The following is a 144,179-nucleotide window of genomic DNA, read 5'->3' as shown; positions in this document are numbered from 1 at the left end:
CCACATAAAGGAGCGGTGTGTGAAAATGACATTCATTCAACAGTAATTTTATAGATTGTATCCTTATACCCAACTTATAGCGTGGCTTCGTGAATGAGGTGCACTAGAGATTCGACGAACTTTTATTATATATATAGTATTTAACGTTTTAATATATATATATATATATATATATATATATATATATATATATATATATACACATACATACACACATATATATAGGGAGTATTTTAAAACTTTTTCAAACACAAGGTTTACATATTAATTATCTAAATTAATCATATAATTAATTAATCAATTTAAACCTAATATGATTTAATGTTTTTTAATTAAAAAATTAATTAAATCATTTAGGAATTAAATAATTATCTTAATTATAACTTTAATTAAATAATCAAATTTAATTTCAATCCTTCTAATTTTTCGAAATTAGGGTTAGGGTTACCAGGTTTTAATTGTTCAAACTTTAAGGCATTTATAATATAAAGTAAGGAAACTAGAAACCCTAAGAAAACCTTAGGAATTTTTGAAAATAGGCAAGGAGGCTAGGGTTTGAAGAAACCATAGCAATAATCGAAATTTGCAAGAGGCAACGGTTTATTTCCGATAAACCCTACGTAGATCAATTCACCTCATGCACAATCAATTATGAGACCAAGTCTCTGATACCATTGATAGGTTTTATAAGTTATAAAATTACACGTGAATGCGGAAAAATCACTCAACACTTAAGGGCACATGCAACCTATATGGATCTATGTCTTCACAATTAATAACAACATACTATGAATATCAAGAACCCTAGAGAACCCTAGTATAATTGAAAAATACAAGAGTTAGGGTTTACATAACTTAGAATTATTATAGCAAATAATTCTCTTGATTCATTTCCTTTGATCTTTAGAAAGTTGACAAGAGGAGATGGGAGAGGGGATGCAAATTTCGGCTATCCTTCTAGTATATGGTGTGGACGAAAATAGGCTACCCAAAGGATCCTATTTATAGTTGATAGGAAAACTCTGGAAACCCTAATAATAATATTTCAAATCCAGGTAGTTTCCAGTTTCCTTATCTTCATGAGGCTTCTAGAATGCCTTATTAGGACATCCCCAAAATTGTCCATAAGGGAAGTTTCTGGAACCCTTCCCTTTTTCAACTTTTGAACAACTACAACTTAAGTCCTTGCATCTCTAATTAATTATAATTAATCTAAAAATTAATTCCAATTAATTTTTGATTAATTATTAATATTTCCAATTAATATATTAGTAAATCATTTATTTCAATTTCCAATTAATTTATTACTCACATAATAAACTAATAAACTGCCCTATCTCAAAATGTCATTCTATTTAGTTTCTAGTGTATGAGCCCCCCTCCCCCCCCCCCCAAGATGACTTTCTTTTTAATTACAAGCATATATCAATTTAGTGATGAGCTTAGACACCTTAGTCCAACACCTTTCACCTCTAACTTTTATACATACTAAATCGATTATTTTTATGGTTTTCAGTCCAGCTGAAGTCGGTTTTCCCTTGAACCGACTCGGTTGAACTAGGTTAGGGAACTGCATGGTTTTATATTCTAGACTGTATGAAATGTGAATATGAAATACATGTCATCACGAATAAACGTGCAAAAAAAAGAATTATTGTCTTATGTGTGTCTTATACGAGTTTATACGGATTGTATATCACACAATATTTTTTCCATTTTTAAATGGGAAAATTTATGTTTGACATGTGTAATACACAAAACAATAATTTGACATATGGGTCGACACAAATAAAAAAGTGAATTCTTAAAATGTATACACAAATTACGTATTTCGTGTTCGTGTCCTGTAATGAATTGGCACATCTACCGCATACTATCTTCTCGCTTTCATCTGGTCATCCTCTCCTCCTCGTACCCTCAATAGAAACCGACTCTACCCACCTAATTGTGGTTGCGGTAACCTCCTTTGGACATGTACGCAACAAAAATCTTTCCTTTTAGAGTTTATCAATGATCGAATCCACTCCCAACAACTTTCTTATAACCATATTCAATATTTTGTTAAGTAATGTATTACCGTATATCCACCTTAACATTCTCATTTCCATCAGTTCCATCTTCCCCCCATACTATTTCTTCATCAGAGAACATTCTGATTCATACTGCATAATTGCCTTAAGTAAGACCTTATAAAACTTCCCTTTCAATTTTAAGGGACCTTCTTGTTGCACAAGACCCATTTAGCTTACCTCCACCTTAACCAACATGCCTTTATGTGGTGAGTAACATGTAACACAACCCTTCACCTTTATGGATCATAGAACCAAGTAATTACACTCTCATTTTGGGTGCAGGGCTTGTTATTCGCAACTTATTTCTACTTCTTATTCGTTAAGCTCTCGACTAAAGTTGCACCATAGATACTTTATCTTAACCGTATTTATCTTTCACTCTCTCTTTCTTCTAACATCTTTCTTTAGGTGTCCAACTTGGCATTAAAATCATACCCATTCTTAGCTACCAACACATTGTCATCGTAAAAAAGCATACACAAGGGCACTTCTCTTTATAAATCTCACGAGATATCTCATCCAAGATCTAGGCGAAGATATATGAGCCAAAAGTTGAATGCCCAATTTCCACTGGGAGATATGTTGTATCACTAACAGGAATTTGGAAACATGTCAACAACCGAAAATTTATATCATGAATAGCCTCACATATATTCCTCAGGACATTTTTCGTTTCTCGAGTCTTCAATTGCGTTACACTATAATAAACATTCTCGAGGTCGATAAAACCATATGGCATTCTATATATTTTTCTCTATATTTCTCCATAAGACATCTAAGGAGGTGGATCGTCTCAATACTCGATCGTCTTGTCATGAAGCCCAATTGGTTTTCTGATATAGTAGTAACATGTTGCAACCTAACATGTAGCACTCTTCTGCATAGTTTCATATTATGACTATGGAGCTAAATACATACGTAGTTGTCACAACTTTGAGCATCACTAATGTTCTTGCAAATTGGAATGAGTGTACTAGATCTTCACTCATCGGGTATCGCAACAGTCTCTAATAGGATGTTAAAGAGGTGTGTGAGACATTATAGTCCCTCTCCCCCAAAACACACCTATATACTAATAGGTATTTTGGTCTAGGCATTTTGCTTTGTTTCTCCCCATCTTCCTCAAAGGTTTTTTCACTTGATCGCTACATATATCCATACAAGCATCCTCATTACAAGTTAGTAAAGTCCCTCTGGGGCCTTTCATGTTCTCGCCACCCTAGGAAACTGTGACATCCCCAAATTCACGGTCATTTTAAAATTTTTATTTATGCTTATTTAAAAATTAGAGTATCCATTTTAAAGAAATATGTTGCGGAATTTGTTTACAGAAAACATGATAAATATATTATCAAAGTATTTCCGAAGAAATGTATTATGTTTATATAAAAAACATTGGGATGTCATCATCAATACAGAAACATAAGCATAAACAGACCTTACATTCATTTACACTAATGATCTACATCTCCGTTAATCTCTCAGTGTAATGTGGCTTCGTATCGACACCAGTGATACAAATAAGCTGAGTGGGTCAGGTTGGGAAACCTGGTGAGTACATAGGGTTTTCAACCTACAATAATATAGTTAATTTTTTTCTTCACATAATTTATGTCAAACAATTAACCTGATTACATATCCCCGTTTTCTTCATTTAAACTTCCTTATAGACTCATCCTAAGGGTCATCTCCTACATCGTTTTTACCTATCATCTCCTTACATCGCATTTTCTTATATATTTTTTCCTAAGGAATTTTCCTAAGAATCATCGCCTACATCGCATAGACAGTACTGGTTCAGGGGTTGCTCCCTCAATACGTGTCTAGTAAGGGTTAGAGTATCATCGCATGAATACGTAGTTACAACATCGTCTGAACTTGTAATTTATAGTAAGGGTTAGAGTATCATCGCATGAATACGTAGTTACAACATTGTCTGAACTCGTAATTCATCACCTATATGTTATGAGCTTGTTGGTGTTACTACATGACTGTCTCGAATAGTCTGTGGTCGCCACCCATACTCTGGTAGATGACTACATCGCCACATCGCCGGTCAAGGTTATGGTATCTCCTCTCATCTCACATCACATATTTATCATCACCTAATTATCGTCACCTTTCTATCATCACCTATCTCTCATCACCTGTCGCTACCCAATATATATTTATAAGTATAAAAATACGTATACAGTTTAAATCACGTAAACATGTATAAATCGTTCATCTAGCATACATATCAGGAACACAGATAATATGCACACATATTGTAACACCCGTGTTTCTAGGCTAGGCATTAATGATGATGTAATAGTCTAGGTTAACCTTTGTAACTCGTTGTGAAATAATAAAAATGTATTATTTTGAGTGTTATGTGTTTTATGGTTAATTATGTGATCTAAATGAATTAAGAATAATAATAAGCGTAATAATAAAATATTAGATAAGCCTGATATCTATACAAGAAGTTATAGTGGTCGTTACAAGGATTATGAAAATATGAAGAATGCCAAAATACGAGTTATAACGAAGGAGTTATGATCTGTCGAAGTTTCGCGACAGAACCGGTACGACATTGCATGACGTAAATAGTGAGTTTACGATAGAGCGATATTTAGCCTTAGTGATCTAAATGAAACTCGTAGAATACGTTAAACCGAGAGCGTACATAAAAAGAATGTCTAAATCTGACTTCGTATGAGGAAGTTATGATTTTTTGAAGTTTCGACTTAGCGGTATGCAACACAAAGTTCGAATATGAGATCGAGTGATTCTAGCCAAAAAAATCTAAATGAGAATCGAAGATCTCGTCGATAGTAGTCCAACGGTAAAAAGACAGACGAAAACGGATGTCAGATGAAGGAGTTATGAATTTCTAACGGAGTTTTCCTGTCTCGGCCTACTAAAAATAATATAATAAAACTTAAATTCAAAATTAGCCGACGGAGTCTAAACAAGAGTTGTAGAGCATAATCTCACGTACGCGTGTATATAAAGAACGTCGAAAACGGAGCTCGTATGCGAAAGATATGAATTTCTGAAGTTCGGGACACGAACTTCAACCCCTGTGTCAGAGCTCACGACGTGAGCACAATGTTCACGACCTGAGCAAGTGATGGACTCCTTCTAGGGCAATTGGCCATGACAAACGCAGTGACCTATCGAGCTCACTACATGAGCATTAGTGGCTCACCACGTAAGCGTATTTTTTCAGCCTCCTATAAATAGAAAGCGAGGCCAGCCGTTTAGGGTTGCCAAATCTCTTCTCTCTCACCCATATTACCTCGATTTACATGCAAGTTATACCCCTAAAGCCCCGGTATCATCCTGAGACCCGAAGCGAGTCCCGAAGCTCCGAAGATCCCGAGAAGAAAAGAGTTTCCGATCCAAAGCTCTGCCCGCAAGAAGCCCAGTGTGTGAAGAGATCACAGTTTGATCGAAGAATACCACTTTAAGAGCCGTAGTGTTGTCCGAGCATCGTCTTATCAAGTGAGTACATAGTCCCTTTCATATACACGATTTTAATACAAGTATTGATGAATGTATTAGATATATGATATGATTAAGTGTGTAGTTGCTTTCTGATAATACACATATATGAATTATACTCTATGAAATATGTGCTATATGATTATATACTATTTGTTATGTGGTATGAGTATTGAATGAATATGTTATGCAGGTTTTAAGTTGTATATAAATAAGTATATTTTATCTATAAATATGTTGGGTAGAACATGAGAAGATAGTGATGTGTGATGAAATGAAAATGAGGAGAGGCCTCGATGTTGTTGTTGATCTAGTCATCTAGCAGAGTATGGATGACGACCACAGACTCTTTCTAGACTGTCCAGTGGAACGCTGACAGGTTCATAACCTGTAGATATAGTGAACGATGTGTTCACCGGTGTACTCTATCCCCCTCATGGTTGCCTTTAAGACATCTATTGTTAAGGAAATCCCTTTGCAGTAATGTCCATCCCGATGAAAAATCCTAGATTAGGTCCCTCGTGATAGTTTTTGTTTTAGGGACATAAAGTGAGGATAACGGGAATGGGTAATCAGGTTATTGTTGGTTGGTGAAATTAAATATAATTATTTATTGTGGGTTGAAAACCGTATATGCTCACTAGGCTCCCAAGCCTGACCCACTCAGTTTTATTTGTATTATAGGTAGTGGCGCGAAAGCATAAGTTGGACAACTTGTGAAGATATTTTGTTTATAGGCTAGTAGTTGTATATAACTGTTGTAAGGCTTATAATGTGCTGTTTATGCTTTTGGTCTGTATCGGAACATGACATCCCGAGTTTTGTTATATATGAAAACACATTTCTTTAAGGAATGTTTTGATGAATTTTATTTATCATATTTTGTTTTGGGAACAAATTCCGCAACTCTTTTAAATTAAAGAATTACTCTGAAAATTATTTTAAAAGCGTAAATGAAACCGGCATTTTTTGGCTGTGATTTTGGGGATGTCATAGTTGGTATCAGAGCATTAGTTTAATCGAATTAGGAATTTGTAGGATTTCTAGACTTAAACTTAGAATGCTAAGTGAAGATTGTGAGATAAGTTTCTGTTATATTTTAGACACGAGCACTAGTTTATTTTAGGAAAGATACCTAAAATGTCTTTATGTGCTAAATGTTATATGTTGCCATATATGATATTATTTGTTCAGATCTACGGTTTGTTTCCAACCGGATCTGGAGACCTTATGTGTTTAGGATTCTAAGCGTATGACGATGGTATTAGAACTAGCATTAAACGTTTCAGAGTGATATGGACGATTTAATTATCTATCGTGAATGAGGATCTAATTTCACCTTATTCGGTGTATAGATCAAAAATGGTAAGAACCAGAAGTGGTGTTGGAAACGCAGATGAAAACAGAAATCAACCACCTGTGATTGAGCGAGTACGTGTTGTACCAGCAGCACCTGAGCCAATGACAATGGTTGGGGTACAAGTGATGATCCAAATGATGTTGGATCGTCAAATGGAAGAAACTAGACGTTTGCTCCAGCGGAATCGTGAAGAACCTTCAATGCCGATTGAACAGCCCGAATTAAATGAAGGGTGTTCGGAAGGAGGAAACTTCAGTGGAACTATTGGTCAAGCCAACCCACTGATTTTTAGGTAATTCAACCCGGATGGAGGAAATGATGGGCGTGGGTGCAAGTACAAGGATTTCACGGCATCCAAGCCACCAAGTCTATTCGGAAGCCCGACACCGGTGGAAGTTATAAATTGGATCTCCGAAATGAAGACAATGTTTGAGAGTTGCGAATGCAGCAACAAACAAAAGACCACTCTTGCGATCCCACTGTTAAAATCTAGAGTGTTGAGTTGGTGGAAGCTGTTAGCTGACCCGATGCCCAAGGGAGAAGCGAGCAAGATTTCTTTGGAAGACTTTGTGGTGCAACTCAAATTGCAATACTGCTCCGAGCAGGGCCTTCTGAAAATCAATAATGAGTTTCAGAATTTGAAGAAGGGAAAAATAAGTGTTACTGAATACGCTGCTAGTTTCACAGAAAACAAGAAGCTTATCCCATATTTAGTTCCAACTGAACTCTCTAAGGTCAACAAGTTTGCCCTCAGACTACCAGCAGACTTTGATCCAATGGCTAAGCAAGCAACCACATTGAAAGCTGCCATTTGGGCTGCTAGAAATGTTGAGACCCAGATCATGGAGAAGGGTCTGGAGAGGTCAGAGGTTGGTGAGAAAAGGAAGTTCGATGGACCATCGGGGTCCAACAAAAAGGGTAAATTCTCAAAGTCTAGTTCGAGAGGAGGTGGAGGAGGTGAAGCGAAATGGTGCAAAAAATGCAAGAAGAATCATCATGGGAAATGTGGCGGGGAAGCCACATGCTTCAAATATGGAAAGCCATGGCACTATGCCAACGAATGCACCCTTACCAAGAAAGTCTGCTATGGGTATGGTGAGGAGGGGCACATCTCGAGGGATTGTCCGAAAAAAGAATGAGGTAGCAAAGCCCAATATTCCTCCAAAGCCGAAGGCGAGAGCCTTCCAGATGACACTGGAAGCTGCAAAACATGAAGCTGATGTCGCTTCAGGTACCTTTCTCGTAAACGAATTGCCTACCCAAATTTTATTTGATTCTGGAGCCAACTACTCCTTTATTTCGCATGAAATTGGAAGAAAACTAGCTTTGCCTGTCGATAGACTTGATAATGCTTTATTAGTCGAAGTTGCTAATGGCAAGTTTATACCTGTTAGCCATCGTATGAAAAACATCTTAATTGATTTGGATGGAAATAAGTTCCACGAGGAATTATTGCCTATTGAGTTAAATGGTTTCGAGATCATGCTGGGAATGGATTGGCTTAGCGCCAATGATGTCAAAATATTGTGCATAAAGAAGATAGTAAAAGTAAACCCGCCAGGGAAAGATTCATTTATGGTGTATAGAGACAAACGCAGAGTAAATTCTGGGATTATTTCTCTAATGAAAGTCAAAAAGTGTTTGTTCAAAGGATGTACATTGTATCTAGCATTCGTGATTGATGCAAAGAAGGAGAAAAAGGAGATGCAGAGCATTCTTGTCGTGTGTGATTATCCAAAAGTATTTCCCGGAGATCTTCCCGGATTACCGCCTGATAGACAAGTGGAGTTCAGAATAGACTTGTTACCAGGGACGACACCTATAGCAAAAGCACCTTACCGATTAGCACCGACGGAGATGAAGGAGCTGATGATACAACTTCAGGAGTTATTGGACAAAGGTTTCATTAGATCTAGTTCATCACCCTGAAGAGCTCTGGTGTTATTCGTGAAGAAGAAAGATGGAAGTATGAGAATGAGCATCGATTACAGAGAGCTGAACAAGGGAACAATAAAGAATAGATATCCGTTGTCGAGGATTGACAACCTGTTCGATCAACTATAAGGTTCAAGTTATTTTTCAAAGATCGACCGAAGGTCAGGATATCATCAGCTGAAAGTGAGGGAGTAGGATATCGAGAAGACTGCATTCAGAACACGATATGGACACTACGAGTTTTTGGTTATGTCGTTTGGACTAACCAATGCTCTAGCAGCATTCATGGATTTAATGAACAAGGTTTGTAAACTGTTCCTTGATAAATCTGTGATAGTGTTCATAGATGACATTCTGATTTACTCAAAAATCCAAGAGGAGCATGACAGACACTTGCAAGAAGTGTTAGAAGTCTTGAAAAAGGAGAAGGTGTATGTTAAGTTCTCTAAATGTGATTTTTGGATTCGAGAAGTCCAATTCTTGGGTCACGTGGTCAACCAAGAAGGTATAATGGTTGATCCAACAAAGATTGAAGTTGTGATGAAATGGGAACAACCGAAAAGTCCCACGGAGATCCGAAGCTTTTTGGGATTAGTCGGATATTACCGAAAGTTTATCTAAGGTTTTTCTTCGATCGCTACTCCTTTAACAGCTTTGACTCACAAAGGAGCTACTTATGCTTGGAGTGATAAACACAAAGAAGCATTTGAGCTGCTAAAGAGGAAGCTATGTGAGACACTGATTCTTTCTCTACCTGATGGAGGTGAAGACTTCGTTGTCTATAGCGATGCGTCTGGGGTTGGGTTGGGTTGTGTTTTGAGCCAAAGAGAAAAGGTGATAGCATATGCGTCTCAACAGCTGAAGGATCATGAAAAGAACTACACCACTCACGATTTGGAGCTGGCAGCGGTAGTTTTCGCTCTGAAGATATGGAGGCATTACCTCTATGGCACGAATTGCAAACTTTTCACTGATCATAAGAGTCTCCAATATCTATTTAATCAAAAAGAATAGAATATGAGGCAACGACGCTGGCTAGAGTTACTTAAAGACTACGATTATGAGATACTTTACCACCCCAGTAAAGCTAATGTTGTCACTGATGCTCTTATTCGGAATGTCAACCTTGAAAGAAAAAGGCCAAGAGCGTTGAGAATACAAGTTGACTCGACAATTGTGGAAAGTATAAAGAAAGCTCAAGAAGAAGCTTCTAAGAAGAATGACCGAAAGGGAGAATGTTTGGGCACAACGTTGGTGTTTGGTACAAACAGTCACAGACTGAAGGTATTCCAAGATCGAATTTGGATGCCTAAGTCAGGAGGAGTAAGAGATCTTCTGATAGAAGAAGCTGACAAAACCATGTACTCGATTCATCCCGGTAGCACTAAAATGTATAGGGACCTAAAACCCTACTACTGGTGGCTGATGATGAAGCTTGATATTGCAAAGTATGTGGCCGAGTATGTGACCTGTGCAAGAGTCAAGGCACAACATCAGAAACCATATGGGACTTTAGAACCTTTGCTCATGCCTAAGGGTAAATGGGAAGACATTGCTATGGATTTTGTCACTAAACTGCCCCAAACAAAGATTGGTCACGACATGATTTTGGTGGTCATTGATCGCTTCACTAAGAGTGCGTATTTCATAGCATCCAATGAGAAATGGTCTATGGATAAGCTTGCAAATTCTTAAGTGAAAGAAATTGTGAGGCTTCACAGTGTTCCGTTAACGATTGTGTCGGATCATGATAGCTGTTTCACCTCACGATTTTGGAGAAGTCTACAAGAGGAATTGGGTACCAAGTTTTGTTTGAGTACAACTTACCATCCACAAACTGATGGTCAGAGCGAACGGACGATACAAACACTTGAAGATATGCTGAGAGCATGTACCCTGGCATTCCAAGGTAACTGGGATGAACATTTACCTTTGGTATAATTTTCCTACAATAATAGTTTCCACTCGAGCATAAAGATGGCACCTTATCAAGCTATGTACGGACAAAAATGTTGTACGCCATCTTGTTGGCTTGAGGCTGGGGAAAATTAGTTTATGGGACCCGAGATAGTCCATCAAACTGCTGCAAAGTTGAAAATAATTAGGGAGAGAATGTTAGCAGCTCAGGATAGTCAAAAGAGCTACGTTGACAACAAGCGAAGACCGGTGACTTTTGAAGTTGGAGATTCGGTTTTGCTTAAAGTCTCACCGTGGAAGGGACTTATACGATTTGGAAAAAGGGGAAAGTTAAGTCCAAGGTTTATTGGACCGTTTAAAGTTCTTCAGAGGATTGGGAACCATGCTTACAAGCTCGAATTACCCGAATAACTGAATGGAATTCATAACATTTTCCATGTGTGTTATTTGAGGAAGTTCACGGGATAAGTTCCCGACATAATTCCAATTTCTGAATTAAGGATTGATAAAAACAAAAGGTTAATTGAAGAACCAGGGGCAATCGTTGACCGAAAGACTAAGAAGTTGCAACACAAGATGGTCGAATTAGTGCTTGTCCGATGGAAACATGTCAATGGGCCAAATCTCACCTGGGAAACGGAGAGTGACATGATGAGTCGCTATCCGCATTTGTTTGTTGATGTGAGATTCCAGGGAAGGAATCATCCTAAGGAGGAGAGAATTGTAACACCCGTGTTTCTAGGCTAGGCATTAATGATGATGTAATAGTCTAGGTTAACCTTTGTAACTCGTTGTGAAATAATAAAAATGTATTATTTTGAGTGTTATGTGTTTTATGGTTAATTATGTGATCTAAATGAATTAAGAATAATAATAAGCGTAATAATAAAATATTAGATAAGCCTGATATCTATACAAGAAGTTCTAGTGGTCGTTACAAGGATTATGAAAATATGAAGAATGCCAAAATACGAGTTATAACGAAGGAGTTATGACCTGTCGAAGTTTCGCGACAGAACCGGTACGACATTGCATGACGTAAATAGTGAGTTTACGATAGAGCGATATTTAGCCTTAGTGATCTAAACGAAAGTCGTAGAATACGTTAAACCAAGAGCGTACATAAATAGAACGTCTAAATCTGACTTCGTATGAGGATTATGATTTTTTGAAGTTTCGACTTAGCGGTATGCAACACAAAGTTCGAATATGAGATCGAGTGATTCTAGCCGGAAAAAATCTAAATGAGAATCGAAGATCTCGTCGATAGTAGTCCAACAGTAAAAAGACAGACGAAAATGGATGTCAGATGAAGGAGTTATGAATTTCTAACGGAGTTTTCCTGTCCCGACCTACTAAAAATAATATAATAAAAGTTAATGTCAAAATTAGCCGACGGAGTCTAAACGAGAGTTGTAGAGCATAATCTCACGTACGCATGCATATAAAGAACGTCGAAAAGGGAGCCCGTATGTGAAATATATGAATTTCTAAAGTTCGGGGAACGAACTTCAACCCCTGTGTCAGAGCTCACGACGTGAACACAGTGTTCATGATGTGAGCAGGTGATGGACACCTTCCAGGGCAAGTGGCCATGACGAACGGAGTGACCTATCGAGCTCACGACGTGAGCATAGTTTTTCAGCCTCCTATAAATAGAAAGCGAGGCCAGCCATTTAGGTTTGCCAAATCTCTTCTCTCTCACCCATATTACCTCGATTTACGTGTAAGTTATGCCCCCAAAGCCACGGTAACATCCCGAGACCTGAAGCGAGTCCCGAAGCTCCGAAGATCCCGAGAAGAAAAGAGTTTCCGAGCCAAAGCTCTGCCCACAAGAAGCCCAGTGTGTGAAGAGATCACAGTTTCACTGAAGAATACCACTTTAAGAGCCGTAGTGTTGTCCGAGCATCGTCTTATCAAGTGAGTACATAGTCCCTTTCATATACACGGTTTTAATACAAGTATTGATGAATGTATTAGATATATGGTATGAGTAAGTGTGTAGTTGCTTTCTGATAATACACATATATGGATTATACTCTATGAAATATGTGATATGTGATTATATACTATTTGTTATGTGGTATGAGTATTGAATGAATATGTTATATAGGTTTTAAGTTGTATATAAACAAGTATATTTTATCTACAAATATGTTGGGTAGAACATGGGTAGATAGTGATGTGTGATGAAATAAAAATGAGGAGAGGACTTGATGTTGTTGTTGATCTAGTCATCTAACGGAGTATGGATGACGACCATGAACTCTCTCTAGACTGTCCAGTGGAACGCTGACAGGTTGATAACCTGTAGGTGTTGTGAACGATGTGCTCACCGGTGTACTTCATCCCCCTCATGGTTGCCTTTAGGACATCTATTGTTGAGGAAACCCCTGTGCAATAATGTCCATCCCTCGTGATAGTTGTTGTTTTAGGGACGTAAAGTGAGGATAACGGGAATGAGTAATCGGGTTATTGTTGGTTGGTGAAAATAAATATAATTATTTATTATGGGTTGAAAACCCTATATGCTCACCAGGCTCCCAAGCCTGACCCACTCAGTTTTATTTGTATTACAGGTAGTGGCGCGAGAGCATAAGTTGGACAACTTGTGAAGATATTTTTTTATAGGCCAGTAGTTGTATATAACTGTTGTAAGACTTATAATGTGTTGTTTATGCTTTTGGTCTATATCGGAACATGACATCCTGAGTTTTGTTATATATGAAAATACATTTCTTTAAGGAATGGTTTGATGAATTTTATTTGTCATATTTTGTTTTGGGAACAAATTCCGCAACTCTTTTAAATCAAAGGATTACTCTGAAACTTATTTTAAAAACATAAATGAAACCGGTCTTTTCCGGCTATGATTTTGGGGATGTCACACATATTACGTAATTTATATCAAATACTTCATATCTATGTGTAAGATGAAAGTAATTATGCACTCATTTGTTAAAGTGATGATTCCAAACTCGAACAGTTCTTCGCTTCTAACAATTCTATTTTCCTTCGACGAAACCTAGTATCATTACCGCTAGATTTTAGTCTAATATTTTTTGCGATTATTTATGAGCGATATTGTTTTATAAGTGTTATACAATACTTTTCAACCATTATGTACAGACAGGGGCCAAACATAAAACACCAAAGGGCATGACCATTTTGGGATTATAGCACTTCTGAAATCCAACAACTATGCGGCCCTTCAAACCAGATTGCCCGCATACCGCGAGTAGTTATTATAATAACACTTTGTATATTATATTTTATAATATATTTATTGTTTATAAGTTCATAATAACGATACTGAACTTAAACATAAGCTATCCTTGAAGTAGGGTAAGCATAACTCACTTACCGGGAGGTTTGGCTAGGAATCGGGCGCTGTGGGACAGAACTTTCGAGCCGAAAGCTCTTCTTTTTGGAGCCTTCAGGCGCTCCGTGTCTTTCCTCTAGCAATTAGGAGTTACTAGGGCTTTGGGAGAGGTTTAGAGAGAAGTTAGAGAGAGAAGGGTTATGGTGTGATGAAAAAGGGTGAGCTTCGCATGGTATTTATAAGATGAAAAATGGCCCAACTCGGCGAGTTTGAGCCTCCAACTCGTCGAGTTGAGTGCCAAGTGTCACCATCTGGTGGCAAGGCGTAGGGAGGAACTTTTGGTCCTGATTAAGCAACATCACCCTTATGTCTTCTAAATTACGTAACTTTCGCATACGAGCTCCGTTTTCGACGTTCTTTATATTCACGTGCATGTATTGACAAGATCTACAACTCTCCTCTTGACTTCATCGACTAATTCTCGACTGATTTTAAATTTAACAGTATGAGAAGATTACAGTGTTTAACGACCGTGTAAAATTCCTAACTTCTACATACGGACTCCGTTTTCAACTGTCTTTTTATCGTTGAACTATTAATGAGATCTTCAATTCTCATTTAGGTTGTATCGGCTAAAAATTGATCGGTCTAAAATTCGAATTTCAGGCTGTGCATTGCTATGCTAAATCTTAGAAAAAAAAACATAACTTCCTCATATGAAATCAGATTTTGACGTTCTTTTTATGTATGTTCCCAGTTTAACATCTACTACGAATTTTGTTTAGATTGCTAAGGCTAACAAGTAATTTATCAAAAAATCACTTTTTACGTTACATGGTGTCGTGTCGGTTTAGCCGTAAAGCTTCAACGGGTCATAACTTCTTCATTATAACTCGGATGTCAACGTTCTTTATATGTACAAAACTCTTGTGACATATACTACAACTTGGTTAAGATTATTCATTCTAAATAATCTTCCATCAAAAAGTCATTTTTGACGCTTACTGTCTCTAAATTGACTACCCCGAATCTGCGGACGTTACAGAAACTCACCATCATTATATAAAGAAAGAAAACAACTACCCATTTCCTCATAATATCTTCATCTTTCACTAGAACTCTTCCGATGTCATCTTTAATATATGTAACATTACCTAAGTCCTTTTGTCTCCTCCATATGGCTTTAGCTAGCTTGAAGATTCTATTATCCCTTTCATTGGTGTCTTTTTTTGAAACGACGAATAAATTATATAAAAAGAGAGCCTCAAACAATTAGCAAGTAGCTAAGTTTGAGAGAACAGGAACAACATTACATAGAGTTAAAATTATAAGAGAAAATGATCAAATGGAGAACAACTCCATTCTGCCAAATTACCATGCCCATTCCCTCTATGTTTATACCATTCAAATGTTTAGGCAGTTATAAGATCTGCAATTTTTGTCGCACAAGGTTTCGCCTTTTCAAATATATTTATATTTCTTGCCATACATATGTTCTAGAGAGTGGAGTATTGAATCATGTTTAATATTTCACTTTTCTGAGGACGGTTAACCCAAGAAGCTGTGAAGTCTAGACAATCTTTTACATTTGTATAAACCTTGTTTTGAATTCCTCACCATCTGGATATCCAATATCCAACGATTATTATGAACTCACACCCGACAAGAAGATGGTTTATTGTCTCATTCGATTTCTCACATAATGAACAAACCATATTTTCGACTGTTATACCCCTGCTGTTGAGAATATTTGCGACTGGAATTCTACCTAGAATCTCCCTCCAATCAAAACACCTAACTTTTAAGGGGATGGTTTTTGACCAACAGATTGAGGGTCCAGTACATAGGGTGATTGTTGAGTCAATCCATTTTCTCATGATATTTACTGAATACTTGCCATCAAAGTTTAGATTAAATTGGAACCCATATTTTGAGGTGGACCTGAAGTTTTTTCGACCAAAGAGAATATAGAAATCCTATAATTCCAATTGAGAGATTGTTTCCAATGTACCTGATTTCCATTGCCACATGAAACAACTGTTGCATAATCGATCAATGAGGGAGCATCTCTTGATTGATTCCTGTTTGTATAGATTGGGGAAACAATTTTGTAAAGTTTCGTCGCCACACCAGTGAAAACAGTTTCGATGGATTCAATTTGTATTTGTCCAAGCATTTGACAGCTTTTGATATATTCCCCCAGACCCCTGTTGCGTTTTCCTTGCTAGGTATATGGATGGATGGCATCTCTGTAACATACACGTTTTGAAATCGTGTTTTGTAAATGTTAAAAGTAAACAATATTATGAAATATTATGTGAATTAAGTGTTGAGTTCTAACAGATAGTTTTTACTAGAAATGAACTAAAACTATGTTTAGAATCACTCCAAAAATATTGGAAGTCTTATGAGATTCCAATCAAAAGACAAATATTGAAATTTAACGAAAATATAAAATTTGAAATAAGTAAAATTTTATTACTGAAAGCTGTAAAGAATCTCGTTAGAAACATTTAGGCGAAAACCTCATCGAAATCCGAGTTATAACGAAGAAGTTATGACCAATCGAAGATCCGCGACAAAACTGACACATCGTCGAATGACGTAAAAAGTGAGTTTTTGTTAAAACTACTTTTTAGACTTGGTGATCTAAATGAAAGTCGTAGTATTTGTTAAACCGAGAATTTTCATAAAAAGAACGTCCAAATCTGACTTCGTATGAGGAAGTTATAATTTTTCTAAGTTTCAAAATAGTAGTAGACAGCTAAAAACTCGAAATAAAGATCGAACGATATTTAGCCGACACAACCTAAACAAGAATCGAAGGTCTCGTCAATAGTAGTACAACGGTAAAAAGAATGACGAAAACGGACGTCGGATGAAGAAGTTATGAATTTTTAACGGATTTTCTTGTCCCGGTCTGTTAAAAATAATAATATTAAAAATAAATTCAAAATTATCCGACGGAGTCTAAATGAAAGTTGTAGAATATATTCTCGCCTACGCGTGCATATAAAGAACATCAAAAACGGAGCTCGTATGCAAAAGTTATGGATTTTAGAAGATTTTGGAACAAATTACGAGAATTTTCGCATGGATAAGATCGGCCACGTCACCTCGCTCCGAGCATGCCGCGTGTCCAATTCGTGGAGGCGTCCGACGCAAGCCACGTCGCTCTTCCCTGTGAGCCGCCCCGTGTCCGAAGTGCTGGACCAATCCGAAGCCGACGTGTGCCTATCTCGCATACAAGCCTCGCCCCTGCTGCCGCATGTCCGAGCCTCGCGTCACCTGCCCTCCTTTCCTCTTGCTTTGGATCCAAGGCTCGCACCTATATAAGGGTGCGAGACCTCCCGGGTAAATGTTGGAAAATTGTCACTTTTCACCCCTAAACTCATATTTTAACTACTTCCACTTCCCCCGAAGCCCCGATATCAATTTTAACACCCGAAATACTTTCTGAAGTACCCGAGAAATTTATCTTTTCGGTTTGAAGCTCAACCTTCACAAAGCCCAGTTTTCAATAAAGCTCCCGGTTTTCAACAAAGAAAGTTATTTATTATAACGAAGTGTTGCACAAATTACTATTTTAACCCCCGATTATTTCACTGTGAGTTCAATATATAGAAACAATTATATGTTATGTGTTATACGTGCTATGTGCTTTTTAGTGTTATTTTTTCGGGTTATTTTCCCTTGTTATTTTTATTCGCTATTTTAATAGAAAAGTAATACCTTTGACCATGTGATTAGTGAAAGGACTTAGATTCACATTGGTACCGGTATGTAGCCTCTGGCCATGCAGAGCATGTCTCCATAAGAGAATGACTTTTATTCTATGGCATTGGCAGAAGGTTAGACAGGGCTATAAGCCTGAAATCTACCAAAATGTTAATCAGAAGTTGTATGTCTTTTGTGCTATTTGGGCCAAAGCTTTATTGATGTATATCAAGTATGGAAATTATTATGTCTCATTGATTGTATATCTTTGAATCAAATCATTTATTGATATGGAAAGTTTGTCACATGATTCATGTATGCCTTTGTTGTTCCTTGTTCCTCTTTGCGTCTGCCATATTAAAGTATATATATGGCATAACGTTATATTGTATCTATTATTGAACTCACTAAGCGTCACCGCTTACCCCTCTCAATGTTTAACAAATTGCAGGAGATAAGTAACCAGTATAGTTGTATACTATTGAAGGTTTAGAATAGTTATGAAACTATTGTATTTTGTACTCATGTATGTATAAATTATAGTATCCTGGGAAGTTATGTAATATATAACACTTTGTAATAGTCGGTTTGTATCCAGTAGTTTGTAATCACTTTATCAATGTAAAATATTTTTTATGAATATGCAAGTACCATGTTTTGGAGTAACTATATTGTCAAGTATGAAAGTTTGGGTCTTTCATAAATATGAAAGTGTGGGTCTTTCAATCATGGTATCAGAGTAGTAGTTTAAGTGAACTAAATTCCACGGATTTGTATTTAGACTTAAACTATTGGAAGTTCATTATATGAACGGATTCATTGTAAGTATATGGATACAAACCATAGGAAATATTTAAGTAAAAGTATTAGGTAATAATAAATCCTAATATTCTGAAATACTATGTTGCTCCAAATTTACAGAAGAATGGTTGAACAGGAAGGTAGCCATACACTAGAAGTGGTTGGAGATCCTCGTCTTGAGGAAGTGAATACTTCAGTATCTCCTCGTGAGGAGTGACTCTTGGGTAAACTTACCGGTGTTATTCGACAGACTCTCGAAGAACACAAAAAGAATGGTGATAAAGGAAAAGATAAAGCCACTAGAGAATCTTCAAAAGGGGAGGTGAAGCGTCCCTCGTTCAAAGATTTCAAGAGTAGTGGTGCTACAGAGTTTTCACGTGTTCTTAATCCTATTTTTGTTCTTACCTGGATCCAGAACACAGAGAAAGTGTTTCATATTTCTCATGTGGATAATGAAGACAAGGCTAATTATGCTTCTGCTATGTTCGTCGAAGAAGCCTTAGTCTGGCGGGAAGCAACACATGAAGCTCTCAACAGGTATGGCCAGGAGAATTTATCCTGGGAAATGTTCAAAACTTGTTTGCTAGAGAAGTATTGTCCTCTAGACATGAGGAGGAGATTAGAGAAGGAATTTCTCAAGCTTAAACATGGAGGAATGACTATGAATAAGTATGAAACTCAGTTTAATCAAAGAGCAAGGTTTGCTACAAAGTATATTCCAACTAAAGACAAGAAAATTCAGTTATTCATGGAGGGACTACGACATGAAATCCACGATTTCGTTGTCAATCGGGATGTTTTGTCATTCGATAAAGCCGTTGAGTATGCTCGAAGGCGCGAGCATGACTTAGAAATACGTGGTGCCACTTTTACTGTTCCGAAGCATCCACGTACTGAAAGAACTGTTCCTGTTCCCTCTATTCCACCAGCTCAATCCGTTCGATCTGAACCTAACAAGCAAGTGCAATCTCAGAGTGCTTTTCGTGGTCGCAGTAGATCACAATCTTTTTCTATTCAATCGCCTTCATGTCGCATTTGTGGAAGGAATCATCCGGGCCAATGCAAAATAGACAAGGAATCCGTTGTCTGTTATGGATGTGGAGAAACAGGTCATATAAAGCCAGCTTGACCAAGAAAGGATATTACTTGCTATGCATGTGGTATTACTGGCCACAAGAAACGTTTTTTCCCTACTCTTACTAGTCAAATGACGGTAAGTCAAGCTTCTATTCAACAACCGGCGAGAAGTCAAGCTTTTGTTCAACAATCAAAGGGTACTCCAACTAAAAAGGAGGAGGTGACAAAAGCTAAGAGTCGTGCATTCCAGATTACCACAGAGGAGGCACGCGAGGACCCCAATGTTGTGACGGGTACATTTCTTGTCAACTCTAGACCTGCTCACATCTTATTTGATTCTGATGACTTAGATTCTTTTGTGTCTTATGAATTTGCGCATTCTTTTCAAATTGCTTGTTATGCACTCGCGCAACCATTTCACGTAGATACTACGGGAAGTATATCATTACTTGCTGATAAAGTCTATAGAGATTGTGTTATAAAAATTGAAGGCTATAATTTCCTTGCTAACCTGATCCCTATTTCCTTGCCCAACTTTGATATTATTCTCGGCATGGATTGGTTATCAAAGAACCAACTCTTATGCTATGAAAAGATAGTACGCATTCCTATTGAAGGAGAAGATCCTATCAATCTCTACGGTGAACAAAGAATCTTAAAAATAATCTCTTTCCTCAAAGCTTGTAAATTCATATCGAAGGGATGCTCTATCTATCTGGCCTACATAGTTGATGTCTCAAAAGAGGAGAAGAAAACGGTAAATGATGTTCCCATTGTTAACGAATATCCTGACGTTTTTCCCGATGAATTGTCTGGACTTCCTCCGGACAGGCAAGTGGAATTTCGAATTGACCTTATGCCTGGTGCTGCTCCGATTGCAAAGACTCCTTATCGTCTTGCGCCATCTGAGATGAAGGAAATGATGATCCAACTGAAGGAATTACTTGACAAAGGCTTTATTCAACCGAGTACCTCTCCTTGGGGTGCTTTGGTATTGTTTGTCAAGAAGAAGGACGGATTGATGCGAATATGTATTGATTACCGTGAGCTAAATAAAGTAGGGGTGTTCACGGGGCGGTTCAGCTCGGATAGTAGTAAAATCATGAACCGTGACCACGGGGCGGGTACCTCATGTGCATTAACCGTAACCGAACTGAATTTCTTAAATACCCAAACTGAACCGAACCGTATAAAACCGGGTCACCACGGTTCGGTTCACGGGTATCCGCTAAATATAAAATTCCGAATCAGTAAATGACAATGTTATAATTAGTTGTTCCATGTAGGCGACGAGTGAGTTTGAAAGCCATTATTAAGCTATATTTATGTATTGTACATGGTTGTTGACTTATTATATAGCGTATAATTGATATTTATTGATAACAATAATAATATAACTAATATGTAATCTATATATATTCCGCGAGTGGTATTCGTTATGTGACTTTTGTCGTAAAAGTTTGTAGGAGTCCATATGTTTGATTTTTCAATAGAAACCAATTATATATATATATATATATATATATATATATATATATATATATATATATATATATATATATATATATAATATCCAAACCGAAACCGACCCGTAGGTACCCGGTTTTTTTGGTTTCGGTTTACTTCGGTTTCGGTTTTTTCGGTTTCGGATTGGCCGGTTTGGCTCGGTTTTTCGGTTTTGCGGTTTTTTTGCATACCCCTAAAATAAAGTAACTATCAAGAACAAGTACCCACTACCCCGCATTGACGATTTATTTGATCAACTTCAGGCCTCAGGGTGTTACAATTTCTCAAAGATTGATTTGACATTTGGCTATCATCAATTGAAAGTTCATGAGCAGGATGTATCAAAGACTGCTTTTCATACTCGATATGGACATTACGAATTCCTTGTCATGCCGTTCGGTTTAACAAATGCTCCTGCTATATTCATGGATATGATGAATCGGGTATGCCGCCCAATGCTCGATAAATCTGTCATCGTATTCATTGACGATATCCTAATATATTCCAAATCTGAAGCTGTTCATGTCGTTCATATTCGTGCGGTATTAGAACTTCTTTGAAAGGAGAAACTATATGCTAAATTCACAAAATGTGAATTTTGGCTTCATCAAGTTCAATTTCTTGGGCATGTGATTTCTGGTGATGGTGTATTCGTAGATCCTACCAAAATCAAAGTCATTCAAAATTAGGAAGTGCCCTGTAATGCTTCCGAATTTCGCAGTTTCTTAAGTCTCACGGGATATTACCGGAGATTCATTAAAGACTTTTCTCGTATAGCCATACCTCTCACGAGTCTTACACGGAAAGAAGTAAAGTTCGAATGGGGTGAAGCCCAAGAAAAAGCTTTCTTAACTTTAAAAGATCTTTTAACTCATGCTCCAATCTTATCACTTCCAGAAGGTGATGATGATTTCTCCGTATATAGCGATGCTTCAAGATTGGGACTCGATTGTGTGTTGATGCAACGTGGTAAAGTGATGGCATATGCCTCAAGACAACTGAAAGAGTAGGAAAAGAATTATCCCACCCATGATCTCGAACTCGCTGCAGTGGTATTTGCTCTAAAACTTTGGAGACATTATCTTTTTGGTACAAAATTCCAATTGTTTACCGACCACAAAAGTCTCAACAACGAGCCAATGTAGTTGTCAATGCACTTAACAGAAAAGTTTATCGTAATAGCATGTGTTATACTATTACTCACACCACAGTAAAGTTCACTATTCTTGATGAATTAGAGAAATGGCAAGTAGAGGCCCTAAAGCCAAAAAATGTAAAGAAAGAAGGGATGGTACGTTATGTTGATGTTTTACTTGATAATCCACGAGGGTTAAAGGTATTCAAGAATCGGCTTTGGATTGCAAAGATTGGTGGATTAAGAAAGAAAATTTTAGATGAAGCCCATAAGTCTAAACTGTCAATACATCCTGGTACAAGTAAAATGTACTATGATGTAAGAGTTGATTATTGGTGGCCTGGATTAAAGAGAGACATTGGAAGATATGTACAAGAATGCTTAGTATGCTTACAAGTCAAAGCAGAGCACCAAAAGCCTTATGGAACCTTAGAAAGTCTTAGTGTTCCTGTATTGAAATGGGAAAAACTGTCCATGGATTTTATTACCAAATTGCCAAAGACTGCTAGACAACATGATAGCATTTGGGTAATCGTCGACCGCCTGACTAAGATTGCACATTTTCTTGCCATGCGTGAAGCGGATCCAATGGAGAAATACGCACAAGTATACTTCGATGAAATTGTTGCAAGACATGGTGTGCCACTAAAGATCATTTCTGATCGTGATACTCGCTTCACTTCTCACTTTTGGGCGAGTATGCAACGTGAATTAGGATCTCGAGTTACTCTCAGCACAGCTTATCATTCCCAGACAAATGGTCAGACGGAGAGAACAATCCAAACAGTAGAAGATATGCTTTGTGCATGTGTCTTGGAGTTCGGTGATAACTAGGATAAATACTTACCTCTTGTCGAATTTTCGTATAATAACAGTTACCATGCTTCAATCAAAATGCCACCATATGAAGCATTATATGGTCGCAAATGTCGTACGCCATTATGTTGGCGTGGTGTAGGACAGAAGATCCTTGGAGGCCCTGAAATGATTCAAGACACCACCGACAAGATTCAAATTGTACGAGAAAGAATGAAAGCGGCCCAAGATCGACAGAAGTCTTATGCAGAAAAGAGAAGACGACCCATAGAATTCCAGGTGGGTGATTTCGTAATGCTGAAGGTATCCCCGTGGAAAGGCATTATGCGATTTGGGAAGAAAGGAAAACTAACCCTAGATTTGTTGGTCCTTTCAAAATCATCCAGAGAATTGGTAAACAGGCATACTGCCTGGAATTGCCGGAAGATTTGGCAGGTATTCATGATGTGTTTCATGTGAGCTATCTGCGTAAATGTTTAAGCATATATGATGAGACAGATCCATTATCCGAGGTGAAATTGGATAATAAGTTAAGATATGTAGAAGAGCATGAAGAGATCATAAACAAAAGAACTACTAAGCTACGTAATAAAGAAGTAGAGTTGGTGTTTGTCAGGTGGAAACACCATCGATGCCCAAATTATACTTGAGAAAATAAGAATGAGATAAGATAAAAATATCCCCATTTATTTTAATCGATGTAATTTTGGGGACGAAATCCTCAGAAGGAGGAGGTATTTGTAACATACACATTTTGAAATCGTGTTTTGTAAATGTTAAAAGTAAATAATATTATTAAATATTATGTGAATTGAGTATTGAGTTCTAACAAAAAGTTTTTACTAGAAATGAAGTAAAACAATGTTTAGAATCACTCGAAAAATATTGGAAATCTTATGAAATTTAACAAAAATATAAAATTTGAAATTTAACGAAAATATAAAATTTGAAAAAAGTAAAATTTTATTATTGAAAGCTGTAAAGAATCTCGTTAGAAACATTTAGGCGAAAACCTCATCGAAATCCGAGTTATAACGAAGAAGTTATGACCAATCGAAGATCCGTGACAAAACCGACACGGCGCCGAATGACGTAAAAAGTGAGTTTTCGATAAACTACTTTTTAGCCTTAGTGATCTAAATAAAAGTCGTAGTATTTTTTTAAACCGAGAATTTTCATAAAAAGAACGTCCAAATCTGACTTCGTATGAGGAAGTTATAATTTTTCTAAGTTTCAGAATAGCAGTAGACAGCTAAAAACTCGAAATAAAGATCGAGCGATATTTAGCCGACACAACCTAAACGAGAATCGAAGGTCTCGTCAATAGTAGTACAACGGTAAAAAGAATGACGAAAACGGACGTCGGATGAAGAAGTTATGAATTTTTAACGGATTTTCTTGTCCCAGTCTGTTAAAAATAATAATATTAAACATAAATTCAAAATTATCCGACGAAGTCTAAATGAAAGTTGTAGAATATATTCTCCCCTACGCGTGGATATAAAGAACATCAAAAACGGAGCTCGTATGCGAAAGTTATTGATTTTAGAAGATTTTGGAACAAATTCCGAGAATTTTCGCATGGATAAGATCGGCCACGTCACCTCGCTCCGAGCATGCCGCGTGTCCAAGTCGTGGAGGCGTCCGACGCGAGCCATGTCGCTCTTCCCTGTAAGCCGCCCCGTGTCCGAAGTGCTGGACCAATCCGAAGTCGGCGCGTGCCCGTCTCGCATCCGAGCCTCGCACCTGCTGCCACGTGTCCAAGCATCACACCACTTGCCCTCCTTTCCTATTGCTTCGGATCTGAGGCTCGCACCTATATAAGGGTGCGAGACCTCCCGGGTACATGTTGGAAAATTGTCACTTTTCACCCTTAAACTCATATTTTAACTACTTCCACTTCCCCCGAAGCCCCGGTATCAGTTTTAACACCCGAAATACTTTCCGAAGTGCGCGAGAAATTTATCTTTTCGGTTTGAAGCTCAACCTTCGCAAAGCCCGGTTTTCAATAAAGCTCCCGGTTTTCAACAAAGAAAGTTATATATTACAACGAAGTGCTGCACAAATTACTATTTTAACCCCCAGTTAGTTCACGGTGAGTTCAATATATAGAAACAAATGTATGTTATGTGTTATACGTGTTGGATTAGTGTCTAAGTCCATAACTATTTTGGTATGTACTTGACCCGATGGTGCATGGTCCTTTTGGGTTGCCTTCACTAAAGCAACTTGATAGGATGAATTATGGAGAGAAATGATTAAATATGATTTATTAATATATTATGAGAATAATATATTAAAGGAGAAATCATATTGTTTAATTAATATTAGTCAATAATTAATTGGTAATTAGTTTTGTGACTAAAAGAGATTAATTAAACTCAAGGGACTGGAATTGTAATTATAAGATAATTGCAATTTGGGCCATGGATTGCCTTTTATTATAAGGTGGACGAATTCTATGGGGGAAGCCCATATGAAATCGTCCAAGACCTTAAGGAAAGGGCTCTCTGGGTTGCTTAGGGCTTAAGCATCCAAATTAGGGTTTCCTTGTTAGATAACCCTAATTGCCTCCTATATAAAGAGATCCCTTAAGGACCAAAAACGTGGAAAAGCTTCTTGCTAGGGTTTTCACACGGTTTTGGTAGCCTCCATCCTCTCTCCTCTTCATCCTCTTGCTTATGGTGTTTGTGAACCATTAGAGGAGTGACAATTGTGACTCTATGCTTTCTAAAGTCAATACAAGGAGATTTGGGATTGTTATTGCTACATAACAATCAAGGTAACATCTTAAACCTATTCTCATGTTAATATGATTACTTGAATGCTAGAATTAGGGTTTATAGTCTTGGATAACTTGCATGTATAATAGAGAAACCTAGATCCAAGCATTAGGGTTTGTATGAGCACATAGGATGTTCTTAGGACCAAAACTCATCAGTGGTATCAGAGCCTAGACTGGTTTCTATTGTATTTATGCTTGATATGTTTGAAAAATTCAATTTTTTGGTTTCTGGAGGCTGAACTCTCCGAGTCCATGCAGACTCGACGAGTCCAAGCTTGACTCGACGAGTCAACTCGTCAGATGGAGCATATCTCGGGATTTCTTGCTGTTTTTGCTTTGGGATAGTTACCTTATCATATTAGATCAATATAAATCCGATTTTATGATATATTTGACTATATTCTTGATCTAATTGAATATTTTTATCAATTAATAAGATAATTGTTTCCTTATGTGATAATTGATTAATTATTTTGACTAAATTGATAAATTGTTTTGCAAGAAATCATTAAATAAATCAAATATGGATAATTATGTGATTAAATGTTAATTTAGATTATTTGTTATTTGATCCTTGTTGTTATGAAAAGTTTCATATTTTCCCCTTTAGGTTTTATAGTTTAAATTTGAACCCAAAAGTTTTGTTGTTTTGAAATTTAAATAGTTGAAACCCTAATGTTTTGAAAAAAGGTTTCAAAACTTGCTCTCAAGTTTTGGAATTTAAAAGTTGATTAAAAGTTTAATTAGGAATGTTAAATTCTAAAACCCTAGTATTGTTTTGAAAAAGTTCAAAATTACACCCTTATGGTTTTATTAATTAATTAAGGTGTATAATTAAAAGAGGTTTAATAAATCCATAAAAGTTTGTGTTTACAATTTAATTGAATTAAAGGTATAATTATTAAATTTGACCACTAGTATTTTAAAAGTGTAAAATATACCCTATACTATATATAACATTAAAAGTCTAACATTATATATATGTATGAGTAAAAGTCAGTCTTACCGTTAGTAGGCCTCATTCACGAAGCTGGTCTATAAGGGGTGTTTAAGGAAATTGCCTATAAAATGGCGATTGAATGGGTATCCACTCTTATCCACCGCACTCTTGACTAGTGGAGGGTCGTTAGCCGAACGGGTAGGATAGGACAAAACCTTCCATTATAAGTATGATGATATACAAAAGTAACTAAATGTTTTACAAATTCCCAATCTTAGTTACTTAGGCAAAAGTGAATTGATGCAATTCCATGAAATTACACTTTGTGCCCTTGCGAAGACGTTAGTGGAGCATGTGTGGTTTACCGACACACTAAATGGTTCTAAGCAAAGGTAGCAAAGGGTGACTCAATGTTTGTCATAGTTCGGTGGAGCGTGTGTGGTTTACCGGCACATCGAATAGGTGACTGTAACATGTGAGGGCACCATGTAAGTTTGCATGGTTATTCAGACCCGCTTTGTGATCCTCGGCATCCCAGTCACAAACAAGAGGGGCATATCGAGATTTAAACATGCCATTGAAATGTTCAATGAATCTCAAAGGATCTAGGAGTTTTCATAGATTTAAAAATTAAATTTATTTTTCGTTTTTCATGGTGGAAATTAGTGAATCGTCATTCACTTACCTTCAAATATTCTGCAACTGGATTACGGCATCCCTTTTCTAGGTTTTAGCGTATTGTGTTGGGTCCTAGCTTTGGAATTTCATTTGGGTGATTTACCAAGGACTCAATCAATCAACTAACTTGAATTCGTTTTTCTCCCGTTTTGTAGATGTCAAAGTTCGACAACTATGGTCTTCCCAAATCCCGTGGAACAAGCATTCCACATGAAGATGATATTCCACGATTCGATCGAGGAACAAGAAATCATGCTTCACTTCCTCCACCTCCTCTAAATTATTCTCCCTAACCCACAAGGTCAAAGGCTTGAAAAGTTCGAGATCACTCAATCCCTTTTGTCAAGTAAACATAAAGAAGGAAAGTCGGTGTGTGCACACGTCCTAGGGATGAAGTCACACATTGATAGGTTAAGAATGTTGGGATCCGTTGTCTGTGAGGAAATGATTGTTGATTGGGTTCTTCAGTCACTTCCTAACTCATATAGTGAGTTCGTAAGAGAGTACTAGATGATGAACCGCGACGTGACCCTTATAGATCTCACCTATATGCTTGCTGAATCAGCAATGGTTTGGCGCAATAGAAAAGCAAAGTTGATTGGTGAATCTGCCTTCGAGACCTCTATGGATATAGACAATGGCAACGAAAGACATGCTATGATCGAAAAGTTTAATCATAAGAGAAAGGCAATGTCTGAAGTAGTTCCATGTCATGTTCCAAAAGAGTCAATTTGCTTTTATTGCCAAGAGAAAGGGCATTGGAGACGAAGCTATCCCATTTACCTAAGAGATCTAAGAGATGGGAGAGTCGAAACGTGTGGCTCTAATATAGGTAAAATCCATTAACTAACTCTTTTAAGCTTCTATTCTAGATTCTTAATACATAATGTGATAAGATTACAATTGATGTTTTGTAAGATCGAAGAAAAGAAATGAAGCTTAAAGGAAGAAGTGAGCAGAATCTAACCGTGAAGGAATGGATTTCGATCGCATTTCTCGAAGATTAGATTCTTGAGCTACTACTTAGAGTTAGAATTAGATTGCTAAGGAAGATGTATTAACATAGTTTTTCAATGAATTGCATTGTAAGGACAAATTTTTCCGCAATAAAATAAATTTTGATATTTATTTATCCTTGCAATGGCGTATATGAAAAATTGATGTTTGAATATTAGCAATAATGGATTTGGTTCTTATTATGTTATTTATGGAAAGTCGAGAATTTACCAAATGGGGAGAGTTTCTCATCGCCCAAAGTTTCAATTGGACAGAAATTTGGAATCATGCAACTTGGTTGCACGATGAATGAGAAATCTCATATTTGATAATTAGACTAATTCATTGAAAAAGTGTCAAGTGAAGGACTAGGAGATCGAGCACACAAAGTTGCGTGTTGATCAAGTCCATCATAAGAGTAACAAAGATATTCGTCATGTTTTACTAAAAGTTTAGTAAATGTGATTAGACTTACAAGATTAAGTGTAATTGTGAATTGATTACAAGGGTTTAAATCAATAGCAAAACGAATAAGAAGAATCAAGTAGGCAGAAAGATAAAAGTTTCTCCATTCTAAGAAGAAGGGAGAGTAGCTTTTATGCTTTATGATAGGTCTTAATGATTAAGAAACATATCTCAATTGATCCTCTAAGTGAGTCTTAGTACAATTGTATGTCTAAGAAGAGGAATCAAGAATTGAAGAAATGGTTAAATCAAGAAGTCAATCATGCTTCGTTCCAAAACAAGTCTTAAAGTTAAGATTGTGACATTGAGTGAAAAGTATTAAGAATGTTTGTAACATTCATCAAATGTGGAAAGTTATGATGTCTTGGATAAGACAAAGACCAACTAGGACCAATTTATGAAGAGTTTTGATAAAAGCTACACTAACTCTTGAATATTTGTTTGTCAATAAATGTTTTGACAAGAGAATCTTATATGTCAAGAAGTCAGTGGGAGTCTTAATGGTCTTGAAAGGTTTCAAGAACAAATCAAAATAGACCTTATTGATCATCACTAGCACACGAGTTGAGGTTTACGACCTATCGTGTTGACACTATTTTGTTTCTATGTCGTTCCAATTGAGTTAATTATGCATATGAGTTCTATGAGTTCTCGTTTGAATGCATAAAAGGCAAGGACCTTGATCAATGGAAAGTACATTGATAAGAAAAGGTGAGCTGCTTAACTACTTGGAAGACATGGTAGGCAGCTGTGCTACCATAAAGGCAAGAAATCGAGATTAAGAAAGTTTGATCCATATGAGTTTGAATTTGTCGTAAACTTTGCTTTTGACAAATTCACATGGATAGGAACAAATACATCGTTTAAATCTAAGTGTCTTAAGATTTTCTCCTTCATGAAAATGATTGTGAGGAAATACTTTCACTAAGAAAGATTTTAAGAATATAGTGATTGTAAAATTGCATTCTCGAATTCAATTATGGTTACGGTATCCCTTTCCATAATTTGAATTGTGAGGTTTGGCAATTATTTACACACACATATGAACTATCTAAGGCAAAGGTGTATAAGTTCAAGAAGCCTTGATAAAAGATTATCAAAGCATTAAGTATTAGAAACATGGACTTAAGAAATTCAATAGGTATTGTTTTTCTGAAAGATAAGATGTTTATGAATACATGTCGAAGCTAGTGGGAGCATAAGTGTCATGTTTATAATAATCATCATGATAGTGGGAGCATAAATGTTATGATTGTATGATTATTAAGGAAAGTATTGCAAGTTGGCAATATTAATTATAGAAAACAAGAGTTATACCTTGCAAAGTCGCAAGGGTTGTAAAGTTGTTTTGCTATAATTAAGGGAGAGAATATTATGCTTCATTTCAAATCTAAAGGATTAGGTTGAGAAATGTTAATAAATTTAGTCAAGGGTACATAGTGTGTTCTTAAAATTTCGATTATGATTACGGCATTCCTCTTCACAATTCGAATTTTGAGAACATAGCAAATAAAACATTGTGCGTCGTGTCCCATACGCTTCGGGTATAGGATCGATTGCAAATGCTTTAATGTTTGACCATTCTAAAATTTTCCAAATGTCTAGCGCATTTAGAGGGAAAAAGGACTAGAATTGGTTTTGACTAAAATAATTAAACAACTATCAAAGGACAATCCAAAGTTAGCCGAGGATTGGTCGCTTGTGAGTAGTTGGAAGTATAGTATTGGAAAATAGGGAAATGTTTCCATATTGGATGGATCATATCGACATTATTATGAGTAGATGAGATTCTATTAAGAATGAGTTGTCATATGGAAAATATGGAAACGTGTCCATATTGGGAATTGAACATTGAAAATCTATGTCTAGATTAGAAACTTTTATGCAAAAGGATGTTCAAAGGAATGTACTTTGAGTGAGAGACATCACGTCTATGGAATTGTCTTGTAACAATCTCCGATAGAGGACTTTGTAATTTCATTGGCAATAGTCTTTGTGACTTTGGTGCAGTGATATTACGAAAGGATCATTGCATAAAATGTTAGAATCTAACATATTCTATAAGTGGCAAGAATTTGATATTCTTAAACTTATGAAAGAGGATTTGGAGTTGTGAAATGAGAATGATTGGAAATGAATTCAATTTGATCTATTTCACAAAAGTAAGAACCATAGGTAAACATTGTGTGCATGCTAAGAGCATGGGACAAGTGTAATAATTCAAGTAAGAAGTTCATTACCCGAAACAAAAAATAATGAGTAATCGATATGGTGATAAATAAAAGGAGTTTTATTTATACTCAAAGGTTTGAGGCCATATGGGATTAGTATTATTCTTGTGTTTCACATTTGCATGTTTTGACTTCCAGAATAATTGAATTTATTAAGAATAATCGAATTATTCGAACGGGCCACAGTCGTTTATATTTTGGAAGTAGATATGAATGAAGATTGTCGTGAATTGGTGTGTGGATTGTTTAAAAGAGTATTAGACATAAGAAAATGTTTGCTGCAACGTTCATGAGTGCTTATGAATATGATTTGAGCATTGGATTAAACCCACGCTCACTTGGATCACTCCATGAATTGTATCATGAGTGATTGGTGAGACGATAACATCTTATATTCTTGAAACCGAGATGTGTGAGTTGTATCTTGCAAATCGGTTGCACATTGATAATATGTAAACGCACTAGTAACTTGGTGTTATAAAACATATTGTTGTGTGTGATTCGGTGAGTGAGTGCAAGCAAGCATTGTATCAAAGTTTATCCGTTCCTTTTATCCAAAGTAGGATAAAAGCGATATCTTTGGGCCCCTCGATGATTTTGTGATGACAAACGTAAATGCTCGGCCGGGCTAGGGCTAATTTGATTTGTTCAATTGGTCAGTCGTCATAAATCAGGAATCGAGATATAGTACAAAGAGAATGATTTGAAATCATATCTCATATGATATCTAAAATGGAGGAATATATGATCCCTTATCTAAGGATACGCGTATCTGATAGGATCAGAGTTGACAGCGGCTTTGGAAAGCTACGATTGCAGATCAGGATCTGAAGTCATACGCAGAATAGTTATTAGACTTATCCAAGTGGGAAACTGTTGGATTAGTGTCTAAGTCCATAACTATTTTGGTATGTACTTGACCCGATGGTGCATGGTCCTTTTGGGTTGCCTTCACCAAAGCAACTTGATAGGATGAATTATGGAGAGAAAGGATTAAATATGATTTATTAATATATTATGAGAATAATATATTAAAGGAGAAATCATATTGTTTAATTAATATTAGTCAATAATTAATTGGTAATTAGTTTTGTGACTAAAAGAGATTAATTAAACTTAAGGGATTGGAATTGTAATTATAAGATAATTGCAATTTAGGCCATGGATTGCCTTTTATTATAAGGTGGACGAATTCTATGGGGGAAGCCCATATGAAATCGTCCAAGGCCTTAAGGAAAGGGCTCTATGGGTTGCTTAGGGCTTAAGCATCCAAATTAGGGTTTCCTTGTTAGATAACCCTAATTGCCTCCTATATAAAGAGATCCCTTAAGGACCAAAAACGTGGACAAGCTTCTTGCTAGGGTTTTCACACGGTTTTGGTAGCCTCCATCCTCTCTCCTCTTCATCCTCTTTCTTATGGTGTTTGTGAACCATTAGAGGAGTGACAATTGTGACTCTATGCTTTCTAAAGTCAATACAAGGAGATTTGGGATTGTTATTGCTACATAACAATCAAGGTAACATCTTAAACCTATTCTCATGTTAATATGATTACTTGAATGCTAGAATTAGGGTTTATAGTCTTGGATAACTTGCATGTACAATAGAGAAACCTAGATCCAAGCATTAGGGTTTGTATGAGCACATAGGATGTTCTTAGGACCAAAACCCATCAATACGTGCTATGTGCTTTTTAGTGTTATTTTTTCGGGTTATTTTCCCGTGTTATTTTTATTCGCTATTTTAATAGAAAAGTAATACCTTTGACCATGTGATTAGTGAAAGGACTTAGATTCACATTGGTATCGGTATGTAGCCTCTGGCCATGCAGAGCATGTCTCCATAAGAGAATGACTTTTATTCTATGGCATTGGCAGAAGGTTAGACAGGGCTATAAGCCTGAAATCTACCAAAATGTTAATCAGAAGTTGTATGTCTTTTGTGCTATTTGGGCCAAAGCTTTATTGATGTATATCAAGTATGGAAATTATTATGTCTCATTGATTGTATATCTTTGAATCAAATCATTTATTGATATGGAAAGTTTGTCACATGATTCACGTATGCCTTTGTTGTTCCTTGTTCCTCTTTGCTTCTGCCATATTAAAGTATATATATGGCATAACGTTATATTGTATCTATTATTGAACTCACTAAGCGTCACCGCTTACCCCTCTCAATGTTTAACAAATTGCAGGAGATAAGTAACCAGTATAGTTGTATACTATTGAAGGTTTAGAATAGTTATGAAACTATTGTATTTTGTACTCATGTATGTATAAATTATAGTATCCTGGGAAGTTATGTAATATATAACACTTTGTAATAGTCGGTTTGTATCCAGTAGTTTGTAATCACTTTATCAATGTAAAATATTATTTTTATGAATATGCGAGTAGCATGTTTTGGAGTAACTATATTGTCAAGTATGAAAGTTTGGGTCTTTCAGAAATACGAAAGTGTGGGTCTTTCAATCTCAGATTATGTAATCTGACAATGACATCAACCCACAAACAATCCTGCTCATTTTTCAGTCTCCACCACCACTTTGTTAAAGAGAGACATTATGTGCTTTTAAAGAGCCAACTCCAAGTCCTCCGTTTTTTTCAGCCACCACTTTTGACCATTCCACCCAATGTATTTTCCTTTTCTCATCATAGCCTCCCCATAGAAACCTACGTCTGAGTTTTTCAAGAGTATCCAGGATTCTTTGAAGGGCCTTGCATAGTGATAGGTAGTATGTAGGTAGGCTTCCTAAGACAAATTTGATTAGGGTTAGCCTACCTCTGAATGATAAAGTCCTCGCCTTCCATGCGGATAATTGGATTGGAATTTGTCCAATAAAGGCTTCTAATTACATTTTCGTAGCATGTTTGCTCCAACTGGAACCCCTAGGTAGGTGAATGGGAATGAACCGTTTAAACAACCAAGTACCTGTGCCATTCCGTTAATTTCCAAATTATTGATGCCAACACCAAACAAGCAAGATTTATGAAAGTTAATGTTCAAGCCCGATGATATTTGAAAGCACTTGAGTATGCGAGATAGATTTTTTATGTTATCTCTATCCCAATTGCCTAGAAATATTGCATCGTCAACGTAGAAAAGGTGGGAGAGTATGGGTCCATCGTGTGGTAGTTTTATACCCTGAATTAGAGCCTTTTCACAAGCTCATTTCATAGCTATGTGCAAGCCCTCCATTGCCAAGATGAAGAGAAAAGGTGAGAGAGGGTCTCCCTGTCTAACCCCTCTGGAAATGGGAAACTCCTTGGTAGGTGTCCCATTTACTAGTATTGACGCCCTTGTGGTAGATAGACATCCAAAAATCCATTTTCTCCATTTGCTTCCAAAATCCATATGTTCCATCATCGAGTCTAGGTAACCCCAATTAATCGAGTCAAATGCTTTTTCAAAATCTACTTTGAAAATGAACATCTGCTTTTTTGTTTGTTTTGCCCATGACACTATCTCATTTATAATGAGTGGTCCGTCTAGGATATTCTTTCCTTCTATGTATGCGGATTGAACTTCATCAACATTTGATCCAATGACTCCTTTCAATCTATATGCTAAGATTTTGGCAACGATCTTGTAAAGACATCCACTTTTACTAATTGGTCTGTAATCAGCAAGTGAAGTCGGATCATCGACTATTGGTACAAGTGTAATGAATGATGAATTACTCTCCTTTAAATCTCCACATATGCCAAGGCTTTAGCATAAGCCACACTTTGTACATATCCTTTGCAATGGTTCTATCCTCGTCCTTAGTACACCGAGAAAACTCCTTCAAATGACTTTCTTTGGACCTTAACTTCGACCTTCTCGCTCCATTATCACGATTGTCACCAAATTATATTTGGCAACCCTGAAATCAAATTAAAATGTGTGATATTATATTAACAATTTCAAATTCAGAACTTTACCTCTTGGATTTTTTTGGTGGGGATTTTTTTGGTGGCTTTCGACTGTATAATCCTTGTAACTTTTGTTATGCAATATTACATGATTAGTTCGAAAAAAAAAATAGAAGTCAACATTATAAGATATACTAATATTTTTGTTCTTTTGGGTATTTTTTTTCAAATGGTAATCGGTAGTTGACAAAATGAAGCATGTGAAATACAACATACTGAGATGGTATCTTGACCATATACGCGTCCCTTTTCCCCAAATACCCATTATTAACTATCCTTGAATTTCCTCATTTTCTCTACTCTCCTCCCATGGCGAAATTTTGAATCCTCCTCCTTTCTCTACAGCATCTCGCTGCTTCTTGCAAATTATCCCTCTATTCGCTTCAGTCTCTGCTTAATTTCATCGTCTTCCTCACCAATAGTCGACAACGAGGTAGGTAAAAATCAGATGTATTACTTATATAGTTATATGTATGTATCGATTAAGAGCTGTTCTTTCAATCGTGTATTTTACTCGTCTTCGATTTAGATTTTTGATTAACTATGACGCCGGCGACTTTATCGATCTATCTTTTTTTTGTAGAAAATAAGTATCTGAACATCTCTATATCAGTTATCCAAGTTGAACTGGTTTTGATTCCGATTTCATTGTCAGATTCGTGGTTAGAATTGGTATTATTTTAATTTATTAATCTGTATTAGACGTTCCTCTTCTTCACAATTAGCTGGATTCGTTTTATCTTCATTTTACCATGGAAGCTTCCTGCATCACATGTTTTTTTGTTCGTTTATTATTTTATCTTCAATCTTCAATTCGTTTGTGTTTTTGTAAATTTTGTGTGTTTGCATTTACAATGCATTAGATTAGATTATTCGAATCTCCTGGTTTGTAGCAATGATATTAGATATTATAAAAATCAAGCTTAAAATTTTTTGGAATTATTTACACATTATTATGTCGCTTTTTAATATTATATAATTCGATTTCACTTTTTGGCCTTTTCTTAATTTGTTTTTGGTTCTTCTGGTTCAAATTCCTGACAACTTGCCGCTTAATTTTTTTTGCTTTACGAATCTGGAAAATATCTTTGCTCTTTTTAATTAACATTTAACATCAATTATTTGTCGTTGCATTTTAAAATTTGAAACAAAAACGATGTATTTGCTGTTTAATTAAAACTTAAAACAAATTAAATTAATGCGTTTGTATTATTATGATGTATGAATGCGGGAGAACCGCGTAGCTGGAATCAGCGATTTCCGGCACTTGTTTATTTCAGTCGGCGACCCTCCCCACGTATATTTTGCCGATTATTACTCTTAACTTAATTTTATAAAGCTACTCGCGCTTCAAAGCGCGTGAGTTTTACACCTTCTTCAGAAATGGATCCGTGTTCTTTAGAGTTGAGTGTATTTGTGACACGTTTCATGATACCTGCATTATTAGGTTTGGAAACTTGTAGATGAATATGCCTCATTTACATTTTACATTATAATAATATATAGTTCAGTTTCTTTTTTTCTTTTTTATGATCCAAAATTGATGTAACCTTTTTCGATTAAAATATCTACCAGAGATTTTTTTTTTTTGGTTAAAAAATATTAGTAACTTTACGTTTGTCCATATGATCTTATATCTTAAACATGCCGTTAATAATTGGATTATTATAAAACAGATATATGTAATATGTCTACGAGAACATATAATCAATATTGGATATCTTAACTCTTTTTTATGATCCTTATTGTTCTCATTATAGTTTTATATTCCTGTCAACGTTTTCCAAAATATTCCATCCTAATTTAGAGTTGAAAAGATTATTTTTTTGATTTTAAAGAGTCAAAGATGGAATATATTTTAAATGGACAGACCGATTGTTGATTTCAATAGCTACAAATGGACTATTACTACAACAACAAAGAAAAAGTCTTGGACAGCTGAGAATTCTTATTTTAATATTCAATCACGTTCTTTTTCCTCAATACTTTCTTGTTTCTTAATTATAATAAATAATAATATTGTTTCCAAATTTCATCATGACGCTAAACATGAACAAGAATTGTCAATAATTTGAAGCCAAAATCAACCATGATTTTGGAACATAAGTTATGTTGAGATAAGTAAGTTGCAAAAAATCTTCCTGTCACTGCTTATGGATCCTAAATTCCTAATTCTTGTTTTTTGTATATTTAAATTCAGGTTTAAGTATTAGCTAGCTCTCAAAAAGCACGAAACAAGCAAAATGGACTCATATGTGGTAAGCAGGCTGACTCCCATATAATCATAATGCTTTTAATGATATTATTAAATAATCTTTAATTTATTGATTGTTTAGTTTTATGTATATGTGATACTTATATATCATGTTGTATATTTTTGTGTTTCCAGGGTAAGTCGCATAAAGGTTATAGGAGGACAGAATCAAGAAATAAACATTCCTGGTGGTGGGATAGCCACATCAGCCCCAAAAACTCCAAATGGCTTGCTGAAAATGTCGAGGGTAAGCAATTTAAATTCCAATTCTTTATATCATTTTTTACTTTTCCCAACATTTTTAACCAACAAATTAAAATATTTGCGTAAACTACCCATTGTGTATTGAAGTGAGACTGAATATGATATCAATCGTATAAAGCTCCTTGAAAGTATCCCATGTTCATTCATAATACCCTCAAACAGAAAAAAACTTTTTGCCTTTTTTTTATTCTTTTTTTTTGGAAAAAAGTTGGATTTGAACCACGAAAATGTAGGTATCAACACGTAATAGTCAAATGCCACTAAAACTAAATACTTTTTTCTACATTAAAGGCAACTCCTTCTCATGGGAGTTGATGTCATGTCCCCACTTTTGGTTCCTTAGTGGCTGTCATAGTTGTTCCTGTAAATCTCCACACTTTCTAGTGATCTAATCTATCTGGGCCCCTCAAATAAACCATCTTTAATTCAAACAACCTATCACATTTCCAAACGCCCAAAATCTTTAAATCATACTCTCAACAAAAACACTTGTTGATTGCAGAAATGGACCAAAGCGTAAAACGCATGTTAAAGCTAATTGAAGAAGAAGGAGACTCATTCGCCAAAAAAGCCGAAATGTATTACCAAAAAAGACCCCAACTCGTATCTCACGTCGAAGAATTTTACCGCATGTATCGATCGTTAGCAGAACGATACGATAATGTCACTGGTGAGTTACGTAAAAACATCCCTTCAGATCTCCAGTCCCAAGGGTCCGGAGTCTCAGACGTGAGCTCCGAACCACCTCTGGGTTCGAATTCGAATTCGAACCCCCAACGCGGGTCCCGGTCTGGTACCGGGACCCGAGCTGCAGGGTTTGATGTGTTTCTCAAAAGCGGTGGGAGTAGTTCCGATTTGGGAACCAAAGAAGGCGACGAGACGTCGACTTTGGATTCGGAATCGGAATCTGACGACTCGTCGGTTAACAACTACCCGATTCCATTGGAATCCGAGGTCAGGAATAAGAACGATCGCGTCGAAGAGGAACTTCGAGTTGCAAACGAGAAGATTCATGAGTTGACAGCCGAGCTTCAAAAATACGAATCGATGCCACCGCCACCACCACCTCAGCATTCCGATTCCGAAGGTGGAATTGTGAATGCCGGTTTGGAAGAGCAAGAACGCAAGATCCAATCACTCGAGATTGATTTGAAAGTAACAAAACAAAAGGTTTTGGAATCAGAGGAGGAAGTGAAAAGATTGAGACACGAGCTCCATAACAATGCGGCTCAAAAGGAGATTTCGAGTTGGAAATTGAAATTCGAGAAAGAGAAACGGGAAGTGGCGAAGATGAACGGTCGGGTAACGCGGTACAAAGAGAATTTGTCCGAACGGGATCGGGAAATCCGGGCGATGAGGGAAACGTTATCCAACGCAAATAAAACATTATCAGAAGAGAATTTTCAACTTGAAGAGCAAGTCACCAAGTTGTTGAAAGAACGCGCGCTTTTGGAAGATGTCATAAAAGAATGGGATTTACGTTGTCAATGTTCCGAAGAGGAGCTTCGAAGACTTAAGATTGCGAACACCGGAATGGAATTCGAGATTGAGGAGTTGAAGGCTAAAGTGTCGGAACTCAATGAATTAGTGGTTTCGAAAGATGCGGAAATCGAGGGTTTGTGTGGGCATTTGAGGGAGTTGCATTTGGAGCATGTGGAGTTGGTTGATGGAATTGAGAAGTCAAAAAAGTCAATAGAGGAGTTGAGGTGTAGAGGAATGGAATTGGAGAGAGAAATTGAGAGGCAAAGGGAATTGATTGAGGAAGGAGGTGAGGAGAAACGGGAGGTGATACGACAACTGTGTTTTTCACTTGAGCATTACAGAGATGGATATCAGATGTTGAGACAAGCGTTTACGAGTCAAAATAAGCGACACCTGGTGATGGCATAGTAAGTAAGTAATTATTAATTATATAATACTGTAATTAATTTACAGTTGGGGGTTGATTTTGCAAATTTTGAGTTTATGTGGGACTAGTGTGTAACTAAGTAAAGGCTTGAAACCTCTTATTATGGACTATTTCTGTCATGTATCATCTTTAATATATATATCTTCCATTTCAAAAAAGATATATATTTGATTGTGTAATTGTGTTTAGCATATGAACTTGAAATTTGAAAATATAGCTTGTATTTTATGCTCAAATGTGCAACTTAATAAAACTTAACTAAAAAAAATAGATAAAATACGAATTGAGTTCAAAGCTTCCCAAAATGTATTTTATTCATACGACTCTTAAATAGTTGTAGATTCTAGAATTGGATTATAATTGTGGGGAGAGGTCGATATGAGAACGACAAAAAAGTTAAAAGAACCATAAAGAGCTAAATTTAATTATTGTTGATTTCTAATTCAAAAGCCATGGCCCATGATCAAAAGAAGTTGTTGGCCGATTTTGTTGAAAATGAGGGCATGAGGCATTAAGGGTAAATTGGTATTTAAGCATTCGAATCCAATAACTACATTCATTAAATTTTCTTTAATATACCCTTAAAACAGCTTCTTCTTTCTTTTTTTTCTTTTTTTTTTGTCCTTTTAACTTAATCGTCTAAAAAAACAAATATATCAAAATGCATAATTATTCATTTTTTAGGACGAAATATTAATATCAATATATTTTTACATTACAGGAGAATGATTAACATATCATTTATATTAACCATTCACATGAGAATAAATATGGCGTACAATGAAAAATAATTAGATATTATTGGTTCACTAGTATACACCATCATCATTTTCATGTAAATACTAAATATCCAGGATTGTCATGTGTATGTTCTCATGTTAATTAATGATTACAGTGTGCAATGAACTTATGATATATAATAGTTTCTCGTTGTACAATATTGTTATTTAAATGAACTTACAATATCTAATGGTTTCTCGTTGTACACTGTTGTCTTTTTAAGTGAAGGGTAATGATGGACGATTGTATGTATATAATCATTGTTTATGGTGAATCTCACAATATCTAACAATTTTTTGTTGTACGTTATGAAAAATGAATATCAACATGGACGATGCTCCAAGGCCTTCAAATTTTTAGGACCTATTATATACCTATTTATATTGTTATAAAAAAATGTTTGATATTAAGTCGTCATAAATTTTAACTTAAAAAAAATTATTATTAAGAGCCTCATTTTATTTTGTCCGGAGCCTCAAATCAACTTGAATTGGACATGTGAATGATCATCATAATCTTATGATATTTTAAAAAATGTTATATGTTATGCTTATTCTCATGTGAATAATAAATATAAACATAATATCTTGATCGGTGAAAAAATTATAAATTTAACAAAAGTCTGTATGTTTTCATAAAAATTTGATTTTCATATTGCATTAATTTTATTACAATTTACTATTAAGTTTTCCGATTTTTGCAATGTTTGACCAATTAGCAGGTCAACTTGGTTTTGCTAACGTGACAGTTTTTGTGACATAATGCTGACATGATATGCTTATGTTTTATTTTTTTTGTAACATCACATTCTGGAATTTCAATTTTTATGACAGTCATAATATTTACATAAGAGTAAATTACACGAAATCGTCCATCGGTTAGGTACCAAAAAGCATGTTTAGTCTCTATTTTTTAAAATTAACTCGGATTGTCTCTGTGTTTCCATTTCCTTGCACGGTTAGTCTCTATCGTCGTTAGTTGTTAGTGGTTTCCGTTTAAGTGCCCCAAAAGCATGTTTCATCCCTCGTTTCTTTTAAATTTATCATTTTAGTCCCTCGTTTCTTTTTAAAAGACTATATTGCTATTTTTTTCCCTTATTTATAATTGATCAATTAAATTAGATTAATTGTAAATTTTAAAAATTTATATCATTTTCATCTCTCTCTCTCCCTCTCTCTCTATCTATTTATCTCTCATTTTCTCTCTATTCATTGTCCTCTTTCTTAATTCGGGCAACTATCTCTTTTCACCGTAGGCACCTTAACCAACCACCACTTGTCAACACCAAATTTGATATTATAACCAAACTCTAAAACTCAAACTCAAATCTTGTTGGATTAGGTGTCTAAGTTCATAACTATAATTGGTATATATTTGAATTGATAGTAGCACGGTCCTTTTGGGTTACCCTCAAAACTAGCAACAGGACATGATGACTTTTGGAGAGAGAAGTTTAATTTATTATTTGATTAATAAATTGAGATAATTGATTTATTTTATGAAAATAATATATTAATTAGAAATCATGTTATTTAATTAATAGTTAATCAGAAATTAATTTGAATTCATTTTGGGATTAATTGAATTAACTAAAAGTGCAGGGGTTGTTTTGCAATTTATTGAAAGTTGAGGAAAGGAGTCCATGGAACTCATTGGATGAGGTGGACGAAAATCACTTGGGCAATCCCAAGGAATTTTGTCCAAGCCCTTGCTTAAGGAATGAAATGGATTGCTTGTTTACGAAGCAAAGGGATTAAGGTTTCCTCCTTAAACCCTTACTTTGGCACCAAACTATCTCAACTATATAAAGGCTCTCCTAGCATATAATTTCGTCCGTGCCTTCCCTCTAAGAGCTTTGGACGAAATCTTGGTCCCCCCCCCCCCTCTCTATATATATAGCTTTCCACTTGCTAGTGTTGGGTGTGAACTATTAGAGGCACAACATTGTGGTGCTTGCTCTCTAAGCTTCAACAACATAAGGACTTGTATTCTTATTACTACATAACAATAAAAAGTATGTTTTTCCAACCCTAGATCTAAATGTCGAAAATAACATTGGTTTCCTAAGGTTTCCCAATTGATTTTCAAATGTTGTATGTTCAATTAGAGAAAACATAGATCGGGAAAATTAGGGTTGCATGCACACATACGTTTTGTTTGTTATGCTCAAAATCCATCAAATCTAATATTATATCCAAAATCTAGAACCTGTAATCAACACCAAATCCTAATCTAAACCTTTAATCGACATTGATTTTCAAGATGAAGTCCCAAAACCTAAAATCAATCATGAAATCCCTACATCGATGCAAAATCTAAAGGGACTGAGATGTAGAATCGAAATCCTAGATTTGTGACATATCTTCTTTCTCAACTCTTGCAACCACCGCTTATCACCACCGTAGAAGAGAGAAGAGTTGTCGAAATTTAGATCTGGAAATTAAGTATAGATCTAAAATCTAGATATAAAAGGGTTGTTGATGGCATGCCCTAAATCACATATTGAAATAGAGAATACAAGAGAGGATGAAAAAGAAACGAGTTGTTGTTGGCGTACCCTAAATTAGATTAATTATAAATTTTAAAAACTTATATCATTTTCATATCTCTCTTTTATTCCCTATCCTCTTTTTCAATTCGGGAAACCACCCCATATCATTGTCGACAACCAACTCCCTTCGATGTCGTCCTCTTTTGTCTTCTTTGTTTGAATATGTGGTTTAGGGCATGCCATCAACAACCCTTTTACATCAAGATTTCAGAACTATACTCCATTCGATGATCTTAATTTCGACAAGTCTTTTTTCTTCTCTGATGATGATAAGCGGTGGTTGCAAGAGTTGAGAAAAAAGATAGGACACAAATCTAAGGTTTCGATTCTACATCTCAGCCCCTCTGGATTTTGCATCGATATAGGGATTTCATGATTGATTTTAGGTTTTGGGACTTCATCTTGAAATTCTATGCAGATTAAAGGTTTTGAATTAGGATTTCGTGTTGATTATAGGTTCTAGATTTTTGTTATAGTATCAGATTTGGTTTTGCGTTTTAGATTTTGGTTAAAGTATAAAATTTGGTGTTGATGGGCGGTGGTTGGTGAAGATGTCGATGGTTGTCGACGATGATAAGAGATAGTTGCTCGAATTGAGAAAGATGACAGGGAATAGAGATAAAATGAGAGAGAGAGAGAGAGAGAGAAATGATATAAGTTTTTAATATTTATAATTAATCTAATTTAATTGATAAATTGTAAATAAGTGAAAAATAAAAATAAAAAATGAAAATAGTCTTTTAAAATGAAACGAAGGACTAAAATGATAAATTTAAAAGAAACCAGGGACCAAACGAGATTTTAGGAAACCTAAACGGAAACCACTAACGGCTAATGGCGATAGGGACTAACCGTGCAAGAAAATGGAAACATAAACACAGTCCGAGTTAATTTTTAAAAATAGGGATTAAACTTTCATTTTGATACCTAACCGAGGGTCGATTCGTGCAATTTACTCTTTACATAAAAATCACTATGCGCATGTTTGACACATGACGTTTGAAAGCATTTGGGAGATTATAAGCGTATGTTTGACACAAGACGTTTGAAAACATTTGGGAGATTATAGTTTCTAGTATTTGACAAAATGTTTTGTTTCAAACAAAAAATCTCATTTGACACTACAAACTTTTAGCGTTTAATTTAAACAATATGCTCCAAATCTAAAAACTATCTATATACACAAAACGCTACATGTTATCCTCTATCTGCTAGTTTTGTCAAACATGTCATATATATATATATATATATATATATATATATATATATATATATATATATATATATATATATATATATATATATATATATATATATATATATATATATATATATAACACAAGTCACTATATTTTAGTTTTTTTTTTCCAATTTTTATACGAAATGTCATGTCACCAAAAAGATAATACATCATAATACCCCATGTTAGCGTCGTCGTGTCATCAAAGACTATCATGTTAGCGAAAAACCAAGTTTACCAATTAAGTGGTTAGCATTGTAGAAATTGGAGCTAAATTGTAACAAAATTTAATACAACATCAAAATCAATTTTTTGCAAACACGACCTTTTTCAGACTTGTGCAATTCCACCTATGCCCCTCCCTAACTCCTAATTCCAGCTAGAAGCCCTTGGTTCTTGATCAATAGTTGAATTTGAAACCAGTTGTTAACGGTCTCGGCCTTTAGTAGTTCTTACTGAACCTCGCCCAGATGTAATAGTATAGTTTTATGGTGTAACTAAACCTAATCAAGGGCGTATCTACATATAACAAATGTGGGTCCTAGGACCTACCTATATTTTTAGTTTTATATATTAATTATATTGAATAAAGTTTAGGAATCATCTTGAGAAAAAATATGACTTACCTTACATCATTTTTGACAAGATAAAAAGACAAATAAATGAAAAAAAAATGATAATGGATTTATATTTAAATTTACAAAACAAATAGTTAATATTTATTAAAACTTATTTCATATAGGAGATCAAAAGAAAGAGATGTAATTAGTTGATATTATAAAATGAATGGTGGATGGTTATAATAAAAGTTGAAAAGCAACATAACTATTGTTGGTTCTAAAAATAATTATTGCAAATAAACTCTTTAATAAAAAAGAGATTTAGTCGTGCAAAATAAATATTTTTTTTTTACAAAAATCTAGTTTTAGGGGCCAGGTAGACTGGTTTTTACTGGTTCGACCCGACCCGATTCATCACATGGATTGTTTAATTTTTAGATTTTTCGATTTCACTTAATTAGGAACCACGTACTATTCTATTCTAGATTCACGACTGAACCTAATACACTAGTTATATATAAATAATATTCAAAAAATGTTTTTGGCAACCACGTTTCACCCTTACAAAAAAATTTAAAAAATAAATAAAGAGTAACCAAAAAGCATGGATGAGAAATACGAAAGCAAGCAAGCAAAGTACATGTACATGAGACAAAATTGGAGGGATTTTGTTTTGTAGTTTATAAGTAGTAATAAAGCAAGTCCATGTCCTAAAAAAAACCCAAGTTTGAAATGCAGATGCATCAGATTATACACAGCAGAGCAGCAGCCTACGGTATCTACCAACCTCTCTCTCTCAACCTACTTCACCTTCTTATTGCAATGCTATCACATTTCAATAATGAGATCTTTTTTTTTTTTTGTTTTTTCTTGTTTAAAAGTCGAGTGGTACCGCAGAGTCACGGAAAACGTAGTAGAGACTTTACCACCTTAATCGTCCCACGCATCATCAGCGGAACCCTCATTCTTGATCATTGCATTGGGAGCCGGGGAAATCATGTACTTGTACTTGTCTTCCACATTTATGGATGATATTGTTGCTGGCAGCTTTGATTGTGCCATCCGAGCCTCTTTCTGTGCTGCTGCTGCTTCTCTCTCCTTCCTTCGTGCAACCTACACATCACATCTCTTTATCATTATCAACTATTATTATATTATAATCATTAATCAATCAAATAAAAAATACTATTCTCTTAAATTAAAAAAGCAAGTGTATGTATGTACCTTGCCAGTGGCAAAAGCTACTGTGTTACCAGATTGAACATCTGCTATTGCTTTCCTTATTTGTGACACAAGAAACTGAAATACATACCATACATTGTATTTAGTTGCTAGTATTAAAATTTCATTTGCTCAAAATCAAATGTTGCAATTTCCAATAGGAAAAAAAAAAGGTAAAGGTAAAAAACCATATCACGGTCTGTATAGAATGAAGTAGCTCTTCCTGTTGATCCTGCACGCCCTGTCCTTCCAATTCGGTGCACATAGTCCTCCATCGTCTGAAATCAAACCCAACACAGATAAATGCTAACTTACTTTTCCCATTTTATTTACTCTTTTACTAATAAACCTCATAAAAGATAAATACCTTTGGAAGGTCGAGGTTAACTACATGAGCAACACCTGTAACATCTAGACCACGAGAGGCAACATCAGTAGCAACCTGCAGTGCAAATCCCAAACACACAAACAAACTTATTACTACAACTCTACCCTACCACTATTTATATTTATGAAATTGTGAGTTGTAACATACCAAGATGTTAGTGGGACCATGTCTAAAATCACGGAGTGCACCCTCTCTTTCGCTCTGAGTTCGGCCTCCATGAAGAGCAACAGCATTTAAACCCTGAGCTACCAAAGCTTCAGCTACTTCATCACACCTTGTCTACATCCACACCCAAACCAAACAATAATACCAATTTTCAGTAATCATCAACAAAATAAAAATCTGCAATACAAATACTTTACCTTCCGTTCAACAAATACAATTGTTAAGGGAAATGGGTGGCCTAACTTTTCAGCCAGTGCAGCCTCCTCAACAAGCAAAGATAGCAACCGATCAATCTGCAATTACAAGTACAAAATCTTAATTATTCCTAATGCTGCAGAGATTGGTATCAAAAGTAACTGAAATATGAGTATTTTTCAAGTTTTATGATATGTACAGCTGCCCAAGATGACATGACAAAAAAAAATCATGGGTTTACAAGTGTTGCATAATAAAGAATCAAACACAGCAATAGTTTTCTGGAAAAAGATGACTGTAACTCAGAAAATACAATAATATATACCATATAGAGTAATTTAACAAATGAATAAATACATAAAAGGCCTCTATAATTCATGTTGGCATGCCAACACAAACTTTATTAATAAAATTGACCATGTCAAGGAAACAAGTATCAAGAGACAAAAATAAAAGGATTAAGCCAATAAACATTCAGATTGATATTTGAATAATGATCAAGAAAAAAACACAACATTCAATATCTTGATTATCAAAATTAACTGTGCCTATTAGTTGGGTCCAACATTATTATAAGTATGATTTAATGAACCTAAAATCAAAATCGGCATATACCTTTTCACTTTCGGAAATCTTCTCCAATGTTTGGGATACATTCTCTGTTGGGCTGCTCACTTTTCCAACCTTCACTTGTACTGGATTTGTCAAATATTCCTGAAATTCATACGACACAAAGGATGTTTAGTTCATGAAACAAATTCACATAATATTAGGATCTACTACCAATATCAAGCTTCATTGTGCAGACAATTTGTCATAAAATGCAATTACTTTTTTATCATGATTAATAAAATATATAACTCAGAATGACCAAACAAAGAGAATATAATTTCAGATAAACCTGTGCTAATGCTTCAATCTCCACTGGCATAGTTGCACTGAACAACAGTGTCTGATGCTTTTCTGGAAGATTATGCATCACCTAAAAATAAAACAAATTAATCTTCTTTTGTTTATCATCAAATTACAAGAGCCTATATATGTGTGTGTATATGTGTATGTATATGTATATAAATACATACATTTGTACACGCACTTGGAATTTTAAATGCTACATATATAAAAGATATTTCAACAGTGCCTATTTTCCAAAGAGCAACTCTATGAAGTTGGCAATGGCATTGACATTAAAACACAATTTACCTCTCTTATTTGAGGTTCAAAACCCATGTCAAGCATTCTATCTGCTTCATCAAGAACAACATATGAAATCCTTGTGAGAGATGTGTTTCCCTGTTGTAAATGATCAATAAATCTTCCAGGAGTAGCAACCACAATTTCCACTCCTGCCCTTAGCTCAGACCTCTATTACACATCCACAAAACAAAATACAAAAATATAAACTTCTGATGCATCTATAAAAACCCACAAGATAGTATCTTAAAAGTTGTATAAACTATAAAGTGACTCAAACAATTAACCACTTTGTCAAAAGAACATGAAAATTTGCTTCTTGCAACAGTTGTTTAGATAAACAATCATATAATCCACATGAAACACCATTCCAAAATCAGTCACCTGGTCAGCAATGTTTGTTCCACCCACAACGATTGCAGTTCTGAAAGACTCCACTGATTGACTGAAAGCTTTCACCTGTAACAACCCCATGAAACATGTAAACCTTCTACATTGGACATGCATATAATATAATCAAAGATTCAAATCAAACACAAGTCAAAAGCAGTTTCAAGAATTACAATAAATTTATACTAATCACTAAAGCCCTCTTCAACATATAGATAATAGCTCAGAGCTTATGAAAAAAAGTAAAGAAGAATCTTTAATGAAGTCACTAGTTGTCATACTAAACACTTGAATTTTAACAAGTGCAGTGTTTATGAAGCTATGGAGAAGTGCATATAAATCAACCATAAGATACCTTACCTCTTTCTCTATCTGCTGTGCAAGCTCTCTGGTAGGAGCCAGCACTAGTGCTAAAGGACCATCTCCCCTCCGAACAGGTGGCTGAGCTATACAATGCTGCAAATGTGAAAGAAATAAACAGAAATGAAAAAAAAAAAAAAAAAAAAAAAAACACAAGTCATCACATAAATAGTAGCTCATTGTATAAAATAATTTATTATAGCACAAAGTATACTTGATGATTTTCATGAAGTGGTACCTGTATCATGGGTATTGTGAAAGCAGCAGTTTTGCCACTGCCTGTTTCTGCACAGCCTAAAAGATCCCTTCCACTTAGAGCAACAGGCATTGCCTGAGCCTGTATAGAAGTAGGTGTTGTGTATTCATGAATAGCAATATCCTTCATGATGCTTGAGGCCAGACACTGCAGATGTTAGAGAAAATGCATTACATCAGTCATCAATTAGTGGAAATTAATCAAATATAACATATTGTATGAGACAGAAAAGGCATGTCAAATTATATAATTTGGTTACCATATCTGTAAAGGATTCAATTGGTGCAGGTGCTGCAGGGGAGTCAGGTGTGACAGTAACATCAACATTGAGTCGTAATCTGACCTCTTCTATCTGTACAATTATAAAAATTAAAAATTTAAAAAAATAAATAAATAAATAAAAACATATCATCTCTTAGCAAAATTAATAAAAAGAAACTCCATAAAAGCTAGTGAAACATCAATGACAAGTAAACAACCAACTGATCATCTTTCAATGAAAGTCATGTTTTATTGTGAAAAGTAATAATAAAATTAGGACAGTAGTGAGCCCTCCATGTTCAGCATATGTAACATGGAGGGGCTACTTGATTAACATAAGAGGTCCACAGTTTCAAATAGATACCACATAAACCAGAGTTTATAAATGCACTTCTTTATCTCTGTTAACCATCATTTAAATTGTCATAGAAAATTTGACATTAACCATGCCCAACTTTTAGTTTTAAATCTCCTTCGCGTAACTTAACAACTCATTAGGATAACCAGGTCGCCACTGATCTCTAGCTAACATAATGTGATAAAATATTCCTCAAAGTGCATAACATGGTTGTATGAAATTCTCAAAACGAGTAAACATGTTATGCTGTTTAAGGCACACTTTAGTTCATTTTATAGGAGCACATAAGATCCCTACCCTAACTCCTAAGGCAGACAATTAGCTGTCCGAGATCATAGATTGTGTACTAGCGTATTATCTTAATTGATTCTCCCTCTATGTACCAAAATCAGAGATGCATCTGTTCATTTGGAGGAAATTTGGAGATTTTAAATCTCAAATTTATAGAGTAAATGTGATAGAACCTAATAAATTTGTACATTTGGTGAGAATGCTAGAATTTTAGAGGATCAACTCAAAAGGTTGAAACTCAACATGTGTCCCTAACTTCAAAACTGAGGAAGTAATACTTATTATTTTTATTCAATGTAAAAAGTTATCACGTCTGGTTGATAAACCAGATAATCGGAGACTCCAGATATGCTTCCTATGAATTCAATCATTTCACGATTCAACTATAGAGACGCTTAAAAACTCTAAAAATGCCCTAAAACTGAAATTAAAACCAAAACAAGAAACAGTTATGCCGTAAGGATCATTTCATCTTTAACTAGGAGCGTTAGTTCTCAATCAATCTCATAACCGAAACAGTTGTCACGCACAGTTGAAAAATAAACAAGTTTTTCTAAAAACAACGTCGAATACGTAACCTGCTCAGGTTTAAGACGTAGAACGCGTTCAGAAGGCTTCCATTGAGGAAGCACTACGTTAGGAACAGCGAGGGCTCTCGACGGTTGGATGTGGTTGTTGGCTGAGCTCCGTCTAGGAGTTGAATTAGAAAAGGCATTGTTGTTGGATTTAGAGTTAAGTTTGTGGTTTGTGGTGATGTTATCTACGTTTGTGGGGGTGGCGGTTGTGGTGGTGGTGGTGGCTGTGGCTGTGGCGGTGACGGTGGCGGCGACTGACTTACGGAGGTGAGGAGGCACATAAGACATTGTTTGGATGGATGAGTGTGGAGAGAGTGTGTGTGTGTGTGAGAATTGGTCCGCTGCGGTTGATGTTCAATCTTAAGTCCGAATCTCAGCGAAGTAGACATGCCATTAGGATTATCTCGGAAGTCGGAACAGTATCTTGAAATTAGGGTTTATTTTTCAAAACTAAAAATATTTGGGGTATTTCAATCTCATTCTAAATTTCTAATCAACGAAAAAAAAAGAGTAAATCGCATAAAATTCATTATGTTTAAAAAAAAATGACTTTGACACTGTTTATTATTTTTTGTTTCAATTTAGTTATTAAGTTTTTATTTTTTTTGCAATGTTAGTTGTTAACTTTTTAACCGATCAACCTAGTTACATATTAATCATTTGACCGTTGAGTCCAATTACACGTTGATGTGGCATTGTGTCATTCTTTGGCGACGTGACATCATGCATGATACTATTTTGCTATGTGGCACTTAGTTGGCATAATGGTCTGTCAAAATTTAAAAAAAAATGACATAAAAGACATTAAAATTTTATTCTTTTTAATTTTGACACTAAGTTTTTTATTTTTTTTTTATAATTTTGACACTTAATTTTTTGTTACAAATCGAACATTTTTTTTCAATTTCATTTAATGTTGACTATTTTCCATTTGAACTCATATAAAAAAAATTTACATTTGAAACCGTATAAATACATCTTTTTATATTTAAAAACCACATTTTTAGTATAGATACAAGGCTATTACATGTAAACCATAATGTTATGTATAAATATGTATCATTCATATTATAATCGTATTTTCATTACATACATAACTTTAATACGATCTTGGAGGTGCGGAGTGCACAGTCAGATAAGTTAATGTGATATCGTGAACACAAAGGTTCATGGTTGCTTTAATTACCAAAGGGTCGTTCGTTATATATATTCATGATTTTTGGTTCTTCTAGATATACTTCTTCTTCATTTAATGTTACTATGCAAAAGTCTCGTCTCAAAGAACATCAAACAAAGCAAGGTATTATGTGTTTCTGAATTTTAGATTTTGCATTAAATCCAAATTAAGTTTTTTTGGATTATCCCATATATGTTTTTCGTGTTACTGTAACACCAATAAAATTCAGGTCGAATTTAAACTTTTAAAAACATCTCAAATACCAAGAGTTATTACAAATTTGTTTTCAAAATAGTTTCATATCAGAGTATCCCATAAATCCAAATCAAAATATGAGGAAGTGTATGATCACGCCTTTGCCTTCCCGCGATCATCAGAAGTACCTGAAATAAAATCAACAACTGTAAGCACGAAGCTTAGGGCCTGTTTGATACCCATCTGACTCGGTTTGGGTCAGATGTTTCGGCTTTTTCGGTTAGACATTCTTGTTTGATACATGTTGATTCAGTCAGATTGTCTGGCCCAAATGGATGGCTCAGTCAGATTGGAAGAAATTGCTGACTCGCCCAAAAGACTATCCTACCCTCTGATTTCTATTTCTCTAGTGACCTAAAAGAAACATCGCCCAAAAATCAGACGCCTCCATTGACAACTGTAACGCCCGCAAATCCGGGCTAGTCAATTTAGAGGCAATAGGGGTCGAAAACGACTTTTCGACAAAAGATTATTTAGAATAAATAATCTTAACCAAGTTGTATAGTATGTTACAAGGTTTTCGTACATATAAAGAACGCCAAAAACCGAGTTATAACGAAGAAGTTATGACCCGTTGAAGTTTCGCGACGGAACCGGCACGATACCGGGAAGCGTAAATAGTGAATTTACGATAGAGCGAGATTTAGCCTTAGCGATCTAAACGAAAGTCGTAGAATATGTTAAACTAAGAAAATCGATAAAAAGAACGCCCAAATCTGACTTCGTATGAGGAAGTTATGATTTTTCTAAGATTTAGCATAGCAGTGCACAGCCCGAAATCTGAATTTTAGATCGGTCGATTTTTAGCCGACGGGATCTAAATGAAAGTTATAGTACTCGTAAATACCAACGCGTGGATATAAAGAACGTCGATAATAGAGCTCGTATGCAAAAGTTATGGACGAAGCTTAGTCCCTACTTTTCGAGCGCGGCGAATTCGATACAGTTTTGTAAATACGAGATAGAATGAGAATTAGCCAACGAGGTCTAAATGAGAGTTGAAGATCTCATTAATAGGAACTCAACGGTAAAAAGACAGACAAAAATGGAGCTCGTATGCGAAAGTTATGGACGAAGCTTAGTCCCTACTTTTCGAGCGCGGCGAATTTGATACAGTTTTGTAAATCCGAGATAGAATGAGAATTAGCCAACGAGGTCTAAATGAAAGTTGAAGATCTCATTAATAGGAACTCAACAGTAAAAAGACAGACAAAAACGGAGCTCGTATGCAAAAGTTACGGACGAAGCTTGGAGACTACTTTACTATACACTTCCTATAAATACAAGGGTGAACTCCTCATATTTTCTTCACACCATAAGCCTTTCTTTCTCTCTCTAACTTCTCTCTAGCCTCCCTAAACCCCTCCCAAGTCTACGGAACCTCCCTAGCACGAGAAGAAAGCCCCGGAGCGCCCGACGGCTCCGAGAAGAAAAGATTTCGGCTCGGAAACGCTGCTCCAGCGAAGCCTGGTTTTTAATAAAAACCCGCTGTAAGTGAGCTACGCCTATAGTATATTTAATATAGATTTTATTTAATTATAGTAACATTGCTAGGACCTTAAAATAATTATTTAGGCTATTATTATGAGTTATATTGAGTGTTATTTAACGCTTATATAATAGTAATAATAGCTAGACTATTAAATTAGTCTCGTCAAGCGTTAGACTAAACTCTAGTGGTAATGATACTAGGTTTCGTCAAGGGATAATTGCTTTAAGAGTAACGAAGTGCTGTCCGAGTGCCGACTCACCACCTTTCAGGTGAGTGCATAGTCCCTTTCATCTTACACATAGATATGAAGTATTTTATATAAACTACGTGCTATGTGTGCACATTATCTGAATACTTGCTGTCTATGCTGGTTGAACGTTTTATACATGTTTTAAAGGACTTAAACTGTATACGTATTTTATATATACGAAAATGTTGGGTATGAGATGGGTAGATGAATGATGAGAGATAGAAGATGACGTGAGTATACATTGGCAGCTATAGACTTAGTGCCTATGGGACAAACACCGGTAGCTATGGACTTAGTACCTTTTAGACGTTGGTAGCTATGGATTTAGTACCTGTTGGGAATTGGTAGCTATGGACTTAGTACCTATTAGTTAGACGCTGGTAGCTAAGGATTTAGTACCTGTAGGAATTGGTAGCTATGGACTTAGTACCTGTTGAACATTGGTAGCTATGGACTTAGTACCTATTAGATAAAGACTGGTAGCTATGGATTTAGTACCCGATGAATAGACTATAGCAGCTATGGAATTAGTGCTTTATGAACGAACATTGGCAGCTATGGATTTAGTGCCAGTCCCATAACCCTGGAAGTAAGGGACTTCGGAATAAACGAATGCAGGGTAGATGACTCTTAGGTTAAATCCTTAAAGAGTAAAGAAGATAATGGGGATGAGTAATTGGGTTGATTGTTTGATTGAACATAATAATTATATTATTGTGGGTTGAAAACCTATGTACTCACCAGGTTTCCCAACCTGACCCACTCAGTTTATGTATATCACAGGTGACGAAGTGAAGTGACATTACACTGAGAGATTTAAAAGAGATGTAGATCACTAGTGTAAATCATTGTAAGTTCTGTTTATGCTTATGTTTCGGTATTAACGATGACATCCCAAACATTTTAAAATGAAATAAATACGTTTCTTCGAAAATGTTTTAATAACGTATTTACCATGTTTTTCTGGGAACAAATTCCGCAACCTTTTTATAAAATGAAGTACTCTGATTTTTATAAAGCATAAACAAAATCGGTCTTTTCTGGCCGTGATTTTGGGGATGTCACAACAACTCCCAATCGTTGCCATCTCCCTTTGGATCTCCTCCCTCCTACAGTACAAGCTTCGTCTTCTTCGGCAGGTAAGCTCTAAATTCATAATCGTTTGTGTTTAGATGAGCTATTGTTATGAAATCAGATTTCTATTCCATTTTGATTTTTCTAATTTCTTTGATTTCTACATAATAGCTGACTGAGAATTGGTTTCAATTTCGGAATTTTCCTGTTGAACATGTATATGGGTTTCGATTTTTGTCATGTTCATAAGTGAATGGTTCGATTTGTGTTGCTCTATTCCTATTTAAACTTTTCTAAAAGTTCTAATTTTTTGTTGTTATGTTCTTGTTTGAAAACTTTTGTTTTTTGATGTTGAATTCATATCTGTCCGTACATATATCTGTTTTATAGCTTGAAATCATTTTTGATGTTGAATTCATATCTCTTCATACATTTTTTTTGTTGTTGTTATGTTTATGTTTAATCACTAGTGATGCTCCAGTTATGGATGCTAATTATAACCAAATAACATTTCACCTGCAACATTATATTGGGGATCATAATCCTTGAAATTGATTGAGGAGAGGTTTTGTTTAAAGAGAAGCAATGCAAGGGTATGTTGAGTATAGCATTTTTAGTGGTTTTGGAAAAAAAAGCAACAAGCAAAACAGATAAAGAAAAAGATAAGGGAAAAAAGGAGAGAAATGACTTTGATATTGTTTGGATGAATTATGCAACTAGTATTTGGTTTGAAATCCCATGTTCTTGATTCTTCAATTTCATCTATAACTTGCTTAAATTGATTGATGAATGTGAATATTGGCAATGAATGAATTACTTGGATTGTTGAAAAACAATGAATCTATTTATAACTTTATAAAAATAATGATTTATTTTATAATTTTTATTTGGGTTTTTAAACGATTTGTATGTAATTTATATTTTTTATGATAATTTTTATGTTTTTTATAACTCTTCAGCAACTTCATCCATAATTATATAAAGCAGCAGGGGAAAATGGTAACTTTTCATCAGTCAGCACATTCAGTCAGATCTAATCAAACAACATCATTTCTTACTCGGTTAGGATTTCTTACCCAGACAGACCTTTTCCAGTAAGCACTTTCTCAATCAGCAACTATCAAATGGGACCTTAGTGAGTTTCCCCAAAATACCAACGTCATACAATCATAACCATATCATATCATATAAACAAACATAACAACCATGCATCTCGAGTCTACAGTGTGACTGGTCCGCCCGCACCGGGCCTTTAATCCACCTGGTCCACTCTCTAAGTCTACAATATGACTGGACCGCCCGCACCAGGCCTTCAGTCTATCTGCCCCACTCTCCGAGCCTCGGCACGTCTGGACCGCCCTCTCGGGGCCTTCAGCCTATCCGGACCGCTCGTCAGGACTTCGGCCTGACTATGTGCCCTCCTGGGCCTTCAGTCTATCCGGTCCGCCCTAGGTATGTTGGCCTACAACACGAAGTAGGACCCTCTTGGGTTTTCGAACTTCTGATTCATTATGTGGACTCTAACCCCGGCCTAATCCTAGGCCTCACGTCGATCGTCCACCCTCTCGGAAAACCGTGGTTTGTTCCCTGACCAGCGTGCCTACCACATACGCTAAATAACCCGCACACTCGTGTTGAATGCACTGTCGAACCCTGACAGCTAACAGAACCCTCAATGGCTGATGCTCCATCTGAGAATTTCCAATTCTCCCCCACTTGGGACACTAACTACTACCTATTGGCGGTGAAACCAAAACACAACCCAATCGTCCCTACTAGGTATTATCACCCTTGACTAGGGAACGATTAACCCCAGGGTGAACAACCTCCGCATAACAACCCTCCCGGCATGGATCAACCGAACTTCAAAAGAAACTGAATCCCAGTTGAAAACTTCTATATCTTCGATTCACAGCTACGAGTCATGGAATGGTGATCCTATATCCTAACTCCCCATTCTCCAACACCCCTGGATACTAGCCGTCTGCAACCCCTCAATATGAAACCCCCCTAACCCTCCTATGTTCTAATGACTCATGCAGAAAGAGGTGGAAAAATTCACAATATAATCATAAACAGTAAGATCAGAGATGGAAACGTACCCGTTGCCGCATCTGGCGTTGTCCTGACTTCCTCTGCCGTAAGCTGGAAGGCACGTCCTTGAGCCCTCGGAGGCTCCGCTCTAACCTGACCCGTGATAGTAGTCCTCAATGTAATAAGCCATGGACAGTTGGCCTTCATGTGACCAACCTGATGGCAGTGATAACAAATCCTCACGTCCTGTGGCAACCCGAACCTTTTTCTGTTTCCATTAACCGATTTCCATTAATAAAATTTAAATTTTATTGAGTTTCCGTCAATTTTCTTTGTTTAGAAAATCATCTAGCTTTATATAATTAAATTTATATACGATTCGAAATCAAAATCGCGCGAAAAACCCGAAGTTTTCTTGAAAAAACTAACAGTTTTCGGCCTAAGTGAGTTTACGGTCGTAAACCCGTGTACGATCGTAAACCCATGTACGGTCGTAAACCCGTTTGCAGTTGGTGCCAAGTGGACCCCACCACCGACCATACCCCAGTCTATATATATGAGACCCTCACCTTCATTTTAACCTTATTGGCCGAAAACTCTCTCCTTCTCTCTCTAAACTCTTGACTGTAATCACCAAAAACACCCTTATTCTTCCGAAAATCATCGAGAATCGTCATTAGGAGTTGATTTGGAGCATCTAGAACACGTTTTTGCATCGAATCTAGCATCCTTGTTCTTGAGTGTACGGTCGTACACCCTTCAAATCTGCAAATCTTCATTGACCGTAAACCAATTCACGGTTGTACACACCTCAAACCTTCAAAGGTCGTAAACCCTTCAAGAGGCAGTTCATGGCCGTAAACCTCCTTCATGGCCGTAAACTCCTTTTCACGGCCGTAAACCTTCCTGAAGTGGTGCATTAGACTGAAAACCCGCTTTCCTCGATTCAATCAAGTCCCGGTAACATTCCTTAACCGAAAGCAAGTGTTTTTCTAACGCTTTATCCAACGAAATCAGTAATTTAGATACATATATGTATTTAATTGTTATTAAGATTCCGTTAAGTGCCACATACAACAACTCGAGGGTCTTCGTTTCCAGTTCGTTGATTCGAAGCTTGCACACGACTAAAAGTAAGTTCATACCCCTACGCTTTTATGATTTTTAACGTTTTCAGGGGGAATACAAGCCAAATACAAACGATTATTGTGAGCTAAAATAAAAGGACTTCAACAAGTTTAAAACTTATGCAATTGATTCAGTCCAACGATTTCTATGAAATATATAGATATTTTATCCCTTTTGTATTATGTGGAACATAAGGGACACTTTCAACTAGAAAACATAATTGCATAGTTTTCAGAACAATACACAAACCAAGTACAATACATTTCAGACAAACTATAATAGGTATAGTTTGGGGAGTTTATCATACAATTTTTACCAATCCATATTTCTTACATGGTCAATCATATAAACTATGACAACTTTAGTTTATGATATTCATTACTACATTCGGATAACACTAAATAATTATTTAAGTATAATTATTAATACTCTACCAAGTATACAACGGTTTCAATTACGAGAAAACCATACAGAACTACACGTAAACTAGTTAATACAGGATTGTGAGACAACACTTCAATTGTACCTTTCGGGGTACAAGTTAAATTCTATCATAGTATAACCATAGTCTCCTGAAGGGAGAGCCTGAGATTTGTGAATAGATCTATTCAGGACTGACAATCCCACACCTGAACTGCTAGCTACAGTTAGGCAGGCATGCCTGGGGTGACAAATGTCATTTATCCTGACACTTGAAGAACATCGTAAAGGTCACTAGGTTATATCAAGCATGGTTATACGACTCATGTACAATAGTATAAACTAACCTTTGTTTATGGGATTTTATTCTTCGTTAGTTTTATTTTAATTAATAGAACTACCATACATTACACTGGAGGATTCCAGGGATACATTACTCGGTTTTATTTTAATTAATAAAACTACTATACATATTGGTGGTAGCCAGGGTTTTCAAACAGAACATACTATACAAACTGGTGGTAGCCAGGGTTTTCTAATAGAACATACTATACATACTGGTGGTAGCCAGGGTTTTCAAAAAGAACTTACATGTTAGAAAATATTGGATTTTCTTGGGAAACATGCATACATTTTTCAGAATCCAATGACTGGTTTTCATTACAAAAACATTCTTATGAACTCACCAGCTTTATGCTGACACTCTTTCAAAATCACTTGTCTTCTTAGGAAATCAGTAGACAGGTACTCTCGCCGACTTTTCAGAAGATGGAGCATTCAAAGTCTCGTCTTTTATATTTTTCTACTTTTGATGTATAAAAACATGAATCAAACATATGTAAATACTTAATATATATTTAATGTAATGGTTGTGTTTACTTTGATTACTATGGTGCAATTTTTGTGATACTACATATGACGTTATCCACCCTCGAACGTTTCTGCCATTTCGGTTTGGGGTGTGACACGTCCTGAACCGGGGCCAACTGGCGACAATCCCTCGTATAGTGCCCTTCCCTTCCGCACTTGCGGCACACACCACCGGACTTACAAACTCTCATAAGTGTGGCCGCTCTGACCTCCAACCCTAGAATCAATGGTCTTGGACCGCTTTGGCGCCGGCTGAGACTGCACCGGGGCCTGCCTCTGCTCTCGCAACTATAAATTAATCTCCATCTCACGCCGCCTAGCGGCTTCCTATAAATCCAGCAACGTATCACATCGTTGGGTAGCAACGAATTGTCTAATGCCAGTCTTGAGCATGATTAGATATCAAGTCATCTGAGCCTGCTCGGAAGCAAACTCCGAGCAAAACATCTCCATCTCAATGAGCATACGGGTGATCTCCGTCACCGACTTCGTGTCCTGTTTCAACTCCAAGAACTCCTAAGTTAGCCGCTCACGCTCGAACCATGGAATGTATCAGGATCGGAACATCTCCCTAAACTGATCCCAAGAAACTGCAACCCTCCACTCATCCAAATAAGACCCTGTCATCAATCTCCACCAATCCTTCGCCCCGGACCTCAACATGTTCGTGGCACACCTGACCTTCTGGTCAGTCGGGCAGGAACATGTGAAAAAGCGCCCCTCGATGTCCGATAGCCACATCATGGCTATGATAGGGTCTTGAATCCCATCGAAAGTCGGGAGCTTCGTGTTGTCGAAGTCCCGGTACTGGAAGCCCCGCCCGGCTCCTCCCCCTGGCGCTCTTATAGTCGCTGAAGTTGCTGCGACAGCCGTCTTAGCTAGGGTTGCGTACCTGTCATCAAAATACTCCATCATAGCAGTCTTGATAGACCCAAACAGCTCCGGAATCTGACTCCATACAATCTCGACCACTTCCTCGCGGATGATCTCCCTTACTCAATCGTTTGTTAATGCTGGTCCATCCTGACTAATGACCTCTGGTGCTGTCGGGGCACCTTCATCATCCTGTCCTGATCCTGATCCAGATCCCGTCACGAAACGCCTCGTAACCACCATACTGAAAATATAACTGGAAGATTTCAGACAATCCGCACAAACAATGGGGAACCTAACCCCAACCACACCATAGGGGTTGTGATTTTCTTGCTACGTGTATGGGTCCTTTGCTTTCAGTAGTACGGGCCTATACTACCTTCCCCACCTACCCATATTTGTCTCAAGTATCATCACAAAACCCTAACAATATATATAACATAACGAGTACTCAATCCTCACTCCTAGATGAATGTTAAATATCTCCTGACCGGCCTCCCTGTCCTTTGCTTTTAGTAGTACGGGCCCATACTACCTACAGTTCACTTGATCCGCTCTCTGAGTCTATAGTATGATTGGACCGCCCGCATCGGACCTTCAGTCTATCTGGCCCACTCTCCGAGCCTCGACACATCTGGACCGCCATCTCGGGGCCTTCATCCTATCCGGACCGCTCCTCGGGCCTTCGGCTTGACTATGTGCCCTCCTGGGCATGCAATCTATCTGGTCCGCCCTGGGTATGTTGGCCTACAGCATGAAGCAGGACCCGCCTCAACCCAACCCCATACCAATCAAACAATCATGTGCACATAAATATCATACGCTAGCATGTATATAACAGATAATCATACCGATCTAACAAATCACTAACAGAACAACCATCCTATAACCAGGATACCGACCTAACCGGTCACTAGCATAACATCATCCTATATACCAGGACACATACCTAAACCAGGTCACTAACATAATACCATCCTAACTACTAGGATGCAGATCTAGCATATCAATAAACCTATCAAGCAAATACCCGGGTACAATTTGATAAAGGGTCGGCCTTGGTGCCTTAGACTCTGCTGATATAGTGAGGATAACTCACCTCGCAATGTCGATCTGAACTGAAGTACCAACTTCCGAAGTGTTCTCTCACCAAAAATCCCAAACTATCCAAAATAACAAATTTTGAGTCAACATGTGGGCTATCAATCCTGACTAAGGGTCCATATAGTTCATTTTGTCTTTTCTCTATTTTAGGCCAAGGCCCAATACCAAATCCATGATCCAAAAGTCCACATATGCAAAGCCTATTATTGGCCCAAAAGGCAAAAGCCCAATAGAGAAAGTATGCGGAGCGTACTCATCTGGTACGTTGGGCATACTCTCCTAATGTTGACCACCATCGGGGTGGTTGACCCAATACGCTGGGCGTACTGGATTTACGCGGGGCGTAAGCTCGCAGATCTTAAAACTTCCATAAGTGCTTAATAGATTAAGCACTTAAGCTTAAACTTCAGATATACTGCTCAAATGTGGTCTAGGACCATAAAGTCTCAAACTTTAAGACTTTGGTCGACTAAAAAGGGCTCAATACATGGTCTTAATCCATTATGACCTCCTACGAAGAACTAGGGACCCAACTAGCTTAAGCGACCTCATTTTTATGCCTTGGGACCCATTACAGGGTCTGAAAGGACAGCTCAAATCGTCTAAAATGAACCATGCATTATAATGGGACTTTACAGGGCAAAAGAGTGTAGATAAGCTACCAAGGATAGATCTAGAAGAAACTGGAATAAAGGTAACAACTTTATACCTCCTAGAGATCCCAAAACAGATGATGAACCAAGATCTACAAGCCAATATTCTCTCCTTGGATCCTTGATGCACAAGCTTCTTCTTGAAGACACCAAAAACACACTTATAAGCTCAAGAATGATCACTAGGAGGCTAGGGTTCTCTTAAGACAGCTAAGGGAGGTCTGGAGGCTGAAAGAGATGAGAGGGAATGGTCCATAAGGTGCTTAAATACTCCATAAACCCTAAAAGTTAGGGTTCCATCCTGGTACACGTATGCCCAGTGTACCACATGTATGCCCAACGTGCCACTTAAATCTCCAAACTTACCATTTTGCCACTAGGGCCTCTGTTTGCCGTTTCCTTCTAAACCAAGGGCCAAAATGACCTAATTAAAATCCGGGGAATGAATTTGAAGCTACTGGAAAAAAATGGGATGTTACAGTTACTCCATGCATCATTGTCAAAAAAGACAAATTTTGGACGATGTTTTCACACGCTAGGCATTCACAATGTCTAACCTAATACTTTTAACTAAGGGCGACAATTCTCGACTCAACCCCGACACGAAAATAAACAGGTTTGGGTTGAGATTTTTGACCTGCCAACTCGTTTATTTCATGGGTTGGGTTGGGTTGGGTTACATGTTTCGGTTCACAAGTCAACCCCACTATATACATTATATTTAGAATAATTTAAAGTTTCATTTATGAATTAATGGAATATAGTCAATATACTGTGTGGCCTAAGTGACCAAGTTCTAACACTCCTAACCCCAAATACAATTCTCGACCCAAAGTTCCAGACGTGAAAGGCGTGCATTTGGGTGTTCATTTCATTATAGTCGATGTAAAATGCTAAGTAATAATTAAATTAGAGACATGTATAATTCATATAAATTTAACATGTAAAAAGTTACGTGAAAATGATTCATCGACTCTTTGACCCGAAATCAACTCACTGACTCGCGAACCCACGAACCCATATACTTAAACGGGTTATGTGGGTTGGGTTGCGTTGATGTTTACAATCCTCCAACTCATATATTATATCGGTTGCATTGTGTCAGTGTATTATAAACTGCCAACCTGTGACCTGCCAACCCGAACTTGACCCAATTGTCATGCCTAGTTTTAACATGTATTTAGGTTATAATAACAATTGAGAAAAAGAGGATTCATGACATTGTGAAGGCCACTCTGATGTAGTGGTTGCTTATCCTATGTATGATATTTAAAGTGTTAACCCTTAAATACTTGAAGTGTTTTTGTTAATACTCTAAAGACTTGTTAGACCGAATTCTGCAAATAAAGATATTTGCTTTTAAAGTTATTAAAATGGTTTTAAAAATATAAAATCAAAAGAATGTGTTTCAGTTGTATTGATAAAAACATAAGTTCTGGTTATATGGATCATTTACTTACCAGTAGCTTAATTAGCAAGTAGAAAGTTTCATATCAACCATTAGTTACTAATGGCTTAATTACAAGTGATGTTTGAGTTGGAAAAAAATGATGTTCAATTTGGAGCAAAAATAAAATAAAGTGTCAAAATTGAAAAAAAAAAATGAAGACTTAGTATCAAAATTGTAAAAAGTGAAAAGTTGGTATCTTTTGTGCCACTTGTTTTCAGTTTTGAAACGAGAGTGCCACATAACCAAATATTGTCATGTTACAACGCCATGTCATCAAAAACCGACACGTCATCATGACATGTCAGTAGGTAACCAGATTGACTGGTCTAATGGTCAACATTGCAAAAATAAAAATAAAAACTTAGTGAGTAAATGTTGGATTAGGTGTCTAAGCTCATAACTATAATTTGTATGTACTTTACCCGATAGTAGCATGGTCCTTTTGGGTTGCCTTCGCTATAGCAACTTGACAAGATGAATTATGAGAAAGAGGTTGATAAATGATTTATTAATATATTATAAGAATAACATATTAATTGAGAAATCATATTATTTAATTAGTATTGATCATAAATTAATTTGGAATTAATTTAGTGATCAAAAGAGACTGGTTAAAAGAACAAGGATTGTTTATGTAAATCAGTAATAGTTGTAGTTTGGGCTAATGGACCCTATTGATAAGGGGTGGACGAAAACTCTATAGGATTCCATAAAGATTTCGTCCAAGGCCTTTCATGTGGGGGTCTGTGAATTGCTCAGGGCCTAAGCAAGGGAATTAGGGTTTCTAGTTGAAAACCCTAGTAGCAGCTTAACTATATAAGGACCCCTTGGCTATTGTTTTCGGCCCCTATGCTTTATAGAAGAACCCTTGCCTAAATTGAGGGCCTCAATCCTCTCTCTCTCTCTTGTTCATCTTTTTCTAAGTGGTGTTTGTGACTCCATTAGAGGTGTAACAATTGAGGCACAAAGCTCTCGAAGGTCAAGATCAAGCTATCAACAAGAAAGGTATTCTTCTAACCCTAGTTTGTTTATTAAATCTGAAATAGTTTATGCTAGATTATGGTTGTTGCTTTGGATAATTGATATGCATGTATAACATGAGAAAAACTTAGATCCAAAGCAATTAGGGTTACGTGTGCACCATAGGAATGTTGTAATGCTCAAAACTCATTAGTGGTATCAAAGATTAAGGTGTTTTTCTATTATATTTGATGTATTTGTGATTTATTCAAAGTTGATAAAAATTGTTTTTGGACTCTACCTGATGAACACGATGTGTACATCGTTGAACACGACGCGTTGGTCTAACACGACTTGTTATGGCATGACATGACGTGGCGACTTGTTTGTTGGCAGATTTTTTGGATTTTAAGCCTAAATTAGATAAGGATCATTACCTTAAATTGTTTTAACTGTTAAAATTCGAATTTTTTGTTATGGTAATGAATATCCTCATATAATTGAAAGACAATGGTCAAATTTTAAGAAAATGTCAATAATTATTGATTAGTTTAATTATTTAAAATTTGATCTAGAAGTATTGAAAAGTTTCAAAATTTTCCCTCAAGTTTTGGAATTTAAAATTTGATTAAAAGTTTTAATTTTAAAATATTAAATTATAAAACCTTAGTGTTTTAAAAGTTTAAAATACAACTCTCATACTATTATAATATTAAATGATTCATATATATATATATATATATATATATATATATATATATATGTGTGTGTGTGTGTGTGTGTGTATATATATATATATATATATATATATATATGTGTATAAGATGAGTCAGTCTTACCGTTAGTAGGTCTTATACACGAAGCCGATCTATAAGGGGTACAAGGAAACTGTCTATAAAATGACGGTTGAATGGGTATCCACTCTCACTCACCGCTTCCTTGATTAGTGGAGGGTCGTTAGCCGAACGGGTAGGATAGGACATTAATTCCTCATTAATAAGTATAATGAATATTATAAAGTAACTAAACGTTTTTATAAATTCATAATCTTAGTTACTTTAGAGTAAATGTGAAAATGATTCTATTTCATTGTACTTTGCACATTGCCAAGTCGTTAGTGGAGTGTGTGTGGTTAACTAGCACACTAACTTGGACTAACAAGGGTGGCAAAAGGTAGCTCGAGAATTACCATTGATCAATAGAGCGTGTGTGGTTAACCGACACATTGATTAAGTGGTAAATGACATTGAGAGTGTCAAGCTAATTTGCATGGTTATTCACACATTGTTTGTGATCCTCGGTATCCCAGTCACAAACTTGAAAGGCATAATTGAGATTAAACATGCCATTGAAAATTTCAATGAATCTCAAAAGAATCCATGAATTTCATTTCATTTAAAACCTAATTGTTCATTTTGTTTTTCATGGTGGAATTGGTAAATCGTCATTTACCTACCTTCATATAGTTTGCAATTGGATTATGGCATCCCTTTTCCAAATTGTGAATTATAGTGTCGGGTTCTAGCCTTAATATTTCATTTGGGTGTTATATTAAGGATTGCTTATCTAATCAAAACTTTGTTCCTTTTCTTTTCTCAGATGTCTGGCTCAAACAACGCTTCCGGCTCGAACTCCAACTCCTCAAGCTCCTTTTCTCTTTTGAACATTTGTGGGAAGGTCACTTTTGATGGGTCCAATTTCAATGATTGGATTCGCAACATTCCCATGGCCTTTCGATACGAGGAGAAAGAATACGTCATCGACGAAAAGCTCAAAGAGATAGATGAAACCAAAGCTTCAGCTGAAGAGATAGCTGAGTATAGGGATCACGAAAAAGACGCGACAAAGGTGTCGTGTATAATGGTAGCCACTATGACTCCTGAGCTCCAGCGGTTCTATGAGGACTACTGGCCTTACGAGATGTGCCAAGATTTGATGGAAAAGTACCATCAAAGTGCGCGTCAGGAAAGGTACGAGATTGTCGCCTCGTTGATAACAACCAAGATGAAAGATAGAGAGTCCATCACAAAGCTACTTGCAAAGGATGTAAATGTATGTGGATCGTCTGCTCAAGTTGAATGTCAAGTTTGATAGCCTCCATCCTCTCTCTCTTGTTTATCTTTTGCTAAGTGGTGTTTGTGACTCCATTAGAGGTGCAACAATTGAGGCACTAATCTTTTGAAGGTCAAGATCAAGCTATCAACAAGAAAAGTATTCTTCAAACCCTAGTTTGTTTATTAAATCTGAAATATTGTATACTAGATTAGGGTTCTTGTTTTGGATAATTGATATGCATGTATAACTTGAGAAAAACCTATATCCAAAGCAATTAGGGTTGCATGTGCACCACAAGGATGTTGTAATGCTCAAAACCCATCAGCAAATTGAAAAAAGTGCAGTGTCAAAATTGATTTTTTATGAAAAAATTGTGACGTTTGTGCAATTTACCCAAAAAAAGAAAACTTTAAAAATGGTTCTTATGTTTTTCCTTTTAATCTAAAAATTGTTTAAAGTCGAACTTTTTATGGTTTTGGTCCCTCAATATAACAGACGAGAAAAAAATTGTGTTAAAGTATATCACATGCATCAAAGGATAGGGACAAGTTTGTTCGTTCTTTGGTCTCTCTCTCCTTTAACGTTGGATGTCTAAATAAATATGTTAGGTCTTTATTGTCTTCCTTCTTCACCCTGCACATTGTTCATAGCGTCTGGATCTTCTTCTATCTTCCTACTTACTACGCTTGTTCGATTAAAAAAAGTTCATATGGTGTTGTGTTTTTATGGTAGAGTAGCAATTATGTGTACATTATGGACATCAACCAACCGTGGATGCAAATTTCATGTTTTCCCTAAAGAGGTCAATTTTTTAAAAGAAATGAAGAGTAAAAAATTTAAGTGTAATTTTCCTTTTTCTTATTTTGAATGCTTCCAAATGTTGTTTTGTATGATGGATTGATCATCCAATGTGTATAAGGTAGGTTTTGATCGTACCAGGTTTACTAAGAAACATTTGTTGGTTTCTACTCAAAAATTAGTTTTAAAAACTCAAAAATAGCAACAGAAGCATTTATAATTTGAATAATATAAACAAGATTGTGCCAACCAAAGGATCATCTTACAAGCAAAAGATATATTAAAACATCCACAAACGATAAGAAAATTAACAACCTTTGAAGCTTTTGGATCCTCCAAGGGAAGTTAGAAAGTTGATAAAGAATGTAGAGTGCATGAAAAACTCCAAAGCTTTACACCAACAATTACCAACTTGAAAAAAATGTTAGCTCTAATTCTTAAGCTTTAAGAAAACAAAGTTGTGACTTAAAGAAAGCATGAAAGTATCACCTTTCCATGTCTTAAAAAGCAAGAGATAAGTGAAAGAAAGTGCATGAGAGTATACGGTTTTGATAAGCGAGAAAGAAAGAGAATGAAAACATTCATAAAGTCGTTTCTTTACTCGTTAGGTCTTAACCCTTTAAGCTCTCCATACCTCTAAAGCTTATACTTAATTATTATATCAAGGCATATTTCTAAAGCATGTCTCTCTTAATAAACTAAGTAAAATAAATCAAATTTTGTCTCCATTTGAAATCCACCACAAAGAGAGGTGGAAAACGACAATAACTATAAATTTTCTCTTATGCTTTTATAAGATATAAAACATTATCCCTTTAGCTAAAAGATAAAAATCTTTCTAGTCCAAAAAGATGTACATGACTTAATAAATCATACCTTATGATATATTATGATACTTAAGATTGAAATTATTATTTTCATAAAATAAATAATTTCTAATTAATTATAAGAGTTATAAATAGTCATCAAGAATCAAATTCTTATAAATTATCTATTTGCATCAAGTTGTTTTTAATGTGACCCTTTAAGATCATATGTTATTATTAATATTAATCTAATATAATTTTTTTAGCATAAAGACACTAGTGCAACAGGCACCCTCCATCTCCATTACCCCATAGCGTGCTAAGAACCCGATTCTTCATCCTCTTGAATATGGGAAGTTGATACGCATTCATGTCTTAGAAAATATCATATATATCCATAGAATTTCCATACCTATGAATGTTGCAATCCTCCTGTCGATCCTCTCAATCACTTCTTCCTTAAAACTCACGACCCAAGTCGGTACCAGTTGCTTTCATACTCTCCTTCCATTTAGCAGCTTCAAAGCATGTCATCGCTTCCTTGGAGTTAGATGGTTCATCCATACCAATAGTGTATGATATGTAAGGTCAAACATTATAATCCAATGAGTCAAACCTTTATCACACCGAATGTATAATCAATTTAGTGTCATGTGACACTGATCAGGCTTCAAAGACAACATGATATGTTTCTTGTTAATTAAGTCTTTTGATCCACTATTTTAGTGATATGATATGTTACGTGTTCGTGTATCTTTTATTAAAGGTAGTTATCATAGTTATTAAAATCCTTGATATTTATAGATTTGAATCTATAATAGTCATCAATTTACTATATAAGTTACATTAGGTTATGATGTAATTAACGTTTGGTGTATTCTCTTTGTGTGAGATATTTCTTTAATCGAAAATAGTTTTTGATTAACTTTGTTCTTGTTCTTTATATTGTTTGATATCATATGTTCTATCTCGATCCTTTAATTGGTATCAGAGCAGTCTCTTTTATCAAACAATGACAAAACCATCTTCTTTATCCTTTTCTTATTCCGAACTAAACCTCCTTTGTAATGCCCAGTTCCTGATATGTATTTAATTCTTAATTTATTCATTTTTGTATAGAAACTCAACAAGTTGGAGGCCCCAAACTCGTCGAGTAGAGATGGATTTGGACGCGGGTTGTGAAGTCTACTCGACGAGTCGAGAAGCCTCAACCCGATGAGTAGGACTGACATAATGAAACCCTAATTTTCAGGGTTTTGCACCCTATTTAAACATCTTAACCTCCATAAGTTGGCTTCAATTACAACTTCCATTGTCCCAAACCCTAGCCACGAAACCCTAATCCACTTTTGAGAGTTTTGAGCCATTTTTGTGCATTCTTTGTGATTTTGAAGACAAAGATACTTGAAGAAGGAGCAAGGACGTATAGGAGAAGAGTAGATCCATTAGTTGAGCTTCATTTATGGTTTATCTGAGGTATAAAGCTCCTACCTTGCCTATAGTATTCTTAGATATAGTTTTAGTATGTTTTCTCCATGTTTTGGCCCAAGAATCTTAGTTTGTAGGATTTAAACGTCTTTTGTGGGCAAACCCTTCAGATATAGGGTCTTTAGGGGACTTCATGGCATAAAGGTGCCAACTTTATGGCCATGAAAGTCCCATGCAACGTGTGGACCATCTTTTTGGCCTTTTGAGCCAAGTAGTTTATGCATGCAAGTAAAGATAGGAACTTTACGTGACTAAACTGTCCCTAGAGTCCAGATGTATGAAGTTTGGATGGTTTTGAAGTTGGAACTAAGCCATTCTGAGCTAGGGTTAGGGCTAATTTCTTATAGGATGGGTCTTAATGGGTAAAGTCGGAAACTTTACCCTCCAAGAGGTGTATTCGACCCATATCTGGAATATGGGACTTAGATTCGTAGAATAATGGCTTAATACATTAAGATAGCTTAACAGACTGAAGAACTCGACGAGTTTGGTTGAAGTGTCCCGATTCTATAAAATTAAGGACTCGACGAGTTCAAGAACAGACTCGACGAGTTGAGTGGGAAAGTTTTGATTCTGTTGATAGGAGGAACTCGACGAGTTTGTGAAAGAACTCGACGAGTTGGATCGCGATTTCAGAGTTTTATGATTTATGGAACTCGGCGAATTGATGGGCCAACTCGACGAGTTGAGTCAACCAAAAATGTTGACTTTGACCAGGGTGTTGACTTTTACTTTGACCAAAGTTGACCCTTAAGGGGTTATGAGTATGAAAAGGTAATTAAAGGGAATCTTTTATGTGTAGGAGTTTGAGTGTGGTTGATTTCAGAGCCGAGGACAGTTCAACTACTTTACATCATTTGAGATGAGTTACCTTCCAGTAGAAGTTGGTCGAAGGCACCAATGTCGGCCTACTAGTAGTTGGTTTGGTGGTGATGATTGTCTTTGTGGTAATTTTTTTGGTATGCCACTATCTATTATACCATATGTGCTAGTATGTTATGATATTATGTGATAGTGGTAGGAGGGTGGGATAGACCCCGTTACCGATCGAAAGGACCGAAGGGGTAAGCCAGCACCCAGATATATTAGACAGCATGTGACTTGTGTGTTTATATACTAGGATGATATGTGGTAGTGGTAGGGGTGAAATAGTCCCCGTTACTGGTTGAAATAGACCGAAAGGGTAGGCCAACACCAATATATGATAGGCAGTTACCGTTTGAAAGAGACCGAAGGGATAGACCAACACCCTGATATACTAGGCAATTATCGATTGAAAGAGAGCGAAGTGGTAGACCAACACCCGGATATGCTAGGCAGTATGTTATTGTATGATATGTGGTATGATGGAATGATAAGGGAACTCACTAAGCTTTGTGCTTATGGTTTTCAGTTTTGGTTTCAAGTACTTTCTATTAGAAGGGAAAGGAGCCGGCATAAACGCAGCGCATGACACTATATTTTCCACACATAAGATTTTTGGGATTTATACTCTTACATTGTTTCATCATTACATGTTTTGACTATTAATACATGAGTTTTGATATGAGTTAATACTATGAATGTTTTTTTATAATTATTTAATTTAAAATGAAATTTTTGATCTTAAATTTTCAGATATTACAAGTTGATATCTTACAAGTTGATATCATACAGACACACCTTCGAGGGTGCATGACTCAAATCGAGGGTTTGAAAACTTTTACAATGAAAACAAATTTTCTAAAAATTAGAATTAAGGGGTTGTTTGATATACGTATGACCGAGTCGGGTCATACGTATTTGGCTGACTCTGAGATTGTTTGTTAACCGATTTTGGATGGCTGACTGGATAAGAGAAATTTGAGCAAGAAAGCTTGAGAACAATAGTTGACTGAGAATTATTCCTAATCTACCCTTGCCCTACAATTTCTTTCCAACGCCTTTGAAAAGATATCATCTCATCCTCTTTTAGAGGCAACCAAGATCCTTTAAGACTAACGATTTGAACATGCCCCCCCACCAATCAACACCCTTCTTCTCATCACGCATAAGGTATGTTGATCTTCTCCTCTTTCACTTACGGTTTTTTTATTTTCCAATTTTTCTGTTTTGTTCATCTTCTCAAAAACTCATTAGGTACCTTGATTTTCGTTAAATTCTGAAAATTTCTCAATAAAGTTAAGCCATGTGCTCTGTTTCATCATATTTCTCTTTTTTTATTAGACTTGTGCTCAATTTCAAGGAGGATAGAAATGATAGGTTCAATTTCAACCTGCTGGTAAGAGATGATCGATTGCAACCTACCTACTCGTAAGTCCAATTTCATATTATGTTTTATAAAATCCATGTTTATAATCATAAAAAAAGTTTGTTGGTAGTGCTATAACAGATGACTGATGTGGAATTGGAAAATTTTTAAAGTCACAAACTTTTTTAGCTTTTGGGGCTCCTAATGCATGTTATATGTTTGATAAAATGCATAAACCAATATTTATAATTTATTAAGATGCGTACAAGATACCAGTATATATTGAAGCTTATATATTAAGCTCCTTCTGGTGTTACCCAAAAATAAAGATAAAGTTTGGTTGTCAATTTTAGTCTCTTTTATTTTTAATTTATACATTTCTAATTTATTTTATCTGCTAATTATAATTTAAATGCAATATTTAATATTTATAATATCATTTTATATATTAATTTATAATAATTAATCATAAATTTAGAGTTTAATTAATAAAAGGATGTATTAGACAATATATATAAATTATAAAAATAAAATGTTCTAAAAATATATTTTTTGAAATAAAAGATAAGATAGAAAATAAAATAGAGTTGGAAATGAAATACTATTTACTCCATTTACTCCATTTATGCTTCCATTTACTCATTTACTCCATTTATGAGGGAAAAAACGAAAATAGGTTGGAAATGATGTAATGAGATACACTGTTTATCTTGTGAATAAACAAAACAATGTTGTTACTATATATTATAGATAACCTCGCCTCCACAACCACAAACTTGTTACCCTCAGAAAAGCACCATAATAAAACCTAAACAAACTTTGTTATTTAGTTCGTTATTAACTTTTTTGAGACATAGTATTACAAAACAAACAGGTATTATCATTCTTTTACCTTATTCTTATTGTGGATTTTAAATTTCAACTCCGAAGATTTTCTGTAAATTATAATAAAAATTTTATAAATAAAAAAACCACTCAATATAAGGTTAAACAACCTAGCACGCTTAGATGGTAAATTATACGATATTTTTTTAAAAAAAATATAGCTTCGTTTACTGAACCTTGTCCATCATGTAAGAATTCAAGAGGTTCACCCAATAACGATGCCCAGCTCTATTTCCCTGATGTTTACGAGAGATCGATTCACTTTATAATTTGGCAATAGATCCCTGCTTTTATACATCAGGTTAAAACCCTTTTAATTTTGGCAAACGGTTATGATAACTACAGTTTAATTTACATAAATCTAAACTTAGAGAATAGGAATCAATAGGTAATTTGAAGATTGTGGAAGACAAAACGGCAGAAGCAGTTTATGTATAAAAATGTAGGTTTAATCCAGGCCCCCAAATCAGAGAAAATCAGTGGGAGCAGACATGACGACCTAAAAGTTACTTGATCTCCGTGCACATTACCATGCTACCTTCATCACATATATCCAGAGCATCGGCTTATTTGTACACGGATCCTTTGATTCCTTGACGTAAAAAAAAATTGAAGAGGCAAACATCAAAACAAAAAATAATGTAAATCAAAAATCGAAATTCAATCGATCGAAGAAACAAAAACAAAACAATAGCGGCCAGAAATAAAGAAAGGATAATTAAATATGAAATCGGCCAAGAAGATGAAAGAAATCTAACATAGAAACATCGGCCGTCGATGCTTGTATATATAAGCATATACGATAGATGGGTTAGGGTTTCTAATATCAAGCCCAAAATAACCCCCCACGGGCCTTACATAGAAGTTAGAACTTATTAGTGATGAGGATTGATTAGGATTTAGGGCAACAGCATATTAATTTTTGAAAAAAATTAAATTAAGTTTTAAAAACTAGTTTTAGTTGAATTTAGTTGAATCGTTATGATAATTGATTTCCGGTTTAACCGTTTCAACCAATGAGTCAATCAGTTTTTATAATCTTTTATTTTTTTTTCATTTCCCTACACATACATAAATTAAATTTTGACTTTTACATCTTCAAACATTAAAAATACATATATAAACAAATTGTAGATCAACTCAAATATATTAAAATAACATATAACTATAAGTTTTATATTTGTTCACATACATCAAAAAAATATATATATATATAATACCGATACAAAATATAGTTTTAAATGAATACAAATGCATTAAAAAATTCATAAAATTTAATATATATTTTTATTTAGAGAAACTTAAATACGTGTGAAAAATATCACCTAAGTTTATTATGCATAATGGTTATTTTCCATTTGTTTTTATTCAATTTAATTGGTTCAACCGGATTTTTGTAAAACCGGTTGGTTCGTTCGGGTTCATAAATAGTCATAAAACTGGTGATAGTTAAACCGCTATCTTTCCTGGTTTCCGGCCAACCGGTTTAACCGGCCCACTCAAACCGATTTTTAAAACATTGTTAAATGTGGTTTACATAAGCACCCTCCTAACTTTCCACAATTATATATTATTAACGATAATTACAACAAATGAAAAATAATCGTCTTCCTAATTGTTATATACCAATTTCTAGATTGGATGAAACTAAATGATTTTTCAAAATCAGGTAGAACAGTTGTGATAGAACTTGTAAAAAAATAGTTTGTACTAGTTTATTGGTTGTGGATAGTTGAATTTGACTTAACCCGTTAAAAATAGTTCATTTCCAAAGCAAATTGAAAAGCTCGATTGATTAGATTATCTAAATTATACACAACTTCGAAGATTGACGCATACCAAATCCAGATGTAAAAAAATTCTTAATTGTATACTAGGTTATAACTCATATACTACACCGTTAATAAAACTAAAAACAACATTGAAACTTAAAAAAAAAAAAATAATAATAATAATAGTAATAATAATAATAATTTGCAAACATATAAGATGAGATTGAAATTACAAATGAATATGTATTTTAAGCAAGGTTCTAAATGACATGAGCCGTGGCTTGACGGTAAGGTCAAACTTAAGCCTTGACAAGCCATTTCGTTTTTCTAGGCATGATAACTTTATATACATTAAAAAATATAAATCATATCGTTATAGAATTATGTCAAATATATCAAGTTTTTAGAAGTGTTATATTATCATTTAATATAGAAAAGTTAACAAAAATTCAATATTTTTAGGCCCGATGAGAAAACAAAAAACAAAAAATTCCGCGCCTTGGAAAAAACCCGCACCCTAATGCGATAAGGTGCGTTTTGACACGGTATTTGGTCACCACGCTTAACAAACCCGTCTATGACGTTTTCGTAACGGCTACATCATGCCTCACGCCATGACATGCATTTTAGAACCATGAATTTAAGTAATAAATCAATAATATTCAAAATGATAAGAAATATTAAATGTGAATTAATAAAAAGAAAACGTAAAACAAAAATAAGTAAACACTGAAGTTTTCTAAAAGCATATAGACATTTTCCAATAGAATTCTAAAATGATAGATATTTTTCCAAAAGAATGTGAGCAAAATAAATGCTTACGCTTAAATAAAGCAATATTATTCAAAATAACAAAAATAAACAGACATAAATCATATATTTTCAAAAAAACTTGTAAATAACTACAACATGTTGATGGAATTTAGATAAATACATATTTAAGTAATAAAACAGTATTGTTCAAATTAACAAAAAGAACATACATAAATCATATAGTTCCAAAGTTTTTTTTTCCTTGTATACAACATTCGATGGAATTTAGATAAACTAACTTTAGAAAATAGTTTTTTGTTGTAAATCCAAATTGTCAGTTGAATAATAATCTACAATTAACCAATACATGTATGATCGTTTGTGCCCTCTATTGCAACCATAAAAGATTTTTCTATATCAATTGTGATAATGTTATGGGAATTGGGAAGTATGTTGTAACTGTAGCGGTATCAAGTATTAAGTATTAGTATGTGATATAATCAGGATTACAATTGAAATTAGCTAACCAATTATTTGCATTTCCCATGATGGTAAAAAAAACGGTATTCTTGATATTGTTGCGACCGACTATTCATAGCTTGGAAATTCAAATTGATTTTGAGATTTGATTGATTTGAGGTTTCAACTTGTTTATTAAGATGAAGAAATATCAAATGTTTCAATTTTGACTTTAGCTTCGTTTAAACAAACTTTGTTGATTTTAGTTAGGGATAATGACTTAAAAGGGTAACATATTATTAGTTTTGTACACATTTAGTCCATTATTTTTTTATCCACATTTTACCCTTGAACTTGTTCTTGTGTATAAATTAAGTCATTATTACTGGTTGCTTCCGATTAAGTTGGTCATTTTGTGTTTGGATAGTTTACATGACAGTTACCCTCTTCCACCATCATTTATCAAGAAACCTCATTTACGAACGAAGATCAATTAGGGTTCTATTGTATTTAATCTGTTCTTGATCAGTGCCTCATTACTTACCTTTCTCTTCTCTCAATCTCTCAATACACCATTCTGATTCAATGGAGGAAAGCCAAGTTTTTCCAAAAGTCGATGTACACTATAACAATACCTTTGTGCCTAATCCATTAGTGTATTTTGGTCCACAAGTACTACGTCTAAATGAAGATGCAAACAAGTTTGTTTTCTCCGATTTCATTAAATATGTCGAGAAGCTTATCGATTTTTAGTGCAAGCATGTGTATTACTGTATACCTGAAGTGAGATTGAGTGAGGGGCTCCAAAAACTATAAAATGAATGTGACTACTCTGAGTTTCTTAAGGTTGCAAATGCTAACAGACATGTGGATGTGTATATTGACCGTGAAAATGAACCTATAATTGAGTGGATTCAGAAAGAAGAACCAGACGATGAAGAACTTATGTATTCAGAAGAAGATGTTGACTTTGTTTTGGCAAATGATGAGAACCGTGAACATGAAGAGGATGAAATTGTTACATCAAGCAAAAGAATCTTCAAAAGAACCTATAATGATAAGTTTTTGAACAAGTTATGTCCAGTAGTTATTGAAGATGAAGATGAAAAAGGCAATGAACTTCCAACTATCTACCATAGGCATGATGCTACTCAGGAATGGAGGAAGATGAAGCCTGAACTATGTATGAGATTCTCTTCTCCTGCTGAACTTAAGTCATCTCTCAGTAACTATGCAGTTGCACATGGATATGACTTGTATTATGAGAAGAATGACAAGGATAGGTTGCTTGTAAAGTGTTGTAAAGGAAAAAGACCACAATGCCTTTTCAGACTGTGGGCTTCCTGGATGAAATATGAGCAAACATTTCAAATAAAGTCCCTTAGAGAAGACCATATTTGTTCAAAGGCATTCAAACTTGGGTCAATTGTTACCTACAAGTGGATAGGGAAACAAGTTGTCACTGATATTTTGGAGCCCCCTAAAATGAGTACGGGGAAGATGAAAGCTATGGTACCCAAGTTATTCAACATAAATGTTCGTGTTGGACAATGTAGGAATGCAAAAAGATTTGCATTGTGTGAAATTGATGGTGATTTGAAGGATCATTATTCCAAGTTGTGGGATTATGGAGCTGAACTTGAAAGGGCCAACCCAGTATCTCGTTTTGAAGTGTATGTGCAGCCCCAAAATAATTCTATTGTGGTGTTTGAAAGGTTTTATATGAGCTTTAAAGGAGTTGATGACTGGTTAGATGGGTGTAGGAAGGTAATTTGGATAGATAGATGTTTTCTGAAGGGCATCTGTAAAGGGGAGCTCATCCCAGCAGTAGGCAGGGATAGAAACAGTAACATATACCCAATAGTCTGGGCAGTAACAAATGTTGAGAACAAGAGTACATGGAAGTGGTTCTTGAACAATCTAATGGAAGACATAGATGAAGGGGAAATGATAATGGAATCACATTGATGTCAGATGGAGACAAGGTACATATATACACAAATTATCTTTTACAAAAATTACCTTTTTCACAAACTAACATTCCAAATCAATGTAGTGTATAATGGAGGTTGTGAAAGAAAGATGTCTAAAAGTTGAACATAGGTTGTGTGCTAGGCACATCCTTGCTAACTTCCATAAAAAGTTTAAGGGTAAGTGTTACATTAAACCTTTTTGGAGGGATGTAAAGGCAACTACAAGCACTTCAAGTAAAGTAAGAAAGGAGAGTAATGCAAGAAACTGTCCTTCATAAGTAGGTCCAAGCACTCCAGCTCTAAGTGCTCCAACACATGTCAATCAAGATCCTTTGACTCAAGAGCATGTCCATGTGAATCAAGAGTCTGCCATTCAAGAGAACGTGCATGTGAATCAAGAGCATGCGAATGAAGATCCTATGAATCAAGAGCATGTGAATGAAGTACCTATGTTAGGTGTAATTTGTGCACCTTTTTGCACACCTTTTAGTCCCTTTTCATACATCTATTTAGCATAATTGCTCATCATTTTTATTGAATTTCATCATATTCATGTTAGTCTATAGAACAACCTTATTTGCACACTTTCATGTCTTTCTCAGGTAATCCGGAACTTGGAATGCGCTTTGGGAGGTGTCGGGAAGCATTAGTGAAGATTTCGGGATGATCAGGCGAAGAACGAAATAGTTGGAACAATCAAATTTGGATTCGGAGTCAGGGGGTACACGGGTAGTGTTGACCAAAATGGGAGTTGTTGACCATGCTGAACACGGGCCGTGTTCAACCCAAAAACAAACTTTTGGCAATTTTTCCTATCTTTCATATTACGGAAATCGGGTCATTTTTATAGATACACACATATCAGAGCACATTTTGTGAGGAGATTTCGAAGGTTTTTGCAAGGGTTTGATCAGTAATCATTTAGAAACATTATTTCTAGTATTTGTAAGTTGTAATTGCACATTATTTTCATCTTTTTAACTTTTGATATTGTTCTAGCCATGTGTGGCTAGAACCCTAGTTTCTCAAACTTCATGTCATGACTTATTAGTTGTGATTTCAATCATATGACTTGATGTTTGCTTTTAATTTCTATATGGTGAATTTGATTTTGCTTCAATCGAATGTTTGATTCTAATTGTGATTCTTATTGGCCATTTGAATTAGGGTTAGGTCATTCAAGTTATCTCTTTTACAAAATTCGTAATTGTTTTGTGAAAATTGAACAAGTAACAAGCACTAAACTGATTTCCATTTAACGAATTTAGTGTAAATCTTATTCACACACTCTTAAGCTCCCGAACTTGTGAGGAGTATTGGGTGTTGTTGGGAACATTCACATAAAGTTTAATGCAGTCTTTCAATCTAATTTTGAGAGCGTGTTTAGGTTAGGCTATTAAGGTTAGGGTTAATCAAAGAGTTTGTTTTGGTTAATTAATGTGGTGAATGGGAAGTGTTAGAGTTTGTTAACACTTTCAAGTACCAACTTAGATAGAACTGAGCAAATATCATGTTGTCTTGGAATCACATTGCTAAGTTGTCACACATAGAGTTGGAGTACTCACAAATTCTGAATTTAATTCGATCATTTAGTTTATTACTTATGTTTTTAATTGTTTGTTTAATCATTGCATTCCAAACACCCCTCTGTTTACTATTGGTGACCATAGTACCTTGTGCAAAGAGGTATAAACCAATTGTCTCGTGTCTATGTGGATCGACCCTACTTGCCTTGTACTACCTTTTAATGCAATATAATAGTGTTATTTTGGACTATATCGTACCCCTATTATTTGTTGGGTTTGACACCCCTAACAACCTATCAACCAAGACCTTGTGAATCTAGTACCTGTTAACCAAGTGTCTGTGAATCTTGAGAGTCTTGGTGTTACAGCAATGAAACCTTCAGAGAGAATCAACAAGATACAAATCAGGAAGCATGTTTTTCGAAAAGATGGCAAAGGAGTGACTGAGGACAACCCAATTACTTTAGACTGATTAGGGTTACTTGTTTTCTTTTGCTTTGCAAGTATGTAACAATACACTGTGTATGGTGACTTTATTTTGTTAATTGGGCCAACTTTTGATGTAATTGACAATACTACACTTGCTTGTAACCTAACAACTTTTTATGGCCTTTAAGTAATGGAATTGAATATGGTATCCTATGTCAATTGTGTTTTGTCTTTTTCAATATTTATTGGTATTAATGCATTACTTTATTAAGAAGGTTATAATGGGAATCACATGTCAATCGTCTAATGGGAATCATATTCCCTATTTGTTTTTATCAATGTCCTTTGTCTTTTGGTTATTGAAATTGCAGACAAATTCAATTATCATTGTCCTTGTCCTTTGGCTGTTGAAATTGCAGCCAAATTCAATGTAAATTAGAATCAAATGTGTGCTATATGCAAACTCCATTCAACACATTAAATATAAACCATTCAATACATTTCATATAAACCATCCAATCCATACATCCAAAACACCACAATTCAATACATCAATACAACTGTTTCAACCCTATAACTATGTGCTTTATTCTTCAGCTCTTGAACTTCTTTCTTCAAACATGCAACATCATCTTTAATTGCTTCAAGTTCTTGTTCTAAATCCGGATTCCTAGTCACAGGTTCATCAATCCATTCCCAATACTTACACTTCTTACCCGATTTCTTTGAAATCAAATATAAAGATTGTAAGAAGCTCATTATCTTTATTTATTACAAGGAATATCAAAAGTACAAAGGGAAATCAAGATCGACATGCCAGAGAATTGGGGCAAACTTTGAACTTTTTTTTAGGGTTGTCTTTAGTCTTGGATGTGCATATTCAAACTGGGAGTCGACAATCACAAAGCTCCTCTTTCTTTGCGATGGAACCAGGAACTGGGATTCGACATCTTCTTCTTCGATTTTGGGTATGGGTTCGAATGTATTTTGATTGAAGTTAGGGCTAGGCATAGTAATATATGCAACGAAACTCATAGATGATCTATGTAGGAGTGTTTTCTTTTAATGAGTGTACACATAGGTAGTCCTGTCAACAAATATGGAAGCAACCGGTAATAATGACTTAATTTATACATAAGAACAAATTCAAGGGTAAAATGTGGACAAAAAAAGTCAGGGACTAAATGTGTACAAAACCAATAATATGTTACCCATTTAAGTCATTATCCCTTTTAGTTATTATTAAGATGAAGACATATCAAATGTTTCAATTTTGACTAGAGTTTCGTTTAAACGAACTTTGTTGTTTTCAGTTAAAATAAAAGAAACTTCGTAACTTTAAAATATGAACTCACGATTGCTTTCTAACGCGGGGAAATATTAAGAAGATAAAGATTCATAACTAAAAATATATTGCCTGATAAACTCATCAAACAATATCATATATATTTTTTTACACTTTTCAAAATACATTTCAAATGTTGAAGTGGTGAAAGCTTCTAGAAAATATTTATTTTTGTAAAAAATGTTGCTCTTATAAAGTATTAACTACGTTTATCAATATACTAGGTGTGAGACCCATGTATTACATGAGTTTATTTAAAAAAAAATTAAATATGAAATTTTAACAATTTGAGAAGTTTGAATTTATAAGAAAAATGAGAAAAAATTTAAATTATTAAAATTAATGAGACTCTAATACATTGAATACATTACATATATACATCATTTCTAATAAATACCTTACATGTATATTACCTTACATATTAAATGTTAAATTTTAATTTAATAAAATTAAAATTACAATAAAATGACAAGTGGAAAATAGAAAATTCAAAAATTTTAGAAAATGTCATGTGTCCAAATGAAGGAGAAGATGACATGTGGCAAAAAAAAAACTTTCATTTATTAAGAAGGATATTGTACAAGAAAACATATATATTGTACAAGAAAACATAAGTACCTTTTTTTTTCTAAAAATATATATGTTTTCTTTTAATTTTTAAAACAAAATACAAATTTCTAATCTGCTTTGAAAAAGAAAAACGTGATTTACGTTCTCTGTTATATTTGAATTGCTTGAAAAGATTGTTAGTTTTTTTATTATTATTAAGACAATAGGATGGTAATTATATAAAAACAGAACATAATCACGAGAGAAACCACCCGATAAAGGCATAACTAAAAAACTATATAATTTTAAGAATTTAGAATATATCCGATGGGAGCTACATGACACAAAGAATTTAGAGATCCAACAGGAATACACAATGGGAAGAGTGCATATTTTCATTTACTTTTTTAAACTAAGGATCATACACTATGAGAAGTGATCCTTGTCTCTCAATTTTCCAGTGAAAAAAATCATGTAAAAATCCGTTATAAAGCTTATTGACAATTTTAATATCACCAATAACCACATCTTTTGTTGCTTATCATTTATAGCAGCCAGTTGTTAAGTAAAAAAATAACTCTTGAAGATGATAGGGTCATAACTGAAGGTATGTCCGAAACCCTAAAACAGAAAACCAAAATCAAAGTAGAGGATGTGTAGAAGGGAATTACAACCAAATGAAGCAAGTATTGCATGACTTTTTGTTACCTTCACATACTATTTACCAATTTGCAATAAGATAATTAAACCAAAAGTTCCAAGATTTTATAGTCAAACACCTACAAGAATGAGATTAAATAGTTCTAATAGAATGTATAAGTCCTTAATACATCAAAAGAAAACTTAAGATTACCAATCTCAAGATGTTCATAATTTCATTGTAAGGTTATTTCCATAAAAGACCCTATATTATGACTTTTTTCTTTTTAAACCAAAATTTTTTTCTTTTCCGAAAAAGACCCAACTTTTATGTGTTACTTGTTATTTCAGACCTAGCAGGTCACCAATAGGTAAATTAGGTATTTTTGTTTCATAAAAGACCCTATGTTTTGTAGTTGTTTCCATTTTAGACCCGATTTTTTTTTTTTCAAAATAAACTAAACTTTAAAATTTGTTATAATCTTCAAGACCAAATATATAAGTTACTTATTGACTACAATGAAAAAGAAAGTATACATGTATACACTAAAAAAATGTTATCTAATCTATTATCTTTTGAGCGAATGTAATCTAAAAGAATTGTAAAATTTTATTTTTATCTAAAAGATATAATTAGACTTTATCTTGGATATATATTATGTCATTAAACATGATATATTGTTTATAGAAAATTTTATTATTACCGATAATAAAAAGTTTGAAGTTAATTTGATATTTTTTGGTAACATGGATAATACATGGCTAAGAAGAATATTTTAGCATAATAACAATTTTTTTTTATTTGTAGATAAAAAATACCATATAATTTAACAAACTGTATACAAAATAATTTTTTTAGTTTGTCCATTAGACTTATTTGGTGAGTTTTGACATATTTCCCTCTCTCACTTTTCTATATTATTTTTTTGGCCGAATTTTTTAATCAATTTTTTTAGAACAGCTAACAAACGCACTCACTATCATACTCCTAAACCAAAGTCATAGAATATTTTGTAGTATTAGCCCATTATTAAATAATATGTTATAATTATATCAAATAAATACATAAAAATATTAATCCTAAATATTGTATTAGTTTTGTTTAGATATATGAGATTCAAGTTTAAGACTTTCTTAAAAAAATGTTAACATCACATATGAATACATAAAACTATATTTTAGGAATCAAACCGTTTAAGCATAAGTTGAAAATTCAAATAACAAGAATGATGCACACTTAAATATCAAAATACGATGGTTGATATTATTAACAATGATTGGAATGTGGTGAATGAGCAAAACTGACAAAACTATGAAATTTTGTTGTAGAGAAAAAAAATTGAATAGTTAACCTACTACCTCATTTTATTAATCTATCTTATGTATACATGGTGTTTAGATCAATACATGGTGTTTGTATATCAATGTTATTGAATCTTAAAGATAATCATAATAATTACCAAAATAAAATATAGAATTTCATTTTAATTTGAAAGGATATAATCATGTTTTTATGCATGAACGAAGTTAAGCTTTAATAAATCGGTGTAGTTAAGTATCTTATACAACTAGCGTTAAAGGTTGTAACCAATTTTAAAGTTAAGTTTATTTTGAAATAAAAAAAAAAAACATTTTAGGTCTAAACTGGAAAAAAAGTACAAACTATAGGGTTTTTTATGAAATGAAAATACTTGATTTTCCTTTTGGTAACCTGCTAGGGTCTAAAATAACAAGTAATAAGTAAAAGTTAGGTCTTTTTCGAAAAAGAAAAAAATTTTAGGTCTAAAAAGAAAAAGAATCAAAATATAGGATTTTTTATGAAAATAACCCTTCGTTGTAAGAAATCTATGAAAATGAGAGCCATACGTAAAATAGATATTTCATAAACATAAAATTGGAGCTATGGGTTTTCAATTAGCTAAATCCAATTCCTCAAACCCTAAACCTCATACTCTTAGAGACTTCATTGACCAAACATTAAGTCTATTTATGAAAAAAGTGTTAAACCATACCATTAAGTTTATATTTCATGTTTTAAAATCATCAAAACTAGTTGTGAAACCCGTATATTATACGGGTAATTAAAACATAATGTTAAACAGGAGCGATTAAATGAAAAGTTTATTTGAATTTGAAATATGAAATAAGTGAAAATTATGAAAAAAAAAACATGCAAAAAATAAATTAATTAAAATTATATGTTTAATTGTTAGACCCGTGTACTAAACGATTTATTATAATAAAATGTTAAATACAAATGTTTAAAATATAAATCTATTTGAAATTGAAATTGAAATTTCAAATTTGAAATTTGAAATTTGAAATCAATAGCTATTATAGTAGGTTTAATTTATGGAAACTAAATTAATGATATAGTGGAAATGAATAATGAAGTAATTGACAAGTGGAAAATAAATATATTTCAAAATTATGACAAAATGACATGTGGCCAAATAAATGAGAGAATGACAAGTGACAATAACATTTTCATTTATTAGGGTAGATATGTGACATCCCCAAAATCTCGGCCAGAAAAGACCGATTTTCATTTATGCTTTTAAATATTTTCAGAGTAAATCCTTTTGATTTGAAAGAGTTGCGGAATTTGTTCCCAAAACAAAACATGATAAAATAATATTTATCAAAGCATTTCATCAAGAGATGCATTTCATTATATAATCAAAACTCGGGATGTCATGTTCCGATACAGACCATAAAGCATAAACGATAAACATTACAAGTCATTCAACAAATATATACATATTCAGACTTGTAAACAAAACAACAAGATGATCCATCCATCTTACGCCCTTGTGCCACTTCCTGTAATTCAAATAAAACTGAGTGGGTCAGGCTTGGGAGCCTGGTGAGCATATAGGGTTTTCAACCCACAATAAATAAGTTATATTTAATTTCACCAACCAATCACTATCCCGATTACCCATTCCCGTTATCCTCACTTTACGTCCCTATAACAGCTATCTCAAGGGACCTAATCTAGGATTTTCATCGGGACGGACATCACTGCGAAGGGGTTTCCTCAACAATAGATATCCTAAAGGCAACCATGAGGGGGATAGAGTACACCGGTGAACACATCGTTCACAACACCTACAGGTTATGAACCTGCTAGCGTTCCACTGGACTGTCTAGAAAGAGTCCGTGGTCGTTATCCATACTCCGCTGAATAACTAGATCAACAACAACAACAACATCGAGGCCTCTCATCTGTTTATTACACACCAACTATCTACCCATGTTCTACCCAACATATTAGTAGATAAAAATATACATTTGTATACATAGTTTAAAGAAAACCTGTATAGCATGCTTGAATCAACACATATATCACATAACAGATGAGGCACACACACACATAACACATATCTCATAAAGAAATAAGCAGATCTATAAGATAGAAGAGAGTGAATACTCATTCACACATAACACAACCAAATATATACACATAGCACGTATTTTTATATAAAATACTTCGTATTATTGTATTAGAAGAAATAACTACACACTCACTTGATCAGAAGACGATCCGACAGCACTACGGCTTATAGAAGTAGTAATCCACAGCAGATCTGGAAGATCTCCTCGAAAATCGAACTTCTCGCGGGCAGAGCTTCGACTCGGGAACCGCGCTTCTCGGGATCTTCGGGGCTAGAGTATGATACCGGGGCTTCGGGGTAGCTTCGGGGGTAAAAATGCAGAGCTTCGACACGAAAATGAGAGGGAATTGGCAAAAATACCCGGAACCCTCGCATCCTATTTATAGGAGGCTGGAGCCTCGGAGTACGCGGGGCGTACTGCGTTACGCGGGGCGTACTGCCCAAAACGTCATTGCTTACGTATCCGAAGTGCTCGAGTGCGAGTGTCGACATCCCTCGGAGTACGCTGGGCGTACTCGAGTACGCGGGGCGTACCTCGGATCAGATCGGTGACTCCTTCGGATAATGCTTCCGAATTTTGATTTAAATTTAAATACAAAATGATTAATAAACTTCGGAAATTCATAACTTCTTCATACGAACTCCGTTTTCGACGTTCTTTATATCCACGGAAAGGTGAGACCACGCTCTACGACTTTCGTTTAGACTCCGTCGGCTAATTTTGACTTCATTTTTATTAATTATTTTTAATAGGCCGCGACAGAAACTTTCGTTATAAATTCATAACTTCTTCGTTTGACGTCCGTTCTCGCCTAACTTTTTATCGCTTCGATACCAACAATGAGATCTTCGATTCTCATTTAGATTGCTTCGGCTAACAACCGCTCGATCTCAATTCGAGTAAAACAGGCTGTATACCGCTAAGCCGGAACTTCGATAAATCATAACTTCCTCATACGAAGTCAGATTTGGGCGTTCTATATATATTCGGAAACCTCGTTTCGACTACTACAACATTAACCAAAGATATTAAGTTTATTTTACACTTAAATTTTGACGCTTATTTTTATTCTTAATTAATCAGACCACATAATTAAGCAATTAAGCACAAAACACATAATACTCAAATAATACCTTCTTATTATTTCAAAACGGGTTACAAAGGTTAACCTAGACTATTATATTGCTAAAAACGGCAAGCCCGGAAACACAGGCGTTACAAGATAGGAGGCATCATTGATGCAAACTTGTTATAAATCTTGATGTAGTTTTTTTTTTTTCTTTTTCTCGGGTTGATGGAGGTTTGTGATAAATAAGGTTTTGATCTTTCTTTGTTTGATGCATGTTGAAATCATGTCTTATTTTTTTTTCTTGTAAATTTGATACAGTTTCGTGTTTTGATTTTCATTTTTTTTGTTGAAATCAAGTCTTTTTTTTCTGGTTTTAATCGAAGGTTGAAATTTGGATTTGGTTCAACCAACTTTTATTTTCCTGGATTAATTAGGTTTTATTTTGGTTTGGTTTTAATTTCAGGTTTAAGATTTGATTTTGGTTTAGCTTCGTTTGATTTGGTTTGGTGTTAATTTCAGGTTTAAATGTAAGGGCATTCATTCTCGTTATCATAACCATTGCTTAGGCCGGACGGTATGGAGTGTGGGGAGAGGGTGCAGGACGTTTCCCGCACAGGGGAACACCACACCGTAGGTGTGGGAAGCTAGGCACGGGAAGAGGGTGGGGGTGGGGATCCCGTGTTCTCACTCCTCACGTGATTCGTCGATTTCTTTTCTTCTTTTTTTGATTCCAACGGCTATATAGCCGTTAATATATATACATTTGTTTTTTTCTTAAACTATAAGTACCACAACATCCAACCATTTTTTTAAACCATAACTTATACTTCTCTCCAAAAAAAAATTTATTCAAAATGTCATGATCTTCATCATCCGATTCGACGGCTGTAGAGGAAGCTAAGTTTATTGGTTCCGTCATGGCGAAAACGGTTGCATACTATCAAAACCGACTAGGCGAAACATCACGTGCACGATCTAAACCAAGAAATCCACGGTTGCGTAGAAATCACGAAGCCGGACACAATCGCCTTATAGAAGATTATTTTGCAGATGACGCCATCTATGCTATAAAGTTTCGACGTCGGTTCCAGATGAGGAAGGAACTATACTTACGTATTGTTCGCGATTTGGAAGGCCGCTTTCCATATTTCCAATGGCAAATGGATGCAAGGTGGATAAAAGGTTCCTCTCCCGTTCAAAAATGCACGACTGCAATTCGTCAGCTAGCATACGGCATGGGCGCAGACAAATGGGACGAGTATTTTAGGATGTCAGAGCGTACCGTGCGGGAGTGTGTGTACAAGTTCTACAAAGCGATCTATTTGGTTTATGGGCAACAATATTTGCGCAAACCAACTATCAACAATATCCTTCAATTGTACACGGTGCATGCATTGAAGTTGGTCATTATGCCCCAACGCATGGCGTGGTCAGTACACGAGAGGCGACCACAAAGAGCCGACGATCATTATAGAGCCTGTCGCATCACATGATCTTTGGATATGACATTCATTCTCTGGTCCAGCTGGTGCAGACAATGACATCAATGTGCTAGACCAGTCGTCGGTATTCAACGATATCTACCTTGAAAGTCGCACAATGTACCTTTTCAAGCAAATGGGGTAGCGTATAAACGTATATACCATCTTACGGACGGTATATATCCTCTCTTGTCTGTTTTTGTGAAATCGTTTACATGTCCTAACGACCCGAAAAGGAAAAAGTTTAAAGATGCGCAAGAGTCAGCTAGGAAGGATGTGGTGCGAACATTTGGTGTACTTAATAGATGTTGGTAAGTACTAACGGTCGGGGCAATGTCATATGAAGTGAAAAGGTTACAACACGTAATGTATGATTCTTGAAGACGAAGGAGAACGATATGCCGATACAATGAAAATGAAGTTTTTCCAAATGTCGAAGGAGTAGCCGTTGGTACACAAGAGTATAGGGTGAATAAAAGAGAAGTACACAATCGTGTCATTCATCACGCACTTCGTGCTGATTTGGTGGAGCACATTTATAAGGCTGATATTCAGCCCCCGTTAGAGTTTTGTCACGATGATTTGTTCGACGAATCAGACGAGGATTCTGATATATTCGTCGAGAGTGAAGATTCAGACGACAAGAGTGACACAGGGATAATGATGACGAGGACAATGAGGGCGATGATTCCGAGTGACGTATTTGGTTTATTTAAAATTAGGATATTAATTATGTTTTCTATGTTGTGGGTTGTTTGATTTTTTGTTTGCGTTTTTTTTAATTTTCTACTTATTTAAATAATAGGTTTAATGTAATTTTTATTTTAGGTAATGAAATGTTTTTTATTTTTAATTAAATTTTATGTTTATTAATAATTTAAAAATTATAAATCATAAAAAAAATATTTAAAAAAAAGTAAGGGAAGCCCTTCCCACCCATTTTTTGGGTTTTAGGTGAGGGAATGGGTGGTATGACCCACAAAAAGTGAGGGAAGCTTTCCTCCCATACCCTCCGGTCTTAGAATCATCATTGTCATTCGCAAAACATCCTAAACATGAAAGTTTGAGACAAACATAATTGACTAGATTCAATACAATAACCGCTGGAAGTATATAACAAAATATATCAAACTATTAGTTAGTTACTGGATTAATTCACTTTAATTAGGTTATTAGTTAATTATATTTTATCTTATACGGGAAGATAATCTTAAATGTTTGTGGTTTTATGTTATTTTATGGATTATCCACCCCACTAAACAAAAGTTTACAAAGCATGAAAGGCAAAAGAAGTAAAACTTAAAGCACACATTATAGAAGCAAAGATCACTCTTACTTGTCTTGCCACAAATGGTTGAGGAAATCAACAACAAGATCAACCTGATCATGGAATCCACATGTTCAGTAGTTCATGATGCTCATCTACTAAAACGTAAGAATTGCAATTGCCATCTATAAGCATTTAAGAATATTAACACAAATACAATAGAAAGTAGAAAAACTGATGACTTGGTATTCAACCAGTTATCATACCCATTCCTTACAATCATCACGATTATTCATAAATCATCCTAAACATTAAAATTGTAGAGTGGCAGACAACAATCATTAATCTATTTGATAAAGCATTTGCAAAGTAACCAATAACATAGAGACAAAGAGATTAAGCTTTCGAATACACATGGTTTGCGAAATACCTCATAAAATCCGCCAATTGGAGTGAAATAAGTGTTCAATTTGGAGAAGTGTTTTAAGATTGGGAGAACATAGTTAAAGAAAGTTGTGAGTTGCCACATTGAAAGCGATGAGCGCGAAAACTTCACAGACAGGAGAATTAGGGTTTTGGAGAGAAGACGATTTAGGGGCAAAAAAAAAGAACAATTTCTCGATTTGTGTGTGTCATCCTTGCGCAGGGGGCATGCTAATCTTCCATGTATCGTTCCAATTTTATCGGATGTCCCCAAAGGGACAATATTACTTGCAGAGCTCTGCCATATAAATAACTTTCAGGTTCTTCTCATAGTCAATATGGGACGACGCGAGTTCAAAGCCAACTAAGTTGACTATTCATGGTTTTGCATTTTCACCAATCGAATAAAACGTATCCTTTATATCATTATCTACAAAAATAGATTTTCTTAAATATATAAAATATCATTAACTTAATCAAAAAACTTAACAGTTAATTAATTTTATTATTCTCTTATATCTTTATTAAGTTTATTTTTGTTATATCAAAACATTAAAACCAAATATATACAAAAGATATAATTATAAATATTTTTTTGACGTATAAAATAATAAGTTCAATCTATTAAAAATAATAGCATATATTTGTTATTTTATTATTAATATTTATTGATAATTAATACTAATAAAATCAATTAAATTATTTTGCTAAATATTAAGAACACATGTATGGCATGGCATGATATATATACATAAACAACTGTTGAAGTGATCTGTAATATAATTAAAAGATTCGATTACAATATATCTTTCTTAATAGGAGACTAGGAATGCATATGAGGTTTTTTGGTTCGATTATTGGTCAAAACCGAACCATAACCATTATAATTAATTAATGTATTTTGATAACTATTGTTTATCTATTATCAATCGTTTCAGTTAATGATTTTAACTGGTTTATAGTTTTGGTTATCGATTAATATCGGCTAATCATAATGATCCAAAATAACAATAAAAATAGAAAGTAATGAACCCCTCACATGTCTTATGATCCTTGTAATTTTTTACTTTCATTTTATAAAGATTAACAATTAGGCATATACAATTAATCAAACCGTTATATTCTTTAAAATAGAAAATTTAACGAACTTATTGAAGAGTGGTAAGTGCAAAGTCGTCAAACTGCATAAAATAGGTATAAACAAAATATACGATATTTATATTGCATTAAAACCTACAAACCTATCACTATCATTTATCAAACTACTTATTGCAACAAAAATGAATAACATTACAAACATATCATAAATAACATTTTAATAAAAAAAAAACACTAAAGTATATATCTTCCACTTTCTTCGTACATTATAAACGAATAAAATATACATAATTTAAAGTTGTTTCCATTAAAAGGAAACTATCAAACAAATACTAAGACTCGATATCATAAAAATTATACATTCATGTTGAGATTTAAGAACGTAGACAATTAATTGAGAATCTAAGTCTTTAATTATACATTCATGCCTAATATCCAGTAAGTAACTGTGTGTCATTTGTTTGATGTTGTGTGCGTCGTGCAATAGTCGATTCCTTTCCTTATACACGATTGAAAAATCTAAGTACCGTTGGATTGCTGATAGAAGGAACGAAGATGTTTTGAATTGGAATTGGGTTAGACAACCACGTACCAGACTTGAGTTGGATGAACTTCATCGACTAACGCAAATATGTTATGGAATTACATTTGACGATGAAGATGGGTGGCGTTTCAATTTAGCCAAAGATGGTAGATTTCATGTTAATGTTTTAAGACTAGCAATTGATAAGAATCTATCCACACCTACTTTGTGTAAGTTAATCTGGTGCAAAATTATTCCATTGAATAATACTTGCTTTATATGGGGAGCATATATGTAACATTCCAAAATTCAAGGCCAAAAAATTCATTTTTAAATAAGTTATTATAAAACCATAAGTATAAATACATCCATAATAACCTCTCATGTCAAAACAAAGTGTCAGTAGTCAAACATGTTATCATAAAATAATATGAGAATGTAATCCTAAAGATCTCATATGCGGAAAACATAGTGTGATACGCTGCGATCGAGCCGACTCATTTCCTTTGAAACAATGTACCTAAAACCAAAACTGTAGACCGTAAGCACGAAGCTTAGTGAGTTCCCCCATCATATCACATACCATACAATACACATACTGTCGGGCGATTCTGGGGTGCCTAATCTACCATGCCAGACCATTCTGGGGTGCTTGACCTACCATGTCAGGCCATTATGGGGTGCATGACCTACACATGTCAAGCAGTTCTGGTGTGCCTGACGTAGTCAAGCAGTTCTTGGGTGCTTGACCTACTTTGCTGGTTAGTCAGAACCAGGCCTAGGGACTAATCCCTTAACTAACACTATCACATAATAACATGACATAATCATACTACTAGGCATGCAAGGGTACTGACTACCCCTTCAGTATCTTTCAATCGGTAATCGGGGACTATTTCACCCATACTACTACTAACATGTATAACAGAGCACTCTGGCACACAGAGTATATCAAATAGCAGCAAACCAGGCAATTATCACAAAGACAATTATCTAACACACATCTCCTACTAGTGGGCCGACATTATGGCCTTAAACCCATTTCTACTGGAAGGTAACTCACCTCACACTACTGAAGTCCCGCAAACCCAACCCCTACTGCTGGATGACAGATTCCTGAACTGTCAACATCAAAACATCACCCAATTAATAATTGGGTTCCAATACATAACCATAAGTCTATGCTTGGGGGTAAGAGACTACTCTACACCTAACTTGGCTTGATTCAAGCGCAAGGCCCAATCCAAAGGCCCAAAAGTCCAACTATGGCTCAAAGCCCAACATATGGCCCAATTTTCCAAATTGGGCCCAAACCTTCACATGGTCTCATTCTAAGGCCCAACCATTTATTCCAGTCCAACAGTTGACATTTTAATGGCCTAATATCATATAACCATTAAGTCCTAAACTATGGCCCAATTTTCCAAATTGGGACCAAACCTTCATATGGGCCTTACCCTAAAGCCCATCTAAATATTCTAGTCCATTTGATTGTTTTTGGATGGCCCATTATTAGCCCAATCACCAAAGCCCAAGTGAAATTAAGGTTTTACATAAAATGACAATTAGGGTTAAGTGTTTCTCACTTAACCCATTAAGGACTTAATCCATTAAGTCCATTACTTTACTAGATAAGTCATATGGTGTGATTGGGTGTAATTCACAATTCCATTCCAATGGCCCAAATGTGGGTCCCGATAAGTCCAAGGAAAAATTAGCCTTTGTGGAGAATCTTCTTGGAGAAAGCGAAAAATTAATGTGGCAACAATGGCGAACTGCATACCCAGGAGCATACTTTGTTCTTGAAACAAACGCAGACGACCCATAAAATATAACTTCACAAGTAAGACAACTAATTATAATGGAGCATCCATATAGAGGATCAATTGATGAACCGAACAGAGCCTACAGGGACCTAGATAGAATAACTTGTGAAGAAACTAAAAATTTGTGGTCATTCTTGCAAGGTTTCAGACGATTGGCAGTAAAGTCCGGAAAATTAAACTTTCCCTCAACAACGGAAAAACTCTTTGCTAAACTTCCACCCTCTTTATCCAAAAAGATAAAAATGGGAGTCTATAACAATCAATAGACTCAACAGTCAAACATGGTCTGATAACAAGGCAAAATTAGCCTTTATGGAGAATCTACTTAGAGAAAGCGATAAATTAATGTGGCAGCAATGGCGAACTGCATACACAGGAGCATACTATACTCTTGAAACAATCGCAGACGACCCACAAAATATAACTTCACAAGTAAGACAACTAATTATAATGGAGGATCCATATAGAGGATCAACTAATGAACATGACAGAGCCTACAAGACCTAAATAGAATAACTTGTGAATAAACCAAAAATTTGTGGTCGTTCTTGCAAGATTTCAGACGATTGGCAGTAAAGTCTGGAAAATTATAATTTCCATCAACAACGAAAAAACTTTTTGCTAAACTTCCACCCTCTTTGTCCAAGAAGATAGAAGAATCATTTAAGGCCAAATACCACGATCTTAATGCATGAGTGTTACCTGCAATCAAATTTACTCATACTTTCGTCTCAGAAATGTGCAAAGACGCGACTCTCGCCAAAGAATTAAGGGATTTATCTCTTTGTTCTGCCATACCAATTCCCGGTTATTATAAAAATGACAGGAAGAAATATGGAATGAGAAAATCAAGGACATACAAAGGAAAACCACACAATTCTCATGTAAAGCCATTCAAGAGAAAATACAAAGATGATAGAGGACGAGTAAAGAAGTGTAAAGGCTTTATTTGTGGAAAGGAAGGACACTTTGCAAAAGATTGCAAAAGTAAGCAAGGAAATATCGCAAGATCAACTGTTTATCAAGAATTAGATCTTGACGACAACTGGGATATTGTCTCAGCAGACTTTGATGATAGCAGTGTATACAACATATCAGAAGGAGAAGGTGATGTTCATCGAAACACTAGTTTTTTAGTTCAATACACTCTTTTTGAATAAGCATCCCTCATGACGATGAAAGAAATTTATGAAAGTGATGATGAACAAAGCATAAAAGAAGGTTGTGATAACCATCATGCCTTCATGTTTCACCCTGGACCACCAACAAAAATAGTAGACATGGTCCAATAAGCAGGATCGTGGAAGCCAGACAAAGAATTACCAACCTAGAGCAAAGGTTGTGAGCATGATTGGAAAGAAAACACGGTTAGAAATTATACAATCTGCTATTATTGTGGAATATTAACTACAGGCATGTCAAGGCTCAATTGTCCCAAGTGCCAACTGACAACATGTGCTCTTTGTGCAAGAAACTATCTTGGCAACATAGTCAATGTTAAAGGAAAGCAATCAAATAAACCAAAGGAAGATGAAAGGAACTTCAACAGTAACGAAGTAAAGCTTCTTAAAGAACTTTTAAAAGAAAAGACAGAACAAGTGCATCAAATGATCAGGGATAAAGCCAAAGAATACTATGAAAACAAAGCCGCTATGGAAAAGAAGGAGGAGTTATGGCAAACAAAGGAAGGCTTGTTATTAAGGGACCCTACAGATGCCCTCAAAATCATTTATCAGCTAAGAACTGAAAAGGAAAGGCTTGAAGAACAAAAGAATGAAGAAATAAGAAAACTTAAGGCACAGCTGCAAAAGAGAAAAGAAGTAGAAACTCAGTTCTCCAGTGAAGAGTTTCTGCCACCAGGAAGTCCTTAGATAGTAAAACCCTTCATGGAAGTAGAACTTTATTATTCTAGAAACACTACTACAGCTCCAAAAGTTAAGAAGGTCACCAATCAACTTTATAATGTGAAGGTTAAGTTTAAAATTCCTAATTGCCCAATGTTTGGAACCACCGCAATAATAGATATAGGGGCATCAACATGTTGTATAAACAAGAAAGTCATTCCAGAAGAAGCAATGGAACCTCTAAATCACGATGTTTTCTTCAATGGCCTAAATTCAAGACAACAAGCCACCCATAAGATAAAGCAGGGCTACTACCTAATTGAAGGAAACAAATTCAAGATATTTCTTCTTTATGCATAGGACAACAATGGTATCGAAATGCTAATATGACCCAACTTCCCGAGGCCAATGAAAGGAGGAATTCGTATAGAAGGAGATGAAATGAACATTTACAAAAAGGTTACCAAAATCAAAACCTCAAGTCAAACAGAAATTGCAGAAATTGCTGAGTTAGGAATTAGTGAGGAAGACTTCCTTGGAATAAATGAATCCATTTATTTCAACCAAGAAGGAAGCAAGGAATTCTTAGAGCAATTTAAACCTATCATAGAAAGGTTGAAACATCAACGGTACATCGGAGAAGAATCCTTAAAGCATTGGAAAAGAATGGTGAACTTTTTAAACTAGATATCATCAATCCATATATCACACTTGAAGATTGACCATTAAAACATGTGACTCCAGCAATGGAAAACTCTTTCAAGAAGCATGTTGACAGCCTTCTCAAGATAGGTGCCATTCGCCCAAGTAAGAGCAGGCACAAAACCATGACAATGATCGTTAATTTAGGAATAACAATTGATCTTGCAACTGGAAAATAAATCAAAGGAAAAGAAAGGATTGTTTTTAATTATAAGTCCTTGAATGATAATGCATACAAGGATCAATATTCCCTACCAGGAATCAACACAATTATCAAGAAAGTAGGAGGTGCAAAAATATTTTCAAAGTTTGATCTCAAATCAGGATTCCATCAAGTTTCTATGGAAGAAGAATCAATCCCTTGGACTACATTCTTAGTCCCAGGAGGACTTTATGAATGATTGGTTATGCCATTTGGGTTAAAAAATGCCCCAATAGTATTCCAAAGAAAAATGGATACATTCTTCATGGGAATAGAATCATTCATCGCAATATACATTGATGACATACTGGTTTTCTCAAAAAATGAAAAGGAGCATGCTAAGCATTTGGAATTGATGCTAAAAATTTGTGAGGAAAATGGTCTGGCCTTATATCTAGCAAAGATGAAGATAGCAATCCCAATAATAGATTTCATGGGAGCAGTAATAGGAGAAATTGCAACCACACATCATAAAAAAGATCGTAAACTTCAATGAAGAGGATCTGAAGACTAAAAAAGGATTAAGGCCATTCTTAGGAATCCTTAATTATGCTCGGAATCATATCCAAACGCTTGGGATACTCCTGAGGCCGCTATATGAAAAAACAAATGCTCATGGAGACAAAAGACTGAAAACTTCTGATTATGAGCTAATAAAAAAAAATCAAAGAGCAAGCTCAAAACCTTCCGGACCTTGAAATTCCACCAGAAAATGCTTACATCATCCTGGAAACAGATGGATTCATGGAAGGATGGGGAGGAATAGTGAAATAGAAAGTTAGCAAGGCAGATCCAAGAAGTTCATAAAGAATTTGTGCATATACAAGTGGCAAATTTTCAACAACCCAATCCACAATTGATGCTGAATTAATGCTTGCATCAACACTCGGGAAAAACTGAGGATCTACTACCTTGACAAACAAGAAGTCACCTTAAGAACGGATTGTCAAGCCATTATTAGTTTTTACAATAAGAATAATAGTAATAAATCCTCAAGAGTTAGGTGGATCAAGTTTACAGACGCATCCACAAGAACAGGCGTCAAAATTAACATTGAACATATAGAAGGGAAACATAACACCCTTGCTGATTCTCTCTCAAGACTTGTTAACCTTTGTTTTGCAGAATGCACAGTAGAAATGAAACAGTTAGTAGTAGCAACTTTTTGCTCAGTGGAGGAAGTTCTAATAGTGGACCCGGGATGGGATGATTATTGGCTACAAGCGTTAAAATTGAATCGTCCCGTTCCACTTTGTCCTGTAGCTCGAAGGGCCCGCATATGAAACAAAAGATGTCGGCCATTAGTATGAATTATTATGTAAATTATTAACATGAATTATCACGTAGGGCCAATGTAACATAATCAAATAATGGTTCCACTACTAGAAAAATAGCATTTTACGACGCGCAATTAATGGCATACCCTGATAGAGGACGTGTATTTGTGCGTGCCCTAAAAATTAATGTCAGTTTTCCAAAATTTGAAGGATAGAGGACACACATTTTTGCGTGCCCTAAAATTAGTGTCCAAAAAAAAAAAATTAAAAACGCGGAGGGCACTTATTTAAAGATGGGTGTCGTGGAGATGTCGCTTTATATTTTTAATGAAACGCGTGTTCCCTTCTTTTGCAGCTGGGGGGAAATGAAAATCCAAAAAGTTTGAAAGGCCGCCATGTTATCCTCTACCTTATTACCGTCGTTCTTTTCTATATCTCTATCTCCCACACTCTAATACCCCAAAAACCCTAATATCATCGCCGATCCTCTTTTCTCCTACAATAAAATCGCAATATCACCAAATATTCGATCTTCCACAAGAAAATGTCTCCGACCGATGTCTTAACCCACTCTCTGCCCTCACACTACTTCTCCGATCGATCTTCCACAAGAAAATGTCTCCGACCGATCTCTTAACCCACTCTTTGCCCTCACACTACTATATTATAAAACATATTCGAGAATATTCCCTGACACTTGCTATGGTTTATTCCTTTATGTTTTTGGCATATTCCATATGCCATTTCTATGTGTTTCGCCTATATAAAGGCATTTTATCGGTTGTAAACTACCATTGAAAACCCCATTACAACCATCATTTTATAATCAAGCTTCCGCAGGATTTTAATAAAAAAAGGTATGCTTTTGTAATACTTGTACTTTACAATTTTAGTACTTGTACTTTAAAGTTTTAGTTTTTGAGCTTTGGTACAAGATAAAAATTCATGACAACGTAATTAATTTGTTGTGATATAATTAGCCTTCCCAATATTTGATAATACACAATAGAATTCAATTTACCAATTCTCGCGCAACCAAACAATTTAGAAAACAAATTACAAAATCTTAATTTTTAACATCAACGAAAAGATAAACAAATTGATACGTTTTTGACAATTTTAATTTTTATAATCAACTATTTAATCCGCTGTATCCAAATTTGGTAACAATTAATGGTGATTTCGCATTCCATAAAAATATTACTTGTTACTTGTTTGTACATAAAACATTACATTGTCTACTTCTTAAATTTCAAGATTTGTCAAATATGTTTTATAATATAGCAAAAATACAAATATAAGTAAATTCACCAGTGAATCTATCCATAAATCCATTTATGTATGATTAAAATGTTGAGACTGTAAAAAGAAAATCAAATGAATCAACTTATATTCACATATAAATATAAATATTTATTAAAATTAATATTTTAGCCTCGAGGTCATAGACTAATTTAAGTGAAAACAAGATAAAATATTTATTTGAAAATTGCAATGCCCAAAACGATTAATAAACAAACATTTTAATAAATTTTAATTGTTTACAAAACGAGAATTAAGCATATTAATAAGTTTAAGATTTGATATGTTGCTTTCATGAGGGTGTAATTTAGAAAATGTTAATTTTGGAAAGCATTTATAATATTTAACCGTTGGAAGTCGAAAGAGTTGGCTTGTTATTCCCGCAATATATACGTTCTTCAGCTATCCCGCTCTAACATACCCAACCCGGGAGACCCATGGCGATCTCCGCTCCCCGGAGACCAAAGAACCACCTTCCTTCGCCGGAGATCTAAGAAGCCCTTGGAATTCGAAAGGACTGGTTTGTAGTCGAGCGTTATATTCATCATTCCGCTCTCAACAAACCCAAACACAACCAAACCCGTAGCGATCTATGTAACTACACTACCGGAGACGTAAACACCCCCAACCTTCGCAGGATACTCTCATTCATCTCTCTTGTCCAAAAAATTATCAAGATCATTGTAAGTTTTTGCTAGGTTTTTTTTTTTTTTTTTTTTTTTTTTTTTTTTTTTTTTGTGATTAAGGTATTGTGATTTCCTTTTAAATATAAAATAGTTGTTTGAATAAGAAAGAACCGAAGGTTGATTGCTATTTTTTTAATCTTATTTTATTTTTCCCTCTTCTCGTTGGGGTTTCTACTTTCTAGTAAAACCCACTCCTATTTGCTTATGTTTTGCTAATTGATGACTAGTTGACATTTTAGTGTAAACAAACTAACAAAACAATGTCTGTATTTATTGCATTTAGCCTTATTATCTGGTGTATGTGATTGTGTGACGTAGAACAGGGCTCAGGTTAAGTGTAAAACTAATTTATATGTGAAATTCTCTATGTATTTGTTACTGATAAATGACTCATGATATCTTATATAGGATGGATGAGAAGCTAACATTGGACTCATGGATTAATTTTGCACTTTATTAGTTTTGACTGAATGTTCTTAATCAGAACAACTGAACAAGACTTAATTCAGTAAGGCTGTTTCTTTTTTACTTAAAGCAAAAAGAAAGAATTACGCAAAGTTTCAAGGAGAGAAGGCTTTCCCTATTAGAGGTAGTTATAACCTTTACATTACAATAAACCTATTCCATCATTCCATGTCTAAGGCAAAAGAGAGCGAATTGGCAAGTGGGATTGTTATTTTTCTCTCTAATTCTACAAAAGTTATTAATTATTTAATTAAATAGTTTTTTCGTTTGTTAGGAATAAGCTCTACTGTGAAGAATAATTATTGTGAGAAGGTGCTTATTCAGGTTAGCTGGTAAGTTGATTAATGAGGGGTCATATTCAAAATTTTGACTAATGTCTTTGATCCTCTTTCAAAAAACAGTGCACCCCATGTTGTTTTCAATGATGATATTCGTGTATTAATGTAGTTTTAACCTTATCAAGGGGAATTTATAGGGATTAGAAATGTATTCTAATATACTCTGTTTCTTTCTCTTAATAGCAATGTACTTTACATATTACAAGTTAAAGTAGATTTTTTAAAAAAATAAAAAATAGAAATTCTGCGTACTATCATATGGAGATCTTGAAGAAAGTTGATGTCATAGTTTCGCCAACAACTGGGTATTTATTCTATCTCATTATTGTAGATTTCTTTAATTTAAAATTAAATATTTTTAAAACAAGCATGGGGTTTAATATTTCAAGATTTTGCATCCTATTTTCATTTCGTTCTATTACAATATTGTACTTTTATCTTTTTCTTATTAAGACATTGTAGTTTAAAAAATTTACCCATTTATAGCAAATGTATGTGTAATCCTTAGACTCAGATTGAGACTGATTTCAATGGGACACAATTGCAGTTTTTAACCCCAAGATCTTTCGATTCAGGTAAGTCTCAAAGTCAAAGTCAAGGTCAAAATGAAATGAGGAGAAAGTCTCTCAAAATGATGCCTGCATAGTTCACCCTGTCACCCTCTCGAGGTAATTCATATCAAAAAATAAATTAAGAAAAGCCACTTTGTACTAAATTAAATAATTCATATAATTGTTACCCTATCATGACAAAGATAATATTACTTTTGGCATTTATTTAGATTGAAGAGGTTGCCTAGCTAACATATTTTATATATATATATATATATATATATATATATATATATATATATATATATATATATATATATATATATATTAATTACCAAAATAGGTATGTGAAGCAATTCACTATTCATTCCACATAAGCATAGTCATTTTTTAAGTTTTCATACTTGGGGTTCTTTTTACATTTTTCTCCCTTTACTTTTTTTTTTTTTTTTATATTTTGTACCCTGAACTAATTTTGATATAACAGTTTTTATCCTTATAGTTTTAAAATTTATATATATTTATATTCTTTCTCCTTAATTAATTTTTATTTAACAGTTTTCACCCATTATAATTTTAAAGTTAAATTATTAGTATTTTATACATTATAATGTCAATTGTTTGTATCCATATTTTATTTTGATATTTTTGTGTTCCACTTTACATGATTTAATTATCTCAATGGTATATATGGTGTCAAACTACATTTTTTAACATACCGGATCTTCCACAGCAACGCGCGGATGGTCTAAACCCTAGTTTGTTTTTAATTTGTTATAGGATAAATTCAGGAAATAGCAACATACTTAACATATGTTAAGAAAGTATGGATTTCTGGTGACAATTTTTGTTACTGGATCATGTAATAGATATTTTTGTTTTACTATTAGTACTTAATAGATAATTTTCTTTATCGAAGATCAATGATTGTGTAACAATATTACAATTAAAACCCGTGGGAACCACGAGTTATAAAATTAATTAAATTTTCATAATAAAAATTTATAATTATTAATCAATTATTTAAAATAAATTATTAATTAAGAGATATATCAAAATTTTAAAGCTATTATAACTTCAAATTTAACATATAATTAGAAAATGTAAATTTGAATTTTGAAATGAGTTTCCTACATGACATATGACATAATATTAATGAGGAGTTATATTAGAGTGACACATGGCAAAAGGAGATTAAAACTATTCATTTATTAGAATAGGGATTCTACAACGTGTAACTGGAAATGCCCTGTATTCAAAATTCATCATCTATCTATAATAGTATTCAAAATGCCCTGTATTCAAAATTCAAAATTCATTATATTTTAATTATGTTTCACAAATTTGCAGAGTGGATGTGCTCTGATGTTAGGTGATGTTCAATCATTTCTTATCAGTTGTTTCAGACCAGATAAACAAGGCAAGGTATTTGCTTCCTTACCTTCTTAATTATTGTATTTGTTAAGAAAATATTTTTTGTTTTCTAACCATTATTAATAATACTATTTCTGGTGGCAGGTCTTGAAATATGCATCTTTATATGCTTCACTGCTAAAGCTAGAAGTCATTGATGATGATAAAGACAATAGACTGTGAACCCGATATTGAGCTCATAGTTGAATGGAGGTATGATTTTGTTAAACATGTCCTTATTGACAGGTTGGTGGTTTAGGTCCAAAAAGAAATATTTTTGCAGTTTTGGTCCTTAATTTCATAGTTACATAATGCTGTTTAGTACCCGGGTCATCAACTCTATCAACATAGATGTTAAATTTATAAGAATGACCATTTTGTCATCTCTTTCATTTCCATTTTCAAGGAAATTTCTCCTTTCGTTAAAAATCTGTCATATATGTTGAAGGAGCATAACTAAACCCTAAATCCTTATAAATAGAATCTTTTTTAAAATTATCTGTCATATATGTTATTCACGAAATGTATTTTTTGTGAATAACTTTTTAAAATCTCTTGCAAATGGAACACCTTCATCTTCATTCAGAGTCTCTCTCTCTCTCTCTCTCTCTGATAACAATCAGGAGAGACTTGATACAGATACTACTTCAGAAGACATTCATTCGAGCAGCAAGCAGAAAAACAACAGGCAAAGGCAAAAAAACCCACGACCCTGCCCTATATATGGTCACGGTCAAAGTCAAAGCCCTGGTCAAAGTCAAGGTCAAAAATGAAAGGAGGGGAAATATATGGGCTTCCAAAGACCACCAGCCTCTCGAAATGGCCCCCAATGATGTCAGGTCACCATAGTTCCCAAATACCCTCTGACCCTCTCGAGGTAATTTTTATCAAAAAAATAAATTTAGAAAAGCTGCTTTTGTACCAAAAATAATTTCATATAATTGTTACTCTACTATGACAAACTTATTATTATTCATTTACATTTATTTTTGGCAGTTTAATAAATTATCACTGGTGTGGGGAAAGCCACAACAGCATCTGTTGGGGGTTGAAGAGGTAACACACACTTGTTTTTAATTTTTTATATATAGGGTACATTTCAGGAAATAGCGACATACTTCATTTATTTTACCAATGTAGGCAATATACTTTACTTTTTACCCATAATAGCAACATACTTATATTTCTTTAAAGATAAAAGCCATACATACTTACAATTTCTTACTCATTATGGCAACATACTTAGATAGATCTCTTTACCTATCTAAACATGTTTGATTTTGGTTGCTATTTATAGCATTATACTCCAAATAACCTTTTTTATTATTGAAATAGGACATGGAAATGAAGATGCTGGGGAGTAGGCAGATATTGACCCACAGAGATGGTATCATATAGTTTTCAATTTTGGTCCTTTTTTGAGGTTTGTAATGTTTTAGTTCCTTGTTCCAAGTAAAATGACTAATTTTGGGGCCAAAATTGTAAAAAAAGCTATATTTGGTGACAAAAATATGCAACTTTACTTGGAACAGGACCAGAACTGTTATAAGAACCACAAATAAGGACCCAAGTTCATAAATTAGCTATCACCAGGGACGGACCAAACTTGTATTTTACTCTTCTTTCTAAGTTTGTGTGCTTTATATTCTTCTGACAAATTCCGCCTTTTTGTATCAGATAAACACATGTGATTCGTGCATACAGAAATGCTCTTTCTATTTTTAAAAGAACAACATGGATTCATATGCAGGATCATGTCCATTTTCATATAGGAATCAGGACAGTAAGTTAGTTCTAAATGAATTAGTCATTCAAGTTTGTTATAATACGCATTAATTGGTTGAAATTACATTATTACCCTCTTTGGACACAGGTGGTATTCTTTTCTTGGAAGGTTTGATGTGGCAGTTAAACATACATTAGAAATTGTGGCTTGTAGTCGTCAATCAAAGCCAATGTAAGAATTTCATTGATGAATGTGTGCTGCTCTGATAGACATGAGGAAAATTATTTCATTATTTAAGAAACGCAAATAGAAGTAGTATTTTTTTTCAATGTTTAAGAGTCTCTTTGAAAAATAAAAAGGTTATGGAGACAAGCCCTGTGTTATGTGGTTTCATCAGCTGAATAATGCACAGGTAGTCTCTAATTGCATCTGCTTTTGAGTTATTCTTGTGTTTTATGTCTTTCGCATCTGTTTTTGTTGGGCATTTTTTAAAATGTTTTTATTCCATTTTCCAGTTAGTGTTTCAGTAGGATGCTTTTTAAGGAAATAAACTTCCATTATCATTGGTTCGATGTATAATTGTGTAGAGTATATGACAATCATATTTCTCAAAATAGCAACACACTTGATGATTTATTTATTACAGCATCCTACTTTTTGTCCACCAAAACCACTTATGTTTTTTTTAAAAAAAAATCTTTTCAAGTCTACCAAAGTTGAACCTTTTCTTACTATAAGTGGAAATTATTCCTTTTCCTATACCAAAGATAAGGAAGGTGACTGTAGTACTTTCCCATGGAAACCTAATTGCAAATGTTTGTGGTTGAAGTCTTGAGTTCTATCAATCGGATGTTTAAGTAAATGGCAATTGTTTCATCATTGTTTTGTTGTAATACTCTCCATGCTTATTTCAGTTATATATCTTATCTTCCTTTGGCACACATATAACCAGATCATATTGGTGTACTATGGTGGCTCAGTTGGGTTTTATCAAGGAGTAAGAAACTTGAAGTTTATGCTTTTTCCAAATTAAGCTGATGATAATGATTTCTTTATTGTATCATGTCAAAACTGCTGTTTCTTTTTGACTTAATTACTGTAGTATTATCATTCGTGTAGGGCAACTTGAAATTGTTGGATGACAAGGCAAGGTATTCGCTTCCTCCTGTAATATCTCACCTTCTTATTTATTTAGTTACGTGTTTTTTTTTTCTCTTGTATTTGTTAAGAAAATATTTTGTTTTGAGAATATGAGTTTTCTAACCATCATGCTTTATCAAACCTCACAAATCTCATGCCTGGGAATTTTCCATTATATAATACTATTTCTGGTGGCACTTCATGGGATCTTTGTATGCTTCACTGCTAAAAGCTACAAGTCATTGATGATGGAGGAACTTGATATTGAGCTCATTGTTGAATGGAGGTATACTTTTTTTTGCGAGGGTTTATGATGATATTTCTCTTTCTAATTAGCTACTTTTTATAATGGGTATGTTTTGAAGATTGATGTGGATGTGGATGATGCAAATGCTATGATATTATAATGCGAATCAGAGGAATCAAAGACAAACTGTAAACACTTTTTCCATGTTCAAGTAAGGCCAACAAAATTCATATCTTTCCTTAAAAAAATTGCGTCTGATATATGATGTGTTTAAAAGATATTGGTGTTCATAATAAGTCATTTTTTGTTTCAGATCATCAGAAGACGTGGATGTATTTCCTGTGAATAACTTTCAAGACCCTCTTTGTCTTCATTGAATTAAGCTCCTTCCAAAATCTCTTGCAAATGGAACACCTTCATCTTCATCCTCTGATAACAATTAGAAGACAATCATTTGGGCAGCAGGCAGAGCCAAAAAAACTTACAACCCTGCCCTGCCCGAGATCTTTCCATTCAAGATTTAGAAAAGTTTCTCAACTCTTCTGTTGATGGTCATGGTCAAAGTCAAAGCCATGGTCAAAATGAAAGGAGTAGAATTATATGGGATTCCAAAGACCGCCAATTTCTCGAAATGGCCCCCGATAATGCCACCATAGTTCCCAAATATTATCCCCCTGACCCTCTCGAGGTAATTTTATCAAAAAAATAAATTAAGAAAAGAAGCTTTTGAACCAAAAATAATTAGGATTTGCTTTCATATAATTGTTACTCTATCATGACAAACTTAGTATTATTCATTTACATTTATTTTTGGCAGTTTGATAAATTATCACTGGGCTGGGGAAAGCCACAGCAGCATCCTTTGGGGGTTGAAGAGGTAAATTGTTTGATTTTGTTACAAATAGCATTTTTTTTTTCCAATTAAGTTATTGCACTTTGAAAATCTAATCTTGTTTGGTTCTGGTTACCAACTTTTACTTTCATATTTTTCCGATTAAGACATTATATATTGAAAATCTAACCATTTTCAACACTATATTTTCTATTATAGCGCTATACTTTCAATATCTAACTTATAAGACCTTATATTTTTAATTTTTCTTCTTTTTGGTCATTTTACTTTGAAGTGGATTTTTTTTCCTATTAAGCAACTGTACTTTCAATTATCTTTTCATATTATCAAAATCTACTCAATTAAAACATTGTTTTTTCAACTATGTTTACTCGCTTTGCATTTTAAAACTCTAACCTGAAAAGACATTGTAAATTGAAAATCTAAACATGTTTGATATTGGTTAGAGTTTATGTCATATTACTTTCTCTTGTAACTTTCATTTCCTATAAAGACATGGCATTCCAAAGTAGTCATTGCACTTTTATTTGTACATCTAAGGTCCCTAAACAAAAAATATTATTACTGATATTTTAATAAATAAAAAACAAATCTAAACGTAATAAATACTTACTGCTTGTTTATTAATCCCCAAATCCCCAAACTTCAACCTTTTTGCGGGAGATCGAACCTAAAAAGCTTGAGATATTAAACCCTTCAACATAGAAATCGACTTCAAAACCCTTTAAATGGAATTCCTAAAACTCCAACCACTGAAAAACAAAATAAAAACCCACCTCTAAGTTTATAAGATGAAACAAAATATCGAGATCAAACACTTTAGTAGGAAATCCAAAATCTAGCCACCCCAAATCTTAAAAATTACAAAGCTAAAATCAATATGGAAATGTTTCTTAAGGCGTTGTACTTCTAATCTTCTTTCTATTAAAGCATTTTATCCCATTAAAACCTTTATTATTATACTTTGAATATCTACCAAATTATAAGATTATACTTTCAAACTTGAACCAATTTAAATATTTACTTCTAACTTTTCTGTTTTAAGATATTTACTTTTCCAACAGGGACCAAATTTACAGTTTACTTAACACTTAATTTTTTTCCGATTAAGACATTTTACTTTTATTATTTCTTGTATTAAGACACTGTGTAAATAAATTGTAACCAATTATAGCATTATATCTTCAGTATCTAACCTATTAAGACATTGTATATTTTATTTTACTTCCCAAGATATCGTGGTTTGAAAGATTACAGTTTATAATTTTCTTATTGAGATGTACATATCAAAGGTAACGACATATAGCACTCTATACTTACAAAACGTTGTACCTTTCAATTCTTTTTCTAATTAAAACATTGCATATAAGGGCATCACTTTTCATCTTGATGACATTGCTATAATTGGATAGATTTTCCAGGGCTACTTACTACAAAGATGAAGTGCAAATTAATGTATGTATAATCCTTAGACTTAGATTGAGACTGATTTCAACATACTTCATCTATATCATATGTGAAATTTTTTGTTACTGGATCATATGTTAATACTTTAATACTACATATTTTGTTTTACTATTAGTACTTAATAGATAGATAATTTTCATTATCGAATATCAATGATTCCGTAACAATATTTTAAAACAATATATGAATGCTTTATCTATCTATCTGTTTTTTAGTAATATTACAATTTTGGTCCTCGTTTTGAGCTTTGTAATGTTTTTGATCCTTGTTCCAAGTAAAATGACAATAATGCTATGACCAAAACTTCAAAAATTATTGTTACAAGAATCTCAAATAAGACTACCCAATTCATAATTCATTAATTAGCTATAATCAGGGACCAAAAGTGTATTTTACTCTTCTTTATAAGTTTGTGTGCTTCTGATAAGTTCCACCTTTTTTGTATCAGATAAAACATGTGATTTGTGCATAATACATAAATGGTGTTTCTATTTTTTTAAGAATAACATGGATTCATATGTCCATTTTCATATAGGGCAGTAAGTTAGTTCTAAATGAACTACTATTTATTAAAGTTAGGTGAGCAGATAAAGAAGGCAAGGTATTCATTTGCTTCCTCACCTTGTTAATTATTTAGTTTCTCTTGTATTTGTTAAGAAATTTTTTTGTTTTCTAACCATCATACTTTATCAAAACACTATCTTATGCCCCGAGATTTTTCCATTTTATTTAAGCATGCCATTAGCTCTTTTAGTAAAGTTGACCAGTATCTTCATCTTGTTTCTTTAAATCTAATTCATTCCTCATCACACAAGTTCTTTGAGAAGTCAAAGTCTGAAGAAAGAGAAAACAAAGAAATCATTTGCATGGTTTTCATTTAATCATATTATTTGTTTAACTTACAAGCGCTCTGCACAACAGCAAGTAACCTTGATTTTAGATGTGAATTTTGTCTCCATCTTTTAAGTGAAATTTCTCTAAATAAATTTCATATTTCTTTGGAATTCTTTTTGCCTCCCTTGACCCTTTCCAGTTTCATTAGTCATGTTTATGATGACAGGGCCTTGAAGCAGTCCAAGTTTCCTTTTTTTTTTTTTGGCATTGCTAAATTTGGTAACCTATTTTGATAGTTTTTTCAATGGGTACATAACCCTTTTTTTGTTTTTCTTTTTCAAAAAAGTGTTGCAATGATAAAGTATTTGAGATAGTAAACCTGGATTGGATGATGTGACAATTTGTTTGTCAAAGGTTAGCTAGCAAGTCTTTGTTCCATTTGGTGACATACTTCATTATATTTTAATTATGTTTCACAAATTTGTAGAGTGGATGTGCTCTGAAGTTAGGTGATGTTCAATCATTTCTTATCAGTTGTTTCAGACCAGATAAACAAGGCAAGGTAATCGCTTCCTCACCTTCTTAATTATTGTATTTGTTAAGAAAATATTTTTTTGTTTTCTAACCATTATACTTTATCCATTATTAATTATACTATTTCTGGTTGCCTGAGAAAGATATCGTGGGTTGAAAGATTAGGTTAAAATTTTCTTATTGAGATGTACTTTCAATTCTTTTTCTAATTAAAACATTGCATTGAAAATCTAACATATTTAGATATTGTACCTTTATTTTTTTTTTCTATTTTGACATTGTACTTTGAAATCTAAACACTTTAGACATCGTGCTTTTACTTGATACCACTTGTAACATTATACTTCCAAAATTTTCTTATATTAAAACAATTTACTTTGAAAATCTAACCATTTATAACATTATACTCTCAATTATAGTATATTATATTTTGGTATGTTTGATTGTAGGTTGAAGTATGCACACACAGTTGCACGGTTTTTTTTCCTGAATGATTTTTTTTCCCGAATGATGAAGCAATGAATTTACTATGAAGTGTTCCATGTCTGAGTTTTAGAGTTAAAAGAAACGGATTATGAGAAATGAATAAAAAGTTGATATTGAGGGTAAATTTGATTAAAATATTTTTTTTTGTGATCCTAATAGCATCTTAAGAAGTACATAAACATTTTAGTTATAAAGTTATATAAAAAGAAGTCTAATTTTCATGCATGAAACATCATATAACTTATATCTAAAACTAAGAACTCCAAAACGGAACTTAGAATTGATTTTTCAATAAATTGTAACAGTTAAAAAGCATCTATCATTAAGTCTAAAAAGATTGACAAATAAGTTATTTTCTCGAAAAAAAATTATTATTTCTATTTTATTCGTTAAAATCATTTTATGTTATGATTTTATCTAAATTAATGATTCTGTGACCATTTTATAGCTATGAATTTAATTCAAATGTCCATTAAAATCATTGCAGTTACCTCGTTTTTATAGGTTTAGGATCAAATATGAATCACAAATATTGTGTGAATGTGATAGCATGTACAAAATAATTACATGTTAATTAATCATAAATGCAAATATGATATTTTATTAAGAGAGAGAAATCAAAATGACCTACATTTTAGGCAACTAATTCAATTTAATTAATAAAAATCAATTCAAATTTCGGTCGGATTTTATTAAATATATTCAAACTAAATTTGATTTTTTGAGAATACGAATTCATTCAACACATTCCAGTTCATTATCATATATTTTGTTTTCATTCTTAGTTCTTAAAGAATACGAATTCATATAAGTTAATCATCCATTTCGCTCTCATATATTTTGTTTTCATTCTTAAAGAATATAACTTCATTTAAGTGATCTTTTTTATAGTTAACATTCTTAAAGAATACAAAGTCATATATAAGTTAATCATATTAAGACTGTACTGTATTATTTAAAGAATCGATAATCTGTTAATCATAAATTCAAACCACCGGTTATTAATTATAAGCATTCTTAAAGAATATTTGGCACATGTGTAAATGAGAATGAAATTATTGAAAGAATCAAGTTTTATTTTATAATATCCATTTTTGACACAATGTTTGACATATTTATATAAAAAATTAGAAAACAGTGAATGTATATATTATTGTAAAAATAACATTATTGTCATAGGCATTCTCGATCTTTTATGGTCCATTATTTTGTATTATGTTCTTTAAGAATAAGTTTCAATTCTATGTTTCATTCTCCAATAATCAGTTTCATTTGTTTCTTCCGTTCTTCAAGAATCTCTGGACAAAATTTGCGACCTGCGATTCATAAAAAAATACAATGACTTTGCATTTATTTTAGAATTATTATAGCAAATCCTATCTGATGAAAATTTGGAAACGATTGACATGTTCAAAAGGAAACCTTATTCATTCCAAATATATAACATATTTAATTAATAGCAAATAAATATATCATATGCAAAATACTAAAATTACTCTTCTATATTGATTGGACAACAACTGGTCACACATTCACACAGAATTTGTTGGTTATATATGATGCTAACTATATATATATATATATATATATATATATATATATATATATATATATATATATATATATATATATATATATATATATATATATAGGGTTAGGTTATTTTGTTTTCATTATCTATTGTGTGCATGTATGATTGATTCTGGACCAATCATTTTAGTTATTTTAAGAAAGTAATTAATGCATATTACATGTTGAAGATATAATGGATATTAATTACATCTTCAACATTTAATATGCATTAATTACTTTCTTAAAATAACTAAAATGATTGGTCCAGAATCAATCATACATGCACACAATAGATAGTGAAAACATTTGAACCTAACTCTCTCTCTCTCTCTCTCTCTCTCTCTCTCTCTATATATATATATATATATATATATATATATATATATATATATATATATATATATAAAGTAGGGGTGAGCAAAAACCGCACCGCAACTAAAATTAACTGCAAAAACCGCAACCGAAAAACCGCAACCGCAATAAAAACCGATGGTGAGGTTTTCTGTTTTTCAAAAACTGCAAATTTGCGGTGCGGTGCGGTTATTAGTTTCCAAAAACCGCAAAAAAACCGCACCGCACCGCATATATTATATACAATTTTTTTTTATCAATTATTAGTTTATTAAATATTAAAAATAAGACAAGTTTCATGAATGAAAGACAAATAAAATACTAAAAAACAAAAGTGTTGGTTTTTTTTATGTTTAACTTTGAAAAATGATGAAATTAGACAATTTTAAGATATTTATTGTTAATTACTAATGATTTGACGTTTTTAAGATATTAGTTGTTTGTGGTTTAAGTTAAATAGTTAATTGTCTTATACCTTATGTTTTTTTTATTATTACAAGTAATATGTTTGAATTCTTAAAACTATTTGAGCTCTAAACTGTGGTTAAAAACCACACAAATTAATCGCACCAAATCCATGCGGTTAATAACCACAACACTGAAAAAACAAAACCGCACCGCAAAAATAACCGCACCATGCGGTTTTGAAAATGGATTAATCGCATTTGCGGTTAGTGGTGAGGTTTTGGCTAATAACCGCACCGAACCGCACCGCGCTCAGGCCTAGTATAAAGTGATGGGATGTTTACGTTGGAATATGTATTTTATCATCTTGAATTGTGTGCCAAAGGATAAAGTTGGAGATTTCGGACTATTGGCCATCGAAATCCTTTGATTTCGGACTAGAAGTCCAACCGAGAACCCATAGGACACCGAAATCTCGCATGATTTCGGTCTAGGCTGCAATTTCGGTCGGCAGGGTTTGCGGTCAAGAGGTTTGCAATCCGAAGGATGGGCTCTCACAGGGGGTTTTCGGTCCGAAGGGTAGAACCATCTAAAGTATGTTTTCGGTTCTAATTGGCCACAATTTGTGTTCTCGGTCTAAGTGGTTTTTAATTCTAAAAATCGACAACCTCTAAAGTAAGATTAAATTTTATATATTATCCTTTATGAGTAAATAAATTGACTTTTAATTTCACTTGTTTGACCTTTATTGACTCTCTTTGACTTTTATTTACTTTCTTTGATTTTCATTGACTTGAAATAACAGGTTGTTACAAGCAAACCTCAAACTTCAAGCTCCTTCAAAAGAATACCAAGAAATCACTCTTCAAGCTCACTCACACTCAAACATGGGAGATGATGCACGAAACTAGGGTTTATGTACAGAGGGGACCGACAAGGAGGTCGTGCAAAGGCTATAAAGCCTTTAAATAAGGTGCAACACCCTAAAAATTAAGGTTTCATATTGAGGCTCCTTGACTCGCTGAGTTTGCCCATTATTATCCGCAGCCAATGCCACTTCAACACGACGAGTTGAAGCCTTCCAACTCGTCGAGTTGCCAAGGAAAACATGACTAAAGATTTAAATTTCATACCTGAGGATTGGGATGTTACAACTCTCCCCCACTTGGACTAGGCTTTATCCTCGAAGCCTTTTGCGGTAAACAACTTCGGGTAATGCTCCCGTATCTCTGCCTCTGGCTCCCAGGTCCACTTAGAGCCCCTCCGATGTTGCCAACGTACCTTTACCAAAGGTATTTCCTTGTTACGCAAAATCTTCACTTTCTTCTCCAGGATAACTATCGGCCTCTCGACATAGTTCAGGCGCTCATCAGCCTGAATATCATCCAATGATACCACTGCATCCTCGTCCAATACGCACTTTCACAACTGCGAAATGTGGAAAGTGCTATGAATCTGATTAAGCTCCTTCGGAAGATCCAATCTATAAGCCACCTTGCCAACCATGGCAATAACCCGGAATGGTCCAATATATCGGGGGCCCAACTTCCCATTTCCAAGGTGAGGCCTTTAGCAACATCATATCACCGACCTGAAACTCCAACTTAGATCGGCGTCGGTCGGCATAGCTCTTTTGCCGACTCTAAGCAGTCTGCAATCTCTGTCTGATCTACTGAATTATCTATGTAGTCTGCAGAACCACCTCGGTCCGACCCATGACTTTGTGACCAACTTTCCCTCAATAGACCGGGTTGCGACATCTCCTCCCATACAGGAGCTCAAAAGACAGAGCACCAATGCTAAAATGGAAGTTGTGGAGAACTCTGCAAGAGGTAGGTAGGAGTCCCAGCTCCTGTCAAAATCAATAACACATGATCGCAACATATCCTCGAGAATCTGGATGGTCCGTTCACTCTGGCTGTAGGTCTGCGGATGATAAGCTGTGCTGAAAATGAATGTAGCCTCGTGCCCAGTTCTTCATGAAACTTCTGCCAAAATCGGGAGGTGAACCGAACATTACGGTCTGAAACAATAGAAACCGGAACCCCATGGCGAGCAACGATCTCGTGAATATACCATTAGCCAACTGTTGGATTAGGTGTCTAAGCCCATAACTATTTTGGTATGTACTTGATTTGATTATGAGCATGGTCCTTTTTGGTGTTCTCCACTCATGCAACTTGATAGGATAACAAGAGGAAAAAAAGTAAACTTTATTATATGAATAATAAATTAGTACTAAAAATGGTTTTATTAATATATTACAAGATTACTATATTATTAATTAGTATTGATCAGAAATTAATTTGGAATTAAGTTGGTGATCAAAAGAGACTGATTAAATAAAGGGGACTGATATTGCAATTATCTGATAGTTGCTAGTTGGGCTATGGATTCCTAATAGAAGGGATTGGACAAAATCTATGGAAGCCCATAAAGATTTCGTCTAAGGGGGCCTTCTAGAAGGGCTCCATGGATTGCATAAGGCCTAAGCAAGAAAATTAGGGTTTCCACCATAAAACCGTAATAGCCTCAGCTATAAATATACCCCTTAGGATGTGGAATTGGGCTCTATGTCTTCTTTGAGTTGCCCTGGCCGATTTCACCTCTCTCCTAAGTCATCTTCTTGCATTGAGTGTCTGTGACTCCATTAGAGGTGCAAAACTTAGGGCACTAGGCTTTCAGAAGTCAATATCAAGAAGGATTAAACTTGTTATTGCTACATAACAAGAGAGGTAAAGATTCTAACCCTATTCATATGTGATTTTCGATATATGTGCTAGTCATAGGGTTATTGCTTTGGTATTCATAGTTGTATGTTCAAATTAGAAAAACCTAGATCCAAAGCAATTAGGGTTGCATGTGCACCATAACAATGATGTTATGCTCAAAACCCAACAGTGGTATCAGAGTGTAGGTCATTTTTTTATTTGAATAGATGCAAAAGCGAACTGCCAAAGGATCAAAAAGTCGAAATTTTGTTGTCTGACATGTCTACTCGACGAGTCTATGCCTGGACTCGACGAGTTCTAGAGTGGACTCGATGAGCAAAGTGATATGTTGTCGGATTTTTCGATTTTTTGGTCAGATTTTTATTATGATAATTACCAAAACTCGTTTTTATTGTCTAAAATCGATTTTTAGGATTGGTATGTGATATCCTTATCAAAATTGATGGATTTGGTTAAATATGGATAATATAGGAATATTATGATTCAAATATTTAACCTAGTAATTTTGAAAAGTTTTAAATTACACCTTTTTGGTTTTTATAGTTTAAATTTGAAATTAAAAGTTTTAGTTTTTTAAAAAATAAATAAATAGTTAAACTATAACATTTTGAAAGGTTTCAAAATTTATCCTCAAGTTTTGGAATTTATAATTTAATTAAATGGTATTAATTTTGAAATATTAAATTTTAAAACCCTAGTGTTTTGAAAAGTTCAAATTACACCCTTATGGATTTTATTAAATTAATTAAGAGTTTAATTAAAAGTGAGAATTAATAAATCCATAATTATATGGTTTAAGTTTAATTAAATTAAAAGTCTAATTTATTAATAGATTAAACCACTTAGTATTTTAAAAGTGTAAAATACAACCTTATACTATATAAAATTAAGAATCTAATATGTGAGATCCCCAATTTCACGACCAGAAAAAACCGATTTAGTTTATGCTTTTATAATAAAATCAGAGTAATCCTTTGATTAAAAGTATTGCAAAATTTGTTCCCAAAATAAAAATATGATAAAGATTTATCAAATCATTTCCGTAGAAATGTATTTCATTAAAAAGACTCGGGATGTCATGTTCGATACAGATCAAAAGCATAAATAGTACATTATAAGCGTTACAACAGTTATTTACAACTATTGGCCTATAATCCAAAAATCCCTCATCATCATCCAAATTATGCTTTGGGTCCACTACCTGTAAAACAGAAAGCTGAGTGAATCAGGCTTGGGAGCCTGGTGAGCATATAGGGTTTTCAACCCACAAATAATAATAAATTTATTAATTTCATCGACCAATAATAAATTTATTGATTTCATCAACCAACGATAACCCTAATTACCCATTCCCGTTATCCTCACTTTACGTCCCTAAACACCTATACAAATTGTGACATCCCTATTTTCACGGCCAGAAAAGACCGATTTTGTTTATGCTTTATGAAAATCAGAGTACCTCTTTTAATAAAAATGTTGTGGAATTTATTCCCAGAAAAACACGATAAATACGTTATCAAAGCATTTCCGAAGAAACGTATTTTATTCATTTAAAACATCTGGGATGTCATCGTCAATACATAAACACAAGCATAAACAGAACTTACATTCATTTACACTAGTGATCTATATCTCCTTAATCTCTCAGTGTAATGTCACTTCATATCGACACCTGTGATATAAATAAACTGAGTGGGTCAAGTTAGGAAACCTGGTGAGTACATAGAGTTTTCAACCCACAATAATATAATTATTATGTTTAAACAATCAAACAATCAACCCAATCACCCATCCCCATTATCTTCTTTAGTCTTAAGGATCTACCATAAGAATCAGCTATTCCTCGTTCATTCATTCCTAAGGATCATCCTAAGGAATCGGCACGAAGTCCATCGTTGCCACGGTTTACACAACGGACACTAAGTCTGCATAGTCGCCAGGTTTTAGGTATCAAGTCTGCATGATCACCAAGGTTTAGGTATCAAGTTTGCATGATCACTAAGGTTTAGGCATCAAGTCTGCATGATCACCAAGGTTTAGAGTACACCGGGTGAACACATCGTTCACAACACTTACAGGTTGCGAGCCTCCTAGTGTTCCACTGGACTGTCTAGAATAGTCTGTGGTTGTCATCCATACTCTGCTGAATGACAGGGTCATTGTTTGGGAAAAGGCTTCTCACATCGTTCACCCCTCACCCTCACCTCGTGGTCTATAACACCTCTCAACTCATCATCCAACTCATATTACATCTACCCATGTTTTACCCCAACATTATCGTAGATATAAAATACATATACAGTTTAAATCATTTAAAACATGTATAAAATCGTTCATCCAGCATAGACAGCAAGTATTCAGATAATATGCACACATAGCACGTAGTTTATATAAAATACTTCATATCTATGTGTAAGATGAAAGTAACCATGCACTCACCTGAGAAGGTGGTGACTCGGTACTCGGACAGTGCTTCGTTTACTTTAAAATAATTTCCTTCGACGAAACCTAGTATTATTACCACTAGATTTTAGTCTAATATTTACCGTGACTAATTATTAGTCTTATTATTATTATTATATAAGCGTTTAAACAATACTTTCCAACCACTATGTACAGATAGGGGCCAGACATAAAACACCGGAGGTCAGGACCATTTTGGCATATAGCACTTTTGAAATCCAACAACCCTATGCGGCCCTTTAAACCAGATTCCCCGTACCGCGAGTAGTTAAAAAGATATTATAACGACACTTATATAATAATAGCTCAAATATTTATTATAAGTTCATAATAACAATACTAATTTTAAATATAAACTATATTAAAATAGGGTAATCATAACTTACTTACAAGGGGGTTTTAGCTAGGAGTTGGGCTCTGCAGGGGCAGAACTTCGTCGCTGAATCTTTCTAAGAAAGATTCGTGCAACGCTTCGGGGCTCAGCTTACTATACTAAAACTACAGAAAGAGAAGTCGAATCACGAGAGACTGAAATGCTCAGGGGATAAGAAGAGAAAGACTCTTGAATCAAGAGAATGGTGCAAGAAATATGAGAGTTAGAGGCTCTTATTTATACTAATTGAATTTTCAAAAACTACCCTCCATAATTACTTAATGACCTTATTAGTTATATAAACAACTAAACACCCTTTTATAATACTATTTTAAATAGACTTAACGATATATGTACTAAACTAATGTCGAAAGAACTCAACATTAGTCTTATAATGATCGCATCTTCGATACCTTTCTAATGATATATACATATGTATATATATATGTGTACGTATATATGATTTATACTTTATTTTAATACGTAAATATGCTATTATAATTTTTAATTAGTTCATATGAACTCCGTTTTTGACGTTATTTATATCCACGTGTAGGTGGAGACGTACTCTACAACTTTCGTTTAGACTCCGTCGGCTAATTTTGACTTTATTTTTAAAGTTATATTTTTAACAGGCCGGGACATGATTGGTCCGTTAAAATCTCATAACTTCTTCATCCGATGTCCATTTTCGTCTGTCTTTTTATCGTTACGCTACTGATAATGAGATTTTCGATTCTCGTTTAGGTTGTGTCGGCTAAAACCGCTCGATCTAATACTCGAACTTCGGGCTGTACACCGCAAAGCCGAAACTTCGAAAAATCATAACTTCCTCATACGAAGTCAGATTTGGGTGTTCTTTTTATGGACGCTCTCAGGTTAACATATTCTACGAATTTTATTTAGATTACTAAGGCTAAAAGTTGCTCTATCATAAATTCACTATTTACGTCTTCCCGGTGTCGTGCCGGTTTCGTCGCAAAACTTTGACGGGTCATAACTTCTTCGTTATAACTCGGATTTCGGCGCTCTTTATATGTACGGAACCCTTGATACATATTCTACAACTTGGTTAAGATTATTTATTCTAAATAATCTTTTGTCGAAAAGTCGTTTTCGACCCCTATTATCTCTAAATTGACTATCCCGGATCTACGAGCGTTACACAAGGGACCTAGTCTAAGGATTTTATCATCGGGATGGACTTTACTGCTAAGGGGATACCTCAGCCATATATGTACGTAAGGCAACCATGAGGGGAATGGAGTACACCGGTGAACATCAAGCCCACAAACACCTACAGGTTGCGAGCCTGCTAGCGTTCCACTGGACTGTCCAGAAGAGTCTGTGGTCGTCATCCATACTCCTCTAGATGACTGGAACAACAACAATATCGAGGCCTCTCATCATTTTATCACACACCAACTATTTCATCTACCCATGTTATACCCAACATATTTGTAAATAAAATATATATACAGTTTAAATCATTTTAAAACTTGTATAAAACATTCATTCAACAACCATCTCAAATAAACAATCAATATATATATATATATATATATATATATATATATATATATATACGCATAACACGTATTTATATAAAATACTTCATATCTATGTGTAAGATGAAAGTGACTATACACTCACTTGATTTAATGATAATCGGGCAACACTTCGTTTCTTAAAATGATCGTTTCTGATAAAACCGGGGACTTTAATGAAAAACCAGGCTCTGCGACGTTGGAGCTTCAAAACCGAAAAGATAAAATTTTCCGGGTCTTCGGGCACTTCGATATGTGTTTCGGGTGTTGAAAATGATACCGAGGCTTCGTGGGAAGTCGAAATAGTCAAAATATAAGTTTAGGGGTGAAAAGTGGCAAATTTCTAATTCTAGCCGGAAGATCTCGCAACCCCCCTACTTATAGGGTGAGAGACTGAGGATTAGTGGCTAAGAAGGCTCCACGTAGCAGTTGCGAGGCTCGTATCCGGAGGGGAGACGTGGCTCGGTTCGCAGGTTGACACGGAGAAGGCACGCGTCGGACCACATGCTGCACACGCATGCGAGCTCAGAAGATGCCACCGATGTGAGGCGCGTCGGTCTCCTATTGGACCTCGGCTTTGGACGAATCAGTGGCTGACATGGGTCATCTCGCATGCGAGGCGACGTGGCCGAAGTCCCACCATGCGAAATTTCTCGGATTTGGCCTTTTTTCTCGATTTTTATGCCAAAACTTCTAAAATCCATAAATTTCGCATACAGACTCCGTTTTTGACGTTCTTTATATGCATGCGTAGGTAAAATTATGCTCTACAACTTTCTTTTAGACTTCGTCGGCTAATTTTGACTTTAGTTTTTATATTTTTATTTTTAACAGACCGGGACAGGAAATCCGTTAAAAATTCATAACTTCTTCATCTGACGTCCATTTTTGTCTGTCTTTTTACCGTTGTACTACTATTGATGAGACATTCGATTCTCGTTTAGGTTATGTCGGCTAAAAATCACTCGATCTAAAATTCAAGTTTTTAGCTGTCTACTGCTAAGCTGAAACTTAGAAAAATCATAACTTCCTCATACGAAGTCAGATTTGGGCGTTCTTTTTACACACGCTCTCGGTTTAAACGAACACTACGACTTTCGTTTAGATAGCTAAGGCTAAAAAGCATTTTAGCGTAAATTCACTTTTTTACGCTTCCCGGTGCCATGCCCGGTTCCGTCGCGAAACTTCGACAGGTCATAACTTATTCGTTATAACTCGGATTTCGGCGTTCTTTATATCTCCGGAGTCCTTGTTTTGTCCACTAAAACTTCCTTAAAAGATATCGGCTTTATCTAATATTTATTTTCAACGCTTATTTTTATTATTAATTAATTAAATCATAATAATTAAGCAAATAAGCACATAATTCACTGAATATTCACATAATTCATCTTTATTACTTCAAAATGAGTTACAAAGGTTGACCTAGACTATTACACCATTATTAATGCTTTAGCCCAGAAACACGGGCGTTACATAATATATTACATATGTATAAGTAAAAGTCAGTCTTACCGTTAGTAGGCCTCATTCACGAAGTTGGTCCATAAGGGGTGTTTAAGGAAGTGGCATGTAAAATGACCGTCATTGTGTATCCAATCTTACCCACCGCACCCTTAACTAGTGGAGGGTCGTTAGCCGAACGGGTAGGATAGGACACAAAATCTCATTAATAAGTATAATGAAATATAAAATAACTAAACATTTTTATAAATTCCCAAATCTTAGTTACTTTAGGAAAAATGTGAATTTGGTGCTAATCCATGAAATTGCACATTGCACCTTGTTGGTCGTTAGTGGAGCGTGTGTGGTTAACCGACACACTAATATGGGACCAATGAAGGATGGAAATGGGTGGCTCGTAGATTATCATAGATCAATAGAGCGTGTGTGGTTAACCGTCACATTGATTAGGTGATATACGTCTTCGAGAGTACCAAGCTAATTTGCATGGTTATTCACACCTTGTTTGTGATCATCGACATCCCAGTCACAAAATTGAAGGGAATAATCGAGATTAAACATGTCATTGAAAAGTTCAATGAATCTCAAAAGATCTAGGAATTTCAATTCATTTAAAACCTAATATTAATTTTTGTTTTTCATTGTGGAAATTGGTAAATCGTCATTTACCTACCTTCAAATATTTTGCAACTGGATTACGACATCCCTCTTCCGAGTTGTAGAATATTGTGTTGGGTCCTAGCCTTATTATGTCATTTGGGTGATATATTAAGGATTGAATCAATTAACTTGAATTTCTCCTATTTTGTAGATGTCAAATTCTAACAACTATGGTCTTCCTGAATCCTTTGGAAAAAGCTTTCCACATGAAGATGATATTCCATGATTGGATCGTGGAAATGGAATTCATGCTTCACTTCCTCCAACTCCTTTAATAATTCTCTCTGACCCACATGTTCGAAAACTTGAAAAGTTCAAGGTTACTCAAGCCCTATTGGCAAGCAAACAAGAAGATGGAAAGTTTGTATGTGATCACGACTTGGACATGAAGTTGCATATTGACAAGTTGGAAATGTTGGGTATCAAAGTCTCAAGGAAGCTGGCTGTTAACTTGGCTCTTCAATCACTTCCTAAGTCATATAGTGAGTTGATAAAAGATTACTATATGAAAGACCTCGACGTGACCCTTATCGATCTCACTTATTTGCTAATTGCTGCTGAATCAGCAATGATTTGGCACACTGGTAAATCAAATTTGACTGGTAGTTCAACCTCCTAAACTTCCATGGATATTGACGATGGCAACATTGGAAGTCCAGAAAAGTCTTCTCTTCCCAATGGAAAAGGATCGGCCAAGGTCAAAACATTTGACCGGATGGTAAAGAGAAAGGCTGAATCTGAAATTGTCTCATGTGCTATTCCAAAAGAGTCTGTTTGCTTCTACTACCAAGAGAAGGGGCATTGGTTATGAAGCTGCCATATCTACCTGAAGGATCGAAAGGATGGGAGAGTCAAGATGTATGACTCTAGTTCAAGTAAAATCTATTATTTAACTCTATTAAGTTCCTATTTGTAGATTCTTAATACATGATGTGATAAGATTGCATTTTGATGTTTTGTAGGATCGAAGAAAAAAAATGAAGCTTAAAGGAAAAGTATGTTGAGTCTGATCGCGAAGAAATGGATTTTGATCGCATGGTTCGATGATCGGATTTTTGAGTTGTTGCATAGGAGTTATGATAGATTGCTTAGGAATATTTGGTAACATAGTTTTCATTTGTAGATGCGTTGTAAGGACAAGTTTTCCTGCACTTTTATAAATAAAGAAAATTTTAAGTTTTTGTCTTATTTATATATCCTTGCATTGACATTCGTGAAAATTGATGTTTGTATGTTTCTGTTATTAGCAATATTGAAAATGATTCTTAGTTATGATTTTGTGGTAGTGTCAAAAATTTACCAAATTGGACAGAAACTTGGAATCATGCAACTGGTATTGTATGATGAATGAGAACCTTCGTATTTGGGAAGTTAAGACTAATTTCTTTTTCACATAAGTATGTGAGTCAAGTGAAGGACTAAAGGATCTATTACGCATTGATGTGCACTGGTTAAGTCCACCGCAAAGAACGATAAAAATATTCGTCGTGATTTTCTAAAAGTTTAGTAAATATGGTTATGCTTACAATATTAAGTGTAATTCCAAATTGTTGAAAAGGTTTCAATGTAAAGCGGAACGAATAAGAAGAATCATTTAGGCAGAAAGATAAAGTTTCTTCGATCTGAAAAGAAGGGAGAGTACTTAAGTATCGTGTTTTATGATTAACTTAGTGATTATGAAACCGTGTCACAATTGTTCCTCTAAAGACACCTTAGTGCACTAGTATGGCTAAGAAGAGGAATAGACAATTGTTGAAATGGTTAAATCAAAAGATGAATCATATTTCGTTCCAAGATCGAGTCTTTGAGTTAAACTCCAAGATTGTGACTTGAGTGACTTCATCTTAAGAAGGTTTATAACACTCATCAAATGTGGAGTAGAAAAGTTTCTTACTCCTACATGTTTGAAATTGGTAAGTTGTGATGTACTTGATAGGACAAAGACCAACTAAGACCAATTGTGTGAAGTGTTTGTCTTGATAAGAATCTGCACTAATTCTTGAATATTTTTTGTCGAGGAATGTTTCTTGACATGGGAATATTATATGTCAAGAAGTCAGTGAGAGTCTTAATGGTATTGAATATCTTCAGGAACTAATCAAGAATAAGACATATCACTAGCACACGACTTGAGGTTTATAACCTATCTTGTTGACATATTCTTGTTTCTGTGCCATTCCAGTTAAGTTAACTATGCATGTGAGCCCTAAGAGTTCTCAATTGATTACATAAGGCAAAGCACCTTGATTGGTGAAAGTTCATTGATATGTATGGGTGAGCTGCTTGACTACTTGGAAGACATGGTAGGCCTTTGTGCTTCCAGGTGGCGAGAAATTAAGAGTGGACAAGTTCGGTCCATATGGTTTTGGATTTGTCACAACCTTGTCTTATGATTATAGTTATAACAAATTCACATAGATAGGAACGTATACACCATAAAATCGAACTGGTAAGGTTTCTCTCCACTTCATGAAAATGATTACGAGGAAACACTTTCACTAAGAAGATTTTAAGGAGATAGCAACTGTGTAAATTGCATTCTCAAATTTGATTATGATTACGACATCCCTCTTCATAGTTCGAATTGTGAGAAGTGGTAATTAGTCTGAACATTTAGGACTTATTGATATAAGTTCTGAAATAGTTTAGACACACATATGAGCTTTCTAATAAAAGATGTATGAGATTAGATAAAGTCTTATCAAATCATCACGTATCAGAAATATGAATTTTGGTAATAAAGGCAATAAGTATTGATTTCTAGAAGTCCAGCTATTTTCTGAGTACGTATCAAAGCTAGTGGGAGCATAAGTGTTATGCTGGTAAAGATATAATTATCATGTTAGTGGGAGCATGATTATTATGTTAAGTGTTGCAAGTTAGCAATATTAATTATAGAAAACAAAAGTTTCAATTCGCAAAGTTACAGAGGTTGAAAGTTGTTTTGCTATAATTAAGGGAGAAAATTTTATACTTCATTTCAAATCTAAAAGCTTAGATCGATAAATTTTAATCAAATTTAGTCAAAGGACATGTATGAATGTTATGTTGAAAAGATTCAACATAAGGGAATTCTATATATAGCAATATTATAACAGGAGACTGGTAAAGTATCATGTTTTTATGTAAGACATTATGAATCGTATCCCATATGCTTCAGTTATAGGATCGATTGCATATGCTGTAATATTCGACCTTTCTGATTTTCCAAATGCCTAGGGCATTAAGAGGGAAAAAGGAATAGAACCGGATATGACTAATATAATTAAACAACTGTTAAGGATGATCTAAGGTTCGCTAAGGATTAGTTGTTTGTGGGCAGTTGGAAGTAGAGTATTGAATGGACCATATTGACATTATATGAATAAATAGGATTCTATTAAGAATGTGTTGTCATATGGAAAATATGGAAAAGTTTCCATAATGAGAGTTGGATATTAAGAATCTATGTGTAGGTTAGAAACTTTTAGGCAAGAAGCATGTTCAAAGGAATGTACTTTGAATTTGAAACTTCATGTCTATGGAGTTATCTTGTAACAATCTCCAATAGAGCACTTTGTGATATCATTGGCAAAGTCTTTGTGACTTTGGTGCTGTGTTATTAAAAAAGGATCATTGCATAACATTTTAGAATCTAACATATTCTAATAGTGGCAAGAATTTGGTATTCTTACACTTGTGATACGGATTGAGAATTGTGAAATGAGCATCATTGGAAATGTGTTCAACTGGTCTGTTTCACAAAGTAAGTACTATAGGTAAACATAGTGTGCATGCTTGGAGCATGGGATAACTATTGTTATAATTCAAGTATTAAGTTGATTAACCGAAACTTTAAACAATGAATGATGTGTAATCAATATGGTGATTAAATAATAAGTGTTTTATTTATACTCAAAGTGTTGAGGACATATTGGATTTGATTATTCTTGTGTTTCACTTTGCATGTTTTGACTTTCCAAATCATAAGATTATTCAAACAACCACAATCGATCATACGTTGGAAGTAAATATTGAGGTAAGACTGTCATGAATTCGACTGTAGATTGTCTAAAGTGTTTAGACATAGCAAAAGTCTGTTGCAGTGTTCATGAGTACTCCTGAAATAAGATTTGAGTATTGGATTAAACTTATGCTCACGTGAATCACTTCATGGATTTTATCCCGAGTGATTGTGAGACGATAATATCTTATATTTTTTAAACAGAGAGATATGAGTTGTTGTTTACAAGTTGGTTGCACATTGATAATACATAAACGCATCAGTAACTTGATGTTATAAAACGTATTGTTGTGTGAGATTTGATGAGTAAATAATGCAAGGATATAAGTTGACGTTTATCCGTCCCTTTTACCCAAAGTGGGATAAAAGCAATATCTATGGGCCCCTCGATGATTTAGTGATGAAACCTAAGCGCTTGGCCAAGCCTAGACTAGGTTGATGTGTTCAACTAAAGTCTATTGTCAGTCGTCTTAAATCAGAAATCGGGAAACAACACATAGACAGAGAGAATGATTATAATCCATGTCTCATGTCTATACGATATCTTGAGAATGGAGGAATATATAATCCCTTATCTAAAGGACGCGTTGCTGATAAGATCAGAGTTCGACAACGGGTTTTGAAAGCTACAGTCGCTAATCAAATTCTGAAGTCGTACGCAATAATAGTTATTAGACTTATCCAAGTGGGAGACTGTTGGATTAGGTGTCTAAGCCCATAAATATTTTGGTATGTATTTGATTTGATTACGAGCATGGTCCTTTTGGGTTGCCTTAACTCATGCAACTTGATAGGACAACAAGAGGAAAAAAGTAGAATTTATTATATGAATAATAAATTAGTACTAAAATGGTTTTATTAATATATTACAAGATTAATATATTATTTGGAAATCATATTATTTAATTAGTATTGATCAGAAATTAATTTGAAATTAATTTGGTGATAAAAAAACTGATTAAATAAAGGGGACTAATATTGCAATTATTTAATAGTTGCTAGTTGGGCTATGGATTCCTAATAGAAGGGATTGGACGAAATCTATGGAAGCCCATAAAGATTTCGTCCAAGGGGACCTTCTAGAAGGGCTCCATGGATTGCTTAAGGCCTAAGCAAGGAAATTAGGGTTTCCACCATAAAACCCTAATAGCCTCAACTATAAATAAACCCCTTCGGATATGGAATTGGGCTTTATGTCTTCTTTGAGTTTCCATGGCCGATTTCACCTCTCTCCTAAGTCATCTTCTTGCATTGAGTGTTTGTAACTCCATTAGAGGTGCAACACTTGGGGCACTAGGCTTTCAGAAGTCAAGATCAAGAAGGATTAAACTTGTTATTGCTACATAACAAGAGAGGTAAAGATTCTAACCCTAATCATATGTGATTTTCGATATATGTATGCTAAGCATAGGGTTATTGCTTTGGTATTCATAGTTGTATGTTTAAATTAGAAAAACCTAGATCCAAAGCAATTAGGGTTGCATGTACACCATATGAATGATGTATGCTCAAAACCCAACACCAACTTCTCGGCCGACGAGCTCTCCTGAATTGCCAGTAAGTGGGTACTCTTGGTCAATCGGTCCACGTTGACCCAAATAGCATCAAAACCCTTTGTCGTCTTCCGCAACTTGGTGATAAAGTCCATCGATATCTGCTCCCATTTCCACATGGTAACCTCCAGAGGCGGCAGCTTGCTATGCGTCCTCTGATGCTCGACCTTGACCATCATGCACGCTAAGCATCTCTCGACGTACAAAGCTATATCTCTCTTCATGCACGGCCACCACTAACTCAATCTCATATCCCGATACATCTTGGTGACCCCTAGGTGAATAGAAAAGTGAGACTTATGAGCCTCCAATACGATCTGTCTAACCCCACCAGACACAAGAACCCATACTCGACCGCAACGGGTCAACAAACCACGACTATCCAGAACAAATATGGTAATCTCACCCCTAGCATGAGCCTTAGCCTAAGCCTCCCTAATCAATCTTACAATTCTCCTATCGAACGCCCTTAGCCTGAGCCTCCCTAATCAAAACCTACAGGTGGAGAATCCACATATATCCTCATACATGTCATCGGAACAGAATATCCAGCCGACTTGCGACTCAGGGCATCCACCGCCACATTCTCTTTACCTGGATGGTAAAGGATCTCGCAGTCATAATCCTTGACTGCGTCTAGCCACTTGCGCTACCTCATGTTCAGGTTAGGCTGATCTATAATATGTCTCAAACTCTTATGGTCAGTGTAGATAGTACAACAGATCCCATAAAGGTAATGTATCCAAATCTTAAGGGCGAAAATCACCGCCCCCAAATCAAGATCATGTGTGGGATATCTCGTCTCATGCAACTTCAGCTGTCGCGAAGCATAAGCTACCACCCGTCCTCTCTGCATGAGGACTGCTCCCAAGCTGGTGATGGATGCATCACAGAAAACCACAAAATCCTTAATTCCCTCCGGGAGGGTCAAAACTGGGGCCTCGTAAAGTCTCTGCCGAAGGGTCTCAAATGCGAACTGTTGCTCAGGGTGAAACATCCCAAAATTCAAAACCAAAAATTTCATTTTTAAATCATAAATAAAACCATAGTTATCAAAACCATCTTATAAAAATATAAGTCATAGTATCTCAAAACATCATTGTAACGACCCAAAAATCTTTCTGATAACGATGTTAAACTTTGTTACACGGATAACAGTGGTTGTAAAGTTATTTCGATTCTAAGCGTATCAATTGAAATAGATTAAAAAATATATATTAATATCTAGAAGAATTGATCAATTTTTAAGAATGGAATAATTTAACTATTTAGTTTGTAGGAATATCTAGTTTAAATTTAATCAATTAAAGATATAAATAATTCTAAGGTGTTAAACGTCAAAAAGAAAACAAAAATATGAGCAAACTAATTAAAATGAAACAAAGGAAACTTTGTGAAGCATAGGCGTGCGTTTTAGAAAGTTTAGAAGCTAAAACCGTTAAAGAAAAGGGTACAGGGACTGTTAGGGAACGTTGACCAAATTCTAGGGACTAGATCTGTAACTTGTACATTGATATCCCAACATGAATGTAAACCGACGCATCTTTCGTTCCACTTCAAATATGAGAGTAACTCGCTGATTTATTCGTTTCCTTTATTTCCGTTTCGTGCGATCGATCTACCGGTGACACACCTACTAAAATTGATGCCCTAATTGAGGGGTTGCTGCAATCGTTAAGTGGGAGAAAGTGTGACCGAGAGAAAGAATAACTTTGGCTGTAGAGGTTCCCGACGAGGCCCGACGAAGTTACGACGAACCTAGGATTCTAGGAGAAACATCGTTAGGCAGCGCGAGAGTGGCGATTGAAGTGTTTTCTGTCATTGATCGATTCACAGTAAGTTTTTGAGTTTGAATTAAGAGTCTTATAAATTTAGAGATGCATATTTATGGTTTTGTCCACCTAAATATCAATATAAAAAATATGCTAACTGAGATTCATAAATTGGTACTATCCGGTCGACACACTACATTAACTAATAGATACGGATCTCATGTTATTGAAATAAACCTGTTAGTGAGCATTGATGCTTATTAGATCAAAGAAAGTTATGGTTTAATTCTTAGGCCGAAAGGAGTGGTAACACTCCTAGCACAGTGTCATATCAATTTTTTTTACTGCTATGTCATCTTTTTTTGTTGTCACCTCATTAACAACTTTTCTTTAGCATTTCATAAGGAGTGGTAGCATTCTTAACACCAATTGATTTTTTTTTTTTCATTTTTCAAACTTTAATAAAATATATTTTTTAAAATACATATTTCATATTAAATAAATTATATATTTTTTTAAAACTCAAACTTAAATAAATTATGTTTGTTATTGTTTAAGTGCTTCTAAAAGGTAATTAACAAACTAATGTATTGATAGTTCTTATTTAAATAAATATAATTTATTGGAACTCTTTATTCAAAACAAAATAAATATAATAATGTTTTTCACAAATTGATGGCCATGCATTGCATAAAGCAGGAGATTATTCCCAGAAAAAAAAATCAGCCAATCACATTTAATCAAAAGCCCTCTTTCCTTACTCAATTTAATATCTTTTCTTTTTCTCGCTATGCCGGCAGCGACTGTTTCTTGGCGTGCATCCTAACGAGAGGTAATGAGTGGTCTATAGCGAGGCAAACGAGTACTTGGCGAGAGGGGTGGCGAGGCCACTCCCTCCAACCTTACGGTTATCGCCTGATGAAGTCTTTAGAGATGAGGTAATAAATATAAGTGGACAAACTCTCAACGTAATGACCTTAATATTTAGGAATATTTAATCAAAAACTGAAGCATGGATTATAAATTACGGTATATGGCAGCATGAGAATTTTATTACGGTATATGGATTCATAATAAGCACTCATAATAAAATAACTTAAACTATATGCTTAATTTGAGTAGGCCTTATAGTTTTATAAAACAGACTACTCGTGATTAACCATGTTTATTTATCCAACATCCTTGCTTTAAGTCTTGACTAAATAGAAATATTCATGGATAGATTAAATATGACGAAAATAAAACAACATACGTAAATTAGAATTTTTAGTTAGTTTAATATAGTTAATATACAAATTTGATGATACGGGTTTAGCTTTAGCATTCTTTTATATTCTATTATGGAGATTTGATGTCATAAGAATCTGTAATGTTACACCATGGTATTTAATAAAAATGACAAATTAATCTAAGAATAACACATAATATAATATAAGCTAACAATTTCCATAACCATTGAGATGTGAAATATTATGAAATAATATAATCTAAACTAAAGATGATTGTAATAATTGTTTAGGTGTTTGCTGATTAAAGGAGCTACAAGTTGATATCTTAGAGAGACGGTATTACGGAAAATCAAGGTGAGTTGATAGTTTTAACTCACTAAGGTTGCATTATTGAAACGTGCAATCCGTAGATGGTGATTTGATTCACTTTAGGATAACCATGTCATTACTTGTGCTTGATGATGATATGATATTTGTGAAGCTAATATATGTTTTGTGCTAATGCCATGATATGACTTAATTGCTATGTTGCTTGCATTTTAATGAACTTGATGTATATAACATGCTAGCTTAAGTTGCTTGAAATATGATGTATGGTTATGTTTTGATGTGCTGGTTATGAATACATTACATGTTTAATACACATTCATATGATATGAATTACATGACTTGCTTAATGTATAAATTACATTGCGGGGTTATGCGTAGAGGGTTTGGGTGTTCATAATCTTTGCCTAAAACCTTATTCAGATCATTGAGGGTGCCTACTAGGTTGAAAGAGTACCTATAGGAAGATCTATAGCCACAACGGTGATTAGTTGTCCGTCTTTCTAGATGACCGTGTGACACATGGTTTGCGGGCACTTCGGTGTTCGTGGGCTGGAGTGATGTTGGTCCCTCGTTCGCAGCGTAAACATCACGTGGGAATCGGGAGGTGTATCGTTGGAATTGGCACCGTTTGTACTGATCCTGAACGACACCGCGAGGTACTTGTACTTTGCAAAGTCGGAGTAGCGAAAGTGAAGTCATGGGGTGGTGTTTCGGGTGTAAGTCATAAGCCACTTAGAACATTCGGCTGGCTGTGCACACAAGTAGTGAACGGAGTGTTTCTCTTGGGTTAGGTAGCACAAAGAGACACTTTTCTATCAATCGGTTGGATATATATAATAAAAGGTTGAACATGTAACAAACGGTTGGTTGCATATTAAAAGGTTGAATATATAACAAAGCTTGGTTATTAATAAAAGGTTGAACATGTAACAAAAGGTTGCTTGCATATTAAAAGGTTGAATATATAACAAAGGTTGGTTATTAATAAAAGGTTGAACATTTAACGGTTGCTTATATATGAAATGTGATTAATTATATGCTATGCGGTTGCTTATGTGGTATTTGGTTGATCATATATGTTATGTGGTAGAATTGTGGTTAAACATATATGCATGTATGCGGTTGAATATGTGATCGAATAATTATGATATGTGGTCATTTTCTAAGTGGTATTTGTCTATCATTTTTATGCTTCATCATAAAATGAATGATTGACTCATTTGGGGCTTGTATGTTTTATGTGCAACTTTTTGAACTCACTCAACAGGGGCTGACACTTGTATCTTTTCTCTTTTGTGCCTTTTGATTGGTGCAGGCAGTTTAGAAGATTGGCCTTGGTGAGAGGGGTTCTTATGGGTAGTAGATTTATATTAACAATACCACTCTTGGACACATTATTTATTATTTAGTTTAAAGTACCATTGCTTACATTTTAAATGGTTTGGAATTATGATTGAATTTTTGAAGTAATGTTGTGGTTTCAAAAATGTTTTGAAAAAAAACTAAGTCTTCCGCTAACGTATTCTGTTAAATAAATGTTTTAAAAAGAAAAAAAAATTATGGTAAAAATCGCGACGTTACAATCATATCAAAACACATGTCAATATATCAGAGTAAAACATCCAGGCTAAACATCATGTTGTGTGCAATGCAGTCATCCCGAGCTCTTTCCTTTGCTACTGGAAGTACCTGAAACCAAAACTGAAAACTGTAAGCACGAAGCTTAGTGAATCTCCCCAAACTACCACATACTATACACATAATCACATCATAACATATCATGAGCCTCGGCTGACATCGGACAATGTCCATCATCGGGCCCCAACCGGCATCGGACAGAGTTCAGCATCGGGCCCCGCCTGGCATTGAGCAACTTGGTATACATATAAACATATCAACGAATACACATAAATAATAATATAACATAAACATATAAACATGTAACGTCCGTAGATTCGAGCTAGTTAATTTAGAGACAATAAGTGTCGAAAACGGCTTTTTGATAGAAGATTGTTTAGAATGAATAATCTTAATAAAAGTTGTAGCATATTTCACAAGGGTTTCGTACACATAAAGAACACCGAAATCCGAGTTATAACGAAAAAATTATGGCTCCTCGAAGTTTCGCGGCAAAACCAGTATGACACTGCGTGACGTAAATAGTGAATTTACGATAGAGTGCTTTTTAGCCTTAGCGATCTAAACGAAATTCGTAGAATACGTTAAACCGAGAGCATGCATAAAAAGAACGCCCAAATCTGACTTCGTATGAGGAAGTTATAATTTTTCTAAGTTTCAATTTAGTAGTATGCAGCCCGGAGTTTGAATGTTAGATCGACCCATTTTTGGCTGACACAACCTAAACGAGAATCGAATATCTCGTTAATAGTAGCGTAACGATAAAAAGACAGACGAAAACGGATGTCGGATGAAGAAGTTATGAATTTTTACCGGGCTATTCCTGCCCCGGCCTGTTGAAAATATAACTTTAAAAATAAAGTCAAAATTAGTTGACGACGTCTAAATGAAAGTTGTAGAGTACGATCCTGCCTACGTGTGGATATAAAGAACATCGAAAATGGAGCTCGTATGCGAAAGTTACGAATTTTAGAAGTCGAGAGGGAAAAATGTGTGTTAGGTCCGAAGGCTACGCCCAGCGTAGCCAAGGAGCGCCTCATGCTCGCAAACGCCATGCATACGAGGATTGAACGTTGCGCGTTCTCACCACACTAGGCTTCAGATGGACCACGTCGCACCAAGGAGCTTCGGACACGTTTTGTACGAACGCGTTGCGTAGAATAGGAACATCCTGCGTACGATGAGCGCCCTACGTACCCTCGCAGGAATGCGCTGCGTACTTAGTAGGTCTGACCTATAAATAGGTTGCGAGGCAGCCTCCATTTTTCACACCTCCCATTTTTACTTTATCTCTCTTCTCTCTCTCTCTAAACTATCCTAATCCCCCTGTAACACTAGTCAAAATAGGTCAATAAAAATCACATGTGATTATACCAATCATGTAATGTGATTTTGTTAAACTAGTAATGTGATAAACTTAATATGTATTTCATGATAATTCTAATATAAATATGAACTTTCATACACACTTTATAGTATAAATCAAAGAATATGTCCATACGATTCCAAAGATATAGAGAACGTCTGAATCTGACTTCGCATGAAGAAGTTATGATAAACCGAACACTATAAATCTTTATAATAAGAGGAATTTAAAATAGACTTAGAATTAGCTATTGGAGTCTAAAATAGAGTTGTAGTACTCGTAAATACGTACGCGTGTATATAAAGAACGTCAAAAACGGAGTTCGTATGCGAAAGTTACGACCTTCCGAAGATTCAGCTGTCAGAAACCCTAATTTGACTGAGCTCACGACGTGAGGAGTCATTTTGCCATATTTCGAATCTAGAAGGTGCGTGGCGAGGCTACGAAGGGATAAGTTCTAAGCTCACGACGTGAGCAAAGATATCTCACGACGTGAGGAGTCACATGGCCACCTTCCGAAGCTAGGGACGCAAATGGCAAGTCTACGGGGTGACCAGCCATGGCTCACGACGTGAGACTAAATGGCTCATGACTTGAGAGGCCAAAAATATTACTATAAATAGCAGGTCCGACTTCAGATATTCTTACACCTTTACTTCTTTCCTTTCTCTCGTTTGTTGAAGCCCTCTTGCATCTCGAGCCCCAACGACCTCGTACTGCTGACCGTTTCTTCTTAGATTACATAAAATCACGCTATTAAGGTGAGTTTCACGGCCCCACTTTCTAATATTTTTTGGGGTAAAACACATGCTAAATATTGTATATATGTTAATATTATGTCTATATGATAGTATACTCGTATCGACATAGATAGTTATATTAACCGGGATATAGTTGTTTTGTATATAATATTTCTAAAATATACAAGTATCGTAAAGTTGTTAGCATGCTATTGTTATAGAAGTATACGAATGTAGATCTTGAGTTATACTTAGGATTCTATATATATGTTGTGTGCGATAAAGTTCCAGAGTTATACTCGGAAGTTCTATATACTAATTAATAAGTATGTTGCTATTGTTGGTTTTATGTCAAGATAAAACCTATTATGTTATTAATATAACCATGAAGGTATATTCAGGTGTTCTATATATACTTGTTTAGTATGTTGCTATTGTGGGTTTTATGTTAAGTTAAAACCTGGTTTTTAATTCTAGTTATAACTATTATACTGCCTAAGTATTATGAATATTAGGAGTAATGTTTAAAGCATAGTCTAATAACTTAGAGTTTTAGACATGAATATGTTTTTACTACTAGAACTAAGGGAACTCGACAAGTCTACATGAGTTACTGTATTCATCAAAAATCTTAGGGATAATCCTCTGACCTGTAACCGTTAATCCCGTGCGAGCGAGGAAGTCGTGTATGAATAAGATACGGGTTGAAAACCCCACTCGTGGTTGTTAGCTACAACCAAACTTGAGCGAGTGACGAACTGTCCTTTTATTTGTTTATTGTTCCAACGTTGATGAAGCGTGTGGACCTTATCTTAAGATGTGAAACTTGTAGCATCAAGCAGAGGTTTGAAACTAGTCATATAGCCGCGGTTACGGACTCATGGTATCAAATTGTTAGAAGCATTATACTTTGTCGTTATACAAGTATTAATGTTAAGTATAAGTTTCCCAAACACTTATACTCTAACTACAAGAAACTGGTAGTGTCACAACCAGGAAATTCTAATGCTTTTGTAAACATTAACAAGGATAACATTTGTAACTAAAACTTGAAAGCATGCATGATGTTTATTCAATGACAACAAAATTCCATCAAACACTCTATACAAACACTTCAATGGTAAAAGAAAAAGATTGGATACCATAAAAATCCCGGTTTAAGTCTAATATGGACTAGGGTTTTCTTATTGGGCCTAATGGATCAATAAGCCTCCAATTTGACTAATTTAGGCTTAGAACCCTTAATTGGGCTCTAATTCAACCCACCTTCATAAGATTTGACATTTTGGACCACATTGGGCCTAAAATGAAATAAACTAGCATAATTAACCTTATTGGGCCATAACTAACCTACTTAGCTTTAATGGGCCATGAAACCCATTCTCTTATGCTAGTTGGGCCGTGAACCATCCAAAGGAGCCCAATATGCCAAAAACTTCTCCATGAACTTCATAGTTTCGAACATAGGCTAGAAGGGCCAAAAATTTATCCATACCTTCTTCCACTAGGCCCATTTCGGCCCAAGTAAAAAAAGGGAAGAATAAAAAGAATTAAAAGGAAATTAGGAGAATTAAGGAGGGTTAGCCACCTCCTTATTACATAGTGGATTTCTATGCAAGTCATTTCACTCATTCTCTCCTCTCTTCTTCTTCTTCTCGGCCAAGGATCACAACTACACCACCATCTTCAAAATTTCTCTTCAAACTCTCTCAAGAACACCTTCTTCCTTCCTCCAAAATTTCGAGAATCATAAGAGCTTCAAGAAGGTTTTCATCTAAAAATCACTTCAAGTTACATACTAGTGGTAAGATCTTGCAAACATACTTTCTTTCTACACTTAATCACTCTTCTTACCACCTTAAATTCTTGATCATACTCCCTAGAACCTTTCAAATTCGAAGGTCTCTTCAAGGAGCTTGCTAGGGTCGAAAAACCATACAAATCTCCTTTATCTTTTTCAAAACCGTGAGCAACAAAGCAAGGTGAGTTCACCACCCCTTTTTTTTGGTTTTTACTTGTTTTTTTTGGGGAGAATACAAGTGTTATGTTTTGATCTATGTGTGTTTGCATGTTATATGTGATTTCTTTGGTTTTTGTGGTGATAATGTGTTAATACTTAAGATATTTCGAGATCTATAGCTAAAATGTGAAAGATTCATAAACAAAAACATAATAAACAACATGCATCATAGATCTAAGAGTCCCTAAGTTTAATAAGTGAAAAACAAAGCGAAAGATCTTTACAAGTGTCATTTTTGCAAAAATAACAAAGATTGGGTTGAAAGTTGATAATTTTTGGTTTTATGAGGGTTATAAAGTATTTATTTATATAAAATCTGATTTTTTTATGAAAATAATACTTTTCAAAGGACCAAAAATATAAAATTCTACTTAATGGCCTTATATTTGTGCCTCACAGATTATTGGGCCCAAACTTACGAAAATGAAGAGTTTTAGGGACTGAAATTCTAAATTCATAAAAGTATGAGTCCAAAACATAAATAAATAAATTTCAGGGGTTGAAAATGATTTTATTACCAAATTGGACTAAAAATGCAAAGTTTTTGGATTTTGGGCCAAGATTGTGAAATTTGCGGAAATTTGGACCATAAATGCAAACTTTTCCAAATATAGGTCTGAAACTGCCCAAAGATTATATTATGGGCTGAAATTACTATTTAATTAGTGTTTGGTCCGAAAAATGTCAAGAAAAATAATTTAAGAACCTAAAATGTCATTTTTTTTTCATTAAAAAGGACTAAAAATGTCATTTTTGTTAAAAGGGCTGAAATCGTAATATTATGTGAAAAAAGGGCTGAATTGGTCAAACAAATATTTTTTGGTCAAATGTGCTATTATTAAAACAATTGGGCCAAAAATATAAAATTTTATACCTTATGGAATTAAAAATGCATACTTTGATAAATTATAATATCGTTATAAAACGATTGACGAATGTTATAACTTTACGATTAACAGCTTCGTGTAAAACAAATCTTACGACACTATTAACATACAAAACGGGTAAAGAACATAAATAATACATGTTTATTGGGCTTTCGGTGACCCAATTACATACCTAATGGACCCTTAATGACTTTTACATGCTAATGGCCCATTTGCATTGCTAGTATGGTCCAAATAAATCATATGCGTGATGGGCTAACGTTTCCGTCGCATACTCGACAGCCTATAATAACATACATAATTAGTGGACCACCGTTGTCCTCTTTCATGTCTGTTAGACTTACTTCATATTCACGTAATCATCATTTGGGTTGTAAAACAAGATTATTCAATTTCATGAGATTCAGTGAGAAATAACGGGTGGCACCAATAAGTGTTGGTCGTAGTCTGTAGTTATAACCAAAGTCTTCTGGAGGGAGAACGAGAGTTTGTGTATATATCTATACGGGGGTGACTCCCCCACACCTGAGCTGTCCGCTATAGTTAGACTCGGTCAGTTTAGGGTGACAAAATCTTGATCAAAACCGGCATTTGGAAAAATACCAAGACAAGCGAATTAGTCATTATTATGCATGGTTATAACGACTCACATAGAGATCCATTACCATCTAAGTAATCATGGGAAATCATATTCATTCGTTGTAATGATACAATAATACAAAACTATCATACTATTTCAATCGGAAAACATCGGGTTTTCCGGGGGAACAACTTCATTCACTCCTACATACAACAACTATAATACAAGAATCAATTTTGAGTAACAATCATTTTTACTTGTTTTGAAATCACATACATATGCACTTATGGGATCATTACATCTTTTTTGCAAACAGTTTTTGCACAGAAAATATCGGATTTTCTGGGTTTTACAAACTATACAAACTGGTTTATAACAAACATGCTTATGAACTCACCAACATTATATATGTTGACGTTTTCAAAATAACTTGTATTCTCAGGAAATCGTTAGACTGAAGAACCTCCAAGTGTGTTCCAGGAAACTTCTTTTGTGAAATGTTAATCATCAGACAATTTATGTTTTGAAATATGTCATGTAAACAATGTACATGATGTGAACAAGGTCAGTTGTAACGTATTAATGCATGGTGATGTTTATGTTGTGTTTCATGTATATTCATTGTGATGATATTTCAATTTAAGTTACGCGAGCCCTCGGACGTTTCCGCCGTCTGGTTCGGGGGTGTGACAGGTAGGTATACTACTTGTATATTAAGTAGATAATTATACCTAGCACACATACTTGTATAGAATTGAAATAGATATATACGTAGCAGTTTTAATAGTATAAAATTGAAATAGATTTATACGTAGCGGTTTTTACTCGTATAGAATTGAAATAAGATTTATACGTAGCAACTTTCGTTTGTATGGAATTACAAACACTTATATTCATAGTATATGAGACTTATAGGTATATACTTATTTGGTAAGTAAACTTTTATATCTAGGATATATATATATATATATATATATATATATATATATATATATATATATATATATATATATATATATTAAACGTTGGAAAGTCAAAATGATACTTTTAAAACTATACTTTTGAACTTGGAAAATGTATTATTTTTATATGGAGTCAAAACCTGTGAACTCACCAACTTTATGTTGACGTATTTTTTAAATGCATGTGTTTTCAGGAAGTTGATAACTATGATACGAGAAATGACGTTACACTGCCCAATGTTTCCGCCGATGCTCGGGGTGTGACACCTCCAAAGCCTAGGGTACCCCTAGCACCCAAAGGAAGACCCGGAGCTCCCGAAGGCTCCGAGAAAAAGAGTCTTTCGGCTCGGAAACGTTGCTTCAGCGAAGCCCGGTTTTTGTTAAAAACCCGTTGTAAGTGAGTTGCGCCTACATTGTTTTAAATATAGTTTTTATTTAATTATAGCATTGTTATTATGAACTTATAATAAATATTTGAGCTATTATTATGACTTGTATAAGTGTCGTTATAATATTTTTTTAACTACTTGCGGTACGGGGAATCTGGTTTAAAGGACCGCATAGGGTCGTTGGATTTCAGAAGTGCTATATACCAAAATGGTCCTGCCCTGCGGTGTTTTATGTCTGACCCCTATCTATACATAATGGTTGGAAAATATTGTTTAAAAGCTTATATAATAATAATAATGCTAAGACTAATAATTAGTCACGTTAATATTAGACGACTAAAGTCTAGTAGTAATAATACTAGGTTTCGTCGAATGAAATTACATTGTTAAGAATCAAAGCGTTGTCTGAGTTTGGAATCATCACTTTAACAAGTGAGTTCATAGTTACTTTCATCTTACACATATATATGAAGTATTTAATATAAATTACGTGCTATGTGTGCATATTATATGTATTCTTGATATCTATGCTGGATGAACGATTTTACGCATGTTTTAAATGATTTAAACTGTATATGTATTTTATATCTACAAAATATGTTGGGTATAACATGGGTAGATGAATGATGAGGTATGAAAGATGATATAGAGGAACGTTGGCGACTATGGACTTAGTACCTATTGTATGAACCCTGACGACTATGGACTTAGTGTCTGTTGTATAAACCCTAACGACTATGGACTTAGTGCCTATTGTATGAACCCTGGCGACTATGGACTTAGTGCATGTTGTATAAACCCTGATGACTATGGACTTAGTGCTTGTTGTATAAACCCTGGCGACGATGGACTTCTTGCCTATTCTTTAGGATAATCCTTAGGAATGAATGAACGAGGAATAGTTGATTCTTAGGGCAGACCCTTAAGAATAAAGAAGATAATGAGGATGAGTGACTGGGTTAATTGTTTGATGATTAAACATAATAATTATATTATTGTGGGTTGAAAACCTTATGTACTCACCATGTTTCCCAACCTGACCCACTTAGTTTATTTATCACATGTGTCGATATGAGGTTACATTACACTGAGAGATTAAGCAGATATAAATCACTAGTGATAATGAATGTAAGTTCTGTTTATGCTTATGTTTCTGTATTGACGATGACATCCCAATGTATTAAAATGAATAAAAATACATTTCTTCGGAAATGTTTTGATAACATACTTATCATATTTTTTTGGGAACAAATACCGCAACACTTTTCTTCAAAAGGATACTCTTACTTTTAAATAATGCATAAACAAATCGGTCTTTTCTGACCGTGAAAATGGAGATGTCACAAAACATTCCTTGGGCCCCGCCCAACATCGGACCGAAATCCGGAAACATACAAACATTCCTCGGGCATTGCCTCGACCATAATCCGGAAACATACAATACATAGACATGCAAGAATCACAAAAACATCAAGCATACAAACATTCCTCGAGCACCGCCCGACATCGGATCGAAATCCGTAAACATATAAACCTACATCGGGCACTGCCCAACATCGAATCGAAATCCGGAAACATATAAACCTACATCGGGAACTGCCCGACATCAAACCTTAGTCCGAAACATACTAACATACATATATGGGTCGACATTGGTGCCTTCGACCTGTTCATACATGAGGAAATTCACCTCGCACCGTTGAAGTCCCGCGAATAAATCTGGTTGTTAGCTGACTGATCCCCGAACTGTCAATCATTTAAACAAAACCCAATTAACCATTTTGGTTTTAATGCATAACCTTAAATCCATCACTTGGGATAAAATGACCATTTTACCCTTAACCTAGCTTGGTCCAAGACCCAGTCCCAAACTCACACTCTGAAGGCCTAAAAGCCAAATAATCAACCAAGGCCCAACTATGGCCTAATTTTCCAAATTGGGCCCAAACCCCTCACATGGGCCTTACCCTAAAGCCCATCCAAAACCCTAGTCCATATACATGTTCTTAGATGGCCCATCAATAGCCCAATCACCAAAGCCCAAAAGAAAGGCCCAACGGCCCAAACACAATTAGGGTTTTCACATAAAATGACGATTAGGGTTAAGTGTTCTTACTTAAACCATTAAGAACTTGATCCATTAAGTCCATTACTTCACTAGGCCAAACATTCAATGTAATCGGGCATAAGTTATACTTCAATCCACTTGCCCAAACGCAGGTCCCGACAATCCAAAACTAGCATCCCCTAAAATTAGGGTTTTCTAAATCCTAATTAGGGTTTCCAACCCAAACACAACTCAATTAGTCCAATGGTTACGTTTTTACATTAATTAGAGTCTAATAAGTCGGGCACCACCCACTACTACTTGGGTGGTGGTGGTCAATGGTGGTTTGTGGCGGCAGCCACCACCTCACGGTGGTGGTGGTTATGATCTTAGGCCAAAACAACACCATAAGCATCCCAAATAACAGTCTAATCACATGTAGGAGCAGCCACCCACCCAAGGTGGCAGTTGGTGGCGGTATGAGGTGGCAGCTACCACCTCACAGTGGTGGTGGCGAGTTTTCCTTGGGTTTTATCCAGCCAAGCACACCCATACAACATATCATCTTAAAGGAATTTCACATACACACCATGCGACATACACAACCACCTATGTGGTGGCAGGCGATGGTTGGAGGTGATAACCATCACCTTATGTTGGTGGCGATGGTCTCTCTTGATTCCCTACCAAGCAAACACATCAACACACGCACACACCTTCAAAACATGAGTTCACAACGAAAAAACACACCCAGTCCCAACTACTCCCGCAGTGTCGCATGGCAGTCGGACGAGATAACAGAAATGAAACGGTTGCTAGAACGACAACGACTACGTAACAACTGAAGGGAGATGGAGAACGAGTGAAATGCAATTACCGAGAGCCTTTAGGTCGTTCACGACCCAAGCATCGACGTTCATAGCCTCCTTCGTTGGTCTTGGTGGCTATTCCAGCTTCTCACCACGTCTCCGGCAACAAGGTTGTGCATGTGGCATTTAACAACAAAGTAGCGACGGCTGAGGAAGCTCCGAAAGTGGTGGCGGATGGAGTAAGATGCGCTAGGTTTAAGGTTGACGAGAGGGAAGGGAAGTGGGTCTAAATCCCGTGTTCCTTCAAACATTTGCTCCCAAGTTTGGCCCATCCTCCACAAAACCTTTTCAACTTAGGTCCATAATTTACCCTTTAGCCCATGCCTCCAAAAATTCTTTCATAATAAGTCCAAAAATTACCAATCATACCTTGACTTCTGAAATCCTTTTCAATTAAATCCATAATTTAGCAAACAACCCTCAACCTTCAAAATTCTTTACAAACTAGTTTGGAAATTAACTTTTAACACCAAAAGTCCAAATTATATCATTTAACCCCCGAAACCAACGCTTTGCTAAATTATTTCGAATTTAGGGATACTATTCATTTATTAATTTTATCTATTTATTTATTTAATAAACATAATGCTACACAGGGCCCCACCGAAAATCCACCCACTTCCTCGTCAGACGAGTGAGGGGTACTGCAATCTTGGGGAAATCCTGAATAAATCTTCGGTAATACCCTACAAAACCCAGAAAACTCCTGATATCCGAGGGAGACTTCGGAACCTCCCACTGCATCACCGCCTCGATTTTGACCGTATCGACCAAAATCCCATATTGGTTAATGAGGTGTCCAAGCAACTAAGCCTCTCGCAACCAAAACTCGCACTTGGAGAACTTAACATAAAGTCGTTCTCGCCTCGAACCCCTCGGAAGCTCGCGAAGATGCTCCTCATGTTGCTTTATGGTCTTGGAATACACCAAGATATCATCATTGAACACAATAACTGAGCGATCGAGCATCGACCTGTATACCCGATTCATCAAATCCATAAATATCGCAGGCACGTTGGTGAGCCCGAATGACATCATCACGAACTCGTAATGTCCATAACGAGTCCGGAACGTGGTATTCTCCACGTCCTCCTCCCTCATCCTAACATGATGGTACCCAGACATGAGATCAATCTTGGAGAACCGAGATGCTCTCTGCAACTGATCAAAGAGATCATCAATCCGCGGAAGGGGATAATGGTTCTTCACCATTAACTTGTTTAACTCCCTATAACCGATGCACATCCGGTGCAAACCATCATTCTTCCTGACAAATAGAATCGACGCTCCCCACGGAAGAACTGATCTGGCGGATGAATTGCTTGCTTAGCAACTCCTGCAGCTGAGATGACAACTCCTGCATCTTAGGCGGTGCCAATCGGTACGACGCCTTGGCAATAGGGGCCGCACCCGACACAAGGTCGATCCTGAACTCGACCTGCCTCTCAGGAGGCATACCGGGCAACTCCTCCGGGAATACATCAGCGAACTCCGTGACAATTGGAACATCATCAACAGACACCTGATCCCCAACCCGCATGTCCACCACATAAGCCAAGTAACTTGCACACCCGTGTTGAATATACTGTCGAGCCCTGACTGTCGAACAAAACACTGAACCCAAGCTGGTGCCCTCTCCATAAAACATCAACAATCTAAAATATGAAATAATTTACCATTTAGTTTTCATTTGTTATGACTTCATAAGGAGTAAGATCTAATTTATGATCAATCTAAGAGACCGGTTATGTGTAAAGCATGTACTTGTAGTTGTTTCATCCCAAAAACAATATAATACATGTGAGCAAATATAAGCATTGATCAGACAACTTCACTATTTCACAGAGGAGTTTGTTTTATATTTCAACAACAAAATTTACATAGTACCATAACACCATCTTTTTGGTTGTGGGTTTGAAATAACACTTAGGTTAGGGAAAACGACATCTAATAGCTGAAATTCAAACATTTAATTGCGAAATTGATCACTCAAGAAGAAAAGACGAAAATAGCCTCATGTGAGGGGCACATGTTGAAGAAAACGGAGACATTTTAACATTTGTTATAATTAATTCACAACGAAAAACCCTTAAATAAAGACAACTTTTGCATTTTGAAACAAAGTAAAAGAATTACAAATAAATAATGATTATTATTAAATAAAAAACATTTCAAACAATTCCTTTTGAATGACCATATGATTTCAACAACAAAATTTACATAGTATCATAGCACCATCTTTTTTGTCGTGAGTTTGTAATAACATTTAGGTTAGAAAAAACATCTAATAGCTGAAATTCAAACATTTAATTGCGAAATTGATCACTCAAGAAGAAAAGACGAAAATAGCCTCATGTAAAAGGAACGTATTGAAGAAAACAAAAGACATTTTAACATTTATTATAATTAGATACTAAATCCGCAATGAAAAACCTAGAATAAAGACAATTTTTGCAATTTGAAACTAAGTAAAAAAATTTCAAATAATTAATGATTATTGTTAAATTAAAAACATTTCAAACATTCCTTTTGAAAGGCCATATGATTATATAAAAAAAGACCAAGAGCAATTTAGTTGGTTAATAATACGAAATAGATACAAAATTTGGCATGTCGGTTTAACTAAACTTTCCAAATTTTCATGTTATTTGCAAAAGATTCTTAATTTAAATCATGATCTTTCGTAAACGGTTCGTTTGACTGCAAAAGAGCGCCAGACTCATGAACTCTTCATATTCTTCTTCCCCTTTGTTTTCATGAACTCCTTTAATCGTTTTCCTCAGGTGTTTGTTGTTGGTATGCTCTTCGTCTTTTTGGCGTTTCTATAGGTTTTAAACACACTATATGTTGATTTCCTTTGTAGGTTCTTGGGTTCCGAGAATAACACTTGATTTTAGTCGTTTTCTCCGGTTCCAATAAACAATGCCACCTCCAAAACATAACTAATCTCTAGAAATTGGCGACAGTGGAACAGACGATGATGTCGGAGAGCAAGCGTTCTCGATGCTCTCAATTTTTTCTTCAGGTATTCCTTTCTCTAAACCAAATTAATAGAAACGATATAATCAATTCACGAAATTCTTCTGGTTTTGATTTAGGAAATGTGTCATCCACACTACGACCCCGACGTATATTTTTTTTGCCTTTATGTCTTCCCCCCAAACCCTATTTCTATCAAACTCCAACCACAATTTCTCTTTCCCCAAGCCTTTCCGCTCTCCAAATCTCCTGCAAAAATTCGAATCTCTTCACACTT

At 34.8% G+C, this 144,179-nt stretch overlaps 4 protein-coding genes, 1 long non-coding RNA gene and 3 other non-coding genes across 39 annotated transcripts; 4 read left to right on the top strand and 4 right to left on the bottom strand.

Annotated features, from left to right (window-relative positions):
• The first annotated feature begins 35,397 nt into the window (after window positions 1-35,397).
• On the top strand, window positions 35,398-39,800 carry LOC111878730 (protein NETWORKED 4A). 3 transcript variants are annotated; one of them, XM_023875232.3, is made up of 5 exons: window positions 35,398-35,592; window positions 35,743-35,831; window positions 37,360-37,417; window positions 37,549-37,660; window positions 38,180-39,800. In XM_023875232.3, the coding sequence occupies exons 3-5, from the start codon at window positions 37,403-37,405 to the stop codon at window positions 39,565-39,567; spliced, it is 1,515 nt and encodes a 504-aa protein (XP_023731000.1). In that variant the 5' UTR covers window positions 35,398-35,592; window positions 35,743-35,831; window positions 37,360-37,402; the 3' UTR covers window positions 39,568-39,800. The 3 variants fall into 3 exon arrangements, with proteins under 3 accessions (XP_023731000.1, XP_023731001.1, XP_023730999.1); XM_023875233.3 differs by lacking the exon at window positions 35,743-35,831 and having other exon boundaries at window positions 35,398-35,596; XM_023875231.3 differs by lacking the exon at window positions 35,743-35,831 and having other exon boundaries at window positions 35,399-35,592.
• Window positions 39,801-45,364: 5,564 nt separating this feature from the next.
• LOC111878741 (DEAD-box ATP-dependent RNA helicase 20) lies at window positions 45,365-50,811 on the bottom strand. Its single transcript, XM_023875246.3, has 14 exons — window positions 50,375-50,811; window positions 49,146-49,238; window positions 48,869-49,033; window positions 48,631-48,726; window positions 48,265-48,339; window positions 47,890-48,051; window positions 47,588-47,668; window positions 47,302-47,400; window positions 46,689-46,784; window positions 46,474-46,605; window positions 46,306-46,380; window positions 46,127-46,216; window positions 45,942-46,016; window positions 45,365-45,830 (listed from the first exon to the last, which is right to left on the bottom strand). Exons 1-14 carry the CDS (start codon window positions 50,657-50,659, stop codon window positions 45,648-45,650), a joined length of 1,707 nt encoding a protein of 568 aa, XP_023731014.1. The 5' UTR covers window positions 50,660-50,811; the 3' UTR covers window positions 45,365-45,647.
• Window positions 50,812-71,141: 20,330 nt separating this feature from the next.
• On the top strand, window positions 71,142-78,419 carry LOC111878749 (uncharacterized). Of its 2 annotated transcripts, XM_023875253.3 has the most exons (3): window positions 71,142-71,292; window positions 71,464-77,342; window positions 77,414-78,419. In XM_023875253.3, the coding sequence occupies exon 2, from the start codon at window positions 76,303-76,305 to the stop codon at window positions 77,323-77,325; it is 1,023 nt and encodes a 340-aa protein (XP_023731021.1). In that variant the 5' UTR covers window positions 71,142-71,292; window positions 71,464-76,302; the 3' UTR covers window positions 77,326-77,342; window positions 77,414-78,419. The 2 variants fall into 2 exon arrangements, with proteins under 2 accessions (XP_023731021.1, XP_052619701.1); XM_052763741.1 differs by having other exon boundaries at window positions 71,464-78,419.
• Window positions 72,527-72,667, bottom strand: LOC111878795 (small nucleolar RNA snoR74). The gene has a single exon (XR_002845934.1). It is a non-coding gene; the product is annotated as a small nucleolar RNA snoR74 (small nucleolar RNA).
• Window positions 72,812-72,919, bottom strand: LOC111878794 (small nucleolar RNA snoR100). The gene has a single exon (XR_002845933.1). It is a non-coding gene; the product is annotated as a small nucleolar RNA snoR100 (small nucleolar RNA).
• Window positions 78,420-87,203: 8,784 nt separating the features above from the next.
• LOC111878726 (uncharacterized) lies at window positions 87,204-87,779 on the top strand. Its single transcript, XM_023875228.1, has one exon. The coding sequence runs from the start codon at window positions 87,204-87,206 to the stop codon at window positions 87,777-87,779; it is 576 nt and encodes a 191-aa protein (XP_023730996.1).
• Window positions 87,780-89,634: 1,855 nt separating this feature from the next.
• LOC111878800 (U6 spliceosomal RNA) lies at window positions 89,635-89,737 on the bottom strand. The gene has a single exon (XR_002845939.1). It is a non-coding gene; the product is annotated as a U6 spliceosomal RNA (small nuclear RNA).
• Window positions 89,738-97,701: 7,964 nt separating this feature from the next.
• Window positions 97,702-121,684, top strand: LOC111878778 (uncharacterized). 29 transcript variants are annotated; one of them, XR_008223703.1, is made up of 20 exons: window positions 97,795-98,914; window positions 99,326-99,506; window positions 99,657-99,714; window positions 100,296-100,388; window positions 101,622-101,696; window positions 101,790-101,897; window positions 102,308-102,561; window positions 102,681-102,740; window positions 103,020-103,071; window positions 103,362-103,467; window positions 103,558-103,641; window positions 104,325-104,407; window positions 104,530-104,836; window positions 104,916-105,008; window positions 105,111-105,485; window positions 105,615-107,718; window positions 108,298-108,365; window positions 108,439-108,513; window positions 120,690-121,413; window positions 121,501-121,684. It is a non-coding gene; the product is annotated as an uncharacterized LOC111878778 (long non-coding RNA). The 29 variants fall into 29 exon arrangements; XR_008223707.1 differs by lacking the exon at window positions 108,298-108,365 and having other exon boundaries at window positions 105,615-105,674; XR_008223704.1 differs by lacking the exon at window positions 108,298-108,365.
• Window positions 121,685-144,179: the final 22,495 nt, after the last annotated feature.

Source organism: Lactuca sativa, chromosome 5 (genome assembly GCF_002870075.4).
Source record: "Lactuca sativa cultivar Salinas chromosome 5, Lsat_Salinas_v11, whole genome shotgun sequence".
NCBI lineage: Eukaryota > Viridiplantae > Streptophyta > Magnoliopsida > Asterales > Asteraceae > Lactuca > Lactuca sativa.
This window is presented reverse-complemented; position numbering and strand designations above follow the sequence as displayed.

What these genes read in the sequence shown, in the direction of transcription:
- LOC111878741 (XM_023875246.3), bottom strand. Translation starts at nt 50,659, where the DNA reads ATGTCTTATGTGCCTCCTCACCTCCGTAAGTCAGTCGCCGCCACCGTC. An exon ending in TTGAATCCTTTACAGATATG is followed by an intron (nt 49,034 to 49,145) that starts GTAACCAAATTA and finishes TAACATCTGCAG; the next exon opens with TGTCTGGCCTCAAGCATCAT. An exon ending in AGATTGAAGCATTAGCACAG is followed by an intron (nt 47,401 to 47,587) that starts GTTTATCTGAAA and finishes TATGAATTTCAG; the next exon opens with GAATATTTGACAAATCCAGT.
- LOC111878749 (XM_023875253.3), top strand. Translation starts at nt 76,303, where the DNA reads ATGTATTCAGAAGAAGATGTTGACTTTGTTTTGGCAAATGATGAGAAC.
- LOC111878726 (XM_023875228.1), top strand. Translation starts at nt 87,204, where the DNA reads ATGGCGAAAACGGTTGCATACTATCAAAACCGACTAGGCGAAACATCA.
- LOC111878730 (XM_023875232.3), top strand. An exon ending in GCTTGCTGAAAATGTCGAGG is followed by an intron (nt 37,661 to 38,179) that starts GTAAGCAATTTA and finishes TGTTGATTGCAG; the next exon opens with AAATGGACCAAAGCGTAAAA.